Source organism: Mercurialis annua, linkage group LG1-X (assembly GCF_937616625.2).
Source record: "Mercurialis annua linkage group LG1-X, ddMerAnnu1.2, whole genome shotgun sequence".
Lineage (NCBI taxonomy): Eukaryota > Viridiplantae > Streptophyta > Magnoliopsida > Malpighiales > Euphorbiaceae > Mercurialis > Mercurialis annua.
The window spans coordinates 73110025-73222508 of NC_065570.1; the positions used below are offsets into that span (position 1 = coordinate 73110025).

The 112484-nt window shown below is 33.6% G+C and overlaps 20 protein-coding genes and 1 non-coding gene across 27 annotated transcripts; 5 read left to right on the forward strand and 16 right to left on the reverse strand.

The window, feature by feature from the left end:
- Positions 1–1046: 1046 nt before the first annotated feature.
- Positions 1047–2253, reverse strand: LOC126680559 (uncharacterized). Its single transcript, XM_050375700.2, has one exon. It carries the CDS (start codon positions 2236–2238, stop codon positions 1141–1143), a length of 1098 nt encoding a protein of 365 aa, XP_050231657.1. The 5' UTR covers positions 2239–2253; the 3' UTR covers positions 1047–1140.
- Positions 2254–8430: 6177 nt separating this feature from the next.
- On the forward strand, positions 8431–8826 carry LOC126665285 (uncharacterized). Its single transcript, XM_050358043.2, has one exon. The coding sequence runs from the start codon at positions 8473–8475 to the stop codon at positions 8779–8781; it is 309 nt and encodes a 102-aa protein (XP_050214000.1). The 5' UTR covers positions 8431–8472; the 3' UTR covers positions 8782–8826.
- Positions 8827–9914: 1088 nt separating this feature from the next.
- On the reverse strand, positions 9915–12425 carry LOC126666081 (uncharacterized). Its single transcript, XM_050359041.1, has 2 exons — positions 11662–12425; positions 9915–10884 (listed from the first exon to the last, which is right to left on the reverse strand). The coding sequence occupies exons 1-2, from the start codon at positions 12199–12201 to the stop codon at positions 10111–10113; spliced, it is 1314 nt and encodes a 437-aa protein (XP_050214998.1). The 5' UTR covers positions 12202–12425; the 3' UTR covers positions 9915–10110.
- A 3073-nt stretch (positions 12426–15498) lies between these two features.
- Positions 15499–19783, reverse strand: LOC126665011 (protein EARLY STARVATION 1, chloroplastic). Its single transcript, XM_050357664.2, has 11 exons — positions 19232–19783; positions 18895–18986; positions 18503–18696; positions 18039–18078; positions 17832–17913; positions 17637–17714; positions 17397–17522; positions 16646–16767; positions 16349–16388; positions 16055–16129; positions 15499–15922 (listed from the first exon to the last, which is right to left on the reverse strand). Exons 1-11 carry the CDS (start codon positions 19543–19545, stop codon positions 15748–15750), a joined length of 1338 nt encoding a protein of 445 aa, XP_050213621.1. The 5' UTR covers positions 19546–19783; the 3' UTR covers positions 15499–15747.
- A 1158-nt stretch (positions 19784–20941) lies between these two features.
- On the reverse strand, positions 20942–25700 carry LOC126665802 (WD repeat-containing protein DWA2-like). The gene is made up of 13 exons (XM_050358720.2): positions 25561–25700; positions 25390–25473; positions 25178–25313; positions 24805–24916; positions 24415–24514; positions 24157–24284; positions 23695–23764; positions 23075–23163; positions 22811–22856; positions 22248–22312; positions 22090–22163; positions 21952–22010; positions 20942–21298 (listed from the first exon to the last, which is right to left on the reverse strand). Exons 1-13 carry the CDS (start codon positions 25606–25608, stop codon positions 21257–21259), a joined length of 1053 nt encoding a protein of 350 aa, XP_050214677.1. The 5' UTR covers positions 25609–25700; the 3' UTR covers positions 20942–21256.
- Positions 25701–26226: 526 nt separating this feature from the next.
- LOC126676852 (O-fucosyltransferase 16-like) lies at positions 26227–31796 on the reverse strand. 2 transcript variants are annotated; one of them, XM_050371202.2, is made up of 10 exons: positions 31371–31796; positions 31190–31261; positions 31020–31110; positions 30810–30886; positions 29767–29855; positions 29461–29644; positions 28935–29116; positions 28239–28341; positions 27343–27674; positions 26227–27254 (listed from the first exon to the last, which is right to left on the reverse strand). In XM_050371202.2, exons 1-10 carry the CDS (start codon positions 31545–31547, stop codon positions 26819–26821), a joined length of 1743 nt encoding a protein of 580 aa, XP_050227159.1. In that variant the 5' UTR covers positions 31548–31796; the 3' UTR covers positions 26227–26818. The 2 variants fall into 2 exon arrangements, with proteins under 2 accessions (XP_050227159.1, XP_050227236.1); XM_050371279.2 differs by having other exon boundaries at positions 31211–31261; positions 31371–31795.
- A 977-nt stretch (positions 31797–32773) lies between these two features.
- Positions 32774–32853, reverse strand: TRNAL-UAG (transfer RNA leucine (anticodon UAG)). The gene has a single exon. It is a non-coding gene; the product is annotated as a tRNA-Leu (tRNA).
- An 811-nt stretch (positions 32854–33664) lies between these two features.
- On the reverse strand, positions 33665–40746 carry LOC126676775 (uncharacterized). Its single transcript, XM_050371086.2, has 21 exons — positions 40493–40746; positions 40330–40406; positions 40179–40256; positions 39970–40092; positions 39781–39831; positions 39537–39668; positions 39312–39434; positions 39067–39144; positions 38700–38792; positions 38483–38605; positions 38008–38091; positions 37564–37662; positions 37267–37458; positions 37117–37192; positions 36653–36756; positions 36316–36572; positions 36116–36202; positions 35436–35666; positions 35199–35277; positions 35018–35081; positions 33665–34055 (listed from the first exon to the last, which is right to left on the reverse strand). The coding sequence occupies exons 1-21, from the start codon at positions 40575–40577 to the stop codon at positions 33937–33939; spliced, it is 2355 nt and encodes a 784-aa protein (XP_050227043.1). The 5' UTR covers positions 40578–40746; the 3' UTR covers positions 33665–33936.
- A 1965-nt stretch (positions 40747–42711) lies between these two features.
- LOC126665752 (pentatricopeptide repeat-containing protein At5g42310, chloroplastic) lies at positions 42712–47018 on the forward strand. Of its 3 annotated transcripts, none has more exons than XM_050358646.2 (5): positions 42712–44538; positions 44969–45121; positions 45244–45315; positions 46299–46499; positions 46728–47018. In XM_050358646.2, the coding sequence occupies exons 1-4, from the start codon at positions 42772–42774 to the stop codon at positions 46407–46409; spliced, it is 2103 nt and encodes a 700-aa protein (XP_050214603.1). In that variant the 5' UTR covers positions 42712–42771; the 3' UTR covers positions 46410–46499; positions 46728–47018. The 3 variants fall into 3 exon arrangements, with proteins under 3 accessions (XP_050214603.1, XP_050214602.1, XP_050214601.1); XM_050358645.2 differs by having other exon boundaries at positions 46740–47018; XM_050358644.2 differs by having other exon boundaries at positions 46804–47018.
- A 1221-nt stretch (positions 47019–48239) lies between these two features.
- On the reverse strand, positions 48240–50246 carry LOC126665753 (transcription termination factor MTEF18, mitochondrial). The gene has a single exon (XM_050358647.2). It carries the CDS (start codon positions 50096–50098, stop codon positions 48386–48388), a length of 1713 nt encoding a protein of 570 aa, XP_050214604.1. The 5' UTR covers positions 50099–50246; the 3' UTR covers positions 48240–48385.
- Positions 50247–51504: 1258 nt separating this feature from the next.
- Positions 51505–54782, reverse strand: LOC126665755 (uncharacterized). Its single transcript, XM_050358649.2, has 11 exons — positions 54497–54782; positions 54303–54360; positions 54128–54238; positions 53766–53903; positions 53416–53485; positions 53282–53337; positions 52954–53079; positions 52364–52503; positions 52186–52258; positions 52032–52106; positions 51505–51922 (listed from the first exon to the last, which is right to left on the reverse strand). The coding sequence occupies exons 1-11, from the start codon at positions 54610–54612 to the stop codon at positions 51608–51610; spliced, it is 1278 nt and encodes a 425-aa protein (XP_050214606.1). The 5' UTR covers positions 54613–54782; the 3' UTR covers positions 51505–51607.
- Positions 54783–56421: 1639 nt separating this feature from the next.
- Positions 56422–58214, reverse strand: LOC126665754 (stemmadenine O-acetyltransferase-like). Its single transcript, XM_050358648.2, has one exon. It carries the CDS (start codon positions 57818–57820, stop codon positions 56483–56485), a length of 1338 nt encoding a protein of 445 aa, XP_050214605.1. The 5' UTR covers positions 57821–58214; the 3' UTR covers positions 56422–56482.
- A 783-nt stretch (positions 58215–58997) lies between these two features.
- LOC126658513 (probable flavin-containing monooxygenase 1) lies at positions 58998–62154 on the reverse strand. Its single transcript, XM_050352665.2, has 5 exons — positions 61671–62154; positions 60990–61227; positions 60386–60552; positions 59949–60298; positions 58998–59589 (listed from the first exon to the last, which is right to left on the reverse strand). Exons 1-5 carry the CDS (start codon positions 62115–62117, stop codon positions 59235–59237), a joined length of 1557 nt encoding a protein of 518 aa, XP_050208622.1. The 5' UTR covers positions 62118–62154; the 3' UTR covers positions 58998–59234.
- A 47-nt stretch (positions 62155–62201) lies between these two features.
- LOC126658467 (butanoate--CoA ligase AAE1) lies at positions 62202–65551 on the reverse strand. 4 transcript variants are annotated; one of them, XM_050352664.2, is made up of 3 exons: positions 65204–65551; positions 63209–64675; positions 62202–62310 (listed from the first exon to the last, which is right to left on the reverse strand). In XM_050352664.2, exons 1-2 carry the CDS (start codon positions 65399–65401, stop codon positions 63218–63220), a joined length of 1656 nt encoding a protein of 551 aa, XP_050208621.1. In that variant the 5' UTR covers positions 65402–65551; the 3' UTR covers positions 62202–62310; positions 63209–63217. The 4 variants fall into 4 exon arrangements, with proteins under 4 accessions (XP_050208621.1, XP_050208620.1, XP_050208618.1 ...); XM_050352663.2 differs by having other exon boundaries at positions 62297–62383; XM_050352661.2 differs by lacking the exon at positions 62202–62310 and adding an exon at positions 62428–62515.
- A 2466-nt stretch (positions 65552–68017) lies between these two features.
- On the forward strand, positions 68018–69082 carry LOC126665084 (uncharacterized). Its single transcript, XM_050357784.2, has 2 exons — positions 68018–68235; positions 68309–69082. The coding sequence occupies exons 1-2, from the start codon at positions 68127–68129 to the stop codon at positions 68830–68832; spliced, it is 633 nt and encodes a 210-aa protein (XP_050213741.1). The 5' UTR covers positions 68018–68126; the 3' UTR covers positions 68833–69082.
- Positions 69083–69501: 419 nt separating this feature from the next.
- Positions 69502–72127, reverse strand: LOC126665083 (dolichol-phosphate mannosyltransferase subunit 1). Its single transcript, XM_050357783.2, has 8 exons — positions 71670–72127; positions 71377–71476; positions 71236–71269; positions 71093–71169; positions 70792–70817; positions 70520–70684; positions 70315–70429; positions 69502–69699 (listed from the first exon to the last, which is right to left on the reverse strand). Exons 1-8 carry the CDS (start codon positions 71783–71785, stop codon positions 69595–69597), a joined length of 738 nt encoding a protein of 245 aa, XP_050213740.1. The 5' UTR covers positions 71786–72127; the 3' UTR covers positions 69502–69594.
- A 2537-nt stretch (positions 72128–74664) lies between these two features.
- Positions 74665–81526, reverse strand: LOC126682711 (1,4-alpha-glucan-branching enzyme 1, chloroplastic/amyloplastic-like). The gene is made up of 14 exons (XM_050378460.1): positions 81399–81526; positions 81117–81212; positions 80352–80565; positions 79961–80030; positions 79602–79871; positions 78414–79320; positions 78108–78224; positions 77843–77905; positions 77449–77556; positions 77024–77125; positions 76503–76570; positions 76239–76320; positions 75244–75360; positions 74665–75080 (listed from the first exon to the last, which is right to left on the reverse strand). Exons 1-14 carry the CDS (start codon positions 81462–81464, stop codon positions 74925–74927), a joined length of 2436 nt encoding a protein of 811 aa, XP_050234417.1. The 5' UTR covers positions 81465–81526; the 3' UTR covers positions 74665–74924.
- A 454-nt stretch (positions 81527–81980) lies between these two features.
- On the forward strand, positions 81981–83551 carry LOC126682720 (small nuclear ribonucleoprotein SmD3b). Its single transcript, XM_050378469.2, has 5 exons — positions 81981–82190; positions 82754–82806; positions 82917–82983; positions 83071–83127; positions 83280–83551. Exons 1-5 carry the CDS (start codon positions 82032–82034, stop codon positions 83337–83339), a joined length of 396 nt encoding a protein of 131 aa, XP_050234426.1. The 5' UTR covers positions 81981–82031; the 3' UTR covers positions 83340–83551.
- Positions 83552–84118: 567 nt separating this feature from the next.
- On the reverse strand, positions 84119–89532 carry LOC126686594 (BTB/POZ domain-containing protein At2g30600). Its single transcript, XM_050380726.1, has 13 exons — positions 89285–89532; positions 87968–88861; positions 87542–87871; positions 87092–87322; positions 86583–86744; positions 85829–86041; positions 85703–85750; positions 85536–85594; positions 85111–85243; positions 84960–85034; positions 84793–84873; positions 84593–84661; positions 84119–84501 (listed from the first exon to the last, which is right to left on the reverse strand). Exons 2-13 carry the CDS (start codon positions 88766–88768, stop codon positions 84283–84285), a joined length of 2421 nt encoding a protein of 806 aa, XP_050236683.1. The 5' UTR covers positions 88769–88861; positions 89285–89532; the 3' UTR covers positions 84119–84282.
- Positions 89533–89616: 84 nt separating this feature from the next.
- On the reverse strand, positions 89617–92631 carry LOC126686608 (G2/mitotic-specific cyclin-2). The gene is made up of 12 exons (XM_050380743.2): positions 92381–92631; positions 92140–92200; positions 91896–92025; positions 91700–91756; positions 91517–91574; positions 91273–91428; positions 91060–91185; positions 90870–90959; positions 90559–90780; positions 90374–90472; positions 90095–90273; positions 89617–90013 (listed from the first exon to the last, which is right to left on the reverse strand). Exons 2-12 carry the CDS (start codon positions 92192–92194, stop codon positions 89866–89868), a joined length of 1320 nt encoding a protein of 439 aa, XP_050236700.1. The 5' UTR covers positions 92195–92200; positions 92381–92631; the 3' UTR covers positions 89617–89865.
- Positions 92632–105886: 13255 nt separating this feature from the next.
- Positions 105887–108686, forward strand: LOC126677851 (U-box domain-containing protein 15). Its single transcript, XM_050372659.2, has 4 exons — positions 105887–106391; positions 106713–106829; positions 106940–107365; positions 107447–108686. The coding sequence occupies exons 1-4, from the start codon at positions 106065–106067 to the stop codon at positions 108497–108499; spliced, it is 1923 nt and encodes a 640-aa protein (XP_050228616.1). The 5' UTR covers positions 105887–106064; the 3' UTR covers positions 108500–108686.
- Positions 108687–112484: the final 3798 nt, after the last annotated feature.

Genomic DNA, 112484 nt, shown 5'->3' on the forward strand with positions numbered 1-112484 from the left:
ATTTTAATTTGCACCAGCGCTTCAAAATATAGACCAAATTTTCTTTTCTATGTACTTAATTAAATTGAAATATCAAATTAATATTTCAATTAATTTCAACTATTTATTTTATATTCTTTTAATTATTAGTAATTATCATCTAATTCTATACAAAAATTAGTAACAAATTTAATTTTATAATTTAAAATAATTAACTTAGAAATATAATGAAAAGTTAATTAAAAAAACTAATTTAATTTTCATTTATTAACTACTCGTGTAAATTTCATTTGGATTATTTTTGTGGAACAAGTGAATAATACTAGTATTGATTGATTATTATTTTTGGAAGATTGGAGATTAACATTACTTTGATTCGTTAATCATATCAACGTTAACGAAGAACCCTATGCGGCCAGAATCAAACAGCGATGATGCAACTGTTACTAGCTTCGATGTCACGTGCACTATTATTTGTCTTTAATAACTCCTCATACTTAATTTAATTAGACATCTCTTTCAAAGGCTCATTTTCTGTCATGTGTTCTTTAGCAATTCAATCTTTAATCTTTATCACTAAAATATCCCAAAATTAACCAATCAAAGAGTTGTCCAATTGATATTTTTACTAGGTGAGAATTTTAAAGACTTCAAGTTCGAACCTTCACACTATCACATGCAGCCGTGTAAATAAAAGTTCATCACATATTAACGAGTTCTTCGCACCATATATAAATTAAATTCCGGAAAACTAATTCAATATATAGCCCACCGTTGTGACCTATCCCTCTATCTTCAGTTTTCACTCCTCTTTTGTTTTTTTTTTTCCAATGGAGTTATCTCTTTCCATTATTATGGTTATTTAAATATAATTAGACTCGAATTAGAAGAATAACCCTTGCTGATTGATCTAATTGCTTGATAATCTATTGCTTCGATTTGAAAAATTCTAAATCTCTTAGAAGTTACATTTAAATTTCAAATATTACTGTATATAGAACAACAGTATATTGAATATATATGTTCAATTCAGATATATATAGACACTATATATCAACCAAATCATAGAAAGAAAAATATATGCGCACTAATAATATTTTTTTCTTTTTCTACTTTGAAATGAATAAGAACTCATCCAAATCTCTTGTATTTTCTTCTAATCTAATGTACTGTTAGACTGTTAAGCAGTGCAACCTTAGTATTAATCAAACTCCTAAACACTTTTTCTCCACCACTTTCAATTCCATTAATACATAATTCTAAATCCCCCATTCTTTTCAAAACCATTCTCACTTCTTCATCACCCTTCTTTCTCAATCCCCACAAATTCTCCACACCAACTTCTTCAAATTCTTGAATTCCTTCAAGAATTTTCACCTTCTTTGCCCTAATAAGTAACCTCAGTCCCGTCCAAGAAGATAATTTTCTTGAACTAAACGACGTCGAAATTCCATTAAACAGCGCAGCTGAAACCGACAGCGTGACTTCGATTACATCTCCGATAACACCAACTAGTTCAGTATCATTAACGGACAATGAATCTAAACCAGGAACAAAGCTTGGCGAAATATCTCGAATTGTGTTGGCGAGTTTCGACATTTCTTTAGCCATTTTCTTGCGGGATTTAACGTACAAAGCAATTTTCGAATCGTTTCTTTTCCTGACAGCAACCTGAGCAGCAAACTGATCTTCTTTAAGCGATAGAACAGATGTCTGAAACGTTCCGTATACATCAACGAACCGAAGAAAATCTTGGAGAAGCTTCTCAATCCAATCAGGATATCGGCGGAGAGATTCTTGAGTCTGAGGAAGCTGAAGTAGATCATCGAGAGAGTCATGAACGAGTTTAAGACGAGTCAAGCCGTCGCAAAGCCAAGAAGAAGTGCGATTATCCGATTTGGAAGACCAAATTTTGAGCTCATTGACGGCGTCACTGAGCTGGGAAATTAAAGGGTGTGATCTGCATGGAAGACTGATGGATCTGATGTGATGAGAGAGGGGTGGCTTTGACGAGCGGTTAGGGTTTTTGTTAGGAAAAGAAAGAGAGCGTAAGAAAACGCCGACCATGATTGTTTGTTGCCGGAAGAAATGGAAGTTTTGCGGTGGAGAAGAGGAATGGAGACGAGAGGATATATATATATGAAGGAGCGCACGAGGGATATGGGGAAGATTAGGAATATATACAGCTGTTGAGTTGGGTATGAGAGTTAGCAAAACAAGGTAATTTTGTATCCCTTTCAACTGGAGAGGAGACACCATGTGATTTAGACGTGCTGGCTTCTTTATTTCTCCGACCCCACTTCCATTTCTGCTCACTACTGTTTCTTTTATTTTTTGGCACAATATATTTATCTTTCCATAATTTTAGAGGTTTGTTAAAGGCCTAATTGTATTAAAAATCAAGAAAGGTTGGTCCAAGTGGTAAGCGGTTTGCTATCACTTAAGCAAGATCTCGGGTTCGAGTCCTTGTGAATGCAGAAAATTCCCACTGGCAGACTCACCAACCAATGGGTTATTCTTTTCAGATTTTTTAAATTAAAAATAAGGTGCCAAGTTTGAAAATTTTTTAGGTAGATTCAGTCTACCACGTCATCCGTGAACTAGTCTATCACATTATAACACGTCATTAAAATAGTGGCACTATCGTAATTTTGTTTATTATTTTTTTATACTTTTGAATAGTAATATTACGTTAGTACCATTATTTTAATGACAATATGATAGATATAATCTATGAATGACGTAGTGGACTAAGTCTACCTAAGAATTTCTCGCTAAATTGATACATAAAAAAATTGATACCAAACTGGCATAAACAAAGATCAGTATAACAAATTATTACAAATGAAGTTTATAAATTACTCCCTCCGTCCCAAATTCATAGGCACTATTTGCATTTTTTTTGTCCCAAATTATAGACAGTAATTTATTGCTTGAATGTTTAATTGTCATATACCCTCATTAAATATAGTTAAATGTATTGAAAATAAAAGATGCTAAAAGACAAAATTGCTATTATAATAAATGAGGGTAAGTATGTTATTTGTTTATAAATTTACTCATTTTATCTTGATAAGTACAATTTCTTAAGACACTACTAAAAAAACTGTGTTTTACCGACGGATTTTAGCGACGGATTCAAAATCCGTCGCTAATTTTTTTTAGCGACGGATTTTGCTAATTTTTTTTAGCAAATCCGTCGCTAAATTGTCATTTAAATTGGCAGGAACACTCCCGCCAATTATTTTTGATGTATTTGGCGACAGATATTCGTCGCAAAATCCGTTTTTAGCGACGGATTTAAATCCGTCGCTAATTTAAAAAAATAAAAAAAATCGTAAAAAAAATTATTAAATTAAATAAATTTTTTATCAAAAAATTATTTAATAAAATAATTATTAAAGAAAAAATAATAATTATTTTTTAATTATATATAACATTATTTAAATATAACATAAATATATATATTAAAAATATTGTTATTTATTTATTCATTAATAATTATTTAAAATAACTATTAATTATAAAAAATAATTATCTTAAAATGTGGGAGGAAGTATTTGTCATTTTTTAGTTACATTTAAATATAAATATACATTTATATATAACAAGAAGCTGAACTGGTTCAGGTGGAGATACGCGCGGGAGAACTTCAAAGTTAAAGAGTAATGAGTGGAAGCAGTGGGAAGGATGGGTGACCTCCTACTGGGAAGTTTGTAAAAAATTGCGAGTGGGTGATGGAGGCAACGGATGGGTAACCGAGGGCGACGGGCGACGGGTGGGGGACGGAGGGTGACAGAGTGTGACGGGTGTGTGACCGATTAAATAATAATAATTTATTTTACGATTTAATTTTTTTTATTTTTTGGTAATTAGCGACGGATTTAAATCCGTCGGCAATTTCTGAAAAATCTGTCGCCAAATTTTTTGGTCCGTTAGAAACGTTTTCCCGACGGATTTCATGCTTTTAGCGACGGAAAAATCCGTCGCTAAAAGCAAGCATTTTAGTAGTGAGACTTGTGTTTGTTCTAAACTGCCTATCAATTTGGGACGGAGGGAGTAATATTCATTGCCACGTTATTCGTGCAATAATCATGAGACGTTTGCAATGCTATAATATTTAATAGGTTTAATTCTTTTAGAAAAACCCACCTTAAATTTTTTTTTTCGTTTACACCCTGATCTTAGAAAAACACCATTTGTACCCAATTTTGGATTTTTATATTTCATCCCTACCCAAAAGCATTAAATTGTACTCTTTTCATTTAGAAAAGAGTTTAAAACATACTTTTTTCTATTTTAAAATGTACAAATAAATCTTTAAACTTAAAAAATAATCAAATACATCCAAATAATTAATTAATTTTTTAATTTTATAAAAATAATAAAAAAATTTAAAAAAATTATTATTATTTTTAATTTTAATTTTTTTGTCGGAAATATTTTTTTAAAAAATTAAAAAAAAAATGAAAAACAAATTCGGAAATAGTTTTTTAAAAAATTATTATTATTTTTAATTTTTTGAAGAAGATGGTATTTTTGTACTATTAATAACATTAATATCTAATTAGTATATAAGTTAAAAATGAAAGATTGTTTTAAACTCTTTTTCAAATAAAAAAGTACAATTTAATACTTTTGGGTAGAGATGAAATATAAAAACTCAAAATTAGGTATAAATGGTGTTTTTATAAGATCAGGGTATAAACAAAAAAAATTACAAGATGTTTTTTTTTAAAAAAATTAAGTCTATTTAATAATAAAAATTAACTATTTCAATATCATTGACGTTCTATTAACTTGTTATATGAATGACGTGAAACGATTGTTGCATGGAATAAACGATATTGAAGATTAGAAATGAAAAAGGATGCTAAACGCGTCCTCATGAAATGACCAAAACAAGTTATCAAACTCATAAATTATATTTACAAAAATGGGAGGGCAAGATGGTTAGTTTTGGAAGGTGGGGTAGTGTGATTAATGGCGCACCAACTGTTCAATATGGTTGAGTTTGTACTTGTGAAGGCATGTGGGTCGAATCATTTGAACTGCCAAAAATCTTTTTATCGATTTCTACGTTAATTGCTGCTAACTCTTTTAATCTCTGATTTTGTTACCTAATCGATGAAGATCATACATACACGATTTTGACAATGAGTTTCGACAGGTTAATTATTACAATAACCTCACAGAATCTTAATACATTCATACTGGTAATATAGCTGGTTGTTTCAGATCGAATTAAAGTGATAATCTGAGGAGATCTGAACAAAAGAGATTCATTTCATTAAAGCAATACTTCCCTTTCTTATTAATGAATCACCCCATTTTTTAAGGCTTAAATTAATGTTGATCAATTATGAAGTGTGTTTTATGTTTTTAACACAAACTTTCAATTATGGTTCTTAAAGTATGAACATGTAGAATTTAATTTTATAATTTTGCGGTTATTTTGTATATTTCTGTGCTTGTTTTGTGGATGCATGTGTAATTTAATGGTTCAATCAAGATTTTTGAAAAATTGCACTCTATGATTCAATTTTTTCAAATTTAATGTTAATTTTTATATGCAAAAATTCCCCTATTAGGCTGGACACCGCCTCATTTACGTGTTAAATGAAATGTTAACACAAGTGAGAGACATTACTCTATCGTTTAACGATTGGCATAAATACGGACGAATGATATGTTGACATGTGCAAAGGGTATTATTGTTTTTCCGTAGGTTAAAATATGTTTATTTTAGGATATAATATATAAATGTAAACTTTTAAATTATTTAAGGAGATTTTTATACCAAAAAAAAATATGAGGTATTAATGTAAAATTCATTTTTAGGTGTTCTATGTGAATTATGTTACAGATTCTTGATGAGTTAATTTTTATTTTTTTTTGATAATGTCTTGCTCAAGCAATTATGTAATTTGTCATTTGTAAGATAATATTATAATTTAATTTTCTCGAAACATATGGAAATTAATTTTATAATGTTGCGGTTGTATTGGTGTGTTTTGTTCATGATTTGTTGATGCATGTGTGGTTTTATGATTTGATCAAGATTTTTTTTACGTTGATTCGAATTTTTATATTGCAGATTCTTAACGACTTAAGAATTTTGGCGATGTCTAACTCAAACAATTATACAATATTTCATTTTTAAAATTAAGACAATCTGCGATTAATGGCGTGTATGTTGTAAACAAACGTCTTATTAATTAGTATATACCCTCGTCAAGTTTTTATGAATTTTTAACAATTATAGCTTCTATTGGTTTGAACTAATATAAATCTATTTGTCGTGAAAAAAAATAATAAATCATACAATAACATGCAGGCAATAGCTATTGAATACATGAAAAGAAGAATAAGTAAGGGAGTTTAATGAAGCAATGCAGAAGTTGAAGTTGTAGCATTGACATCCCAACTTACAGGCAACTGACCCATGCAATGTTCCTGACAAGTGAAGGTCACTCTCATCTAACCTAAATATTCTCTGCCTTGCCTTGGTCATGGGGGCTCATCACAAAGCCACGTTATACCATCATCCCAGACAAGACAGATAAGCTGTAACTGTGAGCAACCTTTGTTTAATTAACTTCTTCTGCTTAATTAGAGAGTCGCATGCATAAACTGACCTTAGTCCTCTCACAAGAGTCACTAGCCAGTAGCATTGCATCAACCTCAAATCTTGATCTATTAATACACGTTTTTGTTTTCCATTGGTTCCTAAATAATCATTCATTCCCATGTGGAAGTGATTAGAGAATCATTATTATTTTAATTTTGGTATCTAATCGGATAACTTGTTAATCCTCCATGTTGTGCAAACAAGTTCTTCATTGACTAATAGAGTCTTCTTTCAAATTAATCGATTAGGGTTGACAACAAGTTTATCATTTTTAAATCGATGTATATTCTATTTCTCTCTCTCTCAAGAAATATAAGGAAAAGTTATAAAATAATAAAAAAATTAAAGGTTCTCATTCAAATTGTTATTTATCAAATGAGATTTTTGATCTACTAAATGCAAAGACATTTGAATATTTAAGAAGACTATTTGAAGAATTAATTGGAAGCTGATTTGCAATTCATGAGTTGTTTATATTTATTGAGTAATTTCTCATTAAAATATACTATAACCACGTTTGTAAATATGACTCGTCTCTCTAACGTATATAACAATATAAAAATGATAATTTATTTTAGAGTTTAAATTCTAACGTTTTATTTTTTAACAATTTATTTTCATTTCTAAAAATATTGCATCACATATGTCAACCTTTAAATTTTTAACATTGTGCACCACGTTTCTATTTTACGACATCGTTTTATACAAAACATCGCTAATTGTACATATTTTGTGAAAAAGAACTTTAAGCTACGAAATGTAAAAGCATGAATAGTTGGAATTTGCGATATAACGTTTTAAAAAATGAAATTAAATACGACGAAAGTGAAACATTAGAATTTAATATACAAATTACTCAAAGGCCGCCCATATAAGTCAAAATTCACAGTTTGATACCTCTTATTTGAAAATTAAGAGATTTAGTACCTCACTTTTGATTCCGTTAACAATAACACCCTTCAGTTGATTTTTTTCCGTTTAAATAGACGTTAACAAAAAAAAAGTAGTCAACGCTTAAATGGAATATTTAAACCCTAAAATGCTCTGGAACCATATTAAAATTTGAATAAAAATTAGAAGCTTATCAGCACTTTTACCATTTTGTTCTTTTTCTCCTTCATCGTTTTCGTTCTTCCGACAACTACCACCACCTTCGTCACCTGTTGCCATCTCCCTGCCGGAGACAACCCGTGCCACACCTAAGATGAACCCAGACGCATACGGGTTCGTCTCAGGCGACCCATCATCTGGGTTCGTTTTCGATAACCTCTGGTTGCCAACCAGAGGTTTTTTGTTTGTTTCACAAACGATTTCGTATTAGATAAGGAGTATATCTGCCTTTCTATTCGCATTTAATGGCACACATAAAAAGTTAATAGAAGGATCTAATAGTTTACATAATTGAAATTGAGGTATCAAATCATTTGGTTTTCGAATAAATAATATCAAACCGTAAATTATGACATATATGTGAGGGGGTCTTTATAATTAGAATAATTTATTTTTAAATTGATTTGGAATTTCTCAGTTCGAACTATATTTAAACAATTTTTATGAATTCTTTTCGCGAATATCAGAGTCTACCGATATTTTCACAATTCCAGGACAAAATAGATTGGGTACCAATTTAGAATGAGAAAATGTACGTTGAGAGCACTTGGGTTGAAAATGGGCTTATATACAGGAACAGATTTGTGAGATCGAGAATTAAAGCCCAGTCCAAATAGATTGAGAAGTGACTAGAAATTGAAACGATCGAACACAACATGGCAGCTATATTCAGCTAACACGTGGCAAGTAATAGAACACGTGTCATGAAGTAGGTTATGCTCTGACCAGCAATGATAGATTAAATTAACCTGATGAAGATAACAAATTTAGCAAAAAAAAAAAAAGCAATGGAAGTGAATCGAGAGAAGCAAGACAGAGAAGGGACGCTAAATCAGCCACCGCAAATGACACCGATGAAGCCGGTGACTCATGAAGCCTATGGCGGCGGAATGTATGGAAATGACGATCAAGGACAACAGATAATTAGCAATAAGAAGCCGGCCAGTGACTCCCAAAGTGCTGATGGACCCGTAGAGAAGGCCGCCGAGCCCAAGAACAAAGCCCCACCTTCCACTGGTGATCGTGATCTTGATATCACCGGCCAGTCATACATCCAGTAATTTCTTCTGTTGGAAGTTTGGACAAGCTTTGTATATTATAGTGGGACTCATTTTTATAATATGGTTCTTCTGTTGTTAATGCATATTAGAATTTGCATTCAGTTTGCGATATTTACTTGTTACGTGTGAATTACAATCTTTTAGATGTACAAACTCAATCTTTTTGTATTGTTTTAACGTATTTTTTAAAATTGTTAAAAAAGAGACGGGGTTCACATGCTTTTACTCATTTCTTGAGAAACTTAGAGGCGGGAGAAGTTAGGTGAGCATGTGCAAGAGCGCTAGCAAAGCAGCGGTTGGTACACGTCATCATTGATGTTCTCAAATTCTGCTTCTCATTTATAGTTTTCATTTGGTTCATGCTTTCACTAATTACTCATAATTACTTCTCCAACTAGCTTTTTTCTTTTATTGTCTTTCTTCAATTTGATATTTAGGAATAAACCGAATATCAAAATTTACTCTGATTTTGTTTTTGACATGGCCTATGATTATATGAGTAAAAAAGGTTAGAACTATGGGAGTAATTATATCGAGGTTGAGTTCGAACAACCTTCCAAGTTACCGAAACTCGACTCGGATTAAATGAAAATGTAGAAAAGTGATTGCACAATATTTATAGTTATTCATTTAAAATTTTTTTATTATAAAATTTAAGTTTTAACCAATTAAAACATATACGCATAGCTTAAAAAATAAAAATCAAATAACAAAATAAGATATTATTTTATATTTATAAAGAAACTCGTTAATCTCACAAGTCTTTAGTTTAGTTGATATTCAAACTCAACTCGAAATTAAATTTGAATAGTTTAAACCCAAACTTGATTTATTTTTAAATTGACCTTAGTTCTCTTTTGCACCCCTAACTAGAACAAATGACAAGCTTCACAAAAATCTATGGGGTGGTCATCATCTTCTCATTAAAGAACTACGAGATCATAGAATCTCATGGATCCAATTGAAATGTGCATTTCCAAAATCATAAAATTTTACAAATTCTTTTCAAATGTGCATTTCCGATTGAAGGTAACTAAATAAAATTTTATTAATTTTTCAGTTTGAGTTCGCTATGTCTCTAATCTCTAGGAAATTGTTTTCTACAGGCAGGTTTTTATATCGAAAAACACCGATTTTGCAATAAATTGAATTAATTATTTTCATATATCTAAAATCAAAACAATTAAAAGCGCTATTTTCATGATCACAACCCTAGTGCCAATATAACTAGAACTACATTGTTTTAAACTAAATATTTTTTCTGTGAACTCGAAATGTAAACATTTACATGGTCCCATCTACTTGTATAAGAAAAATTGTAGTATCTTATTAATTCTTCTTAACACCCATACTACACAATTCCTCTATGGGAGGACTGTCCCACTTGAACGTCCGCTTCTTCATTTCATTAAAATCATTCACGCATTGCTTCCACTTCAACCCCCGAATCCGCTTCCTCGCGGCGGAGCGTTGCTCCCCGCCAACCTTATCAAAAATCTTCTCCCAACCTTCCTCCCAATTTTCACGAGCATCGCACAGCTTTAGAGTCCCATTTTCCCAATCAGTCCAACTCCACCCCTTATCAAGCCAATGCATTATTTCCCCAACACACTTCCCTTCACACACAGGCGTGCACGGTCTGCACTTGGCCCCACTTAAAGGACCGGAACTAGACATCGCTGCAACCGGTACCCCATAGCGGTTTGGCGGGAACCCGTATTTCCGATCCGAGACAATGCAAAATGGGAGACGTTTAGTCACAGAAGGTACACCGTGGGTAGTGAGTTGGGCTCTGAAGGAGGTTTCCGAGTTTAACATTCGAAACCCGGAAGAGTCGAGTTTGGGGATGAGAGACAGACGTGCAAGGGCTATGGCTGAAGCATTGTAATCTCCAATGCCAAGACGGTCGTTAAGGCCGCCATAGGTAGAGCCTGGTGGGACTAAATACTGACCCGGGATGAAGTTATTTGGGTCGAGTGGTGCATTCCAGTACCCATCTACACGGGTACGGACTATCCAGTCATAAGTGAAGTTGTGTTGCTTTTGGTAGTCGTCAATTAATGTAAGACATCCTTGTACTAGGTTAAAGTACTGCAATAGCCCCTGTAAGTGTAACCCACCAAAAATATTTAAGATAAAGTAACATATCATGACCCATTTGCTTTAAATGCATTAAGACTGCTGTGAATATTATTCAATTTTCAAATTAAAATTAAATAAAAATTCAAATGGAAATTAATTAAATAAAAATTCAAATGGAAATTAATTAGATAAATGTAACCAATATTTTCACAGAATCGAAATAGTATGACCACCAGTTCATAATTTAATCATTTTAATTGTCAATTCAACCAATTAAATATACACATACACGCATGAATAAATCTATATTTTTAAATCTAAACACATATACAAAATTTAACTTATAAATAAACTGAAAAATCAAAAAATAAATCATGCTACTATAGTCTATACATAACAGGTTTATTAGATTAAAGAATTACAACGCCTTGATTTGATTAAAATTTAGTAGTAATTAATCATAAAATTAACTACACAGACAAAAAAAACTTAATTAGCCAATTAAAGAATTTAATAGTTAAAAATTTGACGGAATTAACAACACATCTTGTTGTGCCAGCTATTTGAAGCTGAACAATAGCAAACAAAAGCCTATTTTATGTACTACAGTTCATGATTAATTAATTAATTAATTTAATCAGTGTACTGTGTTTACAGGTCCTGGTTAATTAATTAAACCGTACAACCACAAACAAATATGCCATTGTTCTCTCAGAAAAAATATTCAACCTTAAAAAATAAATATCAATTGACTAAAAAAGAAGAAGCATTAAATGAAAAATATAAAACTGAAATTACCTGGATGCCGTTAGGTGAGTTAGCGGCGGTGAGAACTCGGACCTGCGACTCAGTTTCCGGGATGGGATTAGGGTGAAAGATTCTAACAGAAGCAATCTTCGGAGCGATCTTTAACAGAGAGAATTTAAAAGAATTATCGTCTAACGGACTATGCAAAAACAGGTCCGAGTTAGGATACACATTGAGAATATTCTCCACAATAGACGGACCCGTTAACTCGAACCTCCTGGCCCCACCCACCAAACAAACCGCTATTCTCGACCGGACTAACTCATCTTTCTTCCACGGCCTGATCGGTACCGTCCGATTCAAACCCGTTAAATTTGCGGCGGCGGTGGAGGAGATGGTTGTTCTGTTGAAGAAAAAAGAAGCGAGAGGCGGGAAGGAAGAGAATGGGTTAATGGGCGGAATTGAAGAGACGGAGAGAAAAATGAGGAGGGAAAGAGGAGGGACTACTAAAAAGAGGAGCCGCCAGTCGAGATCGGAGAACCATCGGGTGATAAACATGGCGGTGGTTGTTTGATTCGGGTCTTTTACCATATTTTTGCTATGATTTGGATAAGAAATTTTTGTACGGGAGTGTGAAATCCATGTAGGAGATTTTGTTTGATGAGTGACACAAGGTGTTTGATTTTGAGTGAGGAGGAGGAGGAAGATGGCAAGGGCTTTTGGCGTGATTTTTTTATTATTTCCGTCTTATTTTATTTACGTTTTACTTACGTTTCTTCCGCTTTTTCTTTTCATATGCTGAAGCCTAATTTCATAAGTTTCTGCCTTTCTCTCACAAATACTTATTCAAATATTAATTAAATTTTCTGCATGTATTTGTATTATGGCTATTGGCTAACCACCCTCCTCAAACTTCTTCAAAGTTTCTTTTCATCCCTAATAAGTTGTAAATTGTTCAATCTAACCGACGTGCCAGATCATTTTACAATACTTTTGCAAATATATGAGTCATAATTTGATAGTATTTGTTAATAGTCTAAATAGAAAGAAGTAAGGTTTACCAACGTATGAGAAATATATTACTATAATTAATTAATATATTATATTTATTTAATATATTTAGCAAATGAGTCATATCAATACATAACATATTCTTTTACATTTATAAATATATAAATATCATTTTTGATATTGATTGTCTTTTCAAATAAAAAAGAAAAAGTTATATAATATATAAATATTTATATGTTGACGGGATGCATCTTTTATATGAAATAATTACTTATAAAATGTTAAAAAAATCTTTCTTGTTTATTGGCTCATAACTTTATAGAACATCATATTGATCACTTGAATTAGAAAAAACCAAACGTCCATTTTTATATTTCAAATTTTTGATTAATTAAATTTTGTCTCCAAACTTAAACTTTCTATTGTAATTATATTCCAACTATTCAAATCAATAAACGAGATACCATTATAGACAGGCCCGGCCTTAGGCATAGGCCACTAAGGCCTATGTCTAGGGCCTCCACTTTTAAAGGGCCCCATATAAATATGTGGTCCTTTTAAATAAACTATTTAAATATTTTATAATATATATATTAATTTTTTTAAAATGTGCTTTCTTGAAGTTTTTAATGAAATATATAAAAAAAATTATTTTAAAGATTAATTAGATATTTTAATAAGTAAAATTCTAAATTGCAAAGGGCCCCATATTTATTTTATGTCTTTTAAAAATAAACCTTTTAATATATGTATATATCGGGCCTTTAATAATTGGTGTTGTAAGTTTAATTTCAAAAAATTAAATAGATTTCTTAATACTACATATGTAGTTTCCGACTAATACCATCTAAATTAATATTTAATTTCTATATTTTAATCGTCTAGGGCCTAATCTATATGTATTTATCTATTCTATTTAATAAAAAAAGATAAATATATATGCTTTATATTAACTTTTTATAAAAAAATATTTTTTTCTATTATTTTTTATTTTATCAATGATCTACTCAAAACGTATTTTATAAAAATAAAAAATGAAAATGAACGTAATTTTATGAAAAAAATAAAATTAGTTTTTTTATAAATACTTTGATAAAAATAGATATTTTTATAAGTAGTCTAAAAAAATCCCCTAGGGCCTCATCTCATCTAAGGCCGGCCCTGATTATAGAAGTAGGAATATTTTGTTTTTAATCTTAAAAAAAATACGCAAACTAATTGAAAATTGTATGATGGTGATATATATGCTGTTAGTTTCATATATCTGTATGAGAGTTGATCAATTGATATGCACAGCAGAACATAAACTAAATCATAAAGTAAATAATGTATAATATATATGAAATATAAAATAATATAATATAAGAGATTTACAAAGTTCAATAATTATGCTAAATTGCCAATATTAGTAGGTCAAGAAATCTGAACTATCCACTGACAATAAAAAGAACACAAAAAAAATTAAAAATATAACAAAAAACATATCTACAAACAATATCTAAAAACAAATATTAGTAATTAAATGGTTTAACTCAAAAGCTTGGAAACAATTATGATTTCTTATTTATGGAAATCAATTTTTTGCCATGAGTTTACAACAACCGTACGTTATGTTCCTCTAACGACTACGGGCATATGGTACTTTTTATGATCATCATTGTTTGCACCACGACCATGGTGCTGCTCGTGATCTCCGCAGTTTTCACTACGATTATGTTGCAGGCTATGATGGTCTATTTAGTGTCCATAGTTTTCTGCCACACTCGTAATCTAAAACTAACGAAATTTCTCATTTCACCACTTTTTTTACAACATTGGTAGTGCTACTAGTGATAAGAATTCAGCAAGTCCTTCAAAATCATCATAATTAAACCATTAATGAACTGCTAAAGTTTCTTAAAGATAAAAAATTATTTTACCACATCGACTTCATCACTACATCAGACGGACATGATGGAATGGCGAAAAGCCAACGACGAGAAATCCGGGGACTATAAGTGAATGAACTATAGTATTGTATTAACCAAAAAAGTGTGAACTGTTGTGGAGTTGCAGAAAACATGCCACATTGTTTTTTCTTGTTTATGAAACAATGATGTTATTGGCTACACTAAAAGTCAGCCATTCAATTTTCGTTAACTACCTACTTTATTCATTTTAATCTACAATGAATGAATATTAATTGTGAAAATTTTAACAACTAGATTAATAAAAGAAATGTAAAGTACAAGTCTCAGTCAAAATTTGTATGCTTAGATGCATATAAAATGGATGATATGCAATCAGACTAAAAGTTGAACAGATAAACACGTATCAAATTCAATTGTTTAAAGGATTAAAATGGTTTCAAAACTAATTAGACAAGCACTTTGTATCGATGTTTGGTGTCCTAAACCGGAAGCGTTTAGAGATCTCAAATTAAAGTTCTCTTGCTTAGTTCCGAATTGAGCAAGGTTAAGTTTCAATTCCATTAGCTAAGAAAATAAAAAGGTATAATAATAGCAGAAGGGGAAATAAAGGATGGAAGAAAAATAATTAAAAGACGATGCCAACACAATACATGCTCTTAATAATTGAGGAAAAATAAGGTTGGGACGTATAATTATTTCCACTAAATTACATTTCCTATTTAATTGATAGGAAAGTATTTTAAACTACAATATTATTTATTTTCTTAAAGCAAAGTTAATTGATATAACAAAGCCAACCATCTTGGATTAGAGTTGTTGAACAAACACTCAACAGTCAAGATCTGTGTCAACCTTTTATTTTTATATGATTATTATTATTAAGATGTTTAATCTTATACCAACAGCTATTAATAAATCCTGCTTTCAAAAATCATAACAGAAAAAAAAAAAAAAAAACTCCGACCCGCAAAATGAATTTTAGAATTAAAATATGTCACAAAATCTAACACCTCAAAATCCAATCTACATCAGCAGCAGGAAGAAAACTAAATGAGCTAATGTCCGATACGTACCATAGCTTGAAATGGATGATGCATTTTTACCATCCAAAGAATGAACAAATGAAAAAGTAATGTTCTATTCCAGGAGAAGTTCTTAAAATTGAGATATGATATTGACTAAAGCAAGATATAATCAGAATCTGAAAATCAGCTCATCACCGCGAGGGAGGAGAGTCTGACGAGTCTTCATCAATTGAAGGTGGTGGGGGTGGTAGTGATTGCCCAAAATCGAGATTTGGGTAGACTCCCGGTGGTCTGTCTGGAGGTTTAATCGACAGTAACTGAGTTGAATCACCAACGACATCCGCCCATCCGTAATGAGGTTCCGCCCTTAATGAAATGCACAATGTGTCAGTTGTAATTGATTTAATTGCATAACGTTTTTGCTAAATCGGATTCAATATCCAAGATTAGCCATACAAACTACCCAATTCAGCAAAATTAAGAGAAGGGTATTCTTACTCATAATAGGTTTCTTCGTCCACAACAATATCCCAGCTTTCACCTGTTGTGCTCTTTCCATATTTGTGGACTTTACTGGAGGACAGAAAGAATACACATTAACTTAGCAAGTAAAATTACATATTTATCATGCATATCTGAAAATTTTGTTCCAAAGTTGCTAAAATGTTGAAGTAATAAATAAATAAATATACTGCGTTGCTAAAATGGAATACAATTCCTTAAATTGACAAGTATCCAGAATGAAGAAAGTTCTCAAACAATAAACTGAGCTGATAATTTGACCTCTCGTACCCGTTTCCAAAATGTTCCTCTCCCCAAGTCCTTGACCAACCTAGAAACAAGAAAAATTGAAAGGTTTAAGACTTTAAGTACACTAGTAAATATTAACACAACATTCCATACAGTGAGAGACTAACGTCAGGATGCATCCATGTGTTTTGAGCACCTCTACACAACATGTTCAGAATCACATAAAAGAAACATGTACATATATTTGTCTGCAAAGATATGCTAGAAAGAGAACTCGGTCTGCTAGCAGTCCAAAATTTAACTGGAAGATAGAATAAACAAAAACTCAGGTCAACTTACGTTCGCCTCTTGGAGAAACATGCCATGTCTCACCCTGTCGAGAACCTATACCAGCAAAGAATTTCTCTTCCCACTTGTCACCCCATTTAGTTCCCAATTCAGTCTCAGCCCATTTATCTGTCCTGAGAAGAGGAGAAAAATGAAAGTGGGTGAGCTATTTGAATATTCTTCCGAATGAAAATTTCTAAATATAGATAATAATAAAGAACAGCAGAATCCGGTGCAAGCCAAAAGTTATTACCAAAGCTGACATGCAGGTAATATGCATTTGAAAAATAAGAATTGTTTCTGATTTTGGCTTTTTCAATCAATTTCTAAAATGCATAGAGTAATAATAAACAGCCGAATTTGGCGCAAGCCAAATATTGGAACTGTTGATGCATTTTGATTTCTAAGACCACTTTAAAATTGCCTCAATACTACATGTATAATTCACAAGTTCAGTGATAATGATTGATGCAGGTGTAACACTACACAGCTTGCCTATTCAACAGATGTTCAGTTTTTAGTCATATATCCTTGGCCTCTAAAACCGCCCCATGCTTTCCGTATTCATGTAGCCCATTGCTAGGTATTGCACCCTATGCAAGCACTAAGCAGATTTGCACACAAAATGTCGAGTGAAAACAAAAATGAGCAAATTACTTTCCCTAAGAAATCAGATTAAAGCATGACTAAGTCCAGAACAACTAGAACAAGCTACAAGAAGATAGAATTCCATTAAAACAAAAGAATCACAATTAGAGAAAACCATTTCAGAACAGATCCTCTTCCATCATATTGCTCTCCCCACTTCTCCCACCAGGATTGCTCATTTAGTCTACCGTACTTATGTGCCCCCTTTTCAGTCCAGCCTTTCGCATCATATTTCTCCCACCTAAATCCAAAAACAAAACGTAAGACTAATGTAGTAATTGTTGGATATGTTGGTTTTTCACAACTGCAAACCACGTCAAATCATGTATCTTTGTGCATATTAATACTAACTCACCATTTCTCATACCATCCAGCATTTTCAGTCCCTGATTTTGCTTGTTTCTGAGCACTCCTCTCTATCCTTGCTAGATTACTGCAACAAAAAAATATCATAGCACCTTAACAAATGGCAGGTGCAATTCATGCAAACGGAAGAATTCAAATTAAAGCCACAAAATTTATTATAGATAAACATTGTTATGGAGTAAACCTCCATTCATCTTGATGCAGCACCTCTTGCCATGTCTCCCACCATGAATCCCCTTCAGCATTCCTTCCAGATTTCTCCACACCTGTGATATATTAACTCAACTGAAAGTGAGTACATCGAGAGAACTAAGGACATCAACCATTTCAATAAACATGCATTTGAAAAAAACAAATTGTTTCTGGTAACAAAAGTGAAAGCAACATATACCTAACTCTTTGTATCCAGTCCAGTCACTTTTCTCCCACCACTGCCAAGGAGATCAATAAATCCAATTAAATGATCCACCTGGGATGGTACTTGATAGAGTTATAGTAGTCAATGCCAATGTAAGATAGTTTGAGAAAATTCATGATATCTGACTAGCATTCTATCATAACTATGTTTCCTTTGAAGAAGAAGTATCGGTAAGGTATATCAATTTTGACACAGATTCCAACTCCTCCAGCCCACTAGTGTACCTAAATTGATACTTGCCGAAGATTCAAGGGAGAGAGATATATAGAGAAACTAAGGTAAAATTCCGATTGGAGTAATAAAATCTTCATTAAGAGAATGAATTTCATTAATAAATTAGCTATTTGTGAAATATACATCTGTTTACATAAATTATTTCCACTTTGCATCGTTCACCATCAGTATATCCAACAATTATGACAAAAACAATTATATACCGTTTCTTTCCACTCCGAGGAGCCATCGTGCGATCGTCCACCCATAGTTGTCCATCTACATCTGTACCCATTTTCACCAAGATCTTCTCCACTTTCACGATACCAAGTACTACTATCTTCATTGGTGCCAGATTCATTAACATGTTCAGTCAGCAAGTTAATGCCCCAGTCCTTTTCATTTGCAATACCTGTATCTGCATTTTTGTGCACCAGTGAACACGGCATCTTTTACTAATCATGATATTTAAATGTCTATAGAGGTGGAAGATTTCAGAAATGAAAAGTATCAAAAGAAAGCCATCAGCAGAGTACTTAATCATACTATTTTGGAACAAACATATGCTAGAAGAAGATTGTTGAACATGTCCAGGCCATAAGGATAGACAGATTACCTCTCTTTGGCGGGGTGTCTCGGGACTGAGGACCGGAATTTCTAGGAGTACAACGAGGAGAAAACTTCTCTTGTCTTGAAATAAAACGCGACCTGAAATAGTTACAAAAGGAATTTGACATAACTCATGCTGATCGAGTAACATTTTTAAAATCCAGCCATTCATATATTCAAGAAGATCTATCATCGCCTAATATTATTGCTGAACTTGTATTTGAAATTCCAATCCCTAAATTCAAGCTAGCAACTAGTAATTCTAATGTCCATAAAACTGCGAGCAAGTAATCGAAATGAAAATAGCTAACACTATGTCATCAATAAACAAAGGAGTGACGTACTGAGAGGAGGAGGAGGAAGAAGACGACGAAGCAAAAGGCAATGCTGGTTGAGTCGCTTGAACACGGACACTGCGAGGGCATTTATCTTCATTCTTTTCAACGCTAACGCTATTACCCGACCCGGACGTTTTACGAATCGGAGTTACAGAATCGGAGGAGCAGCAGCAACGACTAATAGGTCGGTTCTTTTTATTTCTATTCCTGAAGCGCAATCCACGAACAAGACTCGTCGAATGCAAATGCAACGGAGATATATGAAGTTGCGCGAGCTTAAAATGAAGCTGAGCAGTAAAACCGCTTGAACTCGCCGCCATTGAGAAATACAGTAACGAAATTACGAAAGTGCCATGGAAGAAATTAAAAGAAAAAGCACTGCTAAACCCTAAGGTTTTTGAGAGAATGGAGATTTGTTGGAGAAGAAGAAGTAGAAAGAGAGCAGGATTCTTTGGAGTTTAAAATTCTTTAAAAAAAGTTTGGGTGTGACATTGGATTTAAGTTTGAAATTGACGGTGAGGGACTTGAGGTGGACTATGGTGATGATCAGATCGGCGATGGCTGCGAATCCCGGGGGATTTAACCAATACACGTGAGCATACTGGACCCCACTATGTTATGCTTTTGCCAGGTGTCCTGGACTCAGCCGTCTATTTTCTTTTTGTTTTACACAAATATTCCTCGCATTATATAAATTATTGTTCAATAAAATCTCTACATATTTGTCTCAAGATTTTAACTAATTTTATAAAATGTCATCAGAATCAGATGCTCATGTAGAGATTTTTTTAATATATAATCTAAGATTCGTTTTGGTTTTCCTAAGATTTTAGATATCTTTTTGTTTCATTTTATTGTTGGAAATTATCAGCTATCACATAACCCAAATTGCAAATTAACAATTTAACTGGTATTCGAATTTATGATCGTTAATTTACTGTTCAACCAATTAAACAAAACATAATAATTTGATTTATAAATTGATTTTTATTCTTAAAGTTATGAACATGGGATCTAAAATGTGTTGAAAAGTTGCCCAAAATTTTTCCTTCATCTTATCCGACCGACTATATGCCATTTCCAACAGCTCCCACCACTATTTGACTTCAACTTTTCATTCCACGTGTTGACGCTTAATGGGTTGATGACATGGAAGGACACCCAGTTGACCAAGAGATTTTGGGTTGTGGATAAGGTGGAAACAAGGAAGCTTGCGTGGCAGGCGATGGATACACGTGTCATAATGAAAAGAGGAGTGGGAGAAACATGGATCTGTGTTGTTGGACGAGGAAACAAAAACACATATCATCCGACTCATGTTTTGCGTTTGGATAAGCTTAATGTCCACTTCTTCAGAAAGTTAATCATTTTTCATGGCAACAATTTTCTTCAAAAGCCCTTTGGAAAACATATCACAGCCACTTGTTTGCCAAAAGAGAGATCATCGCCACATCCTTTAATTCATAAACATTACAAATTTCCTTCCATTATTCATCTGTTGCAAATTTCCAATATAGCTTTCGTATTACAAATATGTGAATACTTGACTATAGCAGATTTTTTATATCAAAAAGTCCTATAGCGGATAATCATATCAAAACCAACAACTTACATATAAACATGACATTTTTCAATTCATTTGGAGACTCCGTAAAGAAAATACTCTGGTGTATATAAGTTTTTATGATCCAGTCAAACAATAACAAAGACAGAGACTTACGGTTCATATGAAATTTGGACATAACTGTAAAATTTATAATGGCTGATGGCATATTATCATTGAACTCCAACACCAATACAACAATAAAGCCTGTAAATCTAAGCCAGAAGACTAGTTAGCCTTCTTAGGGGACAGCACAGTTTGCTAGACACTTGCATTACAACACGGTCTTTGTTGATCCGTAATAAATTATCAATGGTACCATATTTGAATTTACAATTCAGAACAAGCTCTTCAGTACGGTCCTCTAACAGCTTACATTAGGCAGCGGAAAAACTAGAAGAGGTTGCATGGTGGAGCGCCAATTGAATTTACTTTCTGGAAAGGAAAGGCTTAACAGATTCCACCACTACCTGCAATATATGAACATACGTATCAACCAATGCTGTCATGCTGTGATTTGACATCGAGAACTTGTGTTTGCCAGATACGGTTTCTAAACTGCAATCTATTTTAACACTCCTAAAATTGAATGAGTACGCTTCTACATGCAATGACAACAAAGCATGAAACTAAGTTTTAGGAGCACTTAGCAGGAAAACAATTATCTAATACTCCTATGGGGGTTCATATAACCTTCAGAATGGCTAAAAGATGAAGGCAAAAACACATATTTAGGTCCATGCACTTGTTGTATTTTTGGCATTGGATCCATGCACTTCTATCTGTCAACATCGAGTCCTTACACTTTTGATTTTAATACACATTGATTCCCTCCGTCACAAAAGGTGTTAGCGGCCAGACAAAAAAAAAATTAAAGTATGAACTCAAAATAAAATAAAAAAATTGTCGCATAACAGCATGTGAAGTACACACTTCATTTCCGTGATGGAGGGATCTAATGTCTATAAAATTTAAAGTATAGGACCAAGAGTAGAAGTGCAGGAATACAATGCCAAAAACAGGACAAGTGCGGGGATCCAAATATGCGTTTTGCCACAGATAAATTAAGCTTCACAGCTAGGGAATACAACTTCCAAGCATGATAAATAATAACTGGTCTTACCCTTCCATCATAAGATAAAGATGCAAATATCCAAGGCTCACGAGAACTCCAAGCAAGGCCTGCAGTTGCAGCTTAAAACTGATTAGATCTAGTTCAGGTTGTGTGGTTTAACAAAATACTCATGGGCATACTGCTTACTGTAAACACTGTCTTCATAGTCACTGTATGTATTAAGCAAAGGGTCAACTTGCTTGCTTGGTGATTCAACCGAACTGCTAGAAGAAAAATATAAATTAGATCAGAGATTAAATAGAATGTCATAGTTAAAGATTCTGGTAATACAGCCAAGATATAACCTTTCAGATGTCATTACATCACCAGTAGCAAACCACAAGTTAACAGTTGAATCGGTACCACCACTCTGTAAAAGCTTACTTCTGGTTAGAAAAATGTAGACTACAACACGGATAGAATGATTTTTAAGGAATGTCATAGCTGCAAAATGATATGTTCTTAAAATAAAAAGGATGTCTTCCGCTATTCAATACGTGCATGTTACAAATGAAAATAATGAAACGTTTGATCCAATTTCAAGTCCCAACTCTTTCTGATGATGTTCCCCGACTTATCTAGGGAATTGCAAAAAAATAAACTAGAAGCCAAATTGTTATTGATGAATATTCCAACTTTATCATTTATTTTAGTTGCATTTGACATAAGATCCTCCTCTTTAAGAACGGATTAATTCTGAGCAGAAATAACATGGGAAACAGCATCATTATTCACTTTTGACCTTGTAACAAACAAAAACATAGAGACATTGCAATGAGGACATGCAGAATAAATCACTTAGATGCTTGAGCGGAGTGTATGAGCTAGCATTCATGCATGGATGTCAAAAAGAGGGAGAAAGAGATACCACTATCAGTCCATCATACTCTGGATTACATGCAATGGCCCACGTCCTGCCAATATTTGAAAACGACAACTATAAATACCTCAGCATGAGTAGTCTACAGACACGAGGAAAAAAGGCAAACATTTTTTACCAAATAAAGATATTATAAAAAGGCAATTGAAAACATCAAACTAAGGAATAAGCGCATGATAAAATTAACATGCTAGGAAGATGATCATAAGTGGTTATAGAGTCAGAATTTACAGCAGAGGACAAAACTATTACCAGTGTGCATGCCCAGAAAGCTCTTTTACAGGAACCTTTGGCTTTCTAAGATCCCATATGTTTATCCCAGATTCATCATCGGCAGTAACCTGCAATAGTAAATTATGTAATGATAAGATGAACAGCCAGCCGTTATATCACTGTCAAGGGAAAAGAATAAAATAGAATATCTAATATCTGAAGCATAGAAGTCTACAGTAAGGAGCTTTAGAATGGGTCACTGTTACATTTGCATTCCCATCTTCCTAAATAAAAGGGGTAAAAAGAACTTATACAAAATGTGTTGAGTGGTTCCTTCCAATTTGATCTAAATGAACCAACTTCAAAGGACTCTGAATTAAAATTTCTGATGCACTACTGAACTGACCAAACTGAAGTAAAACATAAAGGAGCCATAGCAAAAACACAGATGCCTCTTAAAAGCATTCAAATATGCATATTGTCACCGATTAAGTTCACAATTCTATAAGGATGGACCAACATGTCCGCATAAAAATATTTATCCTTAAACAACTAGAAGAAAAGATATTCTTAAAAGCTATAGTTAGAGAGTAAAATATTAAAAACAATGAATTTCAGTTCAGCAAGCTTAGAAGGGGTTGAGCAGACTAAATGCTTACAAGCATGTGTTTCTTCCTGGGGTTGTAATCAATGTTGCGGACATGTGCACATTCAATTGAATTTATCTTCCTGTAAAAGCATAAAAATCACTGCTGTTAGCGGTTAGCCATGATGAAAACCACGGAAAAATAAATCATCAAATGCAAAACATCAAAGAATTAGCAGTTCCAGAAAGTGCATAACATTGAGCAAGACAGATAATGTCGCGAAAATGCAATGAAAATGCAGAAGCTTTATTATAAAATGAATCCAATTACTTGGTAGTATTTGTTCCTTGTTCGTAGAAGGGGAAAAAGGGAAAATAAATATAAGAATTTCCTTTCAACTCATTTGTGCGTATTATGGCTTTAAATTGAAATAAATTTCCAGAAGAGGAAGAGAACAGAAAATCTGCAAGTAACTCATATTATGCATGTCCAGTAAAAACAAAAATATCAGAGGAAAAGAAGAAGATATGATACTTCATTGTTCGTAGATCCCAAAACTGGATTGATGATTCACAAGTTACTGCAAGAGCATTGACATCATGTGGATCCCACGCTCCACCAGATAAGTAATGCAACATGCCAGCTGACTCCTTAGATTGTACCTACAATTTTGAGTAACATCTAAATCAGTATCAGCGGAAGAGCTCAAGGTAATGATAAAGGTATATGCATTTGTTTCTACGCACTTAGCATCAGAGCTTGCAAACTACAGTCGTGTTCCACAGGCTATACCTGGGCTGTTCTTTTAGAACAATCTAAATTCCATAAGAAAAGATTTTCCTCATCAATGCTGATGAGCTTATCACTTCTCCCAGACGGCCACCATAAAATGCTGTTCCACAGACAAATAAATTAGGATTAAACTCCGCAATTGAGGGTGAGGTAGGAAATCCAATCGAACATAGCATAATAGCACAAAACACAATCGGTATGAAACAATGTCAGCTACTCTCTTACTTAAGTGGTCTTGTGATTTTGATAATATTCAATGCAATCAGACGACTTACTCTATGCCGTTGGAGTATAAGAGCGAGATTAAATTTATTACTCTCATCGTCGTCATCGTATCAGAAATAAGATTGCCTAGGCATAGAGTTGTAAAAGAAGTAGAAATAAACATACCAATTGATCTTGCCAGAGTGCGCATCAAGAGAAGCAATTTTTTCTAGTTGAGGTGAATTTAACTGGCCGTACAACTCAGGAATCTGCCATACTGCTGCTCCATATGACTCACCTTCAATACATTAAAAAAAACTAAAAGTTACAGTTGTACCATTGCTAAATGGTTGTATGAAAACTGTACAAAATAAATTACAGCTTTACACATCTGAATACTGTGTAATGAAAGAACAATGTTTTTTTCCACACTGAACAAAGGTTAAAATCAAGATTATAAAGAGCATCTAAGCTTAACTGTAACATTTACTGTTATATTAAATAAACTGAAAATTATGTTCATAGTAAGTAAATAAAAAAAATCAGATCAGAGAAATACCGCCAGCAGAGAAGACGGTGGAGAAGATGCGTTGATCAAAGGGACACGAGGAAAGGTCCCAGATCTCATTGGGATGTGAAAATAGTCCTTCGCATATTAGTTCAGTTCCGCCTGAAGATAACCGAATCAAATGCACCTGCAGTCAAACAAACAACAAACTCAAAATATTAAGATCAAAGCATAGATCAACGAGTTGAAAAGAAAAGAAATACCTCATTCTCTTCTCGAAGACTGAGAGTGCCGGTGAGGAAGCTGGTGTGGTCTGTATCAGCTTTCACATCTGAAATGCATCTAGCCTACATAAGAAATTTTTAGAAACAAAATTAACATAGCATAGATAATGTGAATAGCAAGAGTGTGAGCGAGATTGTTTGCGTTTTGACCTGATACTTGAGACCATATCCTATGCCTGATGATCCTCCTTGCATCATTTCTGTGATTAACCACCAAAAATTCTTATTGTCCTAATTCTCCATCATGCCTCGCGCTGGTTTTCCTTCGTTTTTCTCTTGTTTTTCTTTTTAGGCTTAATGGGTTAAAAAATATCATAGATTTTAGTTTGTTTTGCAAATTTAACATATATTTTTAATTTTGGCAAATTAATACACAAATTTTTGATTTTTTTGCAATTTTAGCACCGATTAATTTTCCGTAAAAAAATGCGTTGAAACAGTGGTTATTTCGGTGCACACATCAGCATTTTTCTCTATTTTTTTAAGAAAAATTGATAGGTGCTAAAATTGGAAAAAATTAAAAGTTTGAGTATTAATTTGCAAAAATTAAAAGTTTATATTGAAGTTGCAAAACACGCTAAAATTTGTGATTTTTTACACCATTAAACCTTCTTTTTACGCGAAAAGCTCATAGAACTATGGCCTCTTCCAGCATAAAACGCAGATAAGTTCTTAGCCCAGAGGCCGAATCATCTCCAATAGAGATCAACCTGCCGAGCGTTTACCGTGTAACAGTATGCAAATTTTAGAGCGTGCGCAAAACTTGGAAGTAAAAAATGTGTAGTTATATTGAAAGATGTTATTACGATTTCAAAATTTAAGAATCGGAAATGATATAATATTTACATGAAAAGTTACATGTCAAGAAGAGCCACGGTCTGAGGAATAACAACATTATGTGAAACGTAAGAACCCCCCTGAAACAGAAAAGAAATTGGAAAAACAACATTTCGAACAAAATGAGTAGGACCTCTAATGTTACTGACACTTAATATTCACAGTAATAAAGCTCATCTCTAGAGAATTTATATATTTTGCGGTCATTCTTGTAATCTTCACTCTTCACTGTCATATATTTGTTGCCATTTCTCTTTTCTTAATTTCCTTTTTGTTGTTTTACCCTGCCGGTAAATCTTTTTTCTTCTACAAAGGAATGGCTTAATACTGCTTTCAGCTCAGCAGCACAAGCAGCAATTACCCATAAAATGCCATTCCATAATCATCTCCTTCTCCCATCTTATATCAATTTCTCGATTCCACTGCAAAATAGAAGCCTCGGTTAACCCATAATGAGGATGCTTTTCTCCCACGGCAGTGTTATATATGCAGCTTGACCAGAAGGCTTTCAAAAACCATAGGAATCGAATCTTGGAGAGATTCAATAAAACAAGGCACAAAAGCAGATCAGTTAATCTGAAACAAGTTCCTCCAATTCAGGTTCCTCAGAGTTGAACCCTTCATAATCCAAACCAGCGCCATCGAATGGATCATCCTCTGTAGGGCCATCTCCATCATTATCAGGATCAGGCAAATCTAGCTCGTCGTCAACATTCGTTTCGTCATTTGTGCTATCTTCTACAGTTGCATTATGCCCTTTCCCATACTTTCTAGGCCCTGAATCTTTCTTCACCTTCGCCTCAGAATCTTCACAAATGCAGGTGTGTGGGTTCTCATGAAACTCCCCCCTGCCTGGCCTAACCTCCTTTGGCTCCCCCATGAACCCCCTCTGATAAGAACGAACTTTAGATGCAAAAACATCCCATGTCACGTTACCTTCATTCGAGAATAATCGGTAAAGCTTTTTAGCATTTGGACGAATTGTAGGTTTATGACCAAAGTATCTCCTACAGATCAGAAACACTTTTAAGTAAGTAGACGCAGCCAAAAAAAGAGTTCAGTAATAAGGTACAAGAAAAAAGAGAGATCAATTACCTACGTCCAGCTAATATTCTAGCCATATTACCATTATTGTTGGTAACAAACACGTCACTTTCATCACACACCATAAAGTCAAGTGCAGCCATTCGAGAAGAAAATGTAGAAAATGGTGCCAGCTCCTCTTTGCTGGCTATGGTCTCTTTAGTATAGAAGTTTGGAAAGAGCTGTTTTAAGGGAGCCAGCGATTCTTCCCCTCGGTAAACTTCTCCAGAAGCCACATAAATATGTACGTCACTGCCATAACCCAATGCTCTCAGCATGAGACCCACTTCCTTTGGAGTAAGAGGGCATTTTCCATGCCTCCTTTCCTTTTCAGGGTTTCTCATCTGCAAATTTATTTAACAATAATAAATCTCACACAAACTTCATCTGCTTTATAATCCACCAAACACAATGAAAACCAAATTTGACCAGATGAAGATGCCAAAATTTGCACAATACAAGAAGCTTAACATTGCTCTATTGTAGTACATTCCAAGATACGATAATCATTCAATTAAAAACATGATAATTCTAGCAAGGGTCCAACGTTTTGCAATAGTAAATATTACATAGTACTATTATCAAGCCCAGTCAGAATTTCCAAACAATCTTATGACTTTCTCTTTGTTCTTTTCTAAATGTATAGAATCTTCTTTTTGAAATCAGACTTTTGCAAGAAGCTATAAATGCCAACTTCCGAAAGTGACTTTCATGATCACTCAAAAAATTCACAAAAACGTAAAAAGTAAAGATTTTCTTTAAAAAGTAGTTTTGTCCCACATAATCTATATCGCTATGTCAAACTGTGTCTTTGCATAACTTAAGATCCCGTACTCCTATTGCTGAACTTTAACATTTATAGTTTTTAATTAATTAAATTTGGATAGAGCAAGTCACTTGAACCTTACATGTAAAGTTTTCCACCTCTTCCGTATTGCGGCAAGATCTTCCATTTCCCGAGCACCTCCACCATAATAGCATCCTGAGAATGCCAGCATATCAGGTTCAAACCTGTAGAGAAGTTGGATTGCATCAAGAAACCAAAAAATGATTGTCCTTAAGTAAATGTTTGATTCCTGAATGTCCCCCACATAATCGGTTAGTAATTGCAGATGCAATCAACATAAGCTTCTGCAGTGTGTAATGAATAATATCAAGCTAGAAAATCGAGGCTTTCATGCTTCTCTCGTAGGCTTCTCATCCTATCATAATGACTTGATTTATATAAAGCGGTCATAAAACCCTTTACGTGTTTGTAGATGAATTAGAGTACATTTATATAAATCAGTAAAAAAATGATTTCATATAAGTGTGGACTGTGGACTGTGGACCTCAAAAAAGCAAGGTGTCTGAAGCATAATGTCTAGCAGTCGGTACAAATACAAGCAACCTTTGTGCTTTGATTGGCAGGCTTAGCGACTTCATATAGTTTGAATTTGATAGTTGAGCCTGTGGCTCAAAGCATGCTGAATGCAGGCTTAATCATATAACATGAGAATACTACAAGCTTAAGTTGCCATAGATCAGCCTAAGGGGCAGCACAAATAAAATTGTAGGAATAAGTAGCAAGGAAATACAAAAAGCTCTAATGATGACGGTAATACCTCAGGTGCAAGGCAATGAAGTGCTTGCTTTTCATCCCCATCCTGTGGACCAATGTCTTACCCATTTCTAGTATAGAATCAGTAAACTTCAAAGCATGGTAGTTAACTCTACATCTCAACTTTTGTAGTTGCGGATCCAACTTGTTTGCAAGTCTATAATCAAACTTGGTTAGCTGAATTGCCTGTCAGAGAATTAGGAGTCACATGTCATTTTGAAATTGAGGGGTATCTTTTAAGCACAAGAGACTATATGAACTCAAACTCCCACAGGTTGTTCATTACGAATTATTTGACTGACATAGACAGATGCAATTAAAAGATAAAACAAAGAGTCTTCGGTGAATCCCGCAAATAGATTCTAAAAGTAAAATGATTTAAGGTAAAGAAATCATCGACATTTCAGCAAGAATGTTATGCAGTATATCAACATAAACAGACAGAACTAATACAATTTAAGGTCTCTAGATATTTACTGTACTTAATAAAGATTGAAAAAAGAAGCAGCTGTGGATAAATTAGTACTTACATGCCTTTTCAGAAGAACAGGTAAAACACGAGTATGATAACATCTCTCACTACACTTCCTCGGGACACGCATGTTACGTGTAATCCAAGTTTTTCCTCCCCTTTTTGGGAGGGTATTTATAATTTTGACATCATTTGATAAAGAAGATATGAACCAGGAAACATCAAATATATCGCCAAAATTACTGCATAAAACAAAGAACTTCAATAGTTAGTCTGAACTTTAATGTATTTCTGAACATTTGAGCATATGTATAGAGTTTTGAGACATTAACTTGCAAACAATGCGGTCTTCTTCACTACTAACCTCGCATCCCTCCAAAAGGATTTCTGGTCTAGCTTTGGGACAACAAGAGTGGCATTCAGAATTCGGGCAGCAACAACAGCATCTGTTATCTGCACGAGTGTGAAAGAAATCATATAGAAAAGAGGAACAAGTTGATTAAATGATTCCCAATCACAATACAGTATATTAAAAGCAAAGCATGGCAGCATGGTCTAAACATCCTACTTCAATCAACGTCTACTTAAGAGCATCCTTGGATTCAAATGTACAATAGAGAATTGGAAATGATTTAAAATTGATGTAAAATAAAAGTGCATTCTTGAATGTCACCATACTTGAAATAACCGCTTTTTTAGAATTCCAAGACACCAAACATCAGACATAGACATCCTAAATCAGAAAGGTATTTTCAATTGTCCGCCAATCACGTGATATTAGCAACTATAAACAGTCACCCAGATGCTTATGTGCACATATGCTTATTTATTAGACGCATAAAAAAGGCAAATATACTCTACACTAATCATTTGATTAACAGTTACAATGCAGGACATCTTAGCAAGAGCTTGTCAATCCCCAATTCAACTTAAAAGACTATGTAACTGTTAAATTAAATAAGCAATTATAGTTTTACTTCTACGTGAGTATTTCAAGAATACAGCGCTAACAGTGTTAAACATACAGGAAATGAAATGTTTACATTCAGAAATGTAAATAGCAACTGAGGGACTTCAAAGGCAGGCCATTACAATTGAATCTGGTATAAAACAGGTGTCAAGCTGGCCTATCTGTAACAATGACTTATCATAGAAGGTACTAGAGCTTCTCCTAATGACATCTTAGTCTTAAAACCATAAATGCTTGCTACCAACAACCAAATGAGGGTTCAGTACACCTTTCAATTGTGATTCCTATAAACCACATTGCATGCTTTCAAATTTCTGAGCAGTTATAGCATCCAGATTACCGATTAAAGACTTTATTCACGGGAATTGCATACCATGTAGTTAAAGAAAAGACAACAGCATAAGAAACTGTAAGAAATCTTAGCTCAAAAAGTATACCCCAGTTCTTTGTTGATTCAATCCTCCACTTGTAGCAATAAGCAAATAACGATCGCGGTGTGTAATTTTGCTAGCATCTGCAGCATAAACAACCATATTTAGCTCAAAAAAGTGATCTAAATTCCTATAAAAGAACACAATCAGCTAAAAGTCAAGCAATATGTAAAATCCCAAGTGAGCAACTTAAAACATAAACAGCTAAACTAATACCTGGAAAATTCTTGCTGGCATTACTGCATCCATAGTAAAATTTTGAATTCCTTGAGGTCCAAATATCTCGATCCGATCTCCCTCCTTTTCTCTAAAAAACACACAAAATTAATCATGATCCAACGAAAAAGAAACCAAAAATAGCTAGAATTAAGACAAAAAAACGAAACTGTAGGAAATGAAACCCTAACCGGCACGCGAAAAACTTGTTCTCCAGTTGAAACATCAGCAACATCAATAGACTTAACCAAAGAAAATTAAAAAAAGAGTAAACAAGACGCCATCAGAAATTTAATTAAAACACGTCAAGTCAACAAATATGCGATGAAAGAAACGGAGAATGTCGGTTACCGTATCTTCACGGGGAGGATGGTGAAAACTATCCGAAATGTTCGGAGACGGAGAGAAAATAGACAGAAGACCAAATAGAACGAGAAGAAACCCGGAAAATAAGGAAATTAACGGAAGCAACGAACGGAAACGGTTGTAGTAGTAGTGGTGGTGGCGCCGCCGATTATAAAACGCCATGTCCGGTGGTGAGAAGAACGGAGAACTCGCACTTCTTCTCTCCCTCTCAAAAATGTTGCATAATGAGAGGAAGTTAAGAGCAGGAAGGGGGAGAGAATACGACGTCGTCTAGTTGAAGAAAAAGAAAAGAAAACTGTCAAACGACAGAGATCGATTGTCGCGGTGCGGAAATCGGGATGAAATTGACGGTGCACCGCCCTCAGATACACTATTTTTTTCTTTGTTTTTTGACGATTGCGTGAAATTGTGAGCTGGCGCAGTCAGTTTTCTGTAGTTAAAAGGGATAATTTTAAGTTCTTTTTTTGGTTATAAAATAATTAAGTTATTTTATTATATGTCAGAGACAGAGTGGCTTTTTTTAGGATTGTGATTGATTGTTGGTGGTTGAAGTAAAGATTCTTTTTATAGAGAGATGGAATTTCAGTAATTAAATGTTCATTGCACATGAATGCTGTTGGGTGATTTCATTAACTTTCAATTAAGAACATTTCTAATATATAATACTTTTAAAATTACGTACATATATTTTTCTTAAGTATTGATAAACTTAATATTTTATCTAATTTTATTTTATTTTATTATGTTAAAGAAATAGTTTTCTGTATAAAAAACAATTTGTTTATTTTAAAATTTTAAAAGAATCGGGAATTATATTTGTAATAGCAAGTGAAGTTTAACTCTATAAATGTGATAACCGACAAATTTAATTTTTTATTTTAATTTATTGAATTTATTGATAAATTTTAAGACTTAGTATGCTTTAGAAATATTGTCATTTTTAGAATTAATTATTCAACAACAATCAACGAATTGTAACTTAAATGATACAAACGCTGAACAATAAACTGTCAAAGTCGTGAGTTTAAATCTTTTCACAAACGCTCTTTTATTTTCAATTTTAAGAAGAAAATACCCAACAACAATAGATAGATGCTCCAAAGTTTGAAAAATGAGCAAGTAATTATTATTGACCAATTAAATTTAAGAGTGATAGAGGACCCTCAAATTCAATATTTTCCCCAAATGTACTTTTGTTTGAAAACACTGAAGTGGACTTGGATTGTAGCATTTGGACATGATGGCTAGAGCATTTTATTGGAGACCCTGCCATTATAGATTTACATCGTGTATTGGAGGCCCATTGATAAATAGAACACCATAGGAAACAGCAGCCGGACCTTTGTGTAGGGATTTTAGGACGCATAAATAAAAATACAAAAAAAAAATGACGGCTGTGGGATTTGAACCCACGCCCTTTCGGACCAGAGCCTAAATCTGGCGCCTTAGACCACTCGGCCAAACCGTCCTTATGCACAACGTTGTTTATATCTAGTATTTATAAATGAAAGATTAGTATTTTTACTTCTTTGCATACCAGAGTTTGGATTTGCAGCCCTCTCACGGAAGAGGATGTCCCGCTGGAAAAATCAAATACCTTTACTGCACTGAGGAGCCGGAGACTGGAGGCAAAGCTATATATTCAGTAGATAAAAGAGAGAAAAAAACAATTTATAATTCTATAACTAGTAGATCAGATAGAAAAATGTAACTTCCTCAAAATATATCTACATTATATATTAGATCACCTCTTCATGTAAATTTATAATGACATGTTCTTGATATTTAATACATAATAATTCTGAATAAGACATATTTTAAACTGTAGCCTAAATCAACATTGAAAATGAAATAAAAAATAATGATATATTAACTCTTCAAAGACTCAAAAAATGCCTTACGTGATGACATTTGAGACCGAAAACCTTCTGATTACATAGTAAACCAAGTAACTAATATAGATCTCTAGATCAAGTTCGATTTGAATTATAAATCTCATAATTCCAATTCAATCAAAAGTGACAACGCTCTAAAAATAACACTATGCCAATTATTAATTTTTCAATTTCATTTTAGACATAACTTTTAAAGTTAAATGCTAACTAAAACCAAGCCAAACCAAAAATTAGATTAACCAATTCAATTCAGTGTTAAAGTATAAAATCAGTTCAGTTTGATTGGAACCATAAGCAAATTCCTAGCTAGGCCAACATTCAAAAGTAAATGCCGCTGCTCAAATGGAATTACGCAAGGTAAAATTAGCTAAGAAGCACAAAGGATTGAACTAAAAAAATAATTGCTTGTGATCACAAGCATAAATTAATGGATAAAGAAGCCAGCAAGCCGAAAATGCTCATAATAACCTGCCAACCGCAGAAATACAACATGAAAGGTGCAATGAATCCAGGGGACTCTAATGCTTCTAACATCCTACTGAACCACAAAATTGGACTTGACAATCTGAACCAAAGCTTCATTCCCGCAGACAACCACCACCGCTATCTTCTGTGTTTTTAGAACTAAAAAGATGCAGGATCAGCTACCTGACCGGTCATGCATCAAGAATTGGGAACCGGTGTTCTGGCAACTTGGGATATGCCCGTTTGAACAGGCTCATGCAAACAGTATCATTCTGCTGAAGAATGCCATTGAAGATGCACTTCATTGCCCCTGATTAATGAACAGAAAGCAAAAAGATTAAAGCTTCGATCCCAAAATGCCACTAAAAGAACTTGACAGCTGGAATCTTAAATCTTCTAACTAAAGTCAGCATCTCAATACTGATGAATCTATATTTTCAATGATTGATGACCCAAAAGGTTTCTTAAAAAAAAAACAGGTCGTAACCAGTTTGATGTTCATCTACCATAATTTTTTCGAGTAAAGAATCATCCCGGTCCTTAAATATATGGGCCAGCCTCATATAAGTCAAACTTGTCCTATTTTGACAATTTAGTTCACTACTCTTCAAAATAAGATCAATTACACCCACTCCTATGTTTTCAGAGGGCATGAAAAGAAACCGTGAATTTTTGTTTATTAACTTATTGTCAATTTCAAAATGTTTGTAATTTTGTTTATTTAATATTATATGTCAATTCAAACGTTACTGTATTTAAAATCTTCACAGTTGTTGTAAAATGCACACTATTAAGAGTAGATGTAATTGGCTTTATTTTGAAGAGTTATGGACTAAATTGATAAAATATGTTAAATTTGATTTATATGAGTTTGTCCCAAAAGTTGAAGAACCGAGATGATCCTTTCTCTTATTCTTTTCTCCCAAAGTAACCATAAAGGTCGTACATCTACATATTGAATTATCAAAGGCATCGTATCAAAGAAACAAAACAAAATGAAACACCTATTCCTTCTACAGCCTCTCTCTTAGATTTTTATAAATGCTTCTACTAATAAAGTTCTTAAAAGAATCATACAGGAGATATAACACATTGTTTCAAATGAAATTAAAATTTGATGGTAGGACATAGAAACCGAGTTTGCATCACATATGCTTAGCGTCTGTCAGATGTCAAGTTGCATGATAGACAAGAAAAATAAATACTGTGATATATCTAAATATTTTAGCATACGACATTACAAGATTTATCCGCTTAAAGAAAGGAACGTACCATGTGTACCAACAGGCTCCCTAATGCGACCCCGACGACCACATTTAGTCCACACTTCCACAGGCTGCAAGCACCAGTGGCATTAAAAATATCAATCATTAAATTAAAACTCTATGATAAAAGACCAGTCATTTATGTGGAAAAACTAAAAAAAGAAGCATCAAAATGAACATTGTATTACCTTAAACCACCTAACGTCCTCTGGGGTATGGAACATATACCGCACTGAGGCTTTTAATTTTGATACTCGTTGAGGGTAACTGCATCAGACAGTTATAAAGAGGGTAAAACATGAGGTCAAAAGCTCCGTTCCTCTGTAGCACACATGTAATTCAGAAAGACGACAAGGGCTATTACTCCCTTCCTATAAGGACTAGCATGTATGCTTAATGATTCACATAGGGTCAAAAATTCATACCCAGTTAATATAATCTTCTTCAATATTATCCTGTCTGGGTCAATGCTTCTTAAAGATCCAACAGCAGCAACCCTGGGGACAGGGTCTCCTTCTGCACGCTTCAGAACTACTAAAGGAAGAGAAAGAAAAGAAATTGGAGCATAAACTGATGCAATGGAAAACCGTCCTGCATGAAGGAACCTCTCCATCTGGTGCTTGTCTGAATGAATGTTGTCGGAGGAAAATAATGGCCTGAAAGGCAAAGGAAAGAGACCAAGTGTTACCTTCTTTTTGTTTCGAGCACAATCTTCCAAATCTATCACAGAATCCGTAATATTAAAGAGCACAAAAGCTCTCCCAATCAAAGGGCCACATTCATAATAGACAAACGAAATGTCCACAACATCCCAACAGCTTCAGACGCTTACCGAACAGAAGCCTCCAGAGCATCCTTAATAAAGTTCTCTTTTATTACTTCTACTTATAAAACATGAAAAGGGACCCCAATGAGGAAAAACAACAAGAAAACCAGCTGCTGCTGAGGCTTCTGTTCAGGAAGTATCTGAAGTTGCCGATGATGCTGTGTAGGATTCATTTATTACGACAGAGTTCTTTACTAGTATGGATTTTGTGAGGGTAATAGATGCAGAATAATTTACCCTTGAACATACTCAAGACAACACATGTATCAAAAATATTACCTGGCAACAAACTGCCGAAAACCAACATGAAATACTAGTTCTTCCTTTGACTTGATAGGAGCATCATATGTATTGTGTTTCTTAATGCTGCAAAAAATGAAAATCCCATCTCAGGTAACAGCTTAGGATCACACAAGTTTCTGTTTAAGAACCGTATAGTCCAACTAGGACTAAACAAAGAATTTTTTTTTAGAAAATACCTAAAATGAAGAACAGATAGTTTAGACTCGTGTTGCAAAAGGCCACATGCAATAATGGGCATTGTGTTTGCCAGTATACACAATTTGGAAGCAACAACAGAGGGTATCTCCTTGATGTGAAGCCTTACATAATGGCCCACCGGTACGCAGCTATCCATGTTGTGTTGGTATTCTAAGGCCTTTGCACAAACATGTTTCTGTGTTCTTGCAAAATTATCAAATGCAAAAATTCTGGCATATTCTGGAGGTAGAGACTCCTGAAAAACAAAAATTACATGAATGTTATTGTTTGCAGTCTGCATCAATAAATTAAATTACAAGATAATAACTATAATACCTTGGGGTCCCATGAAGAAGTCCTGAGGGACTTGAGACCTCTATACTTGGCAAAACGCTTTCTAGCAGGAATATCCAATGGGGTTTCCACTTCATCGGGAAATTCTGCGGGAAAAGAAATATTAATTTTAAAAAATTAAACATCATGTTTTATCACCTCAAATAAGATATTGAAGACAGTCATGTCTGGAAATTGCTGTAAGCTAACCAGTATATTATCATCTCATCTCACGAATGTAAAAGGAACAGAAACTGCATAACCTCTTAAGAGATGTGCTACTTAATTTTGTAGGAAAGGGAAGTGTGGAGTGGTGGTAGCAGGAGGGAAGGGGGAAGAACATCGTACAGCAGAGCACTTTCTAAACTACAGAAACAGCTCACTCTAAACAAAAGACCTAGATTGGTATCTTCAAATTAAACTCAATGCAACTCCATGACAGAACAAAGGGAAAGGAACACATTTACCCTCATCTTCAGCATGCTGCTCTTTAATTCGCCTAATATCGTCCTCTATCTGTTCCCTTGTTAAGTTATCACCTTCCTGCGGGGCAAATGAATGACTGTTACATCTATAAATGATCACTAAATCTATATCGCTTGGGAGTTGGGACTCACCATCATCACTGAATCAATTTCAGTTTCTTCATCGAAGTTCCTTAGATCTAGAGAGGCTTGATCATCATCAAATTCTGAGGCATGGACAGCCTCTAACCCTGGACTATCTGCTTCGTCCAGTGCCATACGTTCTTCATCATCACTACCACTATCCGAACCCTCTCCATCTGAATCATCCACAATCCAAGCAGCCTGAAAGAAAATGAGTAAGTTATATCAATGCTTTCATAAAGGAATGGGAGCAACAGAATACTGCAGGAATGAATACAAGAAAAATTTAGACAAATGCACACAGACCTGGTACTCTGAAGTACCTCGAGGCAGGGTTCTCTTCTTTAGCTTTTTTTCTTTCTGATTTTCATTAGCCTCTGCCATCTCTGCTTCTGTTGGCCACGTCTGATCAGGAATAACAATGTCATAAGTACATATTCATCTACTGTAAAGATCACTCATAGACTGACAACATAGACACTTATATGTTTTCGAAATCAAGCACATTGGTAGGATATGACAATGCTGTCACCCATCAGAGACAAATCAATGCAGATAAACATAGTAAACCCTGATAAGTGAATGCTTGAAAATGGAAGGTGAACGAGTAGTCCTACAATACTAGAACACAATCCTAAAACAAAATATCACAACAACAAAATTAGCAAAATGAATTCATTAAAAACATTTCGTCGAGGCAGCAAATCCTAACATCAATAAACTGATTCAACAAATGATCGTTTAAGTTACCTGTTCCCCTGCAAGTGGATCTGGAATATTCTCAACAAGCAAGGGCTCTTGTGTCAAAGGATCAGGATCTATCGAACGAACCACCTGAAACAACAAAGAAAGATTAGTTGTCAGTGTCACGCACCTTAGGCGTGAGAATTTAAGCCTTGGTATGAAAAATTTATTCTAACTATTTTAAAGTTTGAAACACCTACAACGATGACATTGTAAGAAAACCAAATGCCACATATATCGTTAATGTTCTACAGTTCTTGGACAAGGGAAAAGACCCCCAATAATATCACGTATGCCAGTGATACATAATTCAGAAAATAAAATGATCGAGCTATGACATGCCCTAAATGCTCAATCATTTTTAGAAAATGGTGAGAAGATTTTAAATGAAAGAAATAAGCCAAGTGATAAATAAACTAAATGATCACCATTTTCATTAGACCCCCCTTCTTTATTTAATATTTAACATATAAAATACTACCTCTGCATCAACCAAATCATCTGAGTCCATTGCATCCGCTTCTTTTCTTGGATTCAAAGGACACCGATCTTTCAGAATTTCTATTTTTTGCAACTGAAAATCTCCTGCCCCAGAAAGATGAACCTGGTGTTGACAATTTCAGATACAATCCCATATCAAGTTGTTAGAAACAAGATAACGACTACAAAAATCCCTCAAAAAAAGGTCAATTGATTACCAGCTGATTCACAGATAGGCTGAGACCATGCAGATAGCCAGTGAGGAGAAGTGTACATTTTCCTGAATTGCAGTCATCTGCTACCATAGTAATCTGTAAAGATCCACAGATAAAGAATCAAACAATCAGCAATAGAACTTTCATTTCAGTGTTTTAGAAATATCCATAATTTCCTCATCTAATTCTCCGTGTTTAATCATTTGCAAGTGTTGTAATGCTGCAAGGTGGATGTAACCAGACTACATTGGATCTTTTCTAGTTTGTTTCCATTGGTACCAGGAATGACCTTAAATAGAGTGTAATTAAGATAAAGTTTTCAGCGTGCCCTTGACTTCTATTAAAATCTAAGAAGTACTAAGACAATCACCTTTTCAGACATAAGATAGGGCCGTTGATTTCTCCAATGAGGCAATGTTAGCCTTTGTTCCCTGAAAATACACAAGAACTGCAATAAACATGTCAGAAGACATTTAAATTTTCCTTCACATGTATACATACAGAAGACTGGAATCATACACATTGCACCGAGTACACATTTAGGTCTTTTGATTAAAACAAATCCATTACTGAAAAAGTCAAGCACAAAAATCTCTTGATAGGTAAACATATTACCTTGTGCAAGTCATCTTTTGTATCTGCTGAATAGAATTTACAATCTTCCGGAAATTCAGTAGCAAGGCTAGATACACACCGTTTCTTTACTTCATTTTTTTGTTTCAGGTCAATAGGCAGATCCTGCAATAAAAAGGATTTGTCAATCTCAGATAACCATAATCCAAGTGACTGTTGTGGAAATTTCAAGGTGTGCGGAGGATAACACAATAACTAAAAACTTACACGAATAAAAACAATGGTGCTCGGCAAACCAATCGACCTAAACACAGACAAGCATTGACTTCCAAATGAATCAATAGATTCAGAAGCATTTTGTTCATCTGCTGACGTCACAAAAGCCATCAGATCGGCAACCTACAATTCAAACAATGTTCACTAAATTAAAGAATAATCGAAAGACTTTAGTTGAGGATCCAAAAAAACTATAAGACTTGAAAATTAAACAAGGTTGCATAAAATTAAATACCTTTGCCATTTCCATGCACGCCGATAAATCCCCATGAGGTGCTTTCAGTACCTGAGTTGCAAAAGGTTACCAAATTGACATTACAATTTTATGGGGCAAATGACTACATAAAATCAATATCCAAAAAAGGAAAGTCGGTTTTTGGCTTAATTTTACCATAATAATATATTAATGTCGAAAGGAACTTACGGTAGCTCTGATTTTATACTCGGAGGAAGCAACTGTTGAAGATAAAGCTGCAGGAGACAGTAATTGCAAAATATCTTGAGCAAGTGAATCGATATTTACCGAGGCAGAGAGGCCAAAAAGAACCTGCCATACATTGCAATGAAAGGAACCCGGAGTCAAAAATTACAAATAATTTATTTCTAAACTAAAGTAACTAAAGGATTACTTACAATTACTCGAGGAGGGCTAGATGATCCAGAGGAAGCTCTTTTCTCTTTTAAAATGGCAGCTTTTTTTTGCTCCCGCAACTACAAATTACCAAATTTTAAGAAAAACAACAGAAAAAATACAGATTAACTACAAAAAAATAATGAGAAATACCATCTTGTTACGTTGAATACGAACAGCTCGTGCTCCCTTGGCAACATTATGCTCCGATTTTGCAATTCGGTTCTTATCTAATTCAACAAAACCAAAACAAATCATTTTACTTTAACTTTATGAACGTACTGAGATGGTTAAATAAAGGAAAAACGAAACCAACCTTTAAGAGAAGTTTTGTGAAGATTGCGAGTGGATTTAGAGGAGAAGCGACACTTGTGAGCTTTATTTACTTGAACCCTACCCATGACTGTTAGTCAATTACGAAGAGGAGGTCGTACAGTATAAAATCCAGTTTTAAACCCTAGAATAACAAAAGGAGGGTCGACGAGTATGAGTGACAGAGTTAAACCCTAGAATAACAAGAAGAAGGTCAAAGAGTATGAAATCGACTTAAATATCAATTTTTCCCTTTTAAGTTGTAGGTGATGGGCAATTAATCCAAATCTTAAATTGTTTTTCGATTTGCCTCTTGAACTTATCAATTTATATCAATTAGGTCAACTTATTTCCTAGGGGCTTAATTGGACAGAAATAAAGTACAAGTTAGCCCCTAAATTTATTTTTAGCATAAATAATCTGAAATTAAATAAGATCTAGTAAATTAATACTCTTTTTTTTATCAAAAGTAAATTAACACCCTGTTTACGCCAAAATTTAAAATATGGCCCCGAAGGCCATATAGCCCATATTCTATTAAAAAGATAGAAAAAGTTACGTGGAGAATTTAATTTCAAGAGATTTGACTTTTTCAAGAGATTTGACCTTTCCAAGAGATTTTCAAGAGATTTGACCTTTCCAAGAGATTTTCAAGAGATTTGACTTTTTCAAGAGATTTCCAAGAGATTTGATTTTTCCAAGAGATTCCAAGAGGATTTTAATTCCAAGAGATTTGAGAAGTTAATTCCAAGAGATTTGACTTCGAGAAGTTAATCTCAGAGGTTTGTTTTTGACCTTGACCTGACCTTGGAGGAAAAGAGAATTTCAAAATCAAAAAGCCAGAAGCCCGTTAGAAGAAGAAGCCCAGAAGTTCAATTGGCCAAGGTCTAGGAAGTCACGTGCTTTTTGTAAAGCGATGTTTCAGGAGCAGTTTTTAGAAGTGGGAAGCGCTGTGAAGACGTAAGCAGTTAAAGAGGCAGTTATCACCCGGCAGTTTCTACAGACGCTATAAAAGGGAGAAGACGACGACGATTTGAAGCCCCAGAAAAATTCAACACTCTTAGGAGATTATCAACGCCAAAAGCTTTTATTTTATGCAATCCTTTGTAAACGGTTTACAGTTTTCGCAATTTCAATCTTTTGTTTTTAAACATTATTTCAGCAGTAGTTCATTTACAGTGTTGAATTTTAAATTTCAACTGCAAAAGTTTATTCTTGTTTTCAAAGTTTCTTCAAGAGTTTTTCTTTACGAACGTTTAGATTTTTTACGTCCTTTGAAAATCTGTCACAATCGCTTGATCAATTTTTAATTTTCAATTTGAGGTCCAACTTCTGACACTCCCGCACACATTTCAAAGGCACCAACCGTTTTCTTAAAAAAAAGGGAAACACACCCTTTAATTAATAACATAATCAATACAAAATTCAGTTATAAAATAACTTTCAATAATTAATAAATAATACAATTGAAAATTGGTCCAATATATATTGGTTGATTACACTTTTTCAATAATTAATAAAAAAGTTATTAAAATTAATAAATTAAGTTACAATGACATTAATCAAATCCAATTGATAAAAATTGTTAAATTCAAGGGGTAGTAAATTGATAAAACAAAGTTTAAATTGGTATTAATTATACATCGCCGACAAATTAAAAAAAATGATTCTTAAATTGTATAAATATTTTAATATATAACGATTATTATTGTCAATAATTAGAAAAAAATTTGATATGACACTAGTGTATATTTTTTCATTTGTAGAATTTTTATTTAATTTGTTTTTATTTTTTGAAGAGAAGAACAATTGTAGGAAAAATTAAATCTGTGATTTTAATAGAATATTACCTAATACTTATAACATACGAGTTATAATTTATTTATGTTATAGGTGCTCAAGTTACGGGCGCTCAAGTTGGTATTCTTTTTTTTTTTTTTGAAACATGGTATTCTTAATTCTACACAGAGAAGATGTAAATTGTACGGAATTTTCTTATTGTGTACCATTTTACAAATAGGGATGTTATGGTAATAAATTGAAATAAAGGAATGAATATCAATGAGGTAAGAGTTCAGGGAGTTTGGTTGAAAATTATGCTCAAAATGAGTTGCATGACATGTCCTCGGTTCACAACAGTTACAAAACTACGTCGTTATGATGTAAAGGACTCCAAAGCGACGCCGTTACGACCCCAGCTCCAAAATAACAAAAAGATGCGCAAATTTCCATGTCAATAAGCAAAATCTAGAAACAATTCCACGTCTCCGTTTTAACGATAACATGCTTCTTTTTCCACCACCACTCCCAACTCGCTTCCCTCCCTCCGCCGTTACTTCTCCCCTCCACCACCACCACCACCACCACCATCACCTTATCTTCCAGCCGCTATTCTCCGCCACCAACGGCTCCACAATAACAACAACTAATTTCGCCGTCTCTCTTAATAATAATAACCAAAACGACGTCACCGAGCAAGAACAAGAACACGAACAAGACATTCTCTCTTTACAGAGCCGCCGTTACGATTTCACTCCACTTCTCAATTTCTTATCCAATCAAATCGAACCTTCTACAACTACTTCTACACCTACGTCATTAGACGTTACAGAATTCCAACTCGCTGAGTCATACCGAGCCGTACCTGGCCCACTCTGGCACTCACTTCTTAAATCACTCTGCTCAGCTCCTGATTCCATCGGTTTAGCATACGCTGTCGTTTCATGGCTTCAGAAACACAATCTGTGCTTCTCTTACGAGTTACTCTACTCTATTCTGATTCACGCGCTCGGCCGTTCCGAGAAGCTTTACGAGGCGTTTTTGTTGTCTCAGAAGCAAGTTTTATCTCCTTTAACTTATAATGCTTTAATTAATGCATGTGCCCGAAATAATGATATTGAAAAAGCTATTAATTTGATTTCTAGGATGCGACAGGATGGTTATCCTTCTGATTTTGTTAATTACAGTTTGATTATTCAGTCTCTTGTTAGGTCTAACAAGATTGATTCTTCCATTTTGGAAAAGCTTTATAATGAAATCGTATTTGATAAGCTTGAGTTTGATGTTCAGCTTTCTAATGATATAATTGTTGGCTTTGCTAAGGCTGGTGATCCTACTAAGGCTATGGAGTTTTTAGGCATGGTTCAAGGGACTGGATTGAGCCCGAAAACGGCCACTCTTGTTGCCGTTATTTCGGCTTTGGGTGATTCTGGTAGGATTGTCGAAGCTGAGGCTATTTTTGAGGAAATGAAAGATAATGGATTGAAACCGAAAACCAGGGCTTATAATGCGCTTCTTAAAGGGTATGTTAAAGCTGGTTTGTTGAAAGACGCGGAATCTGTTGTTTCGGAGATGGAAAGGACTGGGGTTTCACCCGATGAATGTTCTTATAGTTTGTTGATTGATGCTTATGCGAATGCAGGGAGATGGGAAAGTGCCAGAATTGTGTTGAAAGAAATGGAAGCGAATAATGTTATGCCTAATTCTTATGTTTATAGTAGGATTTTAGCTAGTTATAGGGACAAAGGGGAGTGGCAGAAATCCTTTCAGGTTTTGAGGGAAATGAAGAACAATGGGGTGCGTCCTGATAGGCATTTCTATAACGTGATGATTGATACTTTTGGTAAGTTCAATTGCCTTGATCATGCTATGGCAACCTTTGATAGGATGATATCTGAGGGAATACAGCCTGATAATGTTACATGGAATACGCTTATAGATTGCCATTGTAAGGCAGGCCGGCATGAGAGAGCAGAAGAGTTATTTGAGGAAATGATGGACAAAGGATATTCACCTTGTACCACGTCGTATAACATTATGATTAATTCATTTGGAGAGCAGGAGAGGTGGGATGATGTGAAAAGCTTTGTGGGGAATATGCGAAGTTTGGGTTTATTGCCTAATATTATAACATACACAACACTTATTGATATTTATGGAAAATCAGGAAGGTTTAGTGATGCAATTGAGTGCTTAGAAGACATGAAGTCAACTGGTTTGAAGCCGTCATCTACGATGTATAATGCACTGATAAATGCCTATGCTCAAAAGGTATGTAATTACCTCAACTTACGTGGCTTCATCTTACCATGTGATAAATGTATTTGATTACAGTCTTGTGATATGGTGACCGAGTTAGTTAATTTCCTATTGCTGTCAGCTATATTCACTGCAAAGACAAAATCAACATTACTAAAGAAATGAACATTTACTTACTTAAATGAAACAAAAAAACGATTACTTGTTTGCTTTGTGCAATTGATTGGTTTACTTGACCGTAGTTGCCATTTTAGGTCATTATCAATGCACTTCTGCATCAAAATTTTCTGTATTTGACATGACTGGCTTAATACTAATTCATTTTCGTTGTGATGGCATTAATTTCCTAGCATTTTGGTATTCAGCTTAAATACACGTGGTATTCACCTCTTGATTGCTTGCCTATGAGAATTACTGACAATTATATTTAATTTACTATCAGGGTTTATCTGAGCAGGCATTAAATGCATTTAGGCTGATGAGAGCAGATGACCTAAAGCCTAGTCTTTTAGCTCTTAATTCCTTGATCAATGCATTTGGCGAGGATAGGAGAGATGCTGAAGCCTTTGCAGTCTTGACGTACATGAAGGAAAATGTGAGTACTAGTTTATTTGCAGGTCATACTGCCTACTTTCCAATAATAATGGATCTATCCTCTTCCTATTTTGATTTCTTTTGCTCATTTTATGACACATCCATTGGCTCCTGGAACTGCAGGACTTGAAGCCTGATGTGGTAACATATACTACTCTTATGAAAGCTCTGATTCGTGCTGATAAGTTTGATAAGGTAAATATAACACTTCTCGTGTCACTCCAAAGACCAAGTGTGCTGACTGTTAGATGTCATCATCTGTATTTTTTGTATGTATTGGTTCATTTTTATTTTTTCATGCTATATGACATACGGAGTCATGGACAATGAAACTTTCACTTAGACACTAATCTACATCACAAGAGCCGCAATCCCTGCCATTTTAAACTTGTTGTATGTTTCCTATCCACTGATTTCACATGCATTCTATCATCACTTAGCTGCTCCCGGAAATAGTAACGTTTAAATTGTTCTATTTTCCCCCTTCTTTTTACGTCCCATCTTGATATTTTACCTGTCTTAACAGCTTTTTACATGTCATCATGTGAGAATTTTGAAGCTTTTACCTTCGTAGTGTATGTTGAATTGAGTACGAAATAGTCCAAATTGGATTGTTAAATTTAGCATGCATTTTAAACTCAAATGGACTCATGGGTCTTGGATCTTAATTTTGAACTGCAATATGTCATATCCCCAATATTGCCACACTTCTTTTTCTTCTTCCTCTTTTTTTTAAACAAATAGAGTCGAGTTTTTGTGGGTACTGTGCTTGCGGTTAAGGTAACGACTTCGGGCATGGCCAGCTCCCATAGTGTGACGTGCAGTGCGCTGTCGGACTTGATTAATCGTTCTTTGTTGTTCAAAATAAATGGTTTCATTTTTGTAATTTTCTAATTGTTCCAAAGTCTTATAAGTTGAATTAATCAAATTCAATTTTTCTCGTTCGATCTTTGAATAGCAATTTAGATTTCCTAGTCATTACAGATATAATGGTTTGCCTCTAATAGAATAGACTATTTTGTGGCTCTCCTAAATTACTAAGAATAAAATCAATCAAAACAAGGTCGTAGTTAGGAAAATTGCTCTAGATGGCTATGTATAGTTTGCTTAGTTGATTTTGTGAACTGGTTTTGATCTTTAATTAGTATATCATATGATGTTGTGCCTCCTGATTTCAGGTGCCTTCAGTTTATGAAGAAATGATTTTGTGCGGGTGCACTCCCGACAGAAAAGCTAGAGCAATGCTACGGTCTGCACTGAGATACATGAAGCAGACGCTAAAGCTGTAGCTAAAATGTCAGGATAGTTGTATCAAGCAAAGTTTGGGATCAATTGTCAAGGATTCATGTTCAAGCTTGTTGCTCATCTGTTAATTCGAGGTTTGTGGCTTCAATGATGCTGTCAAATAAGTCTTTTTAGTTGCAATCTTGTCATGCTTTCATGTTCAAACTTAAACAGAATAGAAGCTTTTCAGATGTGGCAGTCTTGCAAAAAGTTTCTACAAATGCATATATTATATAGAACATAAATATTTGGAACTGTTGATCGTAAAACATGATTTTAAGGTCCTGTTATTATATCATCATTATTGACTTATAAATTGTTAGGTCCATATGCAGTATCAAACTCATAAGCTACGAGCACGACTAACATGGTAGTCCTCTGGACTTGATGACTTGGCAGGAACAACGGGATGTATGCACATTCATAATTTGGAAGGGATTCCAGTCGATAAGCAAGGGAATTCCAGAGCTGAAAAACATACTGTAATATAAATGCACAGATTTGATGACATTATTGTTACATATTAGTCAGTATTGTAACATATGAAAGCAATAGGTGTAATTTTTGTTTGGAACTGAATAGTCGAGCATATAAATGAACAGAGACAGTTCTACCATATCGACCCACATTATGATTCCTCGCATCATTTATTTGCCTTTTCATATAAAATGATTGATTCTAGGTTATTTATCTAAGTAATAAAAAGATCTTGGACATGCATGCAATCAACAAGAAATGGGGATACAACCTATCAGAATCCCTGATGTAGCTTATATATATATGCATTAATAAAAAAATGTTGTGAGTTTTAAAGTCTGTTTTCTGGTTGGTTTAGTTAACTGATAATAGTAACTAAACCAAATTCGAAAATCTAAATCCAAATCAATCTTTTTTAACCATTTTAATTGTTCAGTCATAGTTATTACTGCTGCAACTTACCGTTTACAAGGGAACCTGTTAGGCTGTTACATAAGCGAAAATTGAAATTGAGAATCTGCAATAAGGTGGACAGAGTTGGATAAAACTGTTGGAGCAATTCATTGAGGAACAAAAAAACCTATTTCTTTGTGGAAAAAGAATGCTGTTTAATTACAAAATCCAAACCTAAAATGTGTCTTGCACATCAAGAATCATACACAGTTAGAGGGAAACAGCTGAAACAATTGGTCTAGATTTGGCTTGCGAAATTCTAGAACAAAACATGAACAACAATAAAACTGAGGATAACAAGAAGAGCCTAAAATATGTTCTTATCTCCTGCATCCCATGCTTTCATGTTCAAACATAAACAGATTAGAAGTTTTTCAGATGTGGCAGTCTTGCAGAAAGTTTCTACAAATGCATATATTATATAGAACATAAATATTTGGAACTTTTGATCGGAAGACATGACTTTAAGGTCCTGTTATTATATCATCAATATCGACTTATAAATTGTTAAGTTACATATGTAATATCAAACTCATAAGCTACGAGCACGGGAATTCCAGATCTGAAAAACATACTGTAATATAAATGCACAGATTTGATGACGTTGTTGTTACTTATTAGTCAGTGTTGTAACATATGAGAGCAATAGGTGTAATTTTTGATTGAAACTGAATAAGTCTAGAATATAAATGAACAAAAAAGAGTTCTACCATATCGAACCACATTATGTCTCCTCGTACCGTTCATTTTCCTTTTCATTTAAAATAATTGATTCTAGGTTATATCTTTTTTTTTTCTTAGGTAGTTATCTCTTACTATCTTCCTATTAGCAAGCTCTTGAGAGCGACTCATGCTTATAGTAGGGAAAAGACAACTAATCAAACCAACTCAAACCCGCTCACTCGTGCCTAACACCTGTTGGTCACTTATGAAAATGAGGAGGTCGATCGTTCATAGGATATAAACCTACCAAAAAATGCTTAGCAAGATCAATGGCATCAGGTTTATTAACAACTAAAGAATACACAGACAATTAGGACAAAAACTTAGCTTAGCTTGATGATGATACATTCCTCAAATTCGTCCACACTGCCGGACCTTCAGGATGGATATCAACAAAATACTTTGAAAATCGAGCATCTGAACATGCAAGGATGGTGCTCAATGATAACATTGGTTTTGCTGCACCCCTGTCTCTCAGCCACACATACATTTTAAATCTAAGAGTAATCCTTTGCATATCATAACATAAATATGCTGGGAATGCCACAATTGACATAAGTGGATACTCTAAACACCTTGTCAAACAATCTATCTTCTTCTCAATAACATCTTTGCTCTGGTTAAGCACCATCGGAGCATGCTTAATCAAGCTTGACACAGCATTGCAGTCCAACCCAGCTTGTACTAAGCAATCATACCTCTCTTGTAATTGATCCCCTCTACCTCGGAACTTTTTTAACGCCTTCATCATTTCATCGGAGTTTTCTACATATCCCAACCTCAATAAGAATGACACCTTTTCCAGTTTCTTACTTTGATCCTCAGACACTATCTGTTTGCTGGTTTTGACATTCGACTTACAAGCCAGGGTGAAGAACTTAATTGGGTCTTGCCTTATAGTTTGGCATAAACTCTCTTTTTTAATATCCAACTCTTTACAAACCGTTTTTGGTCCTTTCATAGTACATGAACACAAGAGTTCCATATGGTTACATATTATGTTGGCAATATCTTGTTTTCCCAATCCAATGTAGAGCAAAAAATCCAGCGCCTGCAGGAGATTTTTCTCACACTTGGGTGACAGAATTTGTGGATTTGATATAAACAATGTGTAAACTTGACTCATCTCTATGCCTAATTTGAGCATTCGACCAAACAATACATAGACCCTCTTCCCAGAGCCTTGAATGACGAGTAGAGGATTAGTTTCAAACAAGTTATGCAGCTGTTCCTCACTATAACCTATTTTATGAAGAAAATCCATAGTGTCCAAGACTCTGTTCCAGTTATAAGATTCCTTAGAAAACATGTAGGCACCAATTCGATCACTCTCTATTCCCAATCTCTTCAACTTATCAATGAAACGAGCAAACTCATTGTCAACACACCCAACCAATAGAGACGGGCAGCAACAAACAAGCTTAACCACAGTAGTTTTACTTAGACCCAAGTTTTCGTAAGCCTGCAGTTTGGAAGCCAACAATCCAGACCCATAACCAAAAACCTCCTTAGCTTCCTTATAAATCTTGCCCATCTTAATACGAGGAATCCCGTAATCGCATAAAATATGAAAATTGTGAAGCAAGACATGGTCATCAGTCAAGAAAAACAAGTGCTGTGGAAGAAGTGAAGAAACGTCGGATAGGGGCAAACCTATGCTCTCAAAAAAGGGTTCAAACTCATTGATTGGATTATACCTAAGAAACTTACCTAAGCACCGTACAACATCTTTGTCATTATGAATGTTAGATAGCAAATTTAGAATGAAATGAGGAGAATTCCTGCTGATATGCTCAGCATCAGTGAAATTCAAACTCCTAGTGGAATGCAAGTACTCAAAGAGAACATCCTGAGCCTCGGTTCTAGCGGCACGAGAGAATTGGTTACTCGAATGAGAAACTGATCTAGCAGTGCAAAACAATCGAGCTTTAACAAGGGGCTGTGAACTAAGATTTAGTTTTTCAAAAGCAAGATAGTGCAGGTGATTAGATTGAAGTATCATTTGAAATACCCTTTTACAGATCTTGGCGACTAATACCATCACAATACCAATTCGAGTTACGGGAAATCATAAGTTCGAATTTCTTACCTTGGGAGAGTTACGCTTCTATGTTCAAGCAGTGGCAACTGATTAAACCCTAGGAGCTTTTTTTGTTTTTATTGCTTGGATAGTTTTTACTTTATGTTTTTAATTTAAGTGTTGTTTTAATGTTTTTCACCTAGTTTTTAATTTATCTATCCTACATGGATTTTATTCTTCTCTAAACAAAAAAACTTTTGCAAAACATGCCAAGCTGTAGGTTGCTTGATGGTTCCCGCAATATAGTGAATTGTTTAAGCTAGATATATTTTTACATTTTTATGCAGATTTAATTTATTAATATAATATTTTTGAAGATATAATCATGTTCGCAGACACCTTGTATTTGCTAGGGAAGTTTGGAGAAAAATAACTACTAATACTAGAAACCAAGATAATATCTTCTTCATCTCACCCGTTGTTGATTGGGTTCTTAATAATCTGCAGCTTAACAAGGATCTAAAGAAAGATAATCGGGCGGTGACCTTTGGTATTATGTGTTGGAGCCTGTGGAATCATTGCAACAATTTCGTCTTCAAAGGCGGAAAAAGAAGCTATGACTCGGTGGCTTTTGTTGTCTGTCGTATGGTGGAATATACTGCTCAGGCCCTCCGTTACGCAGCTCTCGCTAATCCAAGCTTGGGTCACAAGAAGGAACACTTAGTTGGCTGGGAACCTCCTCCGCCAAATTTACTAAAGGTTAATACCGATGGAGCTGTCCCTTCTCGGGCAAATAAAGCTGCTTCGGGAGGTATAGTTCGGACAACAATAGCGACAAGGTCTTTGGATTCAGCAGGTTCATAGGTTGCTGCTCGGTCATGCAGGCTGAGTTATGAGGGGCTTTAGATGGTCGGGAAATTGTTTGGAGCAGAGGTTATAGGAATGCCATCCTAGAGATGGACAGTCGACTTACTGCTGAAGCTCTTACAAGGGATGATATGCCAATTACTACTAACACTAATCTGTTAAGTGCCATTAGAAGCATTTTGAAGAGAAATGGGCAAGTCTGTGTTCGTCATGTTCACAAGAAGGAATCGTTGCGCAGAACGGATGGCTAGCTATGGTTTCAACCACGATCTAGGTCTTCTGATTCATGATAGATTGATACAAAGTGTTTCTAGTATTCTGATGGAGGATATTACGAGTGTTTCGCTGCCTCGCATGTATAGATCTCTTAGTTACTTGGCCTTGGCCTTGGCCTGTCTTCTTCTTAAAAAAAAATCAAACTTTATAATCATTTGCATCCAAATCATACCATTTTAACAATTTTAATTGTTCAGCCCTACTGACTACTGCGGGAACCTGTTACACAAGCAAAAATTGAAAATCAGATTCTGCAATAAGGAGGGCAGAGTTGGAAGGAGGAATTCATTGAAGACAAAAATACCTATTTCTTTGTGGAAAAAGAATGCTGTTTAATTACAAAATCCAAACCTAAAATGTGTCTTGCACATCAAGAATCATACACAGTTAGAGGGGAACAGCTGAAACAATAGGTCTAGACTTGGCTTTTGAAATTCTAGAACAGAACATGAATAACAACAAAACTGAGGATAACAAGAAGAGCCTAAAATATGTTCTTATCTCCTGCATCCCAACATCAAGCACTTCCATTTTCTTACCATATCTGTTTCTTCTTTCCATCAAGTACCCATCAAGATACTCGTCTATGGATACCCACTTGTCCATTCTGGACGTCACGGCCTTTGATTGGGTATCATCTAGTTGGAGCGGTCCCAGTCTAAAAATCGCGAAAAATGCAGCAGACCAATCATTGAGAACTCTCTGTACCCAAGAAGATCATACCTCATTAAGTTTCACAACAATTAAAACATTATTATATTCAAATCAGGAACAATACAACAATCATTTTTACAAGAATAAAACAACATACATTAAAGGTAGCGAGATCAACTGGATTGAACATTTTAAAGCAGTCTTTTGGTGAGGCTGTCCCATCTCCATATATCTGCCAGTCATTGAATAAAATGATGAACAGCAAATACTAAGTTTGAGAAATTTTATTTAATATTGGATACATCATGTACCTCGAAAGTAAAAGCCATAGGCACTTTTACAATGTCATACATGTAATCTGTGGCAGTCCCATGCGCAAGATATCTATCAACAACATGAATGACATTGTAACCAACTATGTTAGTCTGGGTTGTAGAAGAAAATAGTCGGACATTTTAGCAATAAGTTCTCATTGAAAAGATAACATACCCAACAGAACCTCCTCCAGAACCAATCATGCAACGCTCGTGACAATGAGCTTGGTTTAGTACACCAAGTAAAGACCGCATATGCCATGAGTGTGATTCATCTGGGGTTGTGTTCTTGTGGTCATATGGCATAAATAAAGCCTGATGAAACAAAATACAAGTAGGAGATCAGCATTGTACAACTTAGATGGGCCTTTGAAACGAAAGAACAGGAAGCATCCAGAAGAAAAGGTGAGCCAAATCGGCCATTAATAATGAATTAGAAGAAATGTGAATGGACCAGCTGAATTGTTCTTCAGACATAACCATTTGTAATGAATTAGAAGAAATGTTTAGGTCCAAAGAACCAAAGCATTCAACAAAGTGTCTACCAGGAAGGTGGTGAAGTTACAAGAAAATCATTATACATAGTAAATAAGGATTATGTGCAAAAAGCCAAAAAAATTTCAAAACCATTTTTCAATATGTATATACCTTCCAGATATAAACTTGGGTATACTACACATGATAATACAGTAAATTATATTTCTTAGAGGCATCAGTTCGGCAACTGTTCAAAAGGAATATGATAAGGGATTGAATCTCAATTACCTCCATTCCAGAATGCACATTAACCCATATGTGTGGATCAAATGATAGGGCAAGTTTCCGCATTATTTGAGTTTCAGGCTCACTGAAAGCAGAAGTGCCGGGATTCTCTTCATATGGGTTATAATCCTATAGATAAATGAGTAACAAAAGTGAGCCAAAGAGATCATACCTCATAAGAGAATACTGCAAAACATTTTCAACCATGGGCACATTCAATATTTACTCAAGAAGTGCCAATGACATATATCTTCCATAGGAAAATTGAAAGATACACTTTAATAAGAAAAGAGTACAATTTGAAGGCTAAAGAGTGGAAAATCTTATAAACCTTCTCTTTTTTACCCCAATCAACACCCCAATTCCGGTTAAGATCAACTCCTCTTCCTGCCACAAGGAGAGAATGTTAATTATTACATCTCCTCCACAAATAACATAACGAATAACTAAAATCAATTATCTGACCGTTTCTCCTCTCACAAAGATGCCCTTCTTCAACACTTCTCCGACCATTCAAATTTTCCACGGGTACAACCTGTAAAATCAATGCAAATTAGCATTCCTAGAGCATAACAACACGGAGCATTGGATTGCAACATAGCAAGATATTGAGTGATTGATGATTGGCTGATTGGAAATACAAGATTATTTTCTCTCTCTAATACTCTTTCTCTAACTCTTCCCCTCTATGACCCTCTGTTTTCTTCCAAACACTGAAGCTATCATCTAAAATTTCAGGCCATAAAAGCAAATTGCAGCTACACTAGAGATAATGGAAGATATCTTAACAGAACCAAGGTCTTGTAAGAAATTACCTTTATAACAAGGTTGTCAAGAGTACTATTTAAGGAAGCCAAGTTTATATTGGGCAAAAACTGCTCTTCGCTTAAGATAGACAAGATCCGCAATGCAAGTTCTGATGTAATGAGCTCCCTCCCATGCTGCCCAAAACTCTGGAAGACAAGGAATTATCTGTCAACAAAACCAGACATTACCAACCTGAGATAATCTAATCCAGTAATTAATAAAGTCAAAATAGGGTGACATAATCTACTCACTGGTCCTCTCATCTAACCATTAACCCATTCCATTCTAATATTTATCTTTTCTTCATCCTCAGCAAATGGGAAACACTGAGGTAACCACAAAATATAAAATTTTGGAGAGGAGAACTTACAAGAAGGATCCGAAACTTAGACCTGTCATCACTCTCTTTGCCACTTCTGCAATAAGTAACTACTGTGATCTGTGCTTGGTAACCTTTATTTCTTGTATCAATTGTCTCCACCTGCAAACAGTACTGTCAAGACTCTGAAATTGAAACATTAAGCAACCAAAAAAAGAAGCCATACTGTGAGTTTATCTGGGTGACGGTGGACCAATGCCTTAATCTGCTCCAACAAATCAACACTGCCAAATCAAAATTTACATAAAAACAATTATCATAGAGTTAAATAAAAGATTACAACTTTACTATTATCAGCCGAAAAGATTCAAAATTGGAAGAGACCCAGTAAACAAACTGGTGATAGAAACAATATAATACCTAGAATGGTAGAGATCATGATTGATAGGGGTCAAATTGAAATCGTTAGATTTACAAATGAAAGATGAAAGAGCAGCAACGAAGAAAAATATGAGAAGAGAGAAGACAGAAGCCATAAGATTCCGATGAAGAATGTTCTCATGTCAAAATTTTCATTTTAGTTTTGTTGGGCAAAACAAAAGCAAAGATTCAAACACAAGACTTGTTCTGTTTAAAGTGTCAATGGTGGCAATGACGAAGAGAGAGAGAGAGAGAGAGTGCGGTTTTGTCAAATTGTTATTGGAAAATTGCATGTTCAACGGCCACCAGCTGACGCGATTTGTTTTTTGTTTTAATTAATAGCCGTTGGATTAGACGGTGAGCGAAGTGAGAGAGCTGATCCAGTTCAAATCTATTATGGAAAGGGCCCACGGTTTAGACAAATTGGATTTGCTATAAAGAGCGTTCTTCCACTTGGAGGTTGACTATTAGCTGGGCTGTCACAAGCCCATCCATTTTCTTTTCCTTTTTTGCAGCTGATCCTTCAGGTTTTACATTCTTTTTTCTCATTATTAATTCAAGGTTATTATCGTAAAATACACCTACCTTGCCGAGTTCTTTTTTATTTTCTGACATAAAAAGCTCAAAGTTTTATTTTTATGGCATTTATAGCCTAATTCCTTATCTGATGTCCCTTGATCATTCTAAATGGTCAAAAAAACTTAAAATTATACTACCTCCGTTCTTTTTTAGTTGTTCATTTAGCCAATATTGCACATATCAATATAGTGCTTCTTTTGTCTTAATTTATAAAGAAAAATACTAATATAGCCCTATTAGTTAATAAATGCCTTTTAAATTAAAACATAGGGTCATTTATTAGGGATGGGTAAACTTGGAAGATAAGTAGCTAATATCACATGGAATTACTAAATGGACAACTATTTATAGACAAATAAAATTGGCTAAATGGACAACTAAAAAAGAACGGAGGGAGTATTGTATTATAAAATAAAAAGTTTAAAAAGATTGGAATGTGAGATGACACGTTTGCTAAAATGTATTTAAAATCGAGAAAAACACAAAATGTGGAAATATTTTATGACAGTAATCCACTAATTTATTGATTATCATCTACTAATTATTTAATTCCATTAAAATAATAAATTTTATTTTCTATAACAATTATATGAATTTTTCATTAATTTCACAATACATTTTTAATTTAATCATACGATTAATTGATAATTATTAATTATATTCTGAAAATATGAGTTATTTGTGAAGATTAAAAATGAATTTATTAATTTTTATTAAAAAAATGATCGACGGTGATGTTTAAAAAATATTTAATTCACTATTTAATTTTAATAGATAAAATAATTACTAATGATGTTTAAAAAATATGAAAAGTATTTGAAATTAATGATGAATAAAACTTATATTTAAACTTCAAACTAAAATAATAAATTTATATACATTTTGAGACGCTCAAAATAATAAATGCATTTGTATTTGCATAATTAAAATAGTACTATTACCATACGAACAGTTATTTAGTTGGAGTACCAAAAAACAAAAAAGTGTTTCTTTACGTACTATTATCTTGTGGGAGAAGTATAATTCATCAATTTTAAATTGATATACAAATTTGAATAAATATATATGAAAGAAAGTTATTTTGTAAAATAAGATAGGTTATTTATAAGAAAGTTGCACTTTTAAAATGGTATTGAAAATAAAGAGCGATTGATAAGGAGGAAGAAGAGAGTGTGGGAATGTTCATTCTCTTATTACATCTGTGAATTACTTAGGCTCAAGGCAGACAATTGTGAAATAGAGAATGTCAATACTCATGTTTAGACTACTTCACTATTAAATCACCTGCAATTAGCACTCAATGAAACACGACGAAACAATATTAAAATGCAATTTTGGATCTGAAATGCTAAATCTATGATGTATCTTTAAAGTAAAAAATGTTAATGAAATGAAATATCCATGCTTTTAGTAAATCACTAGAGGACTTGGGTCCATTGATGCCAATTTGAGGAGGTCCGGGTTGCTTGCCAATATAGCCATAACTTGTTCATCCAAGCTCACCCAAGCTTCCACACCGTCACCTGATCTTGTGTCAACCAAAATCACAAGATTCAGAACAATCGAACCAGACAAACCAATACTACTGACCCAAACAGGCTTTCCCCACCCAAAATCAGCATCATAGTAACCCAACTTACACCAGCTTGAAAATCCAACACAGTCCACTTCATCTTTCGAACACTTCTCACCAATTTGCTTAATGGACTCGGCCATCAAACAATTGACCCCTTCATCACCTTTGATTTGTTCAACAAATTTATGATCAATTCTTGATATTGCTTCTCTTACCTTGCGTAACAACTCATTGAATTCAGGTTCTGATGTTGACTCGCCTGTGAATTCAGCATCTGCTAGCCACAGGAAATTTCCCAATGAATTTTCTGACAAAGATGGTTCCAATCTTGTCCGAAGATTCACTACGTGGGTTAATAAAGATTTTCTAGGAAGTCCGTGTAATTCTGCTGAGGCAGCTATAATAGACTTCCATAAGAGAGCTGAGACTGCTTCCACACGGGTGGGCATGGACAGACCACCTGAGGAAGTTGTTTGTGCTTTCAGCTTGCTTATTGCCGAGGCATCAAACACAAATCTCCGAGTAATGCAATTACCCTTTCTAAACATAGAGCCCCACATTGCCATCGACGAATCTTTCAGCCATAAATCATTCGCCGGAAAAAGAGCAGCGCCTGTAAATTTCGGAAACACTACTTTACGGCAGCCCTGAGCCGTGCTAGTCCACCCCTTGAGAAAAGTGCTCAGTGCAGCACCATCCAGAATCTTATGAGAGATGCATATACCAATCGCAATTCCACCACACTCAAAAACATTAGCTTGAACATTTGTCACATAAGTACCCTCCATTGATCCTTCCGTAATAAATTGACAGGGAAGCAACTTATTTATGAAATGAAGGTCGACAGGTTCGGTAAGGAATTCATCAAGGCAACAACTAACTCGCGTTTCGACAAAATTGGCCCCTTCGTCGTTGCAGTTTATGGAAAGATCATTAATTATCTTTCCAGCGAGAGGGTAAAACCGCGTTAGAGTTTCCGATAGAGATGATTTTAGCAGACTCAATCTTTCCAGAACTTTAGTATTTGTGTTCACGGAATAGAAGAGGACAATCGGAGCATACGCAGATGGGATGAGCTGATCTAAAATGGAAAGCTTGAAGATTCTGAGGTGTGGGGGTGTTGGAGAAGATGGTCTCACATTTTGTTTAGAAATAAACTGCACTTCCATTTTTGTTTCTTTGAAGATTTGTATGGAACTATATGATGTAGAATTGTCGATTAATATAAAGTATTTGGCATAACAACTGTAGCAAATAAGTTACAAGATCGAAGATTCTTCCCTTGTCCTGTATAACAATGACAGATGATAATTTTACTTATGCAATATCCAATTGCTATGTAGCGGATCACTTCAAGTCAAATTCCCTCTATATTTTTTAAGTCCGTTTAGATGTTTACACCTAAGTTAAATGATAAAAATGGAAGAAATTAAATATAATTATGCTTAGTTGTTAAGTCTGAATGGATTTGAGAAAAATTGAGAGAATTTATATTTGAGAGAAGCCATTCCGTGACCCAACTTATGGCATTTGGCTTTGGGAGGTCAAAAGTTTGGTTAGGGATTAATGGCAAAGGGTCTTTGCTTTGAAAAATGGTGATGTATAATGAATGCATGGTTAGGATTTAGGAGGCTGGTAGATGAAAGCTATAGATATGTGCATAGAGTCAACTTAAACTAGTTGAAAGCCAATATTGGCCTACTGCCGTCACCAAAAAAATAAAAAATGGATGCAATTATTTCTAACATTTCCTTTTCTCAAAATTGCCATGTGACTTGTATCTAGTCTTTTCACTTTTGTATGTTGAACTTTCAGTTATAGGATTTATTCACTATTCATGTATTACAAACTAAAGACTGTTTAGTTGTAGAGTTTTTCTCCAATTTTTTATTAAAAAATTTCAAGAAACTTATAAAAAGTAGAATTTATTATTTGATTGGTTAATTTTCTAAAATATGAAAACCAATATTCCAGTTTTCTAAATTTAGCTTAATTGTGAAAAATTAGTAAAATATGTTTTTTTAGATTTTTTCATCATAGCCAAAGTGAAAATCACGAGATTTTCAATTATTGTGAGTATTTTTTTATTAAATAAAAGTTCTATATTAAATATCAATTTGTAAATAATATTCCATTATTGATATTACTACGTTAATATGGTTGATAATGATGTCTAACTTTGAAAGAGGGTTATTATGATTGATCCTACTCATGGTCGCCAATTTTGATATGGTGGCCAATTCAAAGTTCAATCAATTCGACAAATTAAATAAAAATTAAATATTTTTAGATAACATAAGATCTATTTATATATTTATAAATCTATTTATTTAAAAGCATATTACATACCTGATGAATAATAAGTAGACCGAAAAAATAATAAATAAATCACACATGAACGACCAAACCTACCATTCTGAATCTGAAAGAAACAGCATATACGTTAACTCAAAAACAAAGAAAACAAATTGAACCTTTAATCGAGTCAGATTCTGAAAATTGATTAAAATCCAACCAACCTACATCAGATCAAGTAGAGTAAAATTGTAATGAGGCAGGCAAGTTTTCAAACAACTTGAAGGGTTACTGAAAATTTATGTATTTGTAATCATTAGGACAGTAAGGAGAAAATAAGTCAGCAAGAAAACAGCGTTTTCTTCTTGGATTGTAACCCATGTCCTTGCACAGTTGATCATTGCAGTAGATTTGCAGCAGCACACTTATGCAAGATCTTCTATAGCTCTCTTTTGCGTAATACTTCGCACTGTTTTCCAATCTTTTAACGTCAGCTTCCATTTCACTTATGCTTGGTAACTTGAATTTCCCTGCAAGAAAATGCCCCACCCACTTGCTTCTCATTTCTGTGGTATATAAAGTTGCAGGACTGTCTGCATATCCAAGTATTGCTAGCTGCGGGATTCGCGGATGAATGCACTCCCTGAAGTATAATGATAAATGACAATATGATAGAAGAGTGATAAATGAAAATCTATGTAGCCCGGGAACAATGATACAACAAACACTAAAATGGAAAAAGGAAAACACAAAATGGGAAAACCGGAACAGGAAATGATGATACGTATATATATATATATATATATATATATACAGAAAAATTGAGTTTTAAAAGCATCATAAGTTTTATTTAGGAAGAAGTATTTCCGAAACATAACGCAGGAGAAGTTTTGTGCAACATAGATGAAAGTATAATCCCACAACTCTTCTAGACTAGTCGATGAAAAGACTTGCCAACTTTCTCAAGAAATGACTCAAGACAGAAAGTTACCCGTACGGTACCTGTAAAAGGGAGCTGATGTCCCAGTAATGCAGTTCCCAAAGTAGTCAGATTTGAACATCATCTTGATCTTTTCATCACTTTTAAATCCAGTTGCAAAGATAACAATGTCGGTTTCTAAAGGGATTTTCTCACCTTCTAAAATTATCCCATTTTCACAAAAGACGAAACTCTCTGATTTTTTCAGGATAAGGCTTCCTTCTTCGACTCTGTGATAGAAATTATCAGGCAACACCGTGATCATGCATGAGGATATCTCTTTGAGGAATCCATGGGCAGGGATCATATTGTATTTCTTCAATGGGTATATCCACTTGAGATAGCGTTCCATTAATATCGAAAATATCCAGAGCTGAAATCAAATAAAGAATCAATTGTACAAAATCGATTGTACGCAGTAAGTAGTAACTTCTACTTCAATAAGATAATGAGGGATTACCAGAGGTGAAAGCAACATGGTTAAGACCCAAGCAAAGAATCCTTCACTAGGCTTGTGAACTAGCAACTCTGAGAAGCGATTCAAACCTCTGAAGGTTAGCAAGAGTAAATGCTCAGGAACCGTCCAGTGGACTGTTTTGAATACCAGCGTACATGGATGCTCTACCCCTAAGATTGGGGTGAAACAGATACAACAGTTACACATGATCTCATGCTTGAAACAAAAGATCTAACAAACTACATTTACACAGTGATAGCTTATATTGTACGGAAACTTCCATATCTGAAAATAATTCTAAAACTCCAAAACCACATATTTATAGCCTAGTTCGTAAAAATTGTCATTTTATCAATTTCATTTCAGTATTAGTATTTCCGTGCAACATAGGCCATAGTAAATCAGCACGTGATGCAGAAAGGAATATGGATACACCTATCAACCTATGCAATTGGCACCAAAGAGTCTATTCATTTTTCTTCTATGAGAGGAAAAACAAAAACAGCAGAGGATAATAATCAATTTATAGAATTGCTCGACCCTTTCATATTTAAGATACCTGATATAATTTTTGCAAAGCAGCAAAAGAGGGGAATATCATGCGTACCATTTCTACTAGAAATTTCTGCTGCTACATCTACTGCCGATTTCTGAAAGCCAATCACCGCAACTCGCTTATTTCGTACAAACTCAGCAGCAGAATCATCATCCATAGCAGCAAAATCCATGGAATGCAAGGCTTGACCTCCAAACACTTCAATTCCTTTGTTCACAGGAAAATTCGGCACATTCGGCAGGTCACTGTACCTGCCAATGCAAAGGATCACAAAATCTAGTCTATACACCTGAGAGACAAAATTCACAGAAAATATTATTTTTCATTCTGCTACCAATACTCTGCAATCCTGTTTCAAACAATAAAAAATCACAGAAAATATTATTTTACGCTTCTTCATCCCGATTCTCTGCATTGCTGTTTCAAACTACTCAACTGCAAACAAGCACATCCAATATTGAACCACAAGTGAACTAAATTAGATTGCCATGGTAGAACTCTCAGTGTAGTTAAAATGGTTCAGAAAGTTGAGATCTCTCTACATCTAACTAATAAGCCACTAAAGCATGCAGTTCGTTCCTAATAAAACATAGTCCTAAGAAGAAAGAACATGCAGTTCGTTCCTAATAAAACATTCAAAGGGAAGAAAACTAACATTTACAAAAGAGAATCACATACGAAATCATCAATGAATAAGAAGTTATTTCTTTGATTTAGATAATAAAATTGTACCTCAACTGGTGCACGGGGATCTCGAACATCCTGCACGGTGACATCCCATTTCCCGGAGGGAGAGATGGCACTACCGGTGCCACCCCACAAATCCCAAGAAAGCATATCCTCATCATTAGACAGTGTAGCATAGTCCAAGCAAGTAACTTTGCAGTTACATTTGATCCTTGGAAGTATGTTAAAATGAACAGCATAAGCTTGGAGGTACTCCAACACCTGATTGTGGTCAGGGAAGATCTCTTTAACGGAATCAGGCCAAGCAAAATCCGAGAACTGGTAAAAATATTTGGGTGTTTGGAGCTTGGTAGACTGTATAGTTTCACACCAAACACCTCCTATACAACTTCGAGCTTCAAATACCATAGGATAAAGACCCTTCTCCATTGCATGCTTGCAAGCAAGTAGGCCACTGACTCCTGCACCGATTATCCCAACTTTCTTCTTCATTTTGGTTTCGGAAATGATAGCACCGCCGATTCTCAACTGTTTCTCTCGTATGATTCACCACCATTCTTCATCAAAATTAATTTACTCCCCAAGAATTCCGTGGCTGAAGAGGTGGGTGACTTCAGTTTAGCAATTTCCAACGCAAGAACAATAAAGGCCTCACTTAAATTTTGGCTCTCTTTTAGTTGAATATCTGACACGTAACAAACAGTCCATCCACCACGTCAGTACATTTTCTGTTAATAGCCAGCTTCCGCTCTGTGGTTCTGCCACGTTACTCGAGGCATTCATTAGCTTGTGGCAATTTTTTGTTTACATTCTAGAAGAGGCTTTGGGCTTATTAAAACCAGTTAACCCACTCGATTATTTGAATCCATTTCGGGAGCAGGAGAATTTTACTTTACAGAATCAAATTGAAACAATTTGCAGAAAATGAATAAGATTTAATTTTGATATACAAAAAATAAAAAACTCATCAAAATAAAAATAAAAATAAAAATAATATAAAAACTTAAAGACCAAATGTTGTAAAAAGGCCAAATCTTTCACAAAAGTTTCACAAAAATTCTAACTTTTCAATTTTGTCGATTTTGGCCAAAAACTGATTATTTAGTATCACAAAAGTTCCGACCTTTCAATTTTGTCGATTTTGGCCAAAAATGGATTATTTCGTTTCACAAAAGTTCTGACATTTGAATATTTGGCATGCCACATAGGCGTAACATAGGCACCACATAGGAAAATTGAAATCAAATTGAGAGTTGGCCACAATTGAAACCAAATAATTTATTTCTGGCCAAAATCGACAAAATTGAAAGGTCAGGACTTTTGCGAAACTTTTATGAAAGGTTTGGCATTTTTAAGACATTTGACCAAACTTAAATATAGCTAAAAATTGAATAATTTTTTTGTTGACGTGTCAATTATAGCTAATATACTATATAAATATTGTACTGAGAGAAAAACTCGTCTACAATTTGCACATATTTAAATGTAAACAACTGGAGTATATTTATTTATCATAAATTCTGTTCATCAATGATTATCAGTTACAAAGTAGTATTTATTTTCAAAACAAAAGGAAGACTTACAAAAGTTAATTACAGCTTGCTAGTGGTGTGTTTTGAAAGGCTTCCTATTGCGTTGGCTTTCTTCCTTAGAACATATTTTTGTACCTTTCCAGTTGAAGTTTTTGGCAGATCTTCAAAGACAACAGTTCGAGGTGCCATGTAATGAGGCAAGTGCTCCCGGCAATACTGAATAAGTTCCTCTGCACTGACATTACACCCTTCCTTCAGTTTCACAAAAGCACAAACTGTTTCACCCCAGTAATCATCAGCTTTTCCTACAACAGCTGCCTCAAGTACTGCTGGATGACTAAACAACACAGATTCTACCTCAATCGTGCTTATATTTTCTCCCCCGGATATTATAATGTCCTTTGATCGGTCCTTTAGCTCTATGTAACCGTCGAGATGTTTAACTCCCAAGTCTCCACTCCTAAACCACCCACCACTAAATGCCTCGTTTGTTGCTTTCAAGTTTTTCAGATATCCGTTCATCACTGTGTTGCCTCTGAACATAACTTCGCCCATTGTTTTCCCATCTGACGGCACACTCTCCATGGTAACTGGATTCTTTATATCAACTTGGTCAATCCCAAGATGTTGCAAACCTTGACGAGCCTTTATCTTTGCCTGAACATCGGGAGGGAGGGAATTCCATTCCGGTTTCCATGTGCATACCGTCCCAGGGCCATATGTTTCTGTCAAACCATAAGAGTGTGTGACAAAAAATCCTAGTCTTTCCATTGCAAACAGTACCTTAGGTGGTGGTGGTGCACCACCTGTCATCACTGCCACCTTTCCTGGAAGAGGCTTCTGATCAGTAGCTGGGGCATTAATGATCATGTTCAAAACTGTTGGTGCACCACCTGTGTGTGTCACCTTGTGTCGAGCAATACTTTCAAAAATCTCTTTTGCAGACACATTACGTAGACAGATATTTGTACCTCCTTGAGCAGCCACGGCCCATGTGAGGCACCATCCATTGCAGTGAAACATAGGAACACACCATAGATATACAGGCATTGATCCCATCTCGTTCAGAAGAACAGCTGCAAGGGAATTTAGATAGGCGCCTCTATGACTATAAATTACCCCTTTGGGACTAGACGTGGTACCCGAGGTATAGTTCAATGATATGGGATTACATTCATCATTTGGTCGTCTCACCTCAAAGTCTGACTTCCCAGTTGCTAAAAGGCTTTCATATTCTAAGTAACCAGGAGATGAGACATGATCAGTTTGATCACATTCCTGGATTAAGACAAGCTTGGGCAGTTTGATCTGAGTCTTGGAGAGAGTTTTTAGTGCTCCCTGAGCAATCTGAAGAAATTGGTGATCCACAAAAATAAGTTTGGCCTCTGAATGTCTCAATAGCACGGAAACCATAGTCGAATCATGCCGTATATTAAGTGTACAGAGAACAGCCCCAGCCATTGGAACACCAAAATGTAGCTCATACATTGCCGGAATATTTGGAGCCAGAACAGCAACCTGCTTAGATTTGCAAATGTTAATAGGAAGTTAGATTGTTCATTGCACCATAATGTTATCAACACCAAGAATCCAGACTAGAAAATTATATCTAGCAGAATGGTAAAGCATTTCTCAAGCCCATAAATAAAAAAGACGAGATTCCACCAACGAGCAAATGTGCTAATTGCAGTAAAACATAGTGTTAAGCATCATCTATTGATTTATCAAACAGTAGTTGCTCAACAAGCTGTCTACAGCTCTAATAGCAGCAACTACTAGCTACTCTGATAAATTTCCCTAAAAGGTACCAAAGTTTCTGTGTACACAACTTGATCAGTCCCATTAGCCGGAGAATAACACAATACATCAATCAATTGAAGTTTGAGAGTTGATGCTATTGTGATTCAATAATTAAATAACCAATATATATCCAAGCAAATTGCAATACGAAGTGAATAACAATCATCAGAATAACATAGAACTCATATATAATTCCATTAATTTTGAACTAGAAGGTAATTTGAAAAGTAATTTTAAAGGAGTTACCACATCGCCGCGAGTAGTTCCTAGCTGAACAAGAGCAGAAGCGAGCTTGATGCACCTGAGGTGCGTTTCTCTCCAAGTGTACTTAACATCGCCATAAACGACGGAGATATTGTCACTGTAAACCATAGCGGAGCGTTCAAGGAAGGTGATCGGAGTAAGAGGAACGTAGTTAGCAGAGCTCTTGATCATTCCGTCCATCTCCCTCGCCGTTAATCTTATCACCACCGGAACGGATTACAGATCACCGTTTGGTTTGCCCTCTCTTGAAATGTTGGGCAGTATCGCAGAAAAGCTTATTTGGCATACAAGTGGATGGGTCTGATCATCAGTAGTGGTTCATGGAGGGCCACTTTCATTGATGACGATAATTTTTTTGGCTAAACCAATACCCACACTCCCATACTTTATCATTTTTACTCGGAAAGTCCTTATTTCAAAAATGTTATCTTTTCCATTTCTACACTTGCCAAATTGCGACATTCACGTCTTTTTTGTGACCGAAAGAAAAAAAAATTGTAAATAGAGAGAGCATAAGAAAAAAGCATAAAAATCGCAATTTGATAAGTATAAACATTGGAAAGATAATTTTGTATGATGGAGCTTTCTAAACAAAAATGGTAAATACAAAGATTTCGAGATGAATTTTGCCAGTTTCTCATTTTAATTTATTACGAGACAATTATATTTGTCAAAAAACTTTGGAAGATTCAAAATTCAAATCTGACGACCCTCGCAATAAATTGAATTATTGAACTGTTTCGCTAATACAATCTTATATCAAACTATAGTCATGACATTAGATACAAACACCGCCTTGAAAACCTTTTCATAATAAAATGAACAAATAAATGTTTTATAAAGAAAAGACAAATAAAGTGGTTATAAATAAAGACGAATAATAAAATAAAACATTCAGCATAAACTATTATAGCTCTTAAATGATTTCATTTTTATTGTTGAAAGGTCTTCATTCATCTTTAGTTCTTAATTCGTTATATACTATATGTGGTATGTATTGCCAATAATTTTTAACCAATTAAATGTAAAATAAAAATAAGAATAAAAATTGGCTATCTATTATATTTAATATAAATAAATCAATAAAAAAAGATACAGTGAGAATAAATTATAGACGACAATTGAGAAAAAAAAACGATAAAGTTGATTGATTAAAATCATCTTAAGTTGATTGATTACGAAATATCATATTCAACCAATCTATAACTTTTATTATAGAGTTTAGACTGAAAGAACTTAAACTAGTTAAATACATTTTTACTACTCCCTCCATTCCTAAAAGGCTGACGTTTTAGAAGTTAAAAAATATTCCTTATTACTTGACGTTTTGATCATTTAGACCACTTTCTGCCCAAAATAACCTTATTGTTCTACCAAGTGTCAGGGCCCTTATCATCTTCCTCTAGAAATTCTGATCTGCTTGTGCTCGTGATTTATGAAATAAAACGAAAATGAAATCAAATAGAAAAGATTACCAAAAACAGTCTACAAATTCAATCCAACTTCAATCCTTGTTAACTGTTCAAATTTTAGAAAAAATATTTATCAACTGTGCAATTTTTTTGGATTTAAGAGTATTTGGAACAAGAAATATAGTGAGAGACAGAGATTTTTAAAAAGAAAAAAAGAAGCAAAACTTGCACGGTTGATAAACATTCGCAAATCAGTGTGCCAAATCCAAGTTTAACCCAGATCTACAAATATTCATTTGAAAAACTTATTTTAATTTTTAAAAATAAAAATTATGAACATTTGCAGATCCTTGAGTTAGTTTGGCTATTTATCAAGAAGAAGCAAAACTTGGATTTCACATGCCGATTCGAAAAAAAAATGAATGAGCAGTAGACTGGTTGTGTAGAAAATGCTTCTACCTTGTTGAAAATGAAGAAGATGGAAAGTGAAGCATTTTCATCTTTTCTTTGTGCAAGGACGTGTCATTTATTAAGGGCAATTCAGGAAATCTGTTATGTTTAATACTTTTCTTAATTTGTGTGCAATACTCTAAAACGTCAACCTTTTAGGAATGGAGGGAGTATTTATTTTATAATAAAAATGTAGATTGATTGAAGATGATATGTCATTTCGTGTTTAAAACAAATTTTGGTTAATTGTTAAAATCAATTGATAAATGTTCCACAATGTAGTTCTTTAAGAGTCTCAATTTTGCATGATTCAATCCACTATTTTTCTTAAATTGTGTAAGTATTTAAATATTTGATTGATCGTGTTCATGAATAACGTATGAGCACGGCCTAAGTAAGACGTTTCTATATTTTCCATGTGAAAGATTTTTAATAATTTAGAAAAGTTCAACTAATTAAAAACTTGAATATACACGTTTCTTATAATATTTGATTTAATATCTATTTATTTCTTTTTTGTTTACTTTTAATATATTTATTTAAATACAATAAATATAACATATAATAACAAAAAAATCATTTAAACTTGAACCTTTATGTTATCAAACCATAATTAATAGTAATTAAATTTTGGTCAACTATTCTAAAGACTCTAATAAACTACTACTACTATGTTTTATTTATTTTGTCAAAAGCAAGGAGTAGTAAACTAATTACCATCCAACCAATGAAACGTATAATTGATAATAAAATCTGAACATATTTAAGTGAGATTAATTAGTTTCCTTAATAATTGATTGCAAAATCTGAACAATTGAAGGAAAATACGTAATAGTAAGAAAAACAATCAGTGCTACCTAACCAGTCAAATGAAGCAACAAAATTTCAAAAACTGAAACAAATTTAAGACCGTCAGATCAAAAATATGACCGTTGAGGCGCTTCTTTCTTCTTGTTTCTCAATTCAAATATCCCCAAATAAAAACTAGCAAAGCAAATCAAAACTTTCAAATACACAGAGCAAAAATAAACACAAATAATCTAATGTCAACAATGAAGTCCTTCTGTAAGCCTCCGCTCGGTAAATCGCCAATCTCCGACCGGCCACGCCGCGTCCTCCGATCGACCACCACCTCTGTACAAAGTCCGCCAGGTCAGTTGATCTTATTTTCTTACATTTATTATCTTGTTTTCTGTTCTATAACTGAAACCTAAAAAAATTTCAGGAACCCTAATGAAGTCACAAAAGCTAAATCCGGGTCCGACAATGGAAGAATTGGATCTCCGACCCGAATATAGCACCATATCGTGGGAGATGAGGGCTTTAGCAAACATGGTTGATACTGAATTTGGAAAAGAAAACAAACCAACCGCCGAGGTAATGAAAAATTCAAATTCAAATGCAAATTCTACTTCTCTGTTTGAAAGAGGAAGGTTTTATGATCTTTACTCTGCAAAGAGAAACGAGAGATTGAAGAGAAGGAACGGAGAGAGAGGCGAAGAGCCGAAGACTCCGTACAATCTTGGAGTAAATGTTGAGTCTTCTAAGAAAAAAGATATGAAAAAGCTTGAGAGTTTGAGGAAATCAGCGTCTGCTTATTACTCTGTGGAGAAGAGTGAAGTTCCCAGATATTCTTTGAGAAGCTTGAGCAAAGAGAACAAGAAGCCTCCTTTGCCTGTTGTTCATTATGGGAAATCTGTTCTTGCCAGTGAAAGGAAAATTGGGGCCAGAAGGTCTACCAAGATTTGATTGTATTTCAATTTACATTATAGGGTTTGGTTTTAGGAATAGCTACTCGATTCCTTTTCGGATTTGGTTTTTTATAGTTTTTGTTTGAGTTTGAACTTTGATGATTTCTGGAAATGGCCTGTTTGCATCTCTGCTAGTGCATTGAGTTCACACCAATATGTTGAGAAGGTGTAATCTTCCTCAATCAAACAGTAGAACATAATTTTTATCCCTTGAATCCAAACATGAATGATACTACTTTTTGTTCAAATATGTATATTCAATCATAGTCCCCCTAAATTGGTAAGTTATGGAAGTTCCTTGTATAAAAATTAGGAGATTTTCTAGAAGAAATGCAGCGTTCTGCTTTACGCGGGTTTTTTTTTTCTTTGAAGAAAAAGAGAAGAGGGTCGGTTTTCTATAATTTCATACTTGGGTTATTTCTTGAGCCCGATATCTTAACTGCTGCTACTTTGATTTATCTCGAGCCGGTGGCCCAGATGAAAGCACCATTCATCGCTGCCGTTCACCGCTCAACTACTATAGTTGATCGAAAAGATTGGAATAACGTCCATGTCATAGAATGGAAGACCACTTGTATTACATAGCAAGTTATACTAATAGCAGGAGAATAGCTCTGCCAAATTTTAAGCCTTGCAAGTGAGAGCAGAATATGCATTTCCACCTGGATAAAAAAACAAGTCTCACATTTCAATCACAAAAAGAGTTACAAAAAAGTATTGCCAAAAAAAGGGTTTTTCTTTTTGTCATTTGCAATGCCTCTTATGTTGTGACCAAAAGATATGCAAGGCCTTTTAGATATTCAACAATTTCAGATCCTCCAAGCTTTGAACTTCCATAAACTCTATCGACAAAAGTTATTGGAACCTGCGAAAAGTAGAAAGCCAAATGTCTACCACCATAAGAACATGGATCATTTAACAATGCAGCCGAGAAATGAACAACAATAGAATTTTGAAATGCATCAACAACAAATTCAGTATAAGAAATGGCAATGGTACAGATTATGAAGTGAAGAACACATATATATTAGGCAGGCAGGACACAAGAGTAACATACACCGCAGGCTGTCTAACCTTGCAACCTCCCATGAATATCCGTGACAAAATATATGAATAATTTGGACCTAAAGACCATTTGCGGACATCTTGAAGGTTTTTTCTATCTTTTAATTAGTAATATTATGGACATCACCAAATGGTAATGTGGATGGGTGAAGGGGGGAAATGAGAGATTTATTTTGAAGGATTGATTCTTCAAAATCAAGACAAATCCAGTTGCATCTTTTATCGTTTAATTTGTAAACTTTTGAGGAAATAAGTGATGAGAAAAGGGGCTTCAGAAAAAGAAGAGACTGTCACTTTCTTTTTTTCTTCAAAAAATGCAAAACTGAATGATTGCATAGTGAGAATGATAAGTTAATAACACCACATTTCAAGAATCAAAAAGCCCAGTTTATAAAACAAAGATTTATAGCATTACCTCCTCAATATGGTACCCTTTTCTGGAAGCTCGAACAATCATCTCCATTTGAAAGACATATCCCTTACTTACTATAGAGCTTATAATATCTTCAAGTGCCGATTTCTTATAAAGCCTTCAACAAGGAAAAAGAAAAGACATATCAGCTAAATTCCATTAGGTACGGACACTTAACTGATAAATACTATAAACTCATTCATAATACCGGAAAGATCCTGTCAAATCAGATACACCAGGCCATAAGAGTGTTTGTGCAAGAACATTTGCTCCCCTACTTGTCAGTTTGCGCATAAGATTCCAACCATGTACACCGCCATCTGTAACATACCTGGTTCCAGTGACTACACTGGCACCAGTCTCCAACTGTTTCCTAACGAGCGTATCGTGGAAAACGATGCAATATAACATAAATGGATCAGGCATCTGAGGGTTTTGGAACACTGTAAAAGTACATATGCATAACAGAAAGCTTCTTACTTGATAAAGCTTGGCAAGTACTTTGGCTGTAAAAAATTGAGCACAGGAATCATAAACATGGAACTTGAAAGTAAATCAAAGCTATTAGTGAAGTAATTTCCAGTACCAACAACTGCATGAGAGCTGACTAACAGTTTTTATTGTTTAAGTTTTATTGAGAAACATAAAGGAATTACATGCAGAAAGACCCAAAATCTTAAAAAGAAAAGCATGGAAGCAAATCAGAAGCAAATGACAATACAAAGATCACCAAAAGCTTCAATTTGCTAAAGATAGATCTAAAGAGCTGAATGATACTCACATGGTGAGATAGGTCAGCATCCATGATCACAACAAAATTTCCAGTAGCATGCTTTAAACCATGAACATAAGCCGTTCCTGAGATTATAAATGCATCAAGAACCAGTAACCATCATAATCTGAAAAAACAACACAATTACCTACCTAAACCAAGCTTTTTAGGTCTGGGTCTTAACAACTGCATAAATCAAGAAGAGTAAGAATAGAGAGGCAGTTACCACAAGCAGATATAAGCGCAAGTAACCAAAATAACATACAAGTATCTAACATAAGCAGTATACTTACAATGCGATGTTCACCGTAAACTTGCTGCAACTGCTTTACAACGTCCTGAGTACCATCAGGACTTCCATCATCCACAACAATAATGTCAAAGTCAACATCCCTAGACATAACAAGAAAAAAAACAGTTCCTTGAAATCATTATAAAGATTAATTGCAGTAACAAACTAATAATTTCGGAAATGATCAATTGCAGTAACAAACTAACAATTGCAGAGTAACTGAACACTGATTAAAGCGTGAAACCTAATTATGATCAAATAGAAGGTTCAAAAATTGCGATAAATATAAAGTACCTGAGATGCTTAAAGATGAGATAAACGATGAGAGCAATGTTGAGGCGCTCGTTGTAAGTTGGGATTATGATACTGTACTTGTTTTTCTCCTCCTTATTCAGTAGCTTCTCCTCCATCTTTGATTTTGTTTTAAACCTATTCAATCAGTTTCAAATCGATCGCTATCAATTTTAAATCCCTTTCTTTAGAAAACTTGACCCTTTGCTTTGATCTTCCGTTCTTGATCTGATTGTGTTTCGTTCGCGACGAGATCGATATCCGATCAGTTTGGGCCAGTTTATAATGGGGCTGGGACAAGAAAATGGCTATCTGTTTTACGTCGAACTGTTAAAAACCTTCACGAATTTGAGGAATATACGGACGGAAGGAAATAGAGTCAAAGCCAAAAATGGACAACTGGACGTCGCCGTTTTCATATTATCTCAGCACTTCTAAGCATTCGACCTGAGATAATATTAGCGACATCAACATGATTTATGGTCACCTTAAGATTATTTTTCGTGGTAAATAATAGAAGTAATGACTCGAAACAATTTAAATATTTACTGTTGTTATTTCTCAATAATAACCTGATAAAATTATATATTTCAATTATTTTCAAGTTCTCTCAATTGAGTTTAATTTTGCTCCGTGGTTGAACAATTGTCTTTCCTGTATTTGTTATTTTAATTGGATAAATTTAACTTCAACAAGCTACCATTTAGTATGATTTTTACATGTGAATGCTATTATTCTTTTTTTTTTTGGCAAAATAGCAATTGTATTAATTTCGGTAAATAGAAGTACATAATGTTTGTGAGAACTAGATAATAGAGATTACAATAATAACTCTTAAAAAGGAGACTTTAAGGACTTTTTAGTCACTTCATGAGCCATCCAAGTACACATTCGCTTAACATATGAAAGTAAGCGAACGGTATAAAATTCTGACTTCTATTATTGATGGAACATCTTTCTCGACTTATTCCAGTATCTTCGCAACTTCGGGTGATATTATTCCTGAAAGACAATAAGAACTACAATAAGTGATAAAACTCAAAATTTTCATACAAATCATACCAATATCTGTTATTATATTATAGCTGCATCAGAACTTATCTTAAACATTGCAGTAGCGGCCTTCATCAACGTACTTTAACCTCACACGGAGTACAATATCTTCACAAGGAGTATGAAACCTCACAAGGAGTACTTTAACCTCACAAGGAGTACTTTAACTTCACAAATTGATATGACAAATTTTATGTATAGTAAATGAGATTTAAATAGAGTAAAAAATAACATATAATTATACAAATTTTTAAAATAATATATAGTAGGTAATTTAAATAATAAACTTTATTATAATGAATTTGATTACAATTGAGTTTTCAATAGTTAGAAAAATTATAAATAAACAAGACAAGAATATAGTTAATAAACTAAATTCAAAAATGATTATTAGTGTTCTTGTTTAGGGACAATATAGTTAATACAGAATAAATACAGTAATTAATGGAATTGAAAAACGAGCATTGTGTGTTTAAGAGTGAAATTATAAATCAAAGAAATAAAATCTTTTGTATTTATGATTCACTTTGGTTTGGTTTATTAAAAAAAACAGATAATTAAATGAAAAATCATGAAAAGCAACATAATTATTGTAAAAAATAAAGAAGAGGCAAGTACCTTTTGTCGAATAGAGCAAAAACTTACTTGGTATTAAATTTGAACCAAACTTGAAAGTATGAAGAACTTAATTCTTTCACGATTGAACAACCACTATTATGTTCTTCTTTGGTTTATGTATGTGTCAAGTAGGGCAGTTTTTCTTTTTGAATTTATTGAATAATATAGACTTGAAAATAAGTTTGATCGAGAAAGTCAATTTTTAAAAATGTAAAAACTTAAAAATTGGAAATTAAAATCATCAAATAAAGAAACAGTAGTGTTTCTTATTGAATTGAAAAATAGTTGTTTTAAATTTTCAGTCATCCTTTTTCTAGATACTTAAACATGATTTGTTTGATGTAAAGTAAAAATCGTGTGTACTACTTTAATTTTAACACATATCCAGAAAATTTTGATAACATTCAATTTTTCCATCAAAATTTACCCTTTAAGGGTATTTTGAAAATCATATATCTCAAATAACAATCATAAACATACCTTATTGCCTTTGAAGAATTAGTGGATCAGCCAGCGGTGTCGAAAGTGAGGAACATGCAACATTATGATGGAGTATTTCATATATTTTTTGCTTTTCAATTCAGTATGTAACAATTAATTAAACAAATTAGAAAGACAAACCTGTTGGTGGATGGCAGGCAGTAAAGGACATGCTACTTCACTATTTGATCCTGTGATGCACGATAATTTCATAAAATTATTATCTTCTACTGATGGACGTGGCCACGATGAACACCACCGACCGGTTATTCATATTCTCCATGACTTTACTTTCTGGACTGGCGACTGTGAGAACGGACTGGGGCAGTGTGGACGGACTGGGGCGGCGAAAACGGGTTGTCGGTGTGATGGAGTCTGACGGCGTGGAAGACAAGATGGTGGCGGTTTCTCACAGCCACTGCCTTGTGTAATTTACGGTAACCAACTTTGACCCGTTGTATAACTGTTGTTCTGTAAGACAAGCGCCCCTGTTGCTGTTGCTGCCAGAACCAAACCGGATTTACGGCTCATGAATGTTCCGTCGTCGCTTAATTCCCACCGGTTAACGTCTTTTTAAAAGTTCTTCCTTTACTGATGGTTTGGACTAAACATCCAAAAATATTAGTATTTTGGTGATTGATTAAAAGGAAAAGTTATTATATTGTGACTGAAAATTTTCCACAAACATCGACATAGTTGAGGGAATTGACTTGGCTAAAATTGGAATAATTTTTTCAAAATTAGACTATAATTGACAATTAATCTTTTTACAAATGTTAAACGTAAACAATAAATTTTTTTGGTTCATTAAGTTTATTATATTTGGATACTTGGCATTTCGCATGGATTGGATCTTTCAAAAAATGTTATTTCAGTGAAAGATATGTTATTTCAGCTTACATGCAGCTAGCACTTCATTTATCGGCTAATTTTTCCTACACACGTGATCATATGAAGCATATAATAGTACTCTCTAATATATGTACAGCGACCAACTTTATTGAAGATCTGCTCCTAATTTTAACCCTATATTATTTTCCTATAGTTAAATAAACTTCATGCCTATAATAGAGAAGCCATCCGCAAGGTTCAGATGCAGCAAGATTGTCAGTCTTCTGAAAGAGGAGAATCTTCAATATCATTGTCATCGGCAAGTTCTTCGGAAATCTCCTTCACAGCAGCAACATCGGCTGCCAATGTTACAGTATCTACTGCTAATGTCTGCTTCAGACTTTCTTGGCTTTCATCAACTCTGTAGTAAGCCTGGGAAAAAGAAAATAATCTTTCATATTTCGAAATCCATTGCGCAAACAAAACATTAGGCGCATGCTGAGAGCTGTTATTGAACTTATGTCTGTGTAGTGTCATTAATGTTTCCATGTAAGAAATGAGGAACTGTGGAAATGCAAGGAAAGATGGAACTCACCACACAAGTACGAGGTGGGGAGAGTATTTTGAAGGAGTTGGGGCGATTGTTGAAATTTGTTTCAGGCACTCCAGGTATTCCTTCAGGAGATGTAAAATGGTCCACATCATGCCCCACCTGCCAGATTCATGAATCAAAAATCAGCTGATACTGGGAACATATGCTAAAAAACAGTCCAATTTTTCCTACCATTAACAAAAATATAAAAAATAAATGTCCGCTTTTTTTCCGTCTCATCTAGGTGGACAATGAGAAAAGCACAACTCTTAATTTCAAAAAATCAGCCAAAAGAGGCAAGTCAACTGGGAAATTCTTATATAGACCCAGTCCCTGAAAAATTCATGGAACTAGAAAAAATAAGGGACTAGGGAAAGTCTACGGTTGCTTTGTTTTCTCATACTTTGTCTATTTTACTATTGAATAAAATTGCTTGTTAATCATCTAATGATGATGACAAATGGATAAAGTAATATTTACTGTGTAAAAGATAAAGCAATTCTAGGAGGTCGCAAGTAACTAACTGAAATCAAGGTTCTATCTCAACATTTTATGTCCTAAATAGAAGTTTAGATAGATCTGTTCATCATACCTAGATGCCTTGAAATTTAGACTATTAAAGTGGGATAATCCCATATTGGTTGTGTGTGTGAATGAACATGTATTTATATATCGGTTAGGCCTTTCCACTTGACACTATTTGGTTTTAAGATGAATCTAATATGGTATCGAACTTGTCCATTCACACAATCTGAAATCTGAATTTGGCCTGACCCACGTGATACGAGAGGGGGGATTTGTTCTCGGACACACTATACGTGGGGGGAGTGTTGAAGTGGGATACACCCATATTGATTGTGTGTGAATGGACATGTAATTGGGTTCCACTTGACACCAATTGGTTTTAATATACAAAGTAAAATCATGTTTAAAGCCAAAATCCAAATTTGTCTATATTGTTAGTAGACAATCAAGAAAGATTATATAGGATTTCTTACTCTTCCGTGTCCACCAAATTCCCAAGAATCACTATCAAGTGCAACTCTGTACTTCCCTGGCAAGTCACACCCAACCTTGTACCTGCATATTTCAGAAAAAAGTTGCTAAAAAGCTTGTACAAACAGTCTACATAATTTTACATCAGACTGTAGTCCTAAGCTAAAACTAGGCCGCATGTGGCCTACGCACAACCACTCATGGAACCACATTGCCAGATATTAAAACAACCAGATGTCTTGCTTACTAGAAAATATAACACATACCCATCATATGAATTATTTGGATGAAAGTTGAATACGAAAACTAGATCCCCACGCTCGAAGACAATGACCTGAATGGAATGATGAAAAGATGCAATTAGACTGAAATGATGTGTAAAGGTCATTGTTACAAGTGAAATTGCTGTAAAGTACACCTTCTGATCACCAACTATAGCCAGTAATTTTTTCAGTGTCTATTTTGTACTAGGATATCTAACTCACTATTTTATTGACAAGAAGAATCTCTATGCACAACGCGTACCACGATATGCTTATCTTGAATAAGCTTTGTGCAATTAATATTTATTACCCAATGAATGTGACCCTTGGTGTTTCCTATTAAGCCCACCAACTGGCCCTTGTTCTAATGAACAGTGCGGAAAAATATCACATTTTAAAATCATCTTTGCAGAACCTAGGAGCTTGATGCTCCAGGCGTAAAATTAGTCATAGCAAAGTTTAGACCCTACTTCTAGAATATTGTAAGAAAAATGATAATGTCTATCACGTTTGTTACGCCTTACCTTTTCCGCTTCATTTGCGCTGCTCACTATCTGCTTTGTTGATGAAAGAAATGAGTACTTTTCATCAAGCAAGTTCATAGCTTTGTCAAATGCGTACATGAACTGAAATTTGATAAAGTTGGAATCAAAATTCTGGAAGCAATAAAAAAGAAACCAATAACATAAAAAATTAACTACAAATGGGTGACACAGTCTGCATTCTGTTTGACACGTTATCTAGTATAGACTTCCATAGCCAATCATAAGAATCTCGCGGAATGTGCTGGCATTTTTATTATTTATCAGCAGCTAGATGGACCAATACAAACATAATTCATTTACCGAAATGCATAGTACTAACTAGAATGCCACAGACTGCATTACATCAACTTTTGAATAGCAAAACATTCAAGATTATGGCATTGAATGAAAATGAGTTCACAAACCTTATATCTCAAGTCTTCAGCATCTACTAGGTTCCACTGGCGTCTACACTTGTCATAGCTCCATCCATTGCCTTCTCTTGGGAAATCAATCCACTCGGGGTGGCCAAACTACATGAAAATTCATCACAATGAACTTCGAGATTAAGGAAATAATAATACACAATAATATCCCAACCTCTGGTAACTCTGTTGCTTTCACTGCTATGTTTATAAGGTAATTTATGATAAATCATAAACAACTTAAAATAACTGTCTTGTGAATAAATTGAAGTTTTTGACAAGCATGTGGATTATGAATGAGGCATTTGTTTGCTTTTCACATGAGAAATACCTAGAACTACCAGGTCAGTAGCCCCAAGAGTTTGACAGGCAAGAGTTGGGCCAGCATGATTACCTCATTTCCCATAAAATTCAGATAGCCCTCACCTCCTAATGCCATGGTTAGAATATGAATCATCTGCAAACCAGAATCAATTAATGCAAATAAAGGAAAGACAGTACCAAAAGTATAAATCTTTAACCTATGGTGCAATGTTCTTTGTAGGGTGCAATTGATTGGACCAAAAGAAAGTAAAGCAAAGTGGGAAAGGGGGAATACATTACTTAAGTTAAGCAACTACAAAACGAGCAAAGTGATCATGTCATCACTTAAATCAGACCTTATGAAGTGCTATCCCTCGTTCAACAGAAGGTGAGGGATCTGTCAAACAAGACATCCCAGAATACATTTCTTTATCCATCAGTAAGAAGGCGATTGTCTTGTCCCCTACAATTGACTGACAACAAAAGGATGTCAAAGACAAAAATTCACAGCAACAGGCAAGTTTGGTTCGGAGGACAATAAAACAGCTTTTAATTGTTTTAACTCTTGTCTTTTCCTCTTGACTTTATCTATTGTTACCGATTTATTTGTCTCAACCAAACAAAAGTTGATCACAGATATGAACAAAATTAAGCTCTTTTACTTGATCATGACTCTCAGCATAAGCAACGCATTTCTCAGTGTCTCTCCTATTAGTTAAGCTCCATGAGATTTCCTTCATTGACCACTCTTCGTCACTCTTGTTTTTCAAGTAATCAATCCATTTGTCAGGGATGGCCATTGCTAGACGATAGTCAAAACCAATTCCCCCCTCAGAGACAGAACGGCCAAGTCCAGGCATGCCAGAAACATCTTCAGCAATCACAGCAGCATCAGGCAATATGCTGTGAATCAGAGAATTGGCAAGCATCAAATAGACAACAGCATCAACATCAGTTGCCTCACCAAAATACTCACTATAATTCCCTGTGAACGCCATGTTGATTCCATGGTGATGGTATAACATCGAAGTTACTCCATCAAACCGAAAACCATCAAATTTATATTCCTCCAGCCACCACCTTAAGTTGGACAGAAGAAAGCGGAGAACTTCCCAATTAGCATAATTAAAGACCCTGCTATCCCACAGTTTATGGTAGCCTCGATCTCCAGCGTGAAAATAGGACTCCAGAGAACTTTGCCCAACATCAAAACCATTGAGGCCATCAGTAACATTGTTACTTGCATGACTATGAACAACATCCATCAGAACACATAAACCCAAGCTATGGGCTTTGTCAATTAGATATTTAAGATCCTCGGGAGTTCCGGATCTACTGCTTACAGCAAAAAAGTTAGTAACATGATACCCAAATGATCCATAGTACGAATGCTCCATGACAGCCATTAACTGGACCGTGTTATAATTACTTGCCCGTATACGAGGCAAAACATCATCCGCAAATTCTCTGTATGTGTTAACACGGGGTTCAGAACTACTCATTCCCACATGAGCCTCATATATACGTGGGGCCTTGGGTTTTGGAGGTCGAGGGTATTTGAACTGATACCTGCAATGAATGAAAAAGTAGATCAACAAGGAGCTTTGTCTCTGCATGACCAAACCTTTACTTGTAATGAGAAAACAAAATTACACCTGAATCATGGTATGAAAGTTGATAAGTGCCAATTTTCTAGATTTTTTAAGGCTTTACAATGTTATTGAAGTTTGAAGAATGAAAACAATCAAGAATTCAAACAGAAAAAAAAGCAATGATCATAAACATGCTCAAATTTTTGTTACAACATATTCACAGGAAACTAAGTGCGCAATGAATGCAAAATTGAATACCTCTCTGAAGTTGGAGGATCCCAGTATACGCCATCATATGGTGCTCCAAAACTTCCAGGATCCACAGTAGCATATTTAATCCAAGCTGGAATTCGATCAACCCAAACTCCATTACCATGCTTGAATCGGAATTTGACCCTTGAGTTGTGAGGAATGACGGGATTTCCTCCAGAATCGGGAATTTTGATACTCCAAACACCAAATTCATTCTTTTCCATCCGGTGATTGGAACCATCCCATCCATTGAAGTCACCAATAACTTCTGCCTCCCTACATTATAAAGGACATAAATGAACACTTAAACAAATAAAAATAAGATTCATGATTTAGTATTATGACATTGTGAAGATCCATCATACTGAGCTGCAGGGGCCCACTCGCGGTAGACGATGCTACCTTCTTCTCGATTAAATCCATAATATAGATAACCTACAAAAAGGGTGGAAGCAAATTAAATATGGGACACATGAGTAGAAGAAATAGAATTGTGAAAGATAGACCAAATAAGCCATTAAGAGCAGTTTCAAGTAGACGAAACCATGTGAAGGTATGAGTTTGACATCCAAACAACATTACATGCTACAGCAAAAAAAAAGGTGACATTAGGATAGGTGGATGGAGGCACATACAGGCATCTATCTAATGTACAAACATTATTAAACTTTTCAAACAGGTTATACATTTAGATAAAGAATTATATATAAGGGAAAAGCAGAAAGAAGAGTTCACATCAACACTATTATAAAACACCTTTGGAGAATTCCTCAAGACCTCCTTCATGTTTTCCAATCAGCTGCTTCTGATTTATAAATCTTTCTATTCTATATCTGAAGTGATCTTTAAATTGTTCTAATCCAGCATCAGTGCTCAAAAGACCAATGTTTTCCAAGTCCACCTCATTATTTGTCATCATTGAGCGATCTTCTGTCATAACTGCTGAGATCGTGAGACCATGCTGCTGCACCTGGCAACAAAAATGCATCAAATGTTGCTTATATGCATACTAGTACTTTTTAGCCACACACGCGAGCGTAATTTATTTGACTAGTTATTAATGATTTATTTAATAATTACATTAAATATTTAATAAATTATTGTGATTTTCTATATTATTTATTTGATTCATTATTACTTAATTATTCGTAACTTGAATTCAAGATTTATTTATTTTTATAATAATATTAATTTTAGTATTATAATTTCAATATCGTTAAAATTTCATTAATAATTCTAATTCTAGTATTATATAGTAAAAAACAATATTGACAAATAAAACTTAATACAAATTACTATTTTAACTTTGCTTGACCATCTTTTTCAGTATGCAAAAGATTTTGCAGGAATATAACCAAGAATGAGAAATGAAACATGTTCATCAGAGCTTTGAAATATATGTAACGGAAACAGGCATTCATATTCTAAAACATCCGATCTATTCATGTCACAAATACAAATTGATCACAAATAATTATTATCTATCTAGTTCACACAATAAAAAAAAAAAGTAAAACATACTTTCTTGTTTACTGAGACTGTTGAGAGGAAACTTCGTGAAGCAAAAGTAATTCCAAACTCTGTTCGTTTGACAACATGAGAATTTCTCTTCAGTGCCTGCCAAACATAAATTTCTTAGAACCTTGTTAGATCACAGCATTTAAAGAAACAAGTAAGCAATCGCAAACATCTCAATTTAACAAATGAATCAGAGTTTGCATAACGCAAATCAAACTGATGATCAAAATGGATCATAACGAACCTGCCGAGCGAGGGGTAGCTCAAAAACGCAAAAATGCTTACCGTTTTGGAATTGTTAGGTAGAGAATTGAAAACAGATGCAGGAATTTGACCTAAAGAGCTTAACATTTCCTCTTAACTGATTAACTTTAGCCTCTCTGCTTCATTTCTCCCTCCAACCAAAAATAACTGACAATCTTTTAATTTAAATGAAACTCGGCATATGTATCACGTGCGAGCGACACGTACATGCAGAGTCCATATCACGATTTATCAGCCGTTGATTTGGGAGGTCCCACAACTAAGTTTTAAAATATTATGATGCTACCCGCTTCAGATACTTCCGTGTGACCTTAATTTGATTTTACTCTTTTGGATTGATCTCAGAGAAGGTAAGGCATATACTATAACTCCACGTACCGTCAAAAATAAACAATTAAGATTTTTAATATCCAACGGTGCCAGTTCAATCACTCGTCACTTTAAAACTTTAGTATGATCTTCTACATCCGTTTGTACATTACGCCACGTCAGAAATGGGTTATTACAAAACAGAAAGACAAAATTACCCTGAAATGAGCACGACGTCGTTTTCCCGAAAATTGTTTTATTTTTTTTTTGATTAAATATAAAGGCAGCGAGGAGAAACTGAGTGAAGGGTTTGAGTTGATTAGGGTTTTACAGAGAGAAGGAGCAATGAGCAGGAGTTTAGGGATACCGGTAAAGCTGCTTCACGAGGCATCTGGTCATATAGTGACGGTGGAGCTGAAGAGCGGAGAGCTTTATAGAGGAAGCATGTTGGAGTGCGAAGATAACTGGAATTGTCAGCTCGAGAACATTACTTACACTGCTAAGGTACTGCCTGTTTTTAATTTCTTATACGCATTTTTTTTAATTTATCGTTCTGTTGACCTAGATTTTTCGGTTAAGCTTCGAATGATCTGAATGTTCAGTTTTATTAGGTTAGTGAAATTGCTTTCGCATTTTGATTTTAATTTTATATGATTCGACGTATTCTGATGTTTGGCGTCTATGATTCTTGAAAACCCTATTTGAAAAGCTTTACTTGAGAAGTAAAATTATTGTCCGGTGGGACATTGTGAATCACTTGCCTTTATGGTTATCCAACGTTTAGAGGCTTAGAACTTATAATTTAGAATTTTTTCGAGATCTAAGATGGCACTTAAGATTTAAATAATAACGTGGATCTCCAAGCACACATATTGAATTGAATTTTCTCGTTTGAATTTCTATTGATCTTTTTCAACCCTGATTTATATGAACATAATCAAACTGAACCTCTTAAATGTCTGGTGCTGGTTGAGCTTTAATAATTGGCTTATTTTTGTTTCATATGGTGTTCTTGAATCTTGATTAGTTGCTCATTCTTCTGTATTTTTTTGTGTGCTTTTCCTCAGGATGGAAAGGTTTCACAGCTTGAGCATGTTTTCATTAGAGGCAGCAAAGTCAGGTATGTGGAACATTTCTTGTTCTTAGAATAATTTACAGTGCTTGAGACATTTTTGCTGATTGTTCATGACCTGATTATGATAATTGGAAACTGTTGTGAAACTTCAACAGGTTTATGGTTATACCAGATATGCTAAAGAATGCTCCTATGTTCAAGCGTCTTGATGCGAGAATCAAAGTAAGCTTCCACATGCCAGTACCTTTTTCTTTTCCTAAGCTTTACTGTTTAGTTTTTCTGTTTAATTTGTTTTCCTTTTTCTTGAAGGGCAAGAGCGCATCACTCGGAGTTGGCAGGGGTAGATCTGTTGCTATGCGGGCTAAAGTAAGACCTTTTTCTTTAGATATGTTAATATAAGGATTTAATGCCCAAAAACGCTCCAAATGTTGACAAACTATATGGAAGTTTATTGCAAATTAGTTATGCTTTATTATGTGATTGGAAGTTAACGGACTTGATCCTTCCTTATGATGCAGGCTCAAGCTGCTGGCCGTGGAGCCCCTGGTAGAGGCACTGTACCACCTGTTAGGAGGTGAAGGTCATATTACTTGATGGAATTTTTCTTTTGTTGTCTGCTCAAGTATGTAGGACCCTGCTCTTGATATCCTCAATTTGGGTTAATTTTTTTGACGAGGAGTGGGAGATCTTATTACCTGCACTATAGTGTGACTTATCAATCTTGTATGCCTGTATTGGATAGTTCTAAAATTGATACAATTGTGTGCTGTGCATATTATGCTGTTCCTGATCTTGAGTCTCTTTTCCAAATGATCTTTTAATAGACCGCCTTCACCCTCGTGAACCAAATTAGGGCATATCTTTTGTCGTATAATTGAAATCCTTTCACGATCAACAGTAAAAATCACAGAATCCTGAATGGATGTAATCTGATTAGGTCTGGCGATATGATCATCTTCAGTAGTCAAAGTTGTTACAGCAAACAATTATTTCTCAATTTGCAGTTTTTGTCCTGCCAGATTCCAAACTTATCTGGGTCAAAGCAGCAAAGAAAATCATAGAATCCTGAATGAATGTAATCTAATTAGGTCTGGGGATGCGATCATCTTTTGATAGTCAATTTCAATTTTTTCTATATAAATTAACTTATTTTATATGAAAAAATTGAACTTTTTTGCATCTCAATACTGATGTTTGTTTTAAACTGTTTATCAGAAAATAATTTGTTTATAATTTAAAATAAAAAAATAGCTTTTATTAATTTAGAATGGAGTGAATCGTCATTATCACCAATTTTTTTGATTTCATAGCTATGAAGAAGTTATCACGCTGGATTAAATTGTTAGATAAATGGAACTTGGGAAGAAACTTATTATTGAAAAAGATCAACGGTACATTTAATTTGTGTAGTTGGTTTTACATGTACTGTATATGCACAACTCCATTATTGAAGCTTCATAACTGTACATGGAGTGGTTATGAGCAAAATTTATTGCATTAGTATCACAAGGATCCATCACATCAACGGAAAAAACCATACAGCTCCAAGAAGCATATGCACAAGTTCCATGGATCCGAGGTATCAGTGGTACGACCAGTCAAAACAACCCTAAAGAACCGGAACGGAAGCAGAGAATTAGGTCCAGTTACGGGCCATGAACCGAATTGACCAGGCTTGCATATAGTTTGATCATCTTCATGTAATCTCAAGTTTGTCCAAGAATTCCCATCAGATGAACCCTGCAATTCACAACTCATTAACAAGTGTTCAAATTTTAAAAATAATAAATACTCCCCAATAAGTAAATAACAGAATGAAGATCATTTTAACCTGAAAATTCCAAAATCTTATATAAGCTCTTGATCCATCTTGTCTCAGGGTGTAGTAATTGCACATAAGCTGCATCAACCACATCGCATTAATCAGGAGATTGATACCAGATACTTCTGATTGCAAATTCACCAAATTTGAAGATTATAAATGATCAACCATAAAAGTTGCAACAATTTAACCAAAAAATATGAACAAACCTGATGATCTTTACCAATGTCAACCATCCACCAAGCACATTTATTACCATTTTCCATTCGAGGCCCGGCAAAAGACGTTCCCTAGTGCAATAAAAGCATCATTCATTCACCACCGTAACAGCAATCACAGATGAGTGTGGAATTTACAAATTTTAAAATCATTATACCTGGTATGTTCTTGATACCAAGGCCTTAGGGTCCGTGTGTCTTGAAGTCGGACTGCTAGCTGTAATAGAGATTCGCTGAAACAAACAAATAACAGATAAGGAATTATATCACACATGTTCTAGTCATACATCAAGGTGTGGAGAAGTTCACCTTAGCCAGAACAGGATTAACCCACTGGTGTTCCCCGTAAGATGTGCCAGCAAAATACAGAACCCCATTGCTGTCACCATCACATATGTACTGGAGCTCCTTATAACTAGATCTCCTGTGTTGGAACCGTATTCTACAAAACATGCAACACGTCAGTTTTAGCTTTTTCGACCAATAAATCATTTTGAAATGATTCACACAGAAGCAAAAAATGGAAAACAAAATCTAACAAACAAGTCCAGACATATGCACAGTATAGTTATGACAGATACTATACTTGCTCTTGCGAAAGCAATCCCTCCCTAAACTAATGGAAAATAAACAACGTAACATGAGGAATTTATTAACGTTTGGATGAAGAAAGCTTGACCACCTTTTCATCAAGATAAATAAACAAATACAAAAATATCATTACAGGGACTTACTTTCTGTCACTTTCTGCACTTGCTAATCCATATTCTACATAATTAAAGCCCTCCGATACCTGCCACGTCAGCGTAGAATAAAATCGATAAGCAAGTTAGAAAAGTAATGATACATATGAGATCTTCTTGTCCAGTGACCGATGTTCTCCAATAGAGGGGCAACTCACAAGATTATCAAAACTTTTAACGTGCTTGGAAAGATTACTTTGCCCCAACTGCAAAACAATAATGCAAGCTCATAATCAAATTCTTAACAGAACAATCAAGAAATCTCTCCATATCCAAAGCCTAACCTTCTTAAGCAAGAGATATGGTAGCAATGGAAACCGCACAAATGCCAATAAGTCATTCAGATATTGAAGCCTCTCTTTAAAAATGAGGTCAGGGGTTGAATTTTCCATTAGCTGATCAACCATCTCCCATCCAAACAACTCCCTAGCTCTCATGCACCACATTAAAATTGCATTCAGAACTCTTTCTTCAGATGTTACAGTCAGATCCTGATGCTGGAAAAGAGACCATTTTTTATAGGAAAATTTGTGATCAGTTCCTTGTATTTTCATATTATCCAAAACCAAAAAAAAATTATATGAGAAGAAAGATGAGATATACTATAATTAAGGCATAAAAAATAATTAAATATCTAAATGCAAGGCACTTCTGCCCATACAGGGTTTACATAATGAACACTTAAATTATGGGTTCAAGTCTCATCTCACTTCCATCCTAAATATAATTTTTTAGATTACAATACAGCCTCAGTTGAACTTGGAACTTTCCGCCTTGACTCTCTAGTTTTACTGATTTTATGGCAAGGTCCTTAACCCTCTACTTCATCTTTAAAAACCATTGTGGGCATACACATTTAAACTATATTAACTTTTCGGTTAGGCAATCAAAGTGCAGTCCAAAGCATTACTCTTCCTAAATTTTCAGACCATTTCTTAATTTTGTAGAGAGGGCATATGCATTTCCTTGTGTCTAACTTAATTCTCAAGTCAAGCCTTGAGGCTTAATTCTCAAAGATTTTGTGAAGTGAGAACACACCTGAATGATACTGCTAAAAGTTTTCTTGTCTAACCAGATGAAGTCACAGCTTGCAGTTGTGCAATAATCGAAGTGCATTGCAAACTTTCTCTCACAGGTTTCTTCAATGAGTTTACAAGTTGGAATTGATGAAACCGCAAGCAGGATTGAACATACTGAGTCCTGCAACAAAGTTCAACAGTTAGCTTCTAAAGGAAAGTCAGATAATTTCCGAAATTTGTCTGCTTCGTCGCCATTAAACTTGTTCATAATACAAAAAACGCGTGTTGTATGACCTTCTTCCACTAGGAGAACTCCAGCCCTGCATATAATATGCACATGAAACAGTATCAATATCTTATGATTCAGCATCAGAAAAGGGATCTCTTCTTTTGTTTTCACAAGTCCAAAACCGCAAGTCACTTCTCCGTCTTTAATTGTGGTCATACAAGAAGCATATCATAACAGCAAACATGATTGTTAACCAAAATTGGCAGATCGCAATAGTTGATTAAAAAGAGATTAACTACCTCCGAAAGACACTCTAAAAGTGTCCTGCAGCATTCTTGATAAAGAAGACTGATCCCATATTTGTCGGCTAATAAAAGAAGCTGGAGTAACAAACTTCCAAAATCCAAGGTATCTTCCAAACTGATTTCCCCACTATACATGAAATCGAGCATAATCATGAAAGCAGCTGGTGAGACATCACTTAGATATACCTCCGAAGAACTGCTCTCAGTCATTCCATTTGTGAACATCTGCATTGCAACGATGTTCTTCAGTATCAGTCAGATTATTTGGAAAAAAACGAAATATATATACATATTAAACCAACAACTATCATTATCAAATCTTGACTAAGATTCTTAACATTCAAACCTTTTGTTATATCAGAATTTTCATTCTGGTGCTTCTTAAAACATGCTACCCAAAGCATTAAAAATGTGCATTAAGAACGAAGGAAAAGAAGATCTCACCTTTGCAAATGGAACACTCCATAAACTCAGAATGACTTTATGCGGCCGAGCAACAAGACCATAACCCTCAACATAAATATTTGCATCACTGTACTCTCCAGCTGAATGCAACTTTTTCAGCTTTTGCACATTGATGGGGAGCCCAAAGGGGAAAGTCGTGCAGCTATGGGGGCGAGAGTTTGGAAATAATAATTCCACATTCTTACCGGAGTCGAACAATTTTTTATTCAGTTTAAAACGTTCGACAGTTTCCTCACACAGCTTAGCCAGCGGCATCACCTTAAACTGAAGGCTCAAAGCCCACAAAGCACCAAGCTGTGACTCCGAAATCTAGATGAGAAAGAAATAATCAAATCAGGGGATTAAAACACATTACAAATAAATCTCAAAGAAAGTGCTCAACATAAATGGACGATGAAAATGCACCTGGGTGTAACCTGTATAGATAAATTGAAGAAGGGCGTGGAGAATCGGATAAATAACATCCTGCAACATAACAACATCTTCGCTTGAAAAACTTACAGGAAAAGTTCCAGATGCTTGCAAGATAACCTTATGGGCCGGGACAAGTCTTTCTCCATTATCAACAACAAAGAACATATCAGCCAATTCCCAACTCTCAAGGTAATTTTCAAGTCCCCATTTGTCATCGTCAGTACGTTCATCTTCTAATTCCACTTCACAATCCTCCCTGTCCCCGTGTTCTCCAGAATCAACTTGCTTCCATAGTAACATATGATTATGAGGCAATGGCAATACGTTAACATTTCTATAACCAACATGTTTATCCCAGCTGCTAAGCCCAACATACTGCACAGTGCAATTTGGATTTGAATCTAACCACTGAAACACAAGATTCTGAAAAGGGTATCTTCCCTTACCAACACTAATCAACCCATCATAAATACAAATCCAATAACTCTGAAAAGCAGAAGAGCAACAGAGTCCAATTCCTTCTGCATCAACAACAGTCTTGCCATCGACCTCTATTTTCAATCTCCGATTCCTATGACTCCCGAGAATCACAGTATAATGAGGACTATTATCCCTCTTATAATGATAGTGCTGACTCCCTACATTCTCTCTAAACACCAAAGTAACATCATTATGAGCAAAAGCATCAAAAGCCACACAACCTCTTCCAGCCTCTCGGAACTTTAAATCTTTCCTCCAGGCACACTGAAATGGTGCAACTGTGAGGAACTTCTTCTCCTTCTCTTCTACCATCTTCTCTTATAGAGAGAAACAATATCCCCTCACACTATAGAATCAGCATATACTCATAAAATGATGAGATACCAAAAACGTCACCTGTTTTATCTACATGAAAAGGATGCACAAGTTGGTGAAGACATGAATACAAACAGATATGGAAGTGGCTATGAAATTTTCAAGAGAAACCATAATATGGAATTAGGTAAGGATAAAGGCAAATAACAAATAAAATATCATTATCAAAGAAGAAACCAGAAACCCAACTTGACAAAAAATCTGAACCCACAAACAAACTTTAAATGCATCAATCAATAAACTATCGTCAATCCTACGCCACATCCTTATCCATGACAATAACAGTACATTAATATCTCATCTCTCTATACTAATAACAATAACAGATAATTACATCCAAATAAATAAATAATAAAAATCAAGACTTTTGCACCAAAACTTCCAAGAAAAAAAGACAGCCCGTAAAGAACACTAGTAAAAGTAAAAAAGGGTGGTGTTTATTTCGATTATTACCTGGTAAGAAATTCCAGACGGAACACCAACTAAATATTTAGATCAGATGTGAAATTGATGGATTGATTAATTGGTGAAGAAGATACATATATATATATATATATAGAGAGAGAGAGAGAGAGAGGGATGAACTGTCTAAATCAAATAGGAAATTAAGGATGCTGAATCATGACTGATTGTGGCTTATGGATAGAACGAGGATGACACACGTGGCACTCATGTTACTTATCGGACAAATGATGATGTTAACCATTACCAGTGATGTGTTTTGTATTGATTGCTTCTGTTTTTAATCTCTGACAAGACAAGGGACTATATAGTAGTACAAAGAATCAAGAAAATAAATGGGCTTTCTAATAGATGGGTTCGTGAATTAATTATCCAATATTTCACATATTAAAATTTACTTAGCTCTTGGAGAAAAAGAGAAAAAAAACAGTTCATCCTGCACAGCATCATTTTGCTATGTTCAAACTTAAAACAAAAAAACATGAAAAAAAAATACAATATATATATAGCTCAAAGAGGCAACTTGAGTTGCTCTATCAGGAAATCTACCACCCCCAAAAACACTTCATGCTCTAGAATCTGGTGGCACCCAATAAAAAGCTAGGAGGCTGAGTTCTAGCTGTAAATCCAAACTTTGATGTACTGTATTTCCTGTGTACGCCAGTCAGCTTCCCACTTGCTGCATTCTGATGAAACCTAACCATAAGCCTTGAGCATTCCCTATATGAATCAATCAAGAAATATCAGAAAAATAACTAAATTTAAATGCATGAAAAAACACAAAAAAGGGTAAAAACTTACAGAATTTGCTCTTCTGAGTAATTAGTATACCACTGATTAGTCTCGCTCCAATGCCTATATCCACTAAGAGTGGACTGAGCAGTGTAAACAGCAGCAGCAGCTAACAGAGAATATGGAAACTTGAGCATTTCATATTCAACTAAGCACAGCTCTATGATGAAGAATGATAGAAGCTCGAGCTGATTCAGAATCGAAATTCAATCAGTTAGTATATGTATATTACCACTGCAACAACATTCAGCCATACAATTGAATTCTTTATGACAGTGTTAAACAAACCTTCTTGTCAGATTGAGCTGCTTTTAGAAACCTTCTCATGAATACAAATGGAGTTGGAACTGATATTTTAAACTCCAGTATGCTCACCATCAGCTTCTCCTGCCAGACATTCAATTATAGTCAGTCATCAACTTAGATTCTAAACCTTATACCAAGAAATCATCAATTGGTTCAATTAAATTTACCATATCAATGATTTCTTTTCTTTTATACGCCTTGTCGGAAATCACGATGAGATCCTCAACTACAGGAACTGATACTTCTTCGTATTTGCATGCAAGAAGCATGGCAGTAACTCCAACCAGCTGGAGTTTCTTTCTCACTACTTGTTGAACAGCTAAAAATCTATCAATGAGATTGACAGTAAGATATAAAGTCTCATCCATCAATTCAAACTTGTAGTGCACCTGTTCATTAATTCCATCATCATTGTTAGCAATTGAGATATAAACGTATGATCCAAATTCCAATGAAGGAATAAGCTACGACTGCATACCTCAATCAACCAGTCGATAAGTATGCCTCTCATCCTCTCGTTAATGTCAAATTGTTGTGACATATAGTCCGGTGAGACACTGGAGGATATCTGTAAGTAAATTTTACAAAAAAGATTATCAATTTTCCACTAATTGAATTCGTCAGCAACCAAAATACCAACTGATCCGAAAATCGAACAGACTCCTCACCTCAGCTTTCCTATAGAATTCATAGATATCATCAATGTATTCCGCAACCGCTAGTGGATTTTTCTTGTCACAACTGTCTATATCCACAATAGTCTCTTCAACCACATCTTCCATTTCAACCTCATCCTGCAAGAAACAGTAAAATCTATGACTGTGTCTAAACCAACCAAGTGCTGTAACAATTAAAACAAAACAGTACAGCTTATTACATACCATGCGGTCAATCTCTTCCAGCATTGCTTCAGTGTGTTGAACGAACATGGGCGCGGAGAAATCCTCATCACCCTTATCATCTTCTGCATCTATGATGGTGCAATCGTCTGATTCTTCGCTTACTATTGGGATTGACTGAGCTGCCTTCTTGATTTCCTGTCAAAATAAGTGACTTTAATTTGTGATTCTAATTTATCTAGATCAAGAATTAGACAATTAAGGGATCTTAAATGCAAAAAGGCACCTCTGGTTTTGGTAGTTGTTGCTGCTTATTATTGTTAGCAAGTTGGGCAGCAAACTTCCTATTTAGAGCAAAAATATGACCAACAACATTAAAAGGACACCCATCAAACATAAATTTCATCTCTCAACATGATCATATTCACAATCAAACAAAAAAAGGTAGTGTGGTAAATAGAGTACTAACCTAGTAATTGGTCGATGCACAGGTATAGGTGCGGCCTTCCCACATAATCCTTGCCTCCTAAATTAGAGAGATAAAATAAAAACAAATATATCAAACTAAAAAAATTATGAATTTTAAAAATTTCTGCATTTTAGATCAAGATTTGTTTTTTAACAATATTTAAAAAAATCCCATTAAGTTTTTTTTTTTAACTTACTCTGATAAACCTCTTTTGTTGACTCCACAGGGATAAGGTAGAATGACATTCCGGTTGAGGTCACCCAGCGCCCGGCGGTTGTTTCCTGTCGGCGCCGCCGTAAACTTCCCAACTCCAGCCCGAATACCCCCTAAAATAAATAATAGCAAAATTGAGAAAACCCATTTCTTGTGGGGACTAAACAGCAATTTCACATATTTTAAACTAGAAAGAATTAATTAAATTCGGGTCCTGGCTCGATTACCTTGTACATTAACGGGTCCGATCACACCCGGATTGTTCTCGTCTGATCCAGCCATTATCGTCTACCAAAAAAGAAAGCTCAAAAGAATCAAAACCCCTCAGCAAATGCATTACAAATAGTTAAGGAAAATCGCACTATGTATTTACTCATTGAATAATTATTAACTTCAGACTGAATCGAACGCCGATCGTATCAAGAACCAAGATTTAAAACCAAGATCACAGATATTTCAAAAACCCACCTTAAAAAATTCAAGAATTCTGTTAGATTCGTTATAAATTTCAACCAAAAAAACCTCAAAAGAAATTAAAAAGATAGATAGTGATCGTTTGTGGTTATCAAAGAGAGAGATAGAGGCTGGTCAGAAGAACTCCATTAGTGATGGAGTTGTAATCTTCTCTCTCAGTGATTCTTTTAGGTTTTTGGGTTTATGGAAAATAAAAAGGGAATGAGAAAATAAAAAGAAACAAGAACTGTATAAGCGAAATTGAGACGCAAACAGCGGATATATGTCTGCACATGCCCTTATCAAATTTTTAAATGCAACGGCTAGTAAATACTGACCGTTGGATCTTATTTCATTGAAAAGTCGCGTTCTCTCTTGTGTTAAAGTTCAACGGTTATCCCTGCATGTGCTTTTCAAATATTTCCCTATTATTATTGTTTTTCTTTCATTTTCTTTTTAGCATTTTTTTTTTATTTTTATAAATAATTCTTTAGTAGGTCAGTTTGTATTAAATAAATGCTGAGTTTTATTACTAACTTAAATTATTATGAAATTATCAAAAAAACTTAAATTATTATGATGAACCCTTGCTTACTGATTCGACCTATTAATTTCCCCAAAAAAAAAACTTAAATTATTCGACCTATTAGTAGGTCAGGTTCTTTTCTCCATTGATATATTTCAAGTAAATTTAGATTCTATCATAACCATTATTTTTCAAAAAAAAAAATAGATTCATTATTAAAATCTTTTGCATAAATATTACTAATTATAAATTATAAAATTTACTCGTTTGAATATAATTATAGTAGTAGCAGTATTAGTAATAGTAGTGGATCTTATTTATGGAATTATTTTTTATAATAAATATTTTTATTAAATTTAAAGTTAATTTGATGTTTCTATTTATTTTTTTATTTTTTTAGATTATATTTATGCATATTTTCTATGATTAATGATATATATGGGTTAAACAATACTAGAAATAATAGAAAATCGGACCAAATTTTATAAAAATATAGGTGGTTCAACTGTATCAGAAGTCTTTGAGACGTCCCATTCAAACAGGGATAGACGCACTATATCGAACGTCTCGTATCAAGCGCACAATACCAGACGTATCAGATCATATCTCCATAAGGATGTAGAATTCGACTAAAATACTCAACCTGAATTATTGAATCCAACTACAGCATCAAAATACATATATAAAGAGTTTTAGTTAGGTATAAACTTAATTCATTCTTTTCATACAAAGTTACTTCTATTCGTATACTAAAACTTAACTTAGACATCGAAATGTATTCAGATCAAACAGGTCTGAATCATCCAGACCTATTATGTTTCAAAAGGATCTAATCAAATTGAAACCATCAATTAAGATTGGTCATTATATTTGAACACATTTTATGATGAGTTTAATATTAGGCTAAATCTATTCTAAAATTCATGTACTATTACTTTTTATTTTAGTTAGTTTCTATTAAATTTTTTGCATTTAAATAATTCTTATACTATTAATTTTATATTTCTTTGGTCCTTCTGTTATAGCGTGTGCACAAATGTGTTTAACGACGTTAATTTTACGTAAAAAACTCATTATTAAGTCTTTGTACTATTACTTTTTATTTTAGTTATTCCTTATTAATTTTTTTTCATTTAATTATTCCTTGAACCACTATTTAATTGCGAATAATTGTATAAAATAAGTCTTTTAAATAATTTTCTAAATTATTAAATAATTTTACAAACCCTTACTTTGAATTAAAACCCACATTGTGAATTACAAACTCTAACTTCGGTTGAAAACCCAAACAACGATTTTAGAAACCTCTATTTCGATTTACAAATCCCTACTTCGATTACAAACCCCTACTTCGATTTACAAACTAATTCGATTACAAAACCTAGCTGAGATAATATAATTGCACGAATTTAATATGAAAATTAATAAGTGTGTCAAAATATTTAAATCGTTTAATTTAGTAGGTCAATTATGGGTGATACACATTTAAATTATTTGATCCATATTTAGCTTAAATATTTTAAATAAGACAAATATTATTCATACAAAAACGATGCGCTTAATTTTTTATTTATATAAATTAATATGGATTATATCAACATATATATTTAAATATGGTTATTCAATTAAGGGGTTTATAAAATTACTTAAAAGTTCATAAAATTATTTAAACTTATTTTTATAAAATTATTCGCAATTTTTTTTTCAAAGTTAGAATCATTGATGAAGATTAAATTACAACAAGTGAAAGTGTAATACCCCAAAATATTTAATTAGCTAATTGGACCACGTGTCCAGTTTTGATTCGCCAGAGTGGTGATATCAGAAGAATTTTTGAAAAGATAAAGTAAATAAGTTTCAAGTAGGTCGGTTTTGAGAAGTTAACTATGAGAAAATTAAGGTTATATTTCAATTCTAAAGTTAGAATTGGAATTAATAGGAAAAATGTCAAGAAAAGTCTAAAATGAAGTACAGGGACCAAAGTGGTAAGTTAGCCACTTTGTGTCGAAAATAGAAATATGGGATTTTGACGGGAAAGTGTTATTATCGGGCTTTGTATTATTTATAGGATATAAATAATACGTATAAGTCGTAATAAAAGAATTTAACGATTTAGTTATGGACTAAATCGTATAAAAGAGAAGTTTAAAGGATAAATGATAAGAAACAAAAAGAACAAGGATCAAAGTGGGCTTTTAGCCAAACAATATAAGAAAGGAAATATGAAATGAAGATCAGAGAAGGATCGAGAGGAAACAGAAGCTTCATTCGTTCGATATCGTCGTTTCGCCGCCGTTTCTCCGTACGACGTCCGATTCGCGTGATTCAAGCGGCGATTTCTTCAGAACGGAAAGCTCTATCACCTCCGGCCATCGAATTAAGGTAAGAGGTCGGGTTTTGGCATGAAAAAGATGATTTTGTGGGCTGTTTTCATGAGATTATGATTTTGGATAGAAATTGATGTTTTCGGGTTTACTATGACGTTTTTGAAGAAACCGAGATATGGGTATTGAGCGTGGGTATGTTTGGCACGTCGGGATTGTGGCGAAACCCCGGAAAATCTGATTTCCGGGGCTGTGCACGTGGTACACGACCGTGTACCACGGGTGCACGAACGTGTACTGATGTACACGAACGTGCACCTAGCGAGGTACACGATCGTGTACTGAAGTACACGAACGTGTACTTCTCATGGTACACGAACGTGTACAATGAGTACACGAACGTGTACCCCTGAGGTGCACGAACGTGTACTTGGTTGCACGATCGTGCACCCACCAAAACGCACACCCGTGCGCCCCAACTCGCCCCCACGCGTATACAAACTGTAATTGACCTAGGTATTTGACGTTTCGAGTAATTTAACTCTAAAGGACGGGTTTCGGACTTTGAGAATCATTAATCTCGAGATTAGCTCGACGTTTTAGATAAATAATAATAATGGAAAACGTCAAGGACGTTAAGCGATTCTCAATTATGAGAAATAGTATTCGCTAAGTCGTTTATACGACTAGAGATATTGAATACGTAAATAAGTATAAAACGAAACTAAATCATAAAACTTAAAAGTATTATACGTACAAGAATACGAGAATCACGTCTAACTATTAACGATTTATCAGACGTGTCAGCGAGTAGTGGAGTCAGTAGAGGCGGACTAGCGAGAGCATACTATCAGATCGATCATATCATTTCTTGGATTGCGGTCACTGTGAGTTGTACTTTTACTTTCATGTATTAAAACTATTTTATATATATATATACTGTTCTTACGCATCGCATTATATATAATTGTTTGAAGTGTTATAGGTTTATTTAATTTCTATATATGAGAACTAGTATGCGATCCGAAGAAACTAGCTACCTATTGGGTGTCAATAGGCTGTGTGATCACCAGTATCGAGTCAGTCTAGTATGTTTGCATTGAGAAATGACTTGACACAGCTGGGAGCTGTTGATGAATATGATATTTACGATTGGGTTGTGATTTCGATACGCAGAGTGAACTCGGCTACGGTGTAGCCTGGAAGTCCCCGTATCGAGTGGCTGGGCCACCAGCGAGTTGGACTCGCAATTGATATTTACGATTGGGTTGAATGATATATGATTATTCGAGAGATGTGTCGCATGCTAGGATATTAGTTTCGTACGGATCAAATACATGGTTATATGTTTTATATTAACATTTTCTTGAGATGCGATGCTATGTTTTTATATTAATACTGTTAGTAAATGTCAACTCACTCAGTATTTCCCCAAATACTGACCCCTCACCTTTGATGTCTTTCAGGTGCTTAGCTTGTGGACTTAGCTAGAGACCAATTTTGAAGTCCAGAAGTCAGCTGTATATGTTAGTTTCTGACTTCTGTGAGTGCTGCAGTAGTGGTCCTGTGTCAACAGAAAAGTAGCCTAGTCAGCAGTTTATTTTGATTGTATATATCAATTGCTGTATTTGTCTATATGCTTTTTGATAGGCTACGTACGTTGTATTTGATCCACGGCCCCAGATGCCAGTGAGATGTTTGAAACACTAACTGATGTATATAGTACCGCGAGGCCAGTTCGTACAGGGTACGGTAACTAGAGCCCGCGAGGTTTTGAAACAGTTAGTGTACATATTCGGTTATATGTTATATATATGTATATTTGCTTCCGTTGTTTGTTGTTATTTGTTTATATTATATTTACGAAAAATAAATTGTGAGTTTAGGCTTGCTACGGGTTCCGGAGCTACCACTCCCGTTCCCTAGCGCCGGTTGCGGCTCAATAATTTTGGGTTGTGACAGAAAGTCCTATAACAAAAGTTATATATATGATCTTTCTAATTTTGAGATAATAAATAATAAACAACAATTCAGATACAAGCTATGAAAAATCGAAAAAATAGAGAAAAATCTAAACTTGAGTCCCAAAATTTAAACAGAACGATTCGTTGAGCGAGAGTTAGATGATTTCTTTTTCCGATTTACCCGTCGATCTGCTTGATCCGTTGAAGCCTACTATTTCTGATCTCCATCTTCATTTAGATCTTAAAGAGATAGATTCACAACCTCACCATTTTTTAGATCTATAAGAATTTGGATTTAAAGCTCAAACAAACATTAAAAGTTCTTGAGGATCTAAACAATATAAACAAATGAGGATATAAAAGACCTTATTATTTCTTCAAAAATGAACAAAATAAAGACTCAAAACAAAATTAAATTTTTAACAAGGATTTATTGAAAGTAATAGTAGATGTAATAATAAGTATTATGGGCGGAGAGAAGATGATTTTCCGGCTAGCCGGAAAGATCATCTTCTCCCACCCTTAAACAAGTGAAAGATGAGAGTTTTTTTAGAGAAAAGGAAGAGAAAAAATTTAGAAAGAGAAGTCTTTTGTTTTTATGATTGATTTACAGTATTATTCGCAATTTAATAGTGGTACAAGGAATAATTAAATGCAAAAAATTTGATAGAGACTAATTAAAATATAAAATAATACTCCCTACGTCCCACAAAGATAGGCCACTTTTCTATTTTGAGCGTCCCAAATTATAGGCCATCTTCTATTTTTGATTAATAATTTTAAAACTAAAAGACTTAGTTACCCCTAATAAATATACATTGTTATCTTCAACTTAATTAATTTCTTCATGTTCCAATATGGAGTAAATGTCAATTTTTAATACCAATGCAAAATACAGTAATACAAAAATTAGTCATTAATATATTATTTATTTATTGAAAAAATTATTAAAGGTTAAAAATAGAAAAATATATAAATAAATTAATTTTAACTAATTTAACTATATTTTTCTTAATTTCCGTGTTTATCTAAATGGTCTATCTTTGTGGGACGGAGAGAGTAGTATAAGAACTTAATAATGAGTTTTGTACATAAAATTAACGTCGTTACACGTGTTTGTGCACACGCTCTAACGGAAGGATCATAAAATATAACATTAATAGTACAAGAATTATTTAAATGTAAAAAATTTAATAGGGACTAGCTAAAATAAAAAGTTAATACAAGGATTTCAAAATGGGGTTGGCCTAAATATTATAATAATATTTTACACATTCAATGAATACTGATGCATGTTATTGTTGAAAATTTAAAATCATAACCAATAAAGATTATTTGACAATAAAAAAACTCACATCTAGTTGTCTTTCCCTACTTTGCTCAACATTCTAGTTATACATAGTATTTGATTATTTAGTTGCCTTGACAAAATTATTATCTTATCTTATTAAATATATTATTTATTGTCTTTCCATAACTTATGAAAATGTTTGAGAGATTTTCATAAAAAAAATTATTATATAAAATTATTTTTATTTTTATTTATACAAAACCCATACAGAAGCCTTTATACTTTACTATTTTCATTTAAAAATGCCCTGTACTTATCTTATTTGTTCTTCCAGTCCCTCAAATTATCAATTTATAATTTTTTAAGTCTTTTTGTGTGTACCGGAAAAATCACAAACTGTAAGTAGAGGGACTGAAAAAAACACAAAAAGGGACATCAAAATGTGATTCTGCAAAATACAAGGACCCGGACGTGACGAACTTTAGTGTAAAGGCTTCTCGAATAAGATTGATAAAGTAGAGGAACCTTAGTATGGATTTTGTCTTTTACTTATATAAACAACTTTGTGTAATAACTTTATTTTCATACTTATTTTTTTATTTTTTATTCAAATATATTTTTCATATTAGTCATTAAATTGTTACTTTAAAAATCTGTATATTTTAAATCTATATTAATTCATTTACTATTTTAGTTTAATAAATTTCATTATATTTATTTACTTTTAGCTAATTATTTAAAAATCACCCACCTTAAACTTTCTTTGCATTTATACTTTGACATAGGAAATAAATTCATTTGCACCCTAATTCGGATTTTTATATCTCACCTCTACTCCAAATTTAAAAAAAAAATTATTAAAAACAACTAAATACAAGAGTTATTTCATACTTTTTTCTATTAAAAAAATACAAACAAGGCCTCCATCTTTAAAAATATTTAAATACGTCCTAAAAATTAATTTATTTTTTTAATTAAAAAAACACTTTCTCAGACCCGCCACCCGAATTTTTCAGACCCGCCGTTGGATTTTTTCAAAACCATTGTCGTCTTCTTTCCACGAAGGAGGAAAAATTGTTCCTCCTTCAGAGCTGATCTGTTCCTCCTTCAAAAGGAGGAATCATCGTTCCTCCTCTTGAAGGAGGAACGATTTGTTCCTCCCTCAAAAGGAACGGTCTGATGGAAGGAGGAACAGTCTCCTTCCACCGAATGGAGGAACAACGGCTCCTTCTTTCGACAGTTCGTCCGATAATCGATTTTTTTTAATTTATTTTATTTTGTTTAAAAGTATTTTCTATGAGTTTTAATTATAAATATTTATTGATCATTAATATATATTAATCGAAAAAATTATTCTAATTTGTTAGATTTTGTGAGGAAAAATGTTTTTTGTATTAATAATAATTTTAACGTGTAATTAGAATATCTGTCAAAAATAAAGAACTATTTTAATTTTTTTCAAATAAAAATAGGTCTTAATATCTCGAGGGTAGAGGTGAAACATAAAAATTCAAATTAGGGTGCAAATTAACTTTTACCTGAATAGGGTTTAATGTAAAAAAGTTTCAAGTAATGCGTTTAATATTTTTATAGTAGAAATAAGACTATTAAGAGAAGTGGAGAACCATGCGCTCTTACACGTTACCGTTGCTAAGATAATATTCTTATTTAACACACCCACCGCTAATAGTGCCACGTGGAGCACAACCATCCTTTTTACCTTCATAAAGTGGAACATTCTTAACAATAGTTTAAAGTTTAAACATTTCAGAAACACGTCATTTTTATTTGAATTTTATTTATATTGAATCTATATGCATCGTTTATTAAACAATTAACACGTATTTTAAATATTTAATGATTATTTAATAAAGCTTAAAATATTCTCTATCTATTAATTAAAAATTACTCTAATATAATAAGTTTTTTTTTTTTTTTTTTTTTGTCTTTTACATTTTATTTAACCTAAAAGTTGATTTATAAAAATATTTCTAGGACTGTATTTTTATGTGTTGGTATTTTAAATATCACTCACATCATTATTCTTCTATCAGCATATGCATATTTAATGTTTATTTCCATTTCATAATTCGAACAGTTTTTATATATAAATTTTAGTTTTTAGAAAATTATAGTTGGTTTAACTTCATCAAAATATCTAGACGACTATCATGCTAAAATATAGTAATTACTTTTAAAATTTGTATGATGTACTAAATCATGAAATCGATTCCTTCCACAAGCGTTCTCTCCTCCCTTAATTATAAAAAAAATAACTTTTAAAATTAATTAATACTAGTATGAATTTATTAACTGTTTACTTATATATACACACACACACGCGCGCACACACACACACACGTTCAAGTTTTCGTATAAAAATATTTTAATTATTTTTGTTTAATATGAGTCAATTTTTTATATACAAATGTAATAAATATTATTAAATAGTTATATATGTGTGTGTATCTATATTATATATAAAAGCATGAATGATGGGACATACAATTAAATTTTAAGACAACTAAATTTAAGGGCTATATTATATTTTTTATATGGACAAATTTAAATAAGTCCTTTAATTTAAAATAATTCAAATAAGTCCTCTTCTCAATTAATTATAAAATAATAATAACAATAATATCAAAACGTATCTGACCTACCTCGCTCGAGCTGACACCTTCCCCGACCGGCTATCACCCACCTCGCTCGAGCCGTCCTCAGACCCGCTGCCATCCTCCTATGGAGAACGGCGGACAGATAGGTGTGGATCTGAGGGAGATGGTGGCGGTCCGAGCGAGGTGGCGATAGAGTCGAATATATTTTAAATTATTTTTTTATTTTAATTTGTGGAGAAGAAGGTTTATTTGTTATATTTATAACATCAAATGTTGTTTAGAATTTATGGTAAATATGAAAAATTTATTTTGAATTTTATCCAGATTAAAGAGTTCAATTTGATGTTTTAGGTGCGATTGAAACGTAAAAAAAATAGAGTGCAATTGACGGTTTTATAAAATGAGGATGCTATTAAAAAAATTAAAAGATAGATAATTTTTCAGTCCATTAACCTTTTTAAAATGCATTCAACACATAAAAAAAACTCTAATGAGTTTTAATCTTAAATAATTGTTTTATTTTCAATTAAAACAATTAGATCATAATTAATAAAAAAATGAGTAAAGAATTATGATGTATCTATAATATGGTCTACCTAGACATCTAATTGTCTTGCCAAACTGAAATCGGAAGATAGCTACCATAAACATAAAAAAGAATATTCTATACAAACGTCCAACCATACCATATTTACAATAAATATGAGCCTTTGTCATAGATAATTTTCTCTATTATTATGATTAAATATTTTATATGACTAACGTATTACTAATTTATTGCACAAATAACAATATGCAACGATTGGTGTTGTTTAATTTTTTTAATATAGAAGTTGAGTTTTGATTATAAAATTAAACAGTTTGATCGTAATTGGTAATGATGAAGAGCAAGGGCGGAGAACGTGGGGGCCATGCAATGGCACTTGTCCCCCAAAAGTTAATATTATGTTTAATTTTGAGATCTAATTAGTTAAGTTGTATCATTTTTGGTAAAAACTAATAAACTAATATAATTTTATTTCAAACCTAATTTGATTTTTGGTAACATGTAATGTAATGTAATTTTTATATTTATATATTAAATTAATTAGTAAGCCAAATTTTTATTTATTTATTTAAGAGTTCTATTAGAATAAAATGTTTTTTTTTCAATTATTAAAATAAAATATTAAAATAGACAAATTTGTAATATCATTTTATCCCACATTTCTTAGAGAAGGAAAATTGTTGTCTTTTTACCTATAAAATAAAGTTCACTCTCTTCTTTTGAAACATCTCATTCCACACAAACTAGCCTATTTGATTTCTAAAAGCTTTTGTTTGATTTTTCTCTTAGTCTATAATTTTTTACAAATATTATTGAAATGTTTTGGACAATGTTCGAAGAAATAAGCTGGTTTTGACTGAATTTTTATATTCTCTTTATTGTCTATTTTGGCTTATTAGAGTTATTTATACATTAACTATATCGAGTTAAATTCTATTTAGAAGATTGGTATTTAAGTAATTCATTTGTGATTCGCCAATTTATTTTTGGGAACGTTTTCGATATAATTATATAGCACATTACGTGATTCGTTAGCATAATTAATTAAAAAAAGATTGAAATTTCGTGTCTGACATTTATTTTTTGTTTAATTAGACTAAATTATTTTTATTCGTAAAATTAAATTTAGCCCCCCTTTAAAAAAATTTGGCTTCGTGTCTGATGGAGAGGTTTTGATTTAAATAGTATCGGGCATTTTCTCTCTCTTGAAGGGTAAAGCTGCATTGAAATTGAGTTAAAAGATTTAAATATTACGTAAGAACAAGTTTGGAGGTGTTAATGTTTGTTTTCGTTCGTCTTTAAACCGTTAGTAGTGACAGAGTAGCATAGTCAGAGACGGAGGTAAGGTAGGGCCAGGCTGTGCCTGGGCCCTACCTCACATTAAAAGAAAAATACTTCATAGCCTAATAATCTAAGTTTATGGGTTAATTACACTTTATCATTGTGCACAATAGTAAAAAGCAACATACCATTTAATACATTACTTGGATTTGATAGAAAAATCATTAGATTTTGTAGCAAAATATTATATAATAAAGTCTAATATGCAATTTAGATCAATATAAAAAAATATTAAAATTAGGAAGTGTATATCGAAGCCTAATTATCATATAAATTAACATAATTTTTTTTCATATTGCATAAGCCCTATTGGAATTAAACTCTCATTTTAATTTTTCAATGTATTTCTATTCAAAACATACCTTTTTTTTTAATATTTTTCAAATATAGTAAATTTGATGCGTCTTTTTACTTTTTATTTCCATTAAGACAAATTCATTACATGTAAAATAAAATAAAATAAAAAGTCGAATTGATTTTTCATGATATTGTTTAGTTAATCAGAAAAAAACTTATTTATTTGATGTATTTTTTTGAGGTATGATATTTTATTTTTTAAAAAAGTTAAATTTGTGCCCCATCTCAATTTTGGGGCTGGCTTCGTCACTGAGCATAGTACTGTCAAAAAGATAAAAGGAAAGTGGTGCAGTGAGTACAGTCTTCAATAGCCTGAACAGTCTCCCCGACAACTGTGGAGCTGGCGTTCTGGCACGCACAAATTTTGTAGTAATAAAATTACTAATTAACATAATAATTATTTCTTGGGTTCAAATTGGTTAATTTTTTTTATAAAATGATCCGTTCCGATAGAACTGTCTATTTTATTTTTATCACACAAATTAAAAAAATCAATTATTGTTTATGAATTTTATAGAAGAAATATTTTTTTATCATACCCCTATTTAATAATAGAGTCCACTTATAATTTATTTTCAATTTACTCATTAATAAATTTTAAATAGGGATAATATAGAAAATTTGAGTATAAAAATTGGCTACTTTTTAAAAGTGGACAAGAATTTTAGAACAAAAAAATTTCTCAAAATAGACAACTCTATTGGGACGGAGGGAGTAGTATAAATACTAGATTTAAGTGGCAATATTGCTATCTCAACTTGTAAGTAATACGATTTACATTTAATTAATTTTGTCAGTACACAAATTTGGTGATTATGGGCAATTTAACCTATTTTAATAATTTGTCCTTTTAATCTGTAAGTTATTTGTCTCCTCAATTGGAGATTTACCCCCTTAACTTATAAAGTAATTTGCTAAAATACGCTAATTGCCAATAATCACCAAGTTCGTATATTATTTTATCAACAAAGTTAATTTATATGTTAATTGTCCATTTTTTACAAATTGAATAGCCAAATTGCTATTTAAGTCATAAATACTCGACAATAATTTTATTAGATTGTTGTTTCGATTTTCACGCTAACATTTCTCCTCTTCCAATTATTAAAAAAAAGAATTTATTTAACTATACAATAATTTTTCATATTTTAATGAAATATTAAATTTTTAATATTATATATAATTTTTAATTTAAAAATTAATTAAATATTTATAATTTGAAAAGGGTTTAACCCGTAAAAGCTTTTATGCCTTTCAAATTTTATTTATTTAAGAAATTAATAATTTTCATATAAAAAATAACAAAATATTTTATAATTTCAAGGTTTATTTATCCAGTCCTGTTAATTTTTTATTCAATATTTTTTTATATTTTTAATTTAGGGTTAATCTCAACAAAATATCAAACATTTGCGAGTTCATTAGGTATATTCAAAATTTTAAAATCGGATACTTTCGTAATTTCAGCATATTTTAAATCTGTTTTAGCCATTTGTGGACCAACCGAAAATTTTTCCATCTCACCCACTACATTACTGCCAACTCAGCAGAAGTCGTTAAGTGAAATTGAGTTAGCAGCATTTACAAACCCAACCAAACCAAAAATATCCCTAACCAAATCACATGATAAACAAACCAAAATTAAATTTTATTTTTAAATCAAATGAATTAATTATATATTATAAAATTCATATATATTAAAAATAAGTAATATTTTTTAAATAATAAATTTAAAATTTAAAATCTAAGTTTAAATAAATTTATAATATCTATGGTTTAATTATATATTTACTATTTTACCTAAGTTTATATAAGTTAAGTATTTATTAATTTACTTATTAAAATTAAAATTATATTTAATTAAAATAAATCTTAATTATCACAATATCTTATTTTTATTCCAAGATAAAATTTATTCCGAACTTTTAGTTCCCCCACCGTCTTCCGCACTCCAGCCACCGCCACCTTCATCCACTCCGGCTGGCCATCAAAAGAACTATTTTCTCCGTCAATGAAAAAACCGCCATGGAGAAGACATATCTGAGCAGGTCTTCTCCATGAATGATGAAGACAAGCTCGTCTTCTCCGCCAGTTTAATATTTTTTTTTAAATATAAATAAATAAAAATTTAAAAGATATAAATTTTAAATGTGTTTTTTAAAGAATTATATCAATTTTAATAAAATAACAAAATTTTAAAAAGAGTGCTTATGTTATTTTTATAACAAATCAACGAGTATTATCGATAGAGAATTTTTAATTATTGCTTATTTTTTTATCATTAAATATTCCAACACAGTAAACGTCTTATTAGTTTATTGTGTAAAATGACATTTTGTGTTGTATAATTATTCTTAAGAGAGAGAGAGAGAGAGAACATAAATAAAAATTTAATAGAACCGAAGCCTTTATATGGGTTAAGCCGGTTTAAATTGATACAAGTGATCATCATTTATTATGTGATGTCCGTAGAGAAGTAACCAACTTTCGAAAAATGATTTCTAATTTAAGAACTGAAATAACCGAAAAGCCCGCGAAGATATTTACGGCCATCAAAGAAACAAACAATACCAAAATCCACGAAAAAATTAAGGTTAGGGTTTCGTTCTCTTGTCTTTTCACCCTCATCGTTAATTCTGAAACTGCAATTTTCTTTCTAACACTACCAAAACAAAAATAAAATCCAAATCAAGCCCTAGCTAGTTTTTATGGGGTAAATTAGAGACAGCAAATGGTGATGGATGAAAAAGTAGAAGAAAACGGGGTAGGAGAAGCAATTGAATCAGAATCGAATTCATCAAGTCCTGACATTGTTCAAGAAATATCAAACGTGGTTGAATCTGTTGCTCAGCTTGGCGATTATCGGAGAGCGCACCGGAAAGATTGTTTTAGCCTAGTCAGGCGTATGAAACTTCTGTTGCCGTTTATAGAGGAGACTCGAGAGCTCGAGACATCAATTTCCGACCAGGGATTTACGTGTTTGATTAAATTAAAGAAAGCATTTGTATTGGCTAAGAATTTGTTAAAATTATGCAACGAGGGAAGCAAGATTAATCTGGTAATTAGCATTTTCAAATTTTGCTCGAATTCAATTTGTTACATTTTCGTAAACAGAGTAACCGCACAGTTTTCCGCTGCTTATTGCCTATTTTTGTGAAAATGAAAAGTTCAGTCGCCAAAATATTCATATTACAAATCTTACTAGAACAACTCGTTTTTTTATCAGAAGCTTGTGATTTAGTTTTTGATGCAGCAAGTTGGAAAAAACAATTCTTAATAAATTGTATATCGGTAACTTATGTAAAAAGTTTATATTGTAATAATTTTAACTCAATTTTTTGCTTTTTTCTTGGTCTCAATTTTGATTCTGACATTTCAGGCCGTGGAGAGCGAGGCTGTAATGGTGAGATTTCGAAAGGTGAATGACAAATTATACCGAGCTCTAAATTTAGTTCCTTATGATGAACTTGGGATTTCTGATGAAGTAAAAGAACAGGTATTTGGTTTTTACAAAATTACTATTTCCTGAAAGTTTCTTTCAATAGGTAGATTAATTAGTTTGATCAAAAAACGGTCTAATTAAGCGAAATCGGCATTGTTGATCAGGTGGAGCTGATGAAAGTACAGCTGAAGCGAGCGAAAGGAAGAACAGACACTCAGGATATAGAAGTGGCAATGGATATGATGGTGGTACTTTCGAAAGACGACGACAGAAATGCCGACAGTGCTATAATAGAAAGACTAGCAAAAAAATTGGAGCTACACACTGTTGAAGATCTTCAGATTGAAACCGTAGCCATTAGGAATCTGGTTACGGAAAAAGAAGGACAAATTTTGGAAAATCTGGATCAAATTATCGATCTTCTGAACAAATTTAAACAGATTATAGGAATGGAAGTATTTGACATTCAAGATAATCCTATAATGCACAAGACATTGGAGAAATGCCAGTCTTTGATTATTCCTCACGAATTCCTTTGTCCGATCACGCTAGAGATAATGACAGATCCCGTTATAATCGCGTCTGGACAGGTAATTAACTAACTAACTTCCGATATCATTAATTTGTCACATATGCAATTCTATTAGATTTTGAACAATTATCGTTTATAGACATACGAACGAGAAAGCATACAGAAGTGGTTTAGTTCGAATCACCGAACCTGTCCAAAGACGAGACGGGATTTGGATCACCTGTCAATCGCGCCAAATTACGCTCTTAAAAACCTAATCCTGCAATGGTGTGAAGCGAACAATTTTCACCTTCCTATAAAAGATATATCCATACCATCTGAAATTTACTCGGGCGATGTTAACCAGGAAATATTGTGTTTGGTCAATGATTTATCTTCAAGCCAATTGGAAGTGCAGAGGAAAACAGTGGCAAAAATTCGTCTGCTGTCGAAAGAAAATCCTGAGAACAGAATTGCAATTGCCAACAGTGGAGCAATCCCTCCATTAGTTCAAATTCTGTCATATCCAGACTCCAAAATTCAAGAACACGCAGTAACGGCTCTGTTAAATTTATCAATTGACGAAACGAATAAGAGAGTAATAGCTAAAGAAGGAGCAATTCCTGCGATAATAGAAGTTTTACAGAGCGGAAGTAGGGAAGGAAGGGAGAATTCCGCGGCGGCATTGTTCAGTTTATCGATGCTCGACGAGAACAAGGTAACGATAGGCTTGTCCGACGGAATACCGCCGTTAGTAAACTTGTTAGAGAAAGGCACAGTAAGAGGTAAAAAAGACGCTGCAACTGCATTATTTAACTTATCACTTAACCATTTAAATAAAGACAGAGCCATAGAAGCTGGCATCATAACGCCGTTACTCCAGTTGCTTGAGGACATAAAATTGGGCATGGTTGATGAGGCACTTTCGATCTTTCTATTACTTTCGTCGCACCCGAACGGGCGGAGTGCCATGGGGCACTTACCGTTCATCCACACGCTGGTGGATTTTATAAAAGACGGTACTCCGAAGAACAAAGAATGTGCAACTTCTGTGTTACTTGAGTTGGGGTCTGGTAACTCATATTTTATACTTGTGGCACTTCAATATGGTGTTTATGAGCATTTAGTTGAGATTAAAAGCTGTGGAACTAATAGAGCACAGAGAAAAGCTAATGCCCTTCTTCAACTTATGACCAAGACTGAGCAAATTTGAGAAATTTTGCTCACCATGTCCACTTTTATTTTGGTTCAGAGCCAGACAGATCACTGTTTTGTACTTTACAAATTAATGTAGCTCATGTTTTTTTTTTTTTTTTTATGTTACTATTGTATAATTAGCAAAACCAAGCAGATCATAAACCGTACTGTACAGAGATTTGGATAAGATGACCATTTTAAGAATATTTTTCTTTCTATTTAGAATTGCATTTTGAAAATGATAATGCTTAACTAGTCTGAACACCACGATCATCCCAGTCATCCGTTGATACATCATCAAAATGATGTCAATAATATATTTCACTTTAGGATAAACTGTCAGTTCAGTCTTTAGATTTATGATTTAGGTTCAGATAATTCATTTTCAGCCATTTTAATCAACTAACAACAATAATCCGTATTTTCAAGTCACTTAAGGATAATTATACGATATGAACAATTTTAAGAATTTGAATGAACAAATTTTATTCTTAATTAATTTAAAAATAGAGATTTCAAAATAAAGAATATTACTTTTAAATGAATTATTTGGTCCGGATTTAAAGACCAAATTATCTTTTGAATGACATAACGCAACCGTTGTATGCAATAGTTATTGTTAGTGATAATGGGGTGGGCCTGACCATATATAGCTAACCAATCCAAGTCTAAGGAAATCGCATTGCAAGCACAAGCTTATCCATTCTTGGTTGAGATCTTATCTTTTTCCACAGGAACTTTTAATTTTCCTAAACTGTTAATTGTGTTGAACAGACTGAACATGAACAGTAAATGCGCATTAGGTCAAAATTACACATCAATCAGCGTAACTAGCCCCCACCATTGTGGAAAAACTTTCATGTTGCCGGCTCAATTACGATTCTAATTAGGGTCAGTGATATTTTGTTCTTTTTAGATAATGGAGCTTTGAGTGATAAAGGTGATAATACGAAAATGATAGGGAAAAGTTGAAAAATACTTGATTTTGTTAAAATAATCTCAAAAATATTTATGTTCGTTTTTATTTGCGGACAATACTTACAAAAGAAAATAAATTACACCTAGCACTTGATTTAATAAAAACATTAAACCTAACACTTAAAATCTTATTTCTCTAAACCCTAAACCCTAAATCATAATAAACTCTAAACCCTAAAACATGCTAAACCCTAAAACATGCTAAATCCTAAACCCTAAATTCTAAATCTTAAACCCTAAACCCTAAATCATGCTAAACTCTAAACCCTAAATCATGCTAAACCCTGTATCCTAAATCTTAAACCCTAAATCTTAAATCATGCTAAACCCTAAATCATGCTAAACCCTAACCCTAAAATCATAAACCCTAAACCCCTAAAATCCTAAAATCTAATTTCTAAGTCTTAAAAAAATGGAGTTAAATGTTGGATGAATAAAAAAATGAAGTTAAATGTTGGACGAAATAAAAAAGTTGGGTTAAGTGTTGGATGAAATAAAAAGGTGAAATCAAGTGCTGGATGAAATAAAAAGATGGAATCAAGTGCTAGATGAAATAAAAAGGTGGGATCAAGTGTTGACAGAAAAAAAAAAGATGCTCAAGTATTTTTGGAATTATTTTTGATAATCAAGTGCTGAGTCTAATTTCCTCAAAATGATATTACTTAATAATTGATTTTAGCATATAAATGTTACACTCCATTTGATGTGCTGGCCCTCAATTTTCTAGCTCATATATTTTTTCTTTTTGAAAAAAATTCTTATTTCAAGAAAAATGACTTCTTTATCTCCATTTTTTTGTTTATACTGAAATACTTTTTTCTTTAAATTTAAATATGTGATTAGTGAACGTTTGGAAATAAAACCACATGCCTGCATAGCCTGTTTGAACTAATTAGGCAAAAAAATCTTTTATTCAAAAAAATATAAACTCATTTAACGGTGTAAAAATCACATTCATTTGATTGAATAGTGCATATCAATTTTTAGAAAACGGTTATAATTTCTAATTTAAAGGATACAATTTTCTAGTTTTCTACTTCTCTTTTTTGTCTTTCAAAAACATTTAATACTTCTTTATTCTATACAATTCTACAAGAATATACAGAGCTATAATTATAGATTTATGATATTATTGATGTTTTGATTTCAAAATAGTGAATTTGTAACCTCCTTGAATTCGCGATGACATTCTCGTTGCGATTGGCTTCAAATCCATATTTAAGGCTTTGCTTAGTTGTGGAAATATTGCTTGTTTTTTAGAAAATTATTCCAAAAAATAAAAAAACGGAATTTGGTGTTTAATTATAGTTTTTTTTCTAATTTAGAAAACTAGGAAACAATTTTTTTAATTTTTTAAATTATAACTAATGGTTGGAAAACATCAAAAAGATGTTTTCTACTTTTCCTTTATTAAAAGTAATTTTTAGAAAACACAATTCTCAAATTGATATTTTTGTCTAACGAGTTTAAAAAACACTTAAAAAATTAATTAAAAAAATTTAACAACAAGAATCACTATTTATTCAATCTAATTATTGATGAAAATTTTATAACTATTAACAAGCACTTGCATGTAAAATTGGCCACAGATCGAGAAACACTTGAACCGGCGCTAAACCGCCACTTGAATTGTTCCGGGCAGTTTTGGAATCGGAAAATTCCGACTGCACCCGGTTCGAATTTTTTTTAACATACATTAAAATAAATTTAATATAATCGATTAATTAATTATATTAACAATGAATTATATAAAAATATTTAGTAGATAATTTAAAACGTATATTTTTTTCAATATACCAACTGACATTTTTGGTTCCATCAGAATATTGAACCAGTCTCTCTCCATTTCTAGTCCGGTTTTGACCCGGTTTAAAATTTGATCATTTTTAAGGCAAGTCTGACCAGTCCAATTCTAAACCAATTTACCATTTAAAGAAACTTCAGCATAATTATTGAAAAAAAAATTACAAATAGAATAACAAAATTAATTTGATGAAGTTTCTTTTAGTTGTTTCTTATCAGATGTTAGTTTAAACATAATTAATGATTTAATTATTTTATTTTTGAATTAAGCCACACATTCATCATGATATAAAAATGTTGCTCAGTACATATTTTCTCCTCATAGTTGAAAATATTTATTTTAAATTGATATTAAACAGTTAAAACTCGAATTTCAATTTTTTTTGACATTGTTAAAGGTTATACAACATGTATAAAAAATAAAAATACGAGAATCTCGTAAAAAATAAGTAGTATGCTGTTTAAAATTAGAAAATAGAAAATAGAAAATAAAATAAAAATTCAATAAGCAAACAAAATTTTGATTTTCTAATTTTCTATTTGAAAAATAAAAATTAAAAACAGAAAATATTTTTTACAACTAAACAGGACCTAAGTGTTGTAATTCATCAACATCCCCTTCTCCTCTAGACCTGACATATCACAAGTAACAGATATATTCAATTAGTTTAAATTAATTTTGATGTCTAATTCACTAGCTTAAAGTGGTTAATTCAAATTAATTTGATAGTTTAATTTTAATTACTATAAGACATTCAAACCATCCTCACATTAGATATGAAATGTTACATGTTCTTACACAGTACAATTTCAATGGATAATTATTTCCTATTTAACTAGGTGTATAATTATACTCTTTTGGGCTTCTCAAAACTTTTAATTTTAATAATTCTGTCTATCTTAGTTCAATTTTAAAAATTATTAAAGTGATATGTAAAAATTATACAATAAAAAAAATAACTTTAAAAGTTATACATGTAAAAATGCCAAAACAAATTGTTTTATTTTAAATAACACATATAATTTTTTTAATTCATCATTTAAACCACTAAAAAATACATATCAAATTGTAAAATTATTAAAATTGGCTAAAATTACCATAAATTTTAAAAATTGGAATATATTACTGAAATTAAAAGTTTTAATAAGATTTGTGAAAATTCCAAAGAATTTGAATATTTTAGACGATTAGGCATTTAACTATTTTCTCTATTATGTTT

Coding starts and splice junctions, on each gene's coding strand:
- LOC126680559 (XM_050375700.2), bottom strand. CDS start 2,238: ATGGTGTCTCCTCTCCAGTTGAAAGGGATACAAAATTACCTTGTTTTG.
- LOC126665285 (XM_050358043.2), top strand. CDS start 8,473: ATGAAGATAACAAATTTAGCAAAAAAAAAAAAAGCAATGGAAGTGAAT.
- LOC126666081 (XM_050359041.1), bottom strand. CDS start 12,201: ATGGTAAAAGACCCGAATCAAACAACCACCGCCATGTTTATCACCCGA. Junction 10,885..11,661: donor ACTCACCTAACGGCATCCAG/GTAATTTCAGTT, acceptor TTACACTTACAG/GGGCTATTGCAGTACTTTAA.
- LOC126665011 (XM_050357664.2), bottom strand. CDS start 19,545: ATGGCGGCGAGTTCAAGCGGTTTTACTGCTCAGCTTCATTTTAAGCTC. Junction 18,079..18,502: donor CCTCGGAGTGGAAAGAAACG/GTATATAATTGT, acceptor TCTCCTTGGCAG/TGGTGGGAGAAAAGTGACTG. Junction 16,130..16,348: donor GAGGAACATTTTGGAAACGG/GTACGAGAGGTC, acceptor TCTGTCCTCCAG/TAAAGTCCACAAATATGGAA.
- LOC126665802 (XM_050358720.2), bottom strand. CDS start 25,608: ATGATGCAAGGAGGATCATCAGGCATAGGATATGGTCTCAAGTATCAG. Junction 24,285..24,414: donor GTTCTAAAAGAACAGCCCAG/GTATAGCCTGTG, acceptor TCAAAATTGTAG/GTACAATCTAAGGAGTCAGC. Junction 21,299..21,951: donor CTTTATCTTATGATGGAAGG/GTAAGACCAGTT, acceptor CATATATTGCAG/GTAGTGGTGGAATCTGTTAA.
- LOC126676852 (XM_050371202.2), bottom strand. CDS start 31,547: ATGGCGTTTTATAATCGGCGGCGCCACCACCACTACTACTACAACCGT. Junction 30,887..31,019: donor TGCCAGCAAGAATTTTCCAG/GTATTAGTTTAG, acceptor TTTATGCTGCAG/ATGCTAGCAAAATTACACAC. Junction 29,856..30,809: donor TGAATCAACAAAGAACTGGG/GTATACTTTTTG, acceptor ACACTCGTGCAG/ATAACAGATGCTGTTGTTGC.
- LOC126676775 (XM_050371086.2), bottom strand. CDS start 40,577: ATGGGTAGGGTTCAAGTAAATAAAGCTCACAAGTGTCGCTTCTCCTCT. Junction 40,407..40,492: donor TCACAAAACTTCTCTTAAAG/GTTGGTTTCGTT, acceptor TTGTTGAATTAG/ATAAGAACCGAATTGCAAAA. Junction 36,573..36,652: donor CTTCTTCATGGGACCCCAAG/GTATTATAGTTA, acceptor TTTGTTTTTCAG/GAGTCTCTACCTCCAGAATA.
- LOC126665752 (XM_050358646.2), top strand. CDS start 42,772: ATGCTTCTTTTTCCACCACCACTCCCAACTCGCTTCCCTCCCTCCGCC. Junction 44,539..44,968: donor TAAATGCCTATGCTCAAAAG/GTATGTAATTAC, acceptor ATTTACTATCAG/GGTTTATCTGAGCAGGCATT. Junction 45,316..46,298: donor GTGCTGATAAGTTTGATAAG/GTAAATATAACA, acceptor TCCTGATTTCAG/GTGCCTTCAGTTTATGAAGA.
- LOC126665753 (XM_050358647.2), bottom strand. CDS start 50,098: ATGGTATTAGTCGCCAAGATCTGTAAAAGGGTATTTCAAATGATACTT.
- LOC126665755 (XM_050358649.2), bottom strand. CDS start 54,612: ATGGCTTCTGTCTTCTCTCTTCTCATATTTTTCTTCGTTGCTGCTCTT. Junction 52,259..52,363: donor TCTGGAGGAGGTTCTGTTGG/GTATGTTATCTT, acceptor TGTTGTTGATAG/ATATCTTGCGCATGGGACTG. Junction 52,107..52,185: donor CTATGGCTTTTACTTTCGAG/GTACATGATGTA, acceptor AATGACTGGCAG/ATATATGGAGATGGGACAGC.
- LOC126665754 (XM_050358648.2), bottom strand. CDS start 57,820: ATGGAAGTGCAGTTTATTTCTAAACAAAATGTGAGACCATCTTCTCCA.
- LOC126658513 (XM_050352665.2), bottom strand. CDS start 62,117: ATGAAGAAGAAAGTTGGGATAATCGGTGCAGGAGTCAGTGGCCTACTT. Junction 61,228..61,670: donor ATCCCCGTGCACCAGTTGAG/GTACAATTTTAT, acceptor TTTGTCTCTCAG/GTGTATAGACTAGATTTTGT. Junction 60,299..60,385: donor CCATGTTGCTTTCACCTCTG/GTAATCCCTCAT, acceptor ATTTGATTTCAG/CTCTGGATATTTTCGATATT.
- LOC126658467 (XM_050352664.2), bottom strand. CDS start 65,401: ATGGACGGAATGATCAAGAGCTCTGCTAACTACGTTCCTCTTACTCCG. Junction 64,676..65,203: donor GAACTACTCGCGGCGATGTG/GTAACTCCTTTA, acceptor AAATCTAAGCAG/GTTGCTGTTCTGGCTCCAAA.
- LOC126665084 (XM_050357784.2), top strand. CDS start 68,127: ATGTCAACAATGAAGTCCTTCTGTAAGCCTCCGCTCGGTAAATCGCCA. Junction 68,236..68,308: donor CTCTGTACAAAGTCCGCCAG/GTCAGTTGATCT, acceptor AAAAAATTTCAG/GAACCCTAATGAAGTCACAA.
- LOC126665083 (XM_050357783.2), bottom strand. CDS start 71,785: ATGGAGGAGAAGCTACTGAATAAGGAGGAGAAAAACAAGTACAGTATC. Junction 71,270..71,376: donor TTTACGGTGAACATCGCATT/GTAAGTATACTG, acceptor TGATTTATGCAG/TTGTTAAGACCCAGACCTAA. Junction 70,818..71,092: donor ATGCTGACCTATCTCACCAT/GTGAGTATCATT, acceptor AATTTTTTACAG/CCAAAGTACTTGCCAAGCTT.
- LOC126682711 (XM_050378460.1), bottom strand. CDS start 81,464: ATGTTAAGCTCTTTAGGTCAAATTCCTGCATCTGTTTTCAATTCTCTA. Junction 79,321..79,601: donor GATCCTCCAACTTCAGAGAG/GTATTCAATTTT, acceptor CATTCATTGCAG/GTATCAGTTCAAATACCCTC. Junction 77,126..77,448: donor CTGAAGACTTGAGATATAAG/GTTTGTGAACTC, acceptor ATCAAATTTCAG/TTCATGTACGCATTTGACAA.
- LOC126682720 (XM_050378469.2), top strand. CDS start 82,032: ATGAGCAGGAGTTTAGGGATACCGGTAAAGCTGCTTCACGAGGCATCT. Junction 82,984..83,070: donor GTCTTGATGCGAGAATCAAA/GTAAGCTTCCAC, acceptor TTTTTCTTGAAG/GGCAAGAGCGCATCACTCGG. Junction 83,128..83,279: donor CTGTTGCTATGCGGGCTAAA/GTAAGACCTTTT, acceptor CTTATGATGCAG/GCTCAAGCTGCTGGCCGTGG.
- LOC126686594 (XM_050380726.1), bottom strand. CDS start 88,768: ATGGTAGAAGAGAAGGAGAAGAAGTTCCTCACAGTTGCACCATTTCAG. Junction 86,042..86,582: donor CTTTTAGCAGTATCATTCAG/GTGTGTTCTCAC, acceptor TCTCTTTTCCAG/CATCAGGATCTGACTGTAAC. Junction 85,595..85,702: donor TTAAAAGTTTTGATAATCTT/GTGAGTTGCCCC, acceptor CTGACGTGGCAG/GTATCGGAGGGCTTTAATTA.
- LOC126686608 (XM_050380743.2), bottom strand. CDS start 92,194: ATGGCTGGATCAGACGAGAACAATCCGGGTGTGATCGGACCCGTTAAT. Junction 90,473..90,558: donor GAAAAGAAATCATTGATATG/GTAAATTTAATT, acceptor AATGTCTGGCAG/GAGAAGCTGATGGTGAGCAT. Junction 90,274..90,373: donor CAGCTCAATCTGACAAGAAG/GTTTGTTTAACA, acceptor ATTCTGAATCAG/CTCGAGCTTCTATCATTCTT.
- LOC126677851 (XM_050372659.2), top strand. CDS start 106,065: ATGGTGATGGATGAAAAAGTAGAAGAAAACGGGGTAGGAGAAGCAATT. Junction 106,830..106,939: donor CTGATGAAGTAAAAGAACAG/GTATTTGGTTTT, acceptor ATTGTTGATCAG/GTGGAGCTGATGAAAGTACA. Junction 107,366..107,446: donor TTATAATCGCGTCTGGACAG/GTAATTAACTAA, acceptor TATCGTTTATAG/ACATACGAACGAGAAAGCAT.